This window comes from Nelumbo lutea, chromosome 2 (genome assembly GCF_056320005.1).
Source record: "Nelumbo lutea isolate HS-2025 chromosome 2, American lotus-T2T, whole genome shotgun sequence".
Lineage (NCBI taxonomy): Eukaryota > Viridiplantae > Streptophyta > Magnoliopsida > Proteales > Nelumbonaceae > Nelumbo > Nelumbo lutea.
In genome coordinates, this window is record NC_142685.1 from 42,256,773 (window position 1) to 42,390,853 (window position 134,081).

The 134,081-nt window shown below is 39.4% G+C and overlaps 5 protein-coding genes, 1 long non-coding RNA gene and 1 pseudogene across 10 annotated transcripts in view; 5 read left to right on the top strand and 2 right to left on the bottom strand.

Moving 5' to 3' along the window:
* The window catches only part of LOC148870152 (ABC transporter B family member 20-like), an 18,673-nt gene extending 11,022 nt beyond the window's left edge, over positions 1–7,651 (top strand). The window contains exons 8-11 of the mRNA XM_088967890.1: positions 1–68; positions 254–1,047; positions 1,168–1,409; positions 5,927–7,651. The exon at positions 1–68 is cut by the window's left edge and continues 273 nt beyond it. Of these exons, the coding sequence (XP_088824016.1) occupies positions 1–68; positions 254–1,047; positions 1,168–1,409; positions 5,927–7,156 (2,334 nt within the window). The 3' untranslated portion in view covers positions 7,157–7,651. The remainder of the gene's footprint in view (positions 69–253; positions 1,048–1,167; positions 1,410–5,926) is intronic.
* Positions 7,652–13,106: 5,455 nt separating this feature from the next.
* LOC148870153 (SAND family protein) lies at positions 13,107–80,653 on the top strand. 4 transcript variants are annotated; one of them, XM_088972387.1, is made up of 15 exons: positions 13,113–14,203; positions 14,303–14,392; positions 18,088–18,167; positions 18,280–18,351; positions 18,453–18,492; positions 35,292–35,402; positions 35,848–35,969; positions 37,210–37,342; positions 49,426–49,517; positions 52,505–52,586; positions 52,953–53,017; positions 76,919–77,221; positions 77,346–77,437; positions 77,913–77,977; positions 80,393–80,653. In XM_088972387.1, exons 1-15 carry the CDS (start codon positions 13,358–13,360, stop codon positions 80,486–80,488), a joined length of 2,289 nt encoding a protein of 762 aa, XP_088828513.1. In that variant the 5' UTR covers positions 13,113–13,357; the 3' UTR covers positions 80,489–80,653. The 4 variants fall into 4 exon arrangements, with proteins under 4 accessions (XP_088828516.1, XP_088828513.1, XP_088828514.1 ...); XM_088972388.1 differs by having other exon boundaries at positions 35,292–35,393; XM_088972390.1 differs by lacking the exon at positions 14,303–14,392 and having other exon boundaries at positions 13,107–14,203; positions 35,292–35,393.
* A 3,718-nt stretch (positions 80,654–84,371) lies between these two features.
* Positions 84,372–86,362, bottom strand: LOC148870154 (Pentatricopeptide repeat (PPR) superfamily protein). The gene has a single exon (XM_088967540.1). The coding sequence runs from the start codon at positions 86,110–86,112 to the stop codon at positions 84,472–84,474; it is 1,641 nt and encodes a 546-aa protein (XP_088823666.1). The 5' UTR covers positions 86,113–86,362; the 3' UTR covers positions 84,372–84,471.
* Positions 86,363–86,763: 401 nt separating this feature from the next.
* On the top strand, positions 86,764–89,909 carry LOC148870155 (receptor-like protein kinase THESEUS 1 pseudogene; annotated as a pseudogene). The gene has a single exon (XR_016106545.1). The product of XR_016106545.1 is annotated as a receptor-like protein kinase THESEUS 1 pseudogene (transcript).
* A 376-nt stretch (positions 89,910–90,285) lies between these two features.
* Positions 90,286–92,729, bottom strand: LOC148870156 (uncharacterized). Its single transcript, XM_088972083.1, has 2 exons — positions 92,537–92,729; positions 90,286–91,333 (listed from the first exon to the last, which is right to left on the bottom strand). The coding sequence occupies exons 1-2, from the start codon at positions 92,570–92,572 to the stop codon at positions 90,401–90,403; spliced, it is 969 nt and encodes a 322-aa protein (XP_088828209.1). The 5' UTR covers positions 92,573–92,729; the 3' UTR covers positions 90,286–90,400.
* Positions 92,730–113,735: 21,006 nt separating this feature from the next.
* On the top strand, positions 113,736–115,896 carry LOC148870157 (uncharacterized). Its single transcript, XR_016108031.1, has 3 exons — positions 113,736–114,594; positions 114,685–114,767; positions 114,889–115,896. It is a non-coding gene; the product is annotated as an uncharacterized LOC148870157 (long non-coding RNA).
* A 6,110-nt stretch (positions 115,897–122,006) lies between these two features.
* Positions 122,007–123,279, top strand: LOC148870158 (uncharacterized). Its single transcript, XM_088972966.1, has 3 exons — positions 122,007–122,217; positions 122,389–122,494; positions 122,601–123,279. Exons 1-3 carry the CDS (start codon positions 122,182–122,184, stop codon positions 122,732–122,734), a joined length of 276 nt encoding a protein of 91 aa, XP_088829092.1. The 5' UTR covers positions 122,007–122,181; the 3' UTR covers positions 122,735–123,279.
* The last annotated feature ends 10,802 nt before the right edge of the window (positions 123,280–134,081 follow it).

Consider the following 134,081-nt stretch of genomic DNA (forward strand, 5'->3'; position numbering starts at 1 on the left):
TTAATAAATCTGGATGGGTTATATGCAGAGCTTCTTAGATGTGAAGAAGCAGCAAAGCTTCCTAAGAGGTAATAAAACTTGTGCTTTTGCTCAACATGGTGAGACATTTTATGTGGTTTTGTGGCATATTAGCTTTAGAGCTCAATGAAACATTCAAATAGAGGCTTTATATCTTACTTCCAAATAGTTTTCGTGAGAAAGGACATCTTTTATTGATGGTTTCTGTGTTTTTTTTTTTTTTGGTTTTTGGCAGGACACCAATAAGGAACTACAAGGAAACCACAACTTTACAAATTGAAAAGGACTTGACAGCAAATCACAGCTTCCAAGAATCATCTTCTCCCAAGATGGTCAAATCACATTCTCTTCAGAGAGTACATGGACTCCATGCATTCCGGCCCTCAGATGGCACTATTAATTCACAAGGATCACCAAAGGTTCAGAGCCCACCATCAGAGCAAATGGGGGAAAATGGGGTGCCCTTGGAGACAGAAGATAAGGCACCATCCATAAAAAGGCAGGATAGTTTTGAAATGAGATTACCAGAGCTGCCCAAAATTGATGTTCATAGTGCACATCGACAGACATCAAATGCTTCAGACCCTGAATCACCCATTTCACCATTATTGACATCTGATCCAAAGAATGAGCGTTCTCACTCAAAGACTTTCAGTCGTCCCCTTAGTCAATTTGATAATGTTTATTTGAAGCACAAGGAATCAAAGGACATGCAACATCAGAAACCTCCATCCTTCTGGAGGCTTGCAGAGCTCAGTTTTGCAGAATGGCTTTATGCTGTTCTGGGGAGCACCGGTGCTGCTATCTTTGGTTCTTTTAATCCACTTCTTGCATATGTTATTGCACTAATAGTGGAAGCATATTATAGAGTGGATGAAGGTCATCACCTACATCATGAAGTGGACAAATGGTGCTTGATCATTGCATGCATGGGTGTTGTAACAGTGGTTGCGAATTTTTTGCAGCATTTCTATTTTGGTATAATGGGGGAGAAAATGACTGAAAGGGTTAGGAGAATGATGTTCTCAGGTAAATAATATGTTCAAAATTCTTTAAGCATGTTCATCAGGCTTGAAGTGTTAATCTTCTTGTGCTTCTTTCATGATGTGGAAATTCATTGTGGGCTAACCCAAGCTTATTGCTCTGCAGCAATGCTGCGCAATGAAGTGGGGTGGTTTGATGATGAGGAGAACAATGCTGACACATTATCCATGAGATTGGCAAATGATGCTACGTTTGTACGTGCTGCTTTCAGCAATCGACTTTCTATTTTTATACAGGATACTACAGCTGTTGTTGTGGCTGTTCTTATTGGTATGCTGCTACAATGGCGATTAGCACTTGTGGCTTTGGCAACTCTACCAATACTAACTGTCTCTGCTATTGCGCAGGTTAGTGCTTACCCTGGATAGCATATTTTCATACCCATAGATAGCAAGGGTGCATATTATACATGTATTGTATACATCATCATCATCATCCATGCCTTATCCCAACTATATGCGGTTGGTTACATGAATCCTGTTTCGCCAATCCATTCTATTTAAAGCCATATCCATTGTTAAATTATTAGTGCTTAAATCATTTCTTACTACTATCCATGTCCTTTTTGGTTTAGCCCAAGCTCTTGTAGCCTCATCAATGTGTAACAAATCACTTCTTCTAACTGGCGTAGTTGGTGTGGTCTTCCATATACATGCCCAAACCATCTTAGTATACTCTCTCATTTTATCACCACTGAAGTTGTTCCTAGGTTCCTACAAATATTTTTTTTTGATAAATAATTTCATTTCTAATCCTATCTTTTCTAATTTTCCACTCATCCATCTTAGCATTAGCATTTCTGCCACATTCATTTTTTGGACATGTTTCTTGACTGCCCAACACTGCTCCATGCAACATAGGTGGCCTACAACTGTTTTATAGAATTTTCCTTTTAATCTAAGTGGTATTTGCCTATTACATAAAAGTCCAGCTGCAACGCTCCATTTTTTCCCATCCTACTCTAATTCTTTGGGTGACATCCTCCTTAATCTCTCCCTTGTTATGAACTATTGAACGAAGCTGCTGGGAATGGCCACATTGAGTTATCTCTTGGTTTCCTATCCTAAGTGTATCTTGATTTACACTCCTATTATTACTAAACTTACATGTCATATACTCCATTTTAGTCCTACTTATTTTGAAACCTCTTGTTTCTAAGCCATTTGTCCATAAGGTTAATTTTTCATTTAATCCTCATTAGTTTCATCAATTAAAACAATGTCATCCACAAACAACATGCACCGTGGAACTTCCTCTTGATTGCGTTTAGTCAATTCATCTACAATCAGTGCAAATGGATAAGGGCTAAGTGCTGAACCTTGGCGAAGACCCATAGTGTTTAACCTTGTTGAAGATCCATAATGCTAAGCCTTACTAATGAAAGTGTTGATGAGATGAAGAGATCTAAGAGGAAGGGTTTGGTTTGTAAGCTGGACTTAGAAAAGGCCTATGATTTGGTTGACTAGAGCTTTTTGTTGAAGGTTATGAAAAAATTTGGTTTTGGTAATAGATGGTGTAAATGGATCTTAGGATGTGTTAGGACTTGTCATTTCTCGATTTTGGTGAATGGTATTGTGGTGGATCATTTTTTAGCCATTAGGGGAATAAGGCAAGGGGATCTTCTCTCCCCATTCTTGTTTACTTTGATAGCTGATATGTTTGGGAGATTGATCTCTAGAGCTGATGCCAAAATTTTGATAAAGGGATTAGAGTTGATAGAGGGGAGATTCCTATCACCCACCTACAGTTTGTGGATGATACAATTCTTTTTTGTGATGGGGCTGACCCTAGGTGGGCGCATAACTTGAATCTGATTGTTCTCATATTTGAAAAAATGTCAAATTTGATTTATCAAAAAAAAAAAAAGAAAAAATGTCGAATTTGATGGTTAATTGGGACAAAAGTTGTTTGTGGGTGTTAACGTGGGGGAGAGAGAAGTTGAAGGGAGAGGAGAATTCTTGGAGTTCAAGGTTGCTCAATGGCCGTTGAACTATTTGGGTTACCTTTGAGGGGTAATCCTAGGAGTAGTAATTTTTGGAATCCGGTAATTGAGCTAGCAGATTGGCTTCTTGAAAGAAAAATTATCTGTCTTTTGGGGGAAGGATTGTTCTAATCAGGTCTGCCAACTTGCCAGTGTATTTTCTGTTAGCTTTTAGAATTCTATAAGGGGTTAGCAAAAAACTAGAAAAACTTATGAGGAATTTGTTGTAGGAGCCAAGGAAGGAAAAGAGGGACCATAGAGTAAGTTGGGTCATGGTTAGAAGAAGTAAGAAGTAATACAACATTGCTTGGTAAATGGCTTTGGAGATTGGCAATTGACGAGGGTAAGTTGTGGGTAAAGGTTATCACCAGTATTCATGGGCTTGCGACTAATGGTTGGGATACTAGGGTTGCTACTGGGACTTCAAGAGCTTCTCCTTGGAAGTCTATCCATGCTATTCTTTCTTCTTGCAATTGGGGCTTCAGCATCTCTTCTCCCTTCTTCTCCCTTCAAACTCCTCAAAGGCCCTTCTAGCAAATTCCTCACCCCCCCCCTAGAAAAACAAGACCAGACTTCTATCAATTGTGACCTCTCTTTCCACTGTTTTCTGAAGAGATACACATCCTGAAACGCCATCCTTATCGTCGTTACTTTGTCGCAACAAATTCACACTAGGATCAGGCCCATCATCATTCACTTTGTTGTCTTGTTGCTCCATCCCCAAATGGGAACCGACGGTTGAATCTACATTGTTGACCCCCTCTGATCAATTCCAGTTGTCACATTACCTCTTGCACCTTTTCTCTTATAAACCCATTTATAGTTTTTGTAGGGCCTGCGCTAGCCAGACACTTTAGCCTAGAAAAAATTTTTGTCACATGCACATTATAGTTTCTTGATCTACGCATTTTCATACAAATATCCCATTAGACGTCTCCTTAAATTTACTTCTTCAACCCAAGTCAACACCCAACCTTCCAACCTTCACCTCCTTAAAACAAAAATACTCATCAACATGACTCTCATCCATACCACCAACATTTCCTTTGACCACTATAGCCCTCTGTCCTCCAATCTCGTTCTCGTCCTCAAATTTAGCACCAGCATTGGAACATCCTTTCCCATCTTCTTCCTCCCCCTCTTCCAACCTCACAGATCCCGTAGAGACAGCCTCCTCAGAGATCAACAAAGCTGGAATTTTGGGATCATACCCGATTTCTTGAAATGCTGCATCTACAACCCAAGGCTCAGAAGAGACGCAAATCTCCGTAGGATCGCAAATAGCCTGAGAATAGTAACTAACATCGCCATCCATAGATGGAGCCTGTTGGTCAACAAGTTTGGTCCCTGATCCTCCAACAATCCTCTTCTTACCACTCTTATCATACTCGTCAATCACCCAGACCCACCTCTCCTCCTTTCTGTTTATAACCTCAGATGATACACACCATCCAAACATCCCACACCTTTTAAATTTTGGTCATTTAGAACCTAAAAACGTTCTCTTGTCCACTTTACCTTTCCTAAACTGATTAGTCTTCCTGTTGTCAACAAAACCATTGATCAAAGTCTGAACCACACTCAAATCTCCATTGGGCTAGAAGAAGACTTAAGTCTGGGGATCTTCATCTTCGCTGCTCCTAAATCAGCTAAATTGAGCTCTAGAAGAACACCCCCCAGAGCTTGAACAATTCTTTCAATGGAAATTTTCTTCCACAAAGTGAAAGGTAAGCTGATCAACTTTATCTCAAAAGCTCCAGCTTCTCCCTCCTCATTGCAAGAGAGCGACTGAGTTTCTAATAAAACCACCAGTTCAGTCTCCACCGCTAGAAGTTTACCGTCTTCAACCCTGTATCCAGAATAGCTCATCTGTCATCAAAAGCAAACACTGAAACTCCAGAGAATACTTGGAGTTTCCCCATTATAGCCTCTGCAATTGCCTTCTAGGAAAGCCCAATATGCCATCCTCCACCCATACCCTTCCACTTAGGCGATTAAATGCAAGCTCACAGAGAAAAGGATCTCTACTACAACTGTGAAGAAATGCATGAACCAGCAGAGAATGATAAGAGATTTGGCCCGACTCTGCTGATAAAAAAAAGGATTTGGCCTGACTCAGGAGCCTAGGAATGGGTCCAAATTGTAGAGACCCCTGATATTTCTCTCCAGGTTTTCACAGGCTTGACAACCCGGCAGACCATGAAGGTATCAGGCTACTTAGGAGGTCACCACGTGTCCATCTTCATTGACAGTAGTAGTTCCCTCAATTTCATTACATGCGTATTAGTGAAATAAATATGTTGATCAGTTTCTCCTTTAATGAATTTTCTTTTTCATTATTGAAATAAAAAACAAGGTTCAAACAATTTAGACAATTAAACATAAAAAACATCATATTTCACAGCACATGCTCCTTAGATATATGTATATGTACATGTATAATGGTTTTCTGGTCAGTGGTCACAATGTTTAGTGACTACTGACTAGTAGTCTAGTGGTAAGAAATGATTTAAGCGCCAATAATTTAACAATGGATATGGTAAAAAAAAGGCTTGGATGATGATGATGATGATGATAAATCTTCCATGTGGCAACTAAGCTTGGAGCTCAAGGTGGGTCTCTATATTATTCTCCCCACCCTTGAATGTGACCCAGCCTAGAATTGGAGTGGATTGGTTTTGGGGTTGGTGCGACAAATGCCAAAGAGGTAATCATGAGACTTGTTTCTCATGATTTCTTTACTGAGCTGCATACTGTTTAGTGGGAAGGTTCTATTTATGGTGTTACACTTTCTTCTATCCTGGTTCAAGTTGATAAAAAGCACCGTGTTTATGCAAACTTGTCCTCTGTTCCAAATTCTGAAGTGACTTTGTGCTTTTGCAGAAATTGTGGCTTGCTGGGTTCTCTAGAGGCATACAGGAGATGCACAGGAAGGCCTCCTTGGTCCTTGAAGATGCAGTTAGAAATATATACACTGTTGTTGCATTCTGTGCAGGTAACAAGGTGATGGAACTCTACAGATTTCAGCTGAGGAAAATATTTAAGCAGAGTTTCCTCCATGGAATGGCCATTGGTTTTGCCTTTGGTTTTTCACAGTTTTTGCTTTTTGCTTGTAATGCTCTCCTTCTATGGTATACTGCAATCTCTGTTAGAAATGGCTATTTGAATCTGCCAACAGCTCTCAAAGAGTACATGGTCTTCTCTTTCGCAACCTTTGCACTGGTGGAGCCATTTGGCCTGGCTCCATATATACTCAAGCGGCGCAACTCTCTGACTTCAGTATTTGAAATCATAGATCGTGTGCCTAAGATTGACCCAGACGATAATTCAGGACTGAGACCCCCTAATGTATATGGAAGCATTGAACTGAAACTTGTTGATTTCTGTTATCCAACTCGTCCGGAGGTGATGGTACTGAGCAATTTTAGTCTCAAAGTGAATGGAGGACAAACCGTGGCCATTGTGGGAGTTTCAGGTTCTGGAAAGAGCACTATAATTTCCCTAATGGAGAGATTCTATGATCCAGTTGCTGGCCAAGTTTTACTGGATGGTCGAGATTTGAAGCTGTTTAATCTGAGATGGTTGAGGAACCACCTAGGTCTTGTTCAGCAGGAACCCATAATCTTCTCAACCACTATACGGGAGAATATCATATATGCAAGGCACAATGCAACTGAGGCTGAGATGAAAGAGGCAGCAAGAATAGCTAATGCTCACCACTTCATCAGCAGTTTGCCCCATGGTTACGACACGCATGTGGGCATGAGAGGTGTGGATCTTACACCAGGACAGAAGCAGAGAATTGCCATTGCCCGGGTAGTGCTGAAGAATGCTCCAATCTTGTTATTAGATGAGGCCAGCTCTTCTATTGAATCCGAGTCAAGCCGAGTAGTGCAGGAAGCTCTAGATACACTGATAATGGGGAACAAGACGACCATTCTTATTGCCCACAGAGCAGCAATGATGAGGCATGTAGATAACATTGTAGTTCTGAATGGTGGGCAAATCGTGGAGCAAGGGACACATGATACACTGGTTGCCAAGAATGGATTATATGTCCGGTTGATGCAGCCGCACTTTGGGAAGGGTTTGCGGCAGCATCGGTTTATGTAGGCAGGGTTTTGTTTATTGATGTACTTTATGGTTGCTTCATCAGTAAAGTTCTCATTCAACCCAATTCTAATACCGGAGATGTCCAGACTTGCCAGGTTCATGGAATGATCTGTTGGTGGACCTCTACAACACTGCAACATGGGTGAAGAGAGAGGGTAGGGTTTTAACAATTCTTATTCGGGTTGGGTTGAAGCATAATTAACATTGCTCTAAGTTAGGATTGAAGACTGGGACTTGGCGATTACGGAGATGGAAGGAGAACGCTTGAGGTGTCGGGGTCGAGTTGTGGTGCATATTCTTTTGGAGGCACTCGCCTTTGGTGCGCAATGGTGCTTCCTTGGTATATTAATTTGTTAATTAATCAAAAGAGGGTTGTAATATCTTGTAATCTAATCCGGGTGTTAATTGAGAACGCTGTAATTCATTATTTTGACCCTCTCATTTGATGGGTGGCCATGGGTTTAATTCATGGAAACAGCTTCTAAGCCTTGTGCACTGGGTTGTCTTTTTTTTTTTCTTGGATCTCCTCTTCCTACGCACTTTTTTCATTAGGGAATAGGGATCTCGTGATGATCTGGACCCTCATAAGAGAGACTGAATACTATACAGGGGTGAAGGTATTCATTAGTTGGATATGCAATCAAGGTGACGGGATTCCCTCCTGCAAACAAAAACCTCAGCACATACCCTACGTCTACGGCTGATATTCTCAATGTGCGGCTAGATGCTATGCCCAGAGTATTTGTTATTACAAAACATGCTATTTTATTTTTCCACTGATCAGTTGATATCAATAGAAGTCAAAATTATCCGTAGCAAATCAAGCGCCATGAGTCCTTGTTATTTCCTCAGTCATGTTGTCCTTGCGTCCTTCAAACGCCATGAGTCCTTGCATGCTACATGTCTAGTTTGATAACACTGGAGAGGCTGAATTGAATGACGTTGCCTCGTCTTTTTGTGAATAAGTTATCAAGGAAATCGTGAGTTCCTCAATGGATGAAGTTGGAGTTTAGTTGTTATTAAGGAGATTATTACTTATCTACTGGAGACAAGCTTGTTAGACTTTCAGTTACTCCGGCCGTTATCAACTGGACTCGTACTCTTGGGTATCAATTCTTAGAAAGTTACAGTCCTTGGACAGCTGGACAGCTGGACAGCCTCCTTCATGGTTCTTAGCTAAGCTTCTAAGCTTTTATTTCTGCTCATACCTCTTGCATCCATCAAGGTTTACGTGTTGCTATATATATCCGCTGATACAGGCTTTTAAGTTTCAAATATTCCTGAGAGCTGCGCATTGTGCACCGTGGACGGATGGAATTAGCATTGGTAGATGTATCCCTATTGACATGTACCGGCCAATACTCACACATTCTCAATATACTCAAATGTGCAGATTTTAATCCAATAGATCAATTACCGGGACGGCTGGACTTAACTCTGAAAGAAGTATAAATTATATCTTTAAGCTTAAACCAAAAATCCCAAGATCAAGGTTGAGTCATGTAATCTACAACGATGTACTTTGGAACTATTCTCACTCACTTTAGGCTCAATTTAGAAGGAGTATAAATATAAATATGTAGAATGCAAAGTCTCGTATTTTGTATGTATTTGTACATACATAGAAAATATGTCCGATTTAAATTTTCTTAAAACTATCATTTTTAATATTTATTAGTCCATTTTATCTGTTTGTCTTCCCTGACGACAACAAGAATTACTCGTTTTCTCCGACAACAACGGTAATCTAAACCCTTCTTTGTTATGAATTAAATAACTGAAAAAAGGGATTACAATGACAGTGGCCTAAATCCCTCTTCTCCGGCAACAACGTCGTCTTCTCCAACAACATTTTTCCATGTCGCTTCTCTGGAGGGAAACATTAGTTCTTTGGTAGAGAGGCTAGGGCATAAAGTTAATAGTGGTGCCCAGTCGCAGTAAAATTGGATTTAAACATGACTGTTTTGTCTATTTCAAAATGATGCTTTTTCTTGTTTATTTAAAATTCAAAGGGTATTTTTGTCTTTTCATATGCTATCTAGAGTGTTTTAAAGCTTAGGTAACTAAAGTGAGACAAGCCTCAAAGTTAGAGGTGTAAATTGGGTCGGGCCGCCTATAGTCTGGCATGACCCAATACGATTTTGGACTGGCCTAGCACAAAGGCCCACGGGTTGTGCCAGGCTCGACACGAAGGTCTGTGTCGTATTGGGCTGGGGGTTTGAAGCCCATGGGCCGGCATGGCATGGCACGATAGCACGTTTCGTGCTACTCGCGGCACGGCACGAAGCACGACACAACCCGCCTGGGAATATAGCCGTTGCCCCCCAAAGGGGCCCAACGACTAGTTTCAACTTTTTTGGGGGGGTTTACAAAAATACCCCATAACAGCTATACTAGCTTAGGGGGGCATTTTGGGTAAAGCAATAAGTAACTTTACAATGACCAAAATACCCCTCCCAACAACTAAGTACCAGCTAGTTTTTTGGGTATTTTGGGCAATTGAATTATGTTCAATTCCTATAAATAGCCCTATCCTCCACCATTCTCATCACACCAATTCAACAATTCTCTTAATCTATTCTCTCTCTCTCTCTCTCTCTCTCTCTCTCTCTCATACTCATACATTCTCAATTATCTGCAACCTAAGAAATTCTCATTAGTTGAAGTTTCAACTTTCAACAAGAAGAAGGTTTGCTCAACCAGCTCAAGTATCTCAATTCGAGAGGCTTGGACGTTAAAAGGCTTCAACCGTTGAAATCAAGTTGAGATTTTGAACCGGCAATCCGAGTAAGTCAAATTAGATTAATTTTTATCTTTTTAGAATTAAAAAAAAGGTTGCCTCTTCTAGAAACAGATTCCCTAACATGTTCACCATGGATGACATTCAATCGCATCATGATAGTGTTAGTATTTATGCTATTAATGTCGATGGAAGTGGAACTTTCACCCCCGGTAGTAGTGATATTAGGGAAAAAGGAGGGCTTCTAAGGTGAGTAGCCCGGTTTGGAAAGTTTTCAAAGTAGAGGATATTGATGAGAAGGGGAAAATGGTCGTTTGCCAAAAATGTAAGAAAAACTTTAGTTATTATAGTAAGAGTGGTACGGGTAACTTGAGCAGACATCTGCTCACACATGAGTGAGAGGAAGATGAAGGGAGAGAAAGAACCCAAACGTAGATTGGAATGGAGACTAGTTTTGGTAATTTTAGATATTCACAAGAAAAAATGAGACAAAAACTTGCTAAGTATATTGTACATGCAGAACAACCATTTATATTAGCTGAAGATCCAAAGATAGAAAAATGGTTGCGTAGTTCTGTAAACCCATAGTATAAAAAGGTTTATAGGAATACTATAAGAATTGATGCTTTAAAAAAAAATTATACATATAAACAAAATTTAATTTATTTGTTAGCAAATCTTAATTCTAAAGTTGCAATTACTTCGGATGTTTGGACATCCAAATTTAATATTAGTTATATTTGTGTTACCGGCCATTTCATTGATGAAAGTTGGCTTTTGAATAAAAGAATTTTAAGTTTCACTAGACTTGAATGGCCACATAGTGGCTCAGATATTACTGCAAGTATTTTAAATATTTTGCATGCTTATGGAATAGATTGTTTTCTATTCGTTTTGATAATGCTAGCAATAATGATTCTATAATAAATATTTTAAAATTTCAATTAAAACCATGCTTAAATGGTAAATTATTTCATATTAGATGTGCATGCCATATCTTAAATTTATGTATTCAAGATGCCTTGAATATTATTTCAAATCATATTTCAAAAATTAGAAATTGTATTTTATATATGTATATATATATATACATAAGAATTGATGTGCATGTCACATCAATCCTTGATTTATCTATTGAAGTAAGGGTGTAAATTGGAGAGGTTTGGTTTGGTTAAGGGCTAATCCAAACTCAACACTAAATGACATGGACCGGTGTGTTTGGATGGGATTAGGTAAGTTGTTCAATTTTAAAACTTTTCATGCTTTTAATCTTTTATTTTAATTTTATGATGAGATTGGATATCACTAAATTGTGAAACTGAAATAAAATTGTATTCCTATTTGGTGGTAGGTCAATAATTCAACTTTTTGGGTCAAATGTGTCATGTCATAATTAAATAATAAAAATAAAGAATAAATGACAATGACCCATGTACTATAGGGTTAATGACTATCCCTTATATTTTCATTTGCGACAAAAACCCCCTTAACTTTTACAGACCCCTTCCATTAGCATTTCATTAATTAACTTTGGAAAAGATTCTCATTAGGATGTTTTAAGCTTTTTAAATCCTAAAACTACTCTTTTATTATTTTCTCAAACAATTTTATCCTTTCATTTATCCTTTATTAACCCAACAATTCCTAAAAGTATTGGTTTTCATAGGGTTAAAAATGCTAGTGTGGTATACATGTACATAGATTCTTCTTTGGCAATGGCGATAAAAATACCTTCTTATCTAGCAATTAATGCCAAAAAAAATTGCGAATGATTTTTTTTAGTATCATCAAAGATTCTTCTGTATCCGGCGATGGTGTGCTGGATAACTTTTGTTGGAGAGATAGTGTCAACAACTTTTGACGAAGATCAATGTAGGATTCTCATTAAATGGTTCTCCTACAATATGTTTTTGTAGGCCAGGTCGTTAGGGTTTAGGAGAGAATTAGAAAATAGGTGAGGATTAGACAAAGGAGGGAATGGCTTTGCCCATTTTTGTCATTTTGAAACGTTCATTTTCATGCCCCTTGAATTACAAAGGGGGAATTTTGATAATTGAGTGTCTTCCTTCCATTGACTTAACAATCAAGGGGGTCTTTGTCATAAATGAAAGTATAGGGGGTATTTGTCATTAAACCCATTGTACATGGGTCATTGTAATTTATCCATAGAATAATAAAAAGATAAAAACATGAAAAATTTATGAAAATACAAAACAATTGTAGAAAACATTTAGGCACATCTTTAATATCATATATTCATCATATTAAACAAAAATAAGTATGATATATAGGTATAATTTTATAGATATAGACATATAAAAAAGTTTATAAAGTAATGAGAAACCTATTTTCATCATCATCATCATCATCTAAAATTGCTACATGCAAAGCACATGCACATTTACTAGTATCTGGTATGTATTATCATTTATTTCACTGTTTATGCCTCGTAATTATTTTTGGTCTGTAATGTAATAATATCTCATAATTACTTAAATGCTTTAAAATCATCATTAGACAGTATTTTATGACTTTTCACTTAGAACTATTCACAAAACCTTTTTTTTTTTCTTTTTTTTTGTTTGGGTGAAATGTTGTCTATCTTTATTGCAAGTCCTGTTATGAATGTGGGGAGACTTTTAAGAATTGCATGGCTTTTTATTTACTGGAATTACTTGCACAGATATTTCAAGTCTCAATGTTTGTACCTGAATATATGAATTGGCGTTAATAATGGTCATCAAATGACCTAGTAGTTGAGATGATTATTTGGTGTCCCTCCAAATAATTTTTACATCACGGTTTAATATAAAACGTCATTAATATATTTTTACATCGATGACATTTTATACCCGTTTCAAATGCAGCCTCAAGGAAAAATGCAACACCGTAGTTCCAATTACCTCTTTTTATCAGACGAGTGCAGAGGTAATAACGGTGATCATTTCTAGGCTTAGGCCCAAATTCTGTGTTTCGGCCCAAAATTTTGTACGTTTGGACTTGGCTTACAATATATTTACTTTGCAGTTTAAATATAAGTATTTATAATTGACATATAATATTTTGTATTATATAAATTATAACTTATATTTAAGGTAATAGTCCCAAAGCCTGGACCTGCCTGGCCCGGGCCCATATCAGGCCCATATGAGGCCCGGGGTTCGGTATCATCCCCGTGGTAATAATCGAGGAAAATGACGAGTTGGTTATATTCCAAATCTACATTCAAGCACGACTCTCTCAATCGTCTGTGTCTTTGCAAGACATAGCATCAGCTCTCCGTCTACCAGTCAAGGTTGTACTACCTCAGTTCCTTGCAGAGCCTAGACAGGTAGAAGAGGCACCTGCACCACCTATAAGTCTCCCTCTCTCTCACCTTCACCACACAAATCCGTTTCTCATTTTTTCTTTCACCAAAAAATCAAGACGAATTGTAAAAAATTGCATTGACCACAGTTGCAATGGCGTCTGATTCGGACTCTTTAACCTCAACCGATGATTTCGCCTACCAAAACCCTAAAGCTAGCCCTCCTGAAACATCCCAGGATCGATTGAAATTTCTGACATTGAATGAATCTGAGAATGTCGTCGATGGTGAATTAGCTTTGAATCAACCAGTTGTTGGCGAGGGCGTAAATGGGCAATTAGTGGTTGAGCATGATAGCGGAGAAGGTGAACTTAAGACTGAAGAATCAGTTGCGGGCGAGGGTGTAAATGGACAATTAGTGGCTGATCATGATAGAGGAGAAGGTGAACCTGAGATTGAAGAACCAGTTGTGGGCGAGGGCGTAAATGGACAATTAGTGGCTGAGCATGATAGAGGAGAAGGTGAACCAGAGATCGAAGAACAAGTTGTGAGCGAGGGCGTAAATGGACAATTAGTGGCGGAGCATGATAGAGGAGAAGGTGAACATGAGATCGAAGAACCACTTGTGGGCGAGGACGTAAATGGACAGTTAGTGGCTGAGCATGCTAGAGGAGAAGGTGAACCTGAGATCGAAGAACAGTCTTCTTCAAGCGGTCCAGCGGCGATGGCTGCAGTGCCCGAAGTTGGTGAAGTGGTTCGAGAGATTTCTTCCTCTGTTGTTATCCACAGAGTCAATTCCGAGCTTGAAGTCGATGCCCCATCGAGTCCTAGCAGCAGTGGATACGCTGGAGAAAGGGGCAGCAGCAGTGCCAGCAGTGCATCTGGGATTGAGGAGGTTAATGGGGACGATATTGACGAAGCAGTAATTCCGGCAGATCATTCTGTGGATGCGGTTTCGGATTCACCTTCATGGGTTCCTGGAAAACGGCATATCAATGAGGTAAGAGGTTTTGGTGCGTTGTCTTAACTCATCTTATTACACAAACGTACCTACCTGGTTTGCGGATCGGTGAAGCGTATGCGGTTTGTAATTCTGCAGACACTTGTTTACCCATGCAAGGACAAATGCCCTAATTCTGAACATAATTCACTCAATTGGTTCACAATCTGCAGGTGTTTAGGGAATAAGGTAGCTATGTTCATTAATATGTTGCAGAAATTTAAGTTGATTTTTCTGTACTTAAATCATTTTCCGATTAGTTGTCTATACTTAATCATGGGAATATGGGATGTGAAGTGCATGGAATTATGGTAGACAGACAACATTAGAAAATTTTTGGTGGCTTCTCTCAAGCATTCCTTGGACAATAAATTATTGATTCATCCAGTTTCCAAGATTCGTTGATTTCCTGTGGAAATGTCATAGGGGCTGAAGGTCTCCATTCTACAAATCTAAGTCATTCTTTATGATATTTCAACTACTGAGATGTGCAGTATGTGGAAGTATGACCAACTCTTTGAAACCTACAACCTAATCAAACAAGCACTCATGATCCGAAGAAGACGACCACTCTTTGAAACCAATGCCTTCAATAATGCCTACACCTTCAAGCTCCTTACATTCACTTTCTTCCTCTGATTCCTCCTCTAAATCTCTTGAATCCTTTTCTTTTTCGTTCTAGTTTCCAACTCCATAAAAGCTCTTCTTGCAAACTCCTCCCCACCAGAAAAAAAGACCCAATGACTTACTGACTTGAACTGCCACCTCGGCAACCTTCTCCAACTCAATCCTCTTCTCATTAGCCAAATTAACTTGATCTACAACAGCATCTGTCTCAGCCTCTTGCTCCTCCAGAACTTCTAAACTAGATTCAACTGCATCTCCTTTATTTTTTTTTTTAATTTTTTTGATTAGTAAAAGAAATTATATTAATGTATTTCAGAGATTACATTTAGATTTGTTTTAAATCCACCCCAAAAGTACAAGATTTCACAGAATTGCTCAGAATAATTGATGTCTTAATGCCCCTTGTTTAGGTAGAGTGTCTGCCATTCCATTTGCTGTTCTTGTCACCCATTTGAAGGAGACATTTAGTTTCCTTATAAGTACTCAATCTCCCTATATTTTTGCCGGAAAGCCCAAGGGATTGGGCATTTGCTCTTGTCCAAGAAATAACCACCTGGGAGTCCCCTTCCACTTCTAGATTATGGAAGCCAAATTGTTTTGCAAGTTTTAAGCCCTGCAATAAGCTAACCATTTCTTCTGTCAGTGCATCCCTGTGTTCCAATGGTCTTGAGTACAAGACCACCACCAATTCTTCTGAGTTCCTGAAAACACCCCCTATCCCAGCCATAGCCAAACTACATCTCCCTTATTGACTTGACTTTGCCCCAATTTCTTCTTACTCATAAAAAAATTCCCCTTATTTGAACTGCTTTATTCTTTTCTTCTGCTTTGTTGGTTTTGAACATCAAGGATATGAAATTCTTTCAAACTTCACAGCTTACAAGAGTTTCTACTTTGTAAATAGCAATGCTTCTTCTTCTCCTAGTATAAAAATAGAGGCTTAGCCCCTCTATTTTCTGAAGTTTCTTTTCTTTTTTCTACCCATCGTTGAGTTGACCGGTTGAACCATTTGAACCATCACCTGACCTTGATTCCAGGTCCAGTTCTCCTAAAACCAGCCAGTCAAAAGAACCTAAGAATCTTTGAAGACAAGGAAAGAAGTAAGGAAGCTGTGATTGAGGTGATTACCTCAAGAGTAGCGCATTGTGTGAGAACCTTAAAGCTTTTTGCTGACTTTAAGGTAGAAGACTTCTTCAGATCGTGGGGAATAATTGCAGGTTCTTCGTTCAGAAGACAGATAGTACGTGAGGCCTGGTGTCCTCCATGCGTTGGGTGGAAGAAATTAAACTTTGATGGTAGCTGTATGGGCAATCCTGGACCATTGGGTATTGGTGGGGTAATTAGGGAAGAAAAATGGAAACACTATAGCTTTGGCAGCAATGGAGTAGAGAAAGCTAAAGAAATGGGGATTAAAAAGCTGATTATTAAAGGTGATTCAAAAGTAGTTGTGGTCTGGCTGAAAAAGGGGGAAGGAATCATATGGAAGTTAAGGAATGAATTCAGGAGATTCAAGCAGATTTCTAAAGACATGATGATCCAAATAAGGTGGATAAGGAGATCTGCAAACAGTTTGGCTGATGGTCTAGCAAAGCAAGGAACTCAGAGACAATCTATGTTCTGGGCAGTTCTGTAAATAGTGAATAGTTTCTGTTTGGGCTTTGTTTTTGCCCACAACTCCTTGTTGTATCTCTGTTTTTTAATCTAAAGAATCAATTTTTGTGTTGCTGATAAAAAAAAAAAACAGCCGGTCAAAACATTGACCTGGTCACTGGGTCACGGGTTGCACACACCATGTATGTACAAACTTTCAAAGGTCATAACTTTGTGCTCGGTTTTCTGATTGAGGTGATTTTTTTTTTTATTTTGGGCAACTTTTTGGGATCTGTGCATCCCAAGGCGCCAAGCCCCAGTATTTTTTGCCAAAAAAATCATTTTTTTTGACCTCATACTGCAATTTATAGCATTTTTTTACAAATAAAAATTAAAAACTGAATTAAAAATATAAATTAAACATAAAATAATACTTATATATACATATATTATATGTAAAAATAATTATAATTATTTTATGCTTGGATGGTTGAACCGGTGACCTGTGACCCAGAGGCAAAAACAGTTCAAACATCAGGTCAGTTTTTAAAACATTGGTGAAGGATGGTTGCTGCATGCTATAGAACCTAAGGAATTTCCCTAGGATTCATGGTTTTTAGTCAAAAAAGTCCCATTGCCTAGGTGACAAGGCGCCTCCCCCCCAGCCTGGATTGCCCAGCCTTGCCTTGATGCCTTGAAAACTGTGACAGTGGCAATGTTTTAAGGAGAGAATTAGAAACATGTGCATTTGTGGCAAGCTAAGTGATGAAAGCGTAGAGTGGGAGCAAAAACGTGAATGCCATAGTTGAAAAAATTTAGGATTTGAGACCATGTAGAGAGTGCTTCACACACATGTATATGGTAACTTATAAATATTTTAGTATCTTTGTAAAAGAGAGAAATATGGAGATTCCACTGGAAGAGAGGGTGCACACTGATGTTGATTGACTTTAAGTAGAAAGTTAGTGTTGCAGATATAAGCCTATTCACACTTCCAGAAAAATTCTAATATAAAACATTCTCTGATATTTGCTGATTACATTTTCGGGGCCATTTTTCTTTGATTGTGAATTGAAGGTGGGAGCAGCACCATCTTTTTGGATTTGGGGCCCAAGGGTAGCCCCGAATGGTCAGGATAAGGCTTTCTTGGGTTGACCCATGGAGAACATAAACCATCATGATGCCCTCAACACACATGAGAAGTTCCCTACCTTTTAAGGATAGCATTGTATGCTTCACATTGGAAATTTGTATTCTGTCCTTAATGAGTTGCCTATTCCCATGTCATCCTTGTAGTTTAGAACCAAAATTTGCAGACCTAAGAGGACAAGCAAGGCTTATCTACAGAAAGCAATTTTTTGAGCGCCCAAATTGCTTTTGTTTTGCTCTTTGGGAGTATTTCCCATCCAGTTGGTGGGCTAGATTGGTATCATTCATGGCCTGTCGCTATTAATAGAAAAAATGTATGATCTGTAGGGTAGTATGCAAGGACGATAAATGTCTTTTCCACTCATAATCTGTTGTGGACTTTGTAAGGGGCAAAATATTGGGGTTTTTCTGATGTCATTTGTCTTTCCTAAACAATTGTTACTTGTTCTTTTGTATGATTCAACATAAAGCATCAAGCACTGTCCCCTAATATTGTGTAATTTATAAATGAAGTACAGGACGATGCATCAATTTCTTGGCGAAAAAGGAAGAAACATTTTTTTGTATTGAGCAACTCCGGAAAACCGATATACTCCAGGTTGTTTTAACTGCTAATTATTGGAAACCTACATTTTGTATTAAGTATGATAGAGGATCTTTAGTTTTGTATTGCTTTAAACTAAGGTGTGTACATTCTAATCTTCTTCAAGGTATGGAGATGAATATAAGCTAGCGGGATTTTCAGCAACCTTGCAAGCTATCATTTCCTTTGTGGAGAATGGGTACATGACTATGAGAAACTTATATTGGTATTCCAAAGAAATTTTTCTTGAAGACATTCTAAGGAATATTTTATAATGTTTTGTCATAAATCCTTTTTCAGGGGAGATCAAGTGAAATTTGTAAGGGCTGGAAAACACCAGGTTATTCTTCTTGAATGCTCTTTGATTCTTCTTTTTCAGATGGCCAATTTTTTCAGTTTGTCTTCGTCTTTTTTTTTTTTCATTTTTTGATAAATAGTGTTATTGTATTAAAAAAGAGGGAGAGTTTCCTTCAAAGCATGTGTACATCAAGCAGAACTCAGAAGCATATAAAAAGGAGAACTACAACCCAAAACCCATATTAAACTTGGAAGTTAGTATGAAAGAAAATCTGTATCTGCTTGCTTTCTTCTTGTTACCTTCTTTTGCCCAACCATTTAAGAATTTGTTATCAACCATTTTTGCAACAAATTTTGAGGTGATGGAAGTTTTTTTTTGTTGCTACACTATTCTAGCATATGCAAATTACCATTAATGGCAAACAACAAATCATTGCATCTTTAACGGCATTTAAACTTTATTTCTTTTACTGATATAATGGGCCTGCATAATTAGCAATTAGTTCATTATAGTATTATCTTTTGGTGGGGCACTTTGTATAGTAATGCCTTGCACAATAGAACTGGAACTTATAGTGGCTTCTTTTAGGATAAGGATGAAAAGATATGAACAAAAAATGAACTCAAGATGCTTGTAAACCTTGTAGTGTGCACAAAAGGTTTATTTATTTTTTATCAGCAACACAGAAATGATTTCATTAATAAAAAGAAAGCATGGTTACAACAAGAGGTTGTGAAAAAAAGAAAGAACACAGCTTTAGTAAAGCTGATCCAACCCAAGAATTGCAAATTTACAATTGAGCCCAATGTAGATGAGTTCTTTGTACCCATTGCTTATGTAGACCATCTTCCAAGCTGTTGGCAGTTCTCATCCATTTAACTTGGATTGTCATGTCCTTAGATGGTCATTCAAATTGCCTGAATTCATTCCTCAAATGCCATGTCACCTCCTCCTCTTTCTTCAGCCATTTCACAACAGTTTTTGAGTCACCCTCAATGATCAGCCTATCAACGCCCAACTCTTTTGCCTTCTAAACCCCATATACTGCAGCCAATAGTTCTGATCTTGCCACATCACCTTGTTCAGTAGGTCCCGAGTATAAGGTTATGATGTTTCCTTCTTCGTCCCTAATGACCCCCCTATGCCTAAGGGGCCCGGATTATCCAAACAACTCCCATCAAAATTCAGTTTCTTCCAGCCACCTATTGGAGGTGACCACTTCTCAACAGATTTATGTCTTCTAGATGATGAGGCAGCAATAACACCCCAGGCCCTAAAAAAGTCTTCAACCTTAAAACTTGAAGATGGTTTCAGACTTTTTGCCCAGTGTGCCACTCTTAGAGTTATGATTTCTACCAAGGCTTCCTTGCTTTTTTTTTTGTTTTTTTTGGATAATTAACAGAATTTTATTAATGATAAAATGAAAGCATAAAGTACAATAGAAAGGAGGAAAGGGTAAAATCTCTTAACCCTCCCTGTGAATGATATTCATGTTATTCCTTGTTTCTTTCTCTTTCTTCTAATATTCTTGAGTTTCTTTTCCCCCAAACTGTCCAAAGCACCACTGCTCTGGTACACTTCCCCAAGATCCTGTTCCTCCTTTCAGTGCAGTTAAAGCCAGTAGAGCTAAACAATCCTTCCAACCTGTTAGGAGAAGATCATCTGCATCCAAAGAGGGAAGCAAACCAATTCCAAATAAAGCTAATGAAAGGACAAGAGACTAGGAGATGAAATGCAGTCTTACCATTTAACTTACACAGGACACACCAGCTGAGGGACAAACACCAAGTTGGTCTTTTTCTTTGAAGCAAGTCAAATGTATTAATACAGCCATAAAACACTTCCCAACAAAAAGCACTGATTTTTTTTTTTTTTTGGGGGGGGGTGGCTACCTAGGAATTAAAGAAAGATTTACAAGAAAACAGTCCATTAGGATTAAGGCACCAAACCCTAGAATCCAAGCCACCTCCCAGAAACGTTCAATTCAGCAAGCCTAACAACTTGGGCACACAAGGAATTTTAGATTCTCTACGGTTACTATTAAAGCCAAAGTTCCAATTCAGCCTGAAGGATGAGGGTGCTGGCCTAAGAAGTCAAAAATAGGTCTACCCTTAAACCTGGAAAGATAAAAAAGAGAACGAAATCTCTCACCCAGAGGGATATCCCCAATCCACACATCCTCCCAAAATCTAATTTTCTGACCCGAAACCAAATCATACCTGATATGATTTAGAAAGGCAGGAAGAATCTTGTGGGTGGCCTTCCAAGGAGCAGCCAAAGTATCTCTACGGAGACAACCAACACCCCATCCAATGCTTGACATGCCATGTATACTTGCAACAACTCTTTTTTTTTTTGATAAGTTGATTACTTGCAACAACTTTGTGCCATAATTTCTCGTTCTCACTATGGAACCTCCACCGCCATTTGCTAAGCAAAGCCAAATTCTTCAACTTGACTTTACCAATTCCCAATCCCCCTTCTACCTTTAATTTCACTACCTTTTCCTATCAAATCAGATGAGCCTTCTTTTTTTTTTTCCGCTGGCTCCGAGAGAAAATTCCTCATGATTTTTTCAATTTTCCTCACTATCTCTTGGGGCATCCTAAACACTGACATGTAGTACACTGGAAGGTTTGCAAGGGATGCACAAAAGATTTATTTATTTATTTTGAAAAAAATAACATTTCTATGTACTTTGGGTCATTATGAAGGAGGATTCAGTTGAAGTATTAGACTTATTTCATGACAACTAATTTTAACCTAAGAAGGTACTTGCCATGGAGTTGAAAGATTATAGATCCATTGATTTGTGGGAAGTGTCTACAAAATCATAAATAAAGTACTGACTATCTTGAGTGACACAAAAAGTGTGAGAAATGGTTCTCACCTTCACAGGGTGCCTTTGTCTATAGAAGACGGATTTTGGATGGGCTTTGGTATGAATAGATTATTATTAGCCTGGGATAATCGGGTGAGGTCTGTTATAGAAAATGTTTATGGAAAGAATGTGATCATGCTAATATGAATTTTCTGACTGTCTAAAGGCTTTGAGTTGGGAATAATGTTCCTAACGTCTACTACAGTTTATTCATGCCTTAGTGCCCAGAAAAACCTAGGAGTGACAGTTATTCATATATGATCCAAGATTCAAGTGATTCTGGAATGGGGTTGCTTTTGAAGCATGTTTCCAATTTTCTTGAATTGCATCACGTCCTCTTTGATTCTGTACTGAAGTAATAAACATGATTCACATGTTGACTTGTCATTTGTAAGAGAATATTCTGGGGAGGTACAGGGTACTAATTAGACAGGTGCACACTCTAGGTCATAGTCTGGAACGTGGATAGCTCATTCAGGTGGATACCTACATCTGCAAATTCTTTGGCCTAGCTAAAACAGAAATAATAAGGATTGTCTTGTATGGGGAATGCCTGGACTTGGGATAAGTTTGTAATATTCCTTGTTCTCGTGGGCAGCTTTGCCCCTTTCTCCATTGTTGACACAATTAGAGGATGGCAAATATTATGAATTCATTCATGGCAAGAAACATCATTTATATTGATTGGTCTCCAAAATGATAGTGGATTCATCTTGACTCTTTTTCAGGATCAGTTGGTGATTCCACTAGGGCAGAGATTCTAGCCTTACTGCATGGTGGGCAATTATCTTAACTATAGGAATTTAGTAGTAAGATTCTCTAAGGTAGCAGTGGGATGGTTAAAAAATGATAGCCTAGGGTCTTCGCAATATAGACATTTATGAGTATTATAATCCAATCTGCCATCGAATTCTGTTAGAATAGTGACTGTAGAAATAAGAGAAAGATGAGAAGAGGAAGAAGAAGAAGAGAAGAAAATAAAGGAGAGAAGTCTGGTTCGAACAAGAGAGAAAAATCAGTCTCTCTCTAGTCAGCCAGATCTATTTATATGTTTCTATTAAATCAGAAAAGGACACCTTTGCCCCTACTTAAGTGAGGGACACAAGTACTAATAGAACATTACACATCAGCCACTTAAACATAAATATAAAGACTAAAATACCCTTACACAGTCAACATTAACTCTCCCCCTCAAGCTGGTGAGTATATATCATATAGTCCTAGCTTGTTACATATGTAGTCCACTCTTCCCCGACTCAACCCTTTGATAAACAAATCTGCCCATTGGTTTCCTGTGTTAATATGCAGTATCTGTCACTCCACTCAGCACCTTCTCTCTTACAAAGTGATAGTCAACCTCTATATGCTTGGTTCTCTCATGAAACACCGGATTAGAAGAGATATAGACTGCAACTTGATTGTCACAGTAGAGCTTCATTAGAGTGTCAACAGTGTATCCCATCTCCTGTAGAAGATTTCTCAGCCACACTAATTCACAAGTAGTATGTGCCATAGCTCTATATTCTGCCTTTGCATTGCTTCTTGCCACAACGATTTGTTTCTTACTTTTCCATGTCACCAAATTACCCCCAAGGAAAGTACAATAGCCTGTACTGGGTCTCCTATCAGATATAGAGCCAGTCCAATCAACATTAGTATATTCCTCTATTTCAAGCTTTCCTCCACTTCTATATATCAAGCCACGACCAGGAGCCCCCTTTAAATACCTTACAATCCTTAGAACTGCATCCCAATGTGGAACCTGAGGTTTCTGCATGAACTGACTTACCACACTAGCCGCAAATAAAATGTCTAGCCGAGTAATGGTTAGGTAGTTTAGTTTACCTACCAACTGCCAGTACCTTCCAGGATCTTCAAACTCTTCACCCATATCACTACTCAGCTTAGTATTTGCTTCCATAGGTGTTTCAGCTGGTTTGGCACCTAACAATCCTATTTCTTCCAACAAATCAAGAACATATTTCCTTTGACACAAATTAATACCATGCTTAGACCTTGCTACTTCTATCCCCAAGAAATACTTTAGTTTACCAAGGTCCTTTGTTTGAAAGTGTTTCTACAGAAAGATGTTCAACCCATCAATTCCCACTTTGTCATTCCCAATAATAACAATATCATCTACATATACCACCAATAGGATCTTTCCAGCTTGAGAGTCATGACTGAAGACTGAGTGGTCATCCTGGCACAGTTTCATACCAAACTTCTTTACCACCTCACTGAACCTACCAAACCACGCAAGAGGAGACTGTTTAAGTCATAAATGGCCTTCTTTAGTCGGCACACCTTACCATCCTCCCCCTGAGCAACAAACCCCGGTGGTTGCTCCATATAGACCTCCTCAAGTAGATCACCATGTAAGAAAGCATTATTGATATCAATATGAAAAAGAGGCCAATCATACATGGCGGCTAGGGAAATCACAATACGAACTGAACCAATCTTAGCAACCAGGGAGAAGGTCACCATGTAGTCAATACCATATGTTTGGGAGTATCCTTTGGCAACCTGTCTAGCTTTCAACCACTCTACACTACCATCAGGTAAGTACTTAACAGTGTATATCCACTTAAAATCGACAACTTACTTATTAGGAGGAAGTGTGGTGAGGTCCCATGTATGATTATGAGTTAGAGCTGAGAGTTCTTCCATTGAATGGCGCCACCCTGGAGAGGCAAGAGCTTCCTGGACATTTGTAGGGACAATAACAGAGGATAACAAGGAGATAAACTGGCGATGGGAAGCAGAAAGGTGAGTGAGAGAAACATAATTAGAAATAGGATGAATGATGCAACTACGTTTACCTTTCCGCAAGGCATTGGGAAGATCAAGTTCAGAAACTGGGGTTGGGGCTGGTGTGGTAACAATTGCCGGATCTGTCGACGATGATGGAGCTGGAGGAGGAGCCGGTACATGTTGGCGATGTGTATACGCTTGACGAATAGGTGGCCGCTCAACAGGCGGTGGCATCGGAGGCAAAAATTTTGTCAAAGTTGGAACAAGGGGAATGGGATCCTCAACTGGAAGTGGAAGAGGAGGAGGTGGTGAGAAGGAAGGAACATCATCTGACCCCGAGAAAAACGGAATGGACTCAAAGAAAGTAACATCAGCACACACAAAGGAATGTCAACTAGGATTATAACACTTAAACCCTTTCTGGGTCCGGGAATAGCCAAGAAAAATACACTTAAAATAGATCGTGCATCTAACTTGTCCCTTCCTGGTCCCAGATTATGAACAAAACATACGCACCCAAAATCCCGAGGAGAAAGGGGAAATGGAGACAAGGTAGGAAACAAAGTGGTGAAAGGAGAATGACCATCAAGGATGGACGTGGGCAGGCATCCGGTTAATTAGGAAGCAAGAGGTAAGCACAACATCACTCCAAAAAGGTTTGGGTACATTCATATGGTGCATGAGGGATCGAACAACATCACCCCATTTTGTTGTGGGATGTAGGTACATGAAGTCTGATGGATAATGCCATGTTGTTCCAAATATTCTTGAAATGGTGTATAAAAATATTCATGGCCATTATCAGAATGAAGAGTTCTAATGTATACACCAAATTGGTTGCAAATTTCAGCATAAAATTTTTGGAAAATGGTAAACAATTCACTCATTTCTTTCATTAGATAAAGCCACATCATCCTTGAATAATCATCAACAAAAATAACAAAGTATCTATAACCATTATATGACGTTACTTTATTAGGACCTCAAACATCTGAATGAATTAAAGAAAAAGGACTTGACATACATTTATCAACCCTAGGACTAAAGGGACCACGATGATGTTTTCCCAACTGACATGACTCACAATCCAAAACAGAAAGATGTTTCAATGAAGGAACAAGAGACTTCAAAACTTTCAGTGACGGATGACCAAATTGACCATGCCATTGGAGAGGAGAAAGGGATGTCTAGAGAGCTGTTGACGTACTTCCACCACCATCAAGGTAATACAATCCACCAACTTCATGCCCTCCACCAATCTTCATCCCCGTCTTGAGATCCTAAAAAACACACGAAAAAGGGTAAAAAGTGATAGAGCAATTAAGAGACTTGGTCAACTTACTGACAGACATACGATTAAAAGGAAATTTGGGGACATACGAAACTGGGGATAAAGATAAAGGGTCTATGTTAACATTACCAACACCACAAATGGAGGATGTGAAATCATTAGCATGGGTAACAGATTGTGATGTTGGGCAGGGAGAGGGAAGAAAACACACATGGAGTTCCAGTCATGTGATCGGAGGCTCCAGAGTCAATAATCCAGGGATTGGGTGTGGATGCCAAACAAGCCACACCTGAGTGTCCAAGAGTGGCTGTATTCTGTTGAGATGTGGCCTGAACAAGCCTCTCATACTCATCACGGGGAGCACTCATCATCTCCTTCCCAAGAACATCTGTGGATGTAGGGGGCATCCGAATAGTTGAATGGCTCTCCTGTCTGAAGCTGCTATCACTGGTCATGGCATGATTGGCCCAAGTTGAAGGTGGACCATGCAAATCATAGCAATAATTGATGGTATGTCCATCCATACCACAATATGTACATCTTCTCGGACCTGAACTACATCATCTACCACAGACTCCCCCTGAATCTCGACCTCCAGTACGACCACCACCACCACTACGACCATATACTGGTCCATTGCTACCACTACAACCAGATTGAGCTCCCCAAGCTCCACCTCTAACACCACGACCCCTTGATATTGCAAAGGCTGATCTATCGGAAACACTAGAATTCTCGGTAGATCCAATAGAAATCCTCCTAAGTCGAGCAAACACCTCTTCTAAGGAAGGGAGAGTTGATCCTCATAGTATCTATGCCCACACTGGTTCATTCAAACTTAAGCCCCACCAAAAATCTGGTCACATCTAGTTGTTCTCTTTACTGTTGCTGAATTTTAACATCAGAGGTTAGGGGGTGATACACATTCAGCTCATTACGAAGGTTTCTCATGCTAGCATAGTATTCCTCAAGATTCTGATTACCCTGTTGCAGATTAAAGTATTCCAGATACAGTTGATATACTCTAGTTGTGTTGTCTTGACCCGAATACAGCTTCTTAGCATGGTCCCACACTTCATTGGCAGTATCAAGAAACATGAAATTCATATTAATCTTGGGTTCCATACTGTTCCATAACCATGTAATAATCTGTGCATCTTCTTGTTCCCAATCACCATACTCATGAGAGTCAGTAGAGGGTTTTTCCTCCCTTGTGTGTTTCACTTTTTTCTTTGCTTTAAGAAAGACTTTTACAGATTTCGCCCAAGGTACATAATTTTCTCCATTCAACTTGATAGAGGTCATCTGAACGTTCAGGTAGTCAGTTGGAACCATCACACTAGTTTTACTGTCACTGTTGTCTCCCATTGCTGAATTCTGCACACTGCACACTAAACCACACTGTTCTCATCACCTATTATTGCTGAATTCTGCACTCTCTACACCACAACCCTACTACACGACTACCTGAAAACTCACCACACTGCTCGAAGATCACTCCCCCCTTCAAACCACACTGAAATCTGCATAAACCCTAACACACAACAACCTGAATTTCCACCATACGTTCTGGAACATATTCACCATTTGGTTCACAATAAAAACTGCATAAAAAACCACTTACCTAATCACCAGAAAATCAAACTATACTCGACACCCACTGCATCACTCGAATCAGCCCTCTTCTCTTCATCGATTAGGGGATGGCTTCCTACAAACCACAGAAACAACCCATGAACTGCACGATTGGAGGCATAGAAACCTCCAAGGAAAGAGGGTGATCACTCCTTTTCAGCCCCTTCCCTTATCTCCAACTGATGGTGAAGAAAAAAGAAGAAAACCCTAGGCTGGATGCGTGAAGATCAGAATTCTGGGAAAATTCAATTTGCTCAACCTAGCTCTAATACCATATTATAATCCAATCTGCCTTCGAGTTCTGTTAGAATAGTGACTGTAGAAATACGAGAAAGATGAGAAGAGGAAGAAGAAGAAAAGAAGAAAATAAAGGACAGAAGTCTGGTTCGAACAAGAGAGAAAAATCAGTCTCTCTCTAGTCGGCCAGATCTATTTATATGTTTCTATTAAATCAGAAAGGGACACCTTTGCCCCTACTTAAGTGAGGGACACGAGTACTAATAGAACATTACACATCAGCAACTTAAACATAAACATAAAGACTAAAATACCCCTACACAGTCGACATTAACAACGAGAAAAGTAATATGGTTGCCAATCAGATGGGAACAAGATTTAATTGGATTCATAGATCTGCTAATTGTTTAGCTGGTGCTTTAGCTTTATCAAGGAGTTCAAAGAAGCCAATTGTATTGCTTGAAACTCATAGAAAGTGTAAGATAAAGGACTTATGTGTATTAGTTAGATGAAGCCAGCCTAAGGTTCTCACTAGGGGTGCTTGGCATTATTTATAGTTTTGATGAATAATTGATAAAAGTTTATTTATTAGTAAAATATACAGCATGAGTTTACAAAGATGTATAATCTCTATACACAACAATGTTAGCTAGTGTTAAACAATGAAAGAGGTGGTCGTTAGCTTGACTGGAGGAACGCTTGCTTGACTTGAGCTGTTAAACAGATGCTTGGTTGGTTGTTTTGTTAATTCTGAACCAGATGTGGAAGAAGTGTGGGCTTGGGAAGTGGCTGAGTGGATTCCAAGTAGTTCCTTTCAGGTGAGGAGACTTAGTGCAGGGTTCTTTCTTTTCATCTTCAGCAATGAGAAGGAAGCTCTTGACATTCTTGCCCGCGAGCAAGACCAATTAAGGTTTCCAGATTTGAGGTTGGGGAGATGGAGCCCTCTAGTCGGAGTGTTGAGAAACGTGAGGTCATTGAATTTTGTTTGGATAAATGTCTTTGGCATCTCCCTACATGCCTGGTGCTTCCAAACATTCAGAGATGTTGGAGATGCATGTGGAAAATTTAGGTTTGTAGATTCAATAACTATTGAGTGGAAGAACTTAGTTTGTGTGTGGATTTTAATTGAGGTGAAGGAAATTCATCTTGTTCCAGTTTCTCTGCTGCTTCATTTTGGCGGTGAACTCTTTAAGAGTGGTGGTAGAAGGAAGTTACCATGGTGGCTGGTTGGGGAGTTTTTGTTTGGGAAGGAGGGGAGAGGTTCTCAGCACTCAATTGGTTCAAAAAGCAAGCCGAATGGGCTGGTAGCAAAGGAAAGGTAGGAGGTCGAAGATGAGGGCAGTTTGGGAATAAAAAATTAAGTGGTGATGGTTGGGTTGACCCAAGGTTCAAAATATTGATACGCCTGATACGCCGGTAGAGGCCTATTGGGTAGTATCAATAGCTTTTTTTTTAGTTTTTTTTTTTTTTTTTTTTCAAATCTGGTTCAGGGGGCCTGATTTAAGGTCTGTCCACCCAGTGATTATAAAGGCGCGCCTAGGCACACAGGTGAGGTGCATTTCATGGTAGGCGCCTCGCCTAGGTCCTAGAATCAGGGTTGACCTTAGTCTTTTCAACTTTTGAGACTTTGGGAAGGTTAAGAGGGGAGAGATGGGGAAGATTTTGAAAAAGAGAGAAAGTTATGGGGTCCATTCGAGAAAAAAGATTGGGGCGGGTTACACCAAGGTTCAAAGTATCAACACGTATCGGGCCGTATTGGCCGATACGTATCGTATCGAGAGCTTCCTGATACGCCCCTACAGAGGATGTATCGGGGTTTTGATCGGTTCAGGGGGTGGGCGGACCTTAAACCAGCCTCTCTGAACCAGATTTAAAAAAAAAACTAAAAAAAATAAAAAAAAGCTATCGATACTGCCCAATACATGTAACGATATTTTGAACCTTGGGTTACATGCGTGACTCTGTATTTATGAATAATTCAGAAAGGAGAGGGAATGAGGGACACATTGCAGACCAAGAGGTAAAAGGAATTGGTTCTGACGAGGGAGTTGAAAAGTCTCTTCCGTTATGCGTAGAATGGGTTTCTTGTGAAAAGAATGGAAATGCTGCTGGGGCCCACCATCCAGAGTCTCTGTCGAAAAACAGAAAAAAGAGCTGCATCCTGCTCAGGTTTGAGATAAACAGAAAACACATAGTGAAATTTAAATGGTCAAAAAAAGTTAAGTGGGAAGGGTTTGATTAGATTAGTAATGGACAAGCTCCGAAAGAGGAGAGAGGTAGGAGAGGAACGAGATTTCATCAGTGAAGATAAGAGAAAGAAGAAGGATATTATGAGTGTAGTGAAGGTCTCTGCTTCTCGTGATGCGGAGCAAAATTCTAACAATAGTCTGGAAGATCATGTTAGCTGCGTTTGGAACAGGTGCGATCCTGTGGAGGTGTTGGATTGTTGGATGCTGTGAATCAAAAGGTGCTTGGTGGTAAGGTGCCTTCATTTTTCTAACCCCATGGTGAAGGAAGTTCTGAGTGGCGTAAATGAGTGTGTTATTGAAGCTGAGATTGGTCTGAAGAAAAAAGAAGTGGTTTTAAGAGATACCACTGTTGCTGATTTAGGAGATTGTCTTGATATTGGCGTTGAAGGAAGTGGAACTGTAGGCGAGAATCATTGTGCCTTGCCCCAATCCGAGAGTGCAGTGACTTCGAGGAGGTAGTGATTGGTAACTTAGGGGTGGATTTGGGTAGGAGGGGGGGGGGGCTAAGAACACTTCAGATGTTGCTCAGACCAAAATTTCCTGCAGAGCACCGGGAGTAAGATACTCTCACATTGTTCATGTTACAAAAATTTTCTCTCAGCTGAAAGGTGGTTTGATTGGGACTGGACCTACCAAGAAATACAAGGTCTACAAGAGAAGGGGCAGAAGTCTTTCAAAGATGACAATCGGAGATGCCGCTGGTAAGGATCTCTGGGTTGGTTCTAACCAGGACTGGCAATTGGGGACTCAACAGTGGGGGGAACCAATAGGGAACAATTCTGCTTCCACTGTAAGAGATTGTGATAAAATCTTTGGGAGGAAGGTGGTGAATTCAGGAAGTATCTCCATTGAGGAAGTGGCTAAAAAGGATGTAGAGGTTGGCAAAAGCTTGGGTCTGTTTTTCTGGGGTCGAGAGGAATTTGCTAGGAAAGCCTTTGAAGAGTTTGAGAGGAAGAAGAGAGAAGAAACCCAGAAGGAGAAGAAAAACAGAGGTGGGAGATGGAATGAAGATGGCAACAGTCAGGAGGAGGTTTTTGAAGGGGAAGACTAGGGCCTTGGTTCCGACAGGGTTGCTGATGACCGTGTTGAAGTCTTCTTTTTATTTTTAAGTCTTGTAATTGGTGGAGTTTCTGAATCAGTAGTCATGTTTTCTCTCGGGTGATATCTTATCACCTTATGTAATCTTCTTTTTATTTTAATGCAATTTTTATTTTACTTTGCAAAAAAAAATCTTTATTGGAGCTAGCCCAATACTGCTCCCACAGAATTCCAGAATGACCCTAGAGAACTCAATACTCAGATTAGGTCATCACCTAAGAGGTATTCACCCCACATCATCATCCATCTCCCCACTCCCTCATGGGCCAGAGAATGAACAAGTGATTTTGCTAGCTTTGACTTTCCTTTGTTTCAAAACACATTGTAATGCTTTTTCAGTTTGAGTGGAAAAGGAACACCTGTCTCTGATCGTAGGGGGACATTGATGCAAATTCAGCCTTCAGTTTTCCTTTCAGAGAAGGAGCAACAGGAAAACAATTTCAGTGTTGCGGGTCCCGAGTCTGATAAGAAATGTCTGCAGCAAAATAATGATGAAAAGAATGGGGATTTAGGTGAAATGAATATCCAAAAAATAGTGGAAAGAGAGGTTACTATTGGTAAAATCTTGGGTTTGTGCTTTTGGGGAGGGAAGGAGTTTGTCAAAAGGGCTGCTGAGGATTTTGAAAGAAAAAACAAGAGAAGTTGAAGAAAGACTGTCGGAAAGGAGCTAAGTCATGGGATGAGGAACTTTCAGACCAGGAAGATTCATTCATAGATGAAGACTGAAATCTTGGTTTGGCAGCGAGGAGGGGTTTTGATTCGGGTTTGTTGTTGGGTTTAGGGCCTCTGTATTCTTGGGTGTCTTTCCTTGGGGGGTTTTGCTTTGATCTTCGATTGGAATGGGTGGGGTAACCTCATGTTTGTAAAGTGTGAGGTTAGCTGTTAGTGGGTCTGTTTAAGGGTCTTGAGGTTGTTATCCTTCTTCTGGTGATGTCTTATCACCTTTCTGATGTATTTCTTTTCTTTTCTTTTCAATAATTTTTTTTTCTTGATCCTTCAAAAAACAAAACAAATAAAATTTTATTAAACTAATTAAGAAAAAGGTTACAACAAGTTGTTACATCTGAACTCCCTTTACATCAAAAGAACCCCATCATCCCATTACAATTGAGCCCAATACAAGTGATTTATATGTACTCCTTGCTTAGCTAATCCATTAGCCGGTCGTCTTACCCATCTAACTTGAATATTCAGAGCTCTTGACAACATCTTGAACCACCTGATATCATTCTTGTGTTGCCAAATCACCCCCTCTCCTTTCTTCAGCCACCTGATTAATATTTTTGAATCCCCTTCCACAATCAACCTTGTGATTCCCATTTCCCATTTCCTTGACCGTTAACTCGGTCCTAACTGAATCACCTTGTCCAATTGGCCCTGAAAGCAATCCACATATGTTCCCCCCTCATCCCAAATCACTCCTCCAATTGTAGAGGGTCCCAGATTTCCCAAACAACTTCCATCAAAGTTTAATTTCATCCATCCTTCATCTGGGGGTGACCAAACCTCATGGATTTTTTGCTTCCTAGAGGATGAGTCAGCAATTGAACCCCAACTTCTGAAGAAGTATTCTACAGTAAAATCAGAAAAAATCTTCAAGGCCTTTACCTAGTGTGCTACCCTTAGGATAACAATCTCAACAATTGTCTCCTTATTTCTCTTTCTCCCAAAAGATCGTTGAGTTCCTCTCCTCCCAAATATCCAAATTACTGTTTCCCTTGTGCATCTCCACAATATTCTGCCTCTTCTTAGTGCTCCTCAAGAAATATGGGCTAAAGAGTGTATCCAAACTAATTGGAGGGATCCACCTACAACCAAAAAGAGAGATAAACCATTACCAAATATTAGCAAACAAAGGGGCAGGAGGCTAAGAGGTGGTAAGCATTCTCACCATTCGACTTACACAAGAAGCATCCATTGGGTCTTTTCTTTTGCAACAAGTTGCACATATTGATGCAACCACGGTAAACTTCCCAACAAAAAAGCATTGAGTTTTGGGGGGATAGGGACACTCCAAACTTCTTTCATAGGAAATGAAGAAGAGGCCACCAGTCCACAAGAGAGGAAAAGAAGGATCTACATGTAAACAAGCCAAAAATATTGAGAGACCAAACCTGACTATCACTCATAGATTCATCAAAGACTAAGTTATCCGAAATATTTACCAAGCAAGAGACTGAAGACATCTCAGACTCTCTAAGATTCCTCACCAACCCCAAGTTCTAGCTTAACCCAATAGAGGAGAGAGATCCAATGAAGTCAGACACAAGTTTTTCTTTAAAGCTTGAAGAAGAGGCCACAGTCCACAAGAGAGGAAAAGAAGGATCTACAAGTAAACAATCCAAAAATATTGAGAGACCAAACCTGACTATCACTCATAGATTCATCAAAGACTAAGTTATCCGAATTATTTACCAAGCAAGAGACTGAAGACATCTCAGACTCTCTAAGATTCCTCACCAACCCCAAGTTCTAGCTTAACCCAATAGAGGAGAGAGATCCAATGAAGTCAGACACAAGTTTTTCTTTAAAGCTTGAAAGAGCCAACAAAGATGGATACACAACATTCAGAGGAAGCTCCCCGACCCAAACATCTTCCCAAAATCTAATTTTGTTACTAGAAGCCAAATCATACCTGACATGCTCAAGAAAATGGGGGAGAATACAATGCACTGCTTTCCACGGTGCAGCAAGATTAGCTCTGTGCAGAATACTAGCATCCCAACCATTCCTTGACAGCCCATGAATACTTGAGACAACTTTATGCCACAACCTTTCATTCTCCAAGGGGAAACACCACAATCACTTACCTAATAGAGCCAAAATTTTCAAGCTGATATTTCCTAAACCCAAACTGCCCTCCTCCTTCCTTTTGACCACCTTCTCCCATCTCACCAAATGCTCCTTTTTCCTATCTCCTGGTTCCCAAAGAAAATCCCTCATCAGTTTCTCCACTCTTTTCACAACTGCTTGAGGCATCCTGAAGACAAACATAAAATAAACAGGGAGGTTAGCCAGTGTGGATCTTATCAAAGTGAAAATAAAATTCTTATAATACAGTTCATTAACTAATCATATAAACTTGACCCTAATCAATGTTCTATTGTGGTCTTTGAAACCTGTGAAGTTTTATGGGACTTTAAGAGAAAATCCTAACTTATTAAAGATAAAATGAAGCTTTGATTTTTTTTTTCTTTATAAAATATTTTTATCTCCAATTTTCCTACATCATGAATCTCTTAAATTATTTTCTTGCTATGGAAAAGGGATGTATATATTTCATTTCTGGCATGACATCCACCTATAGTCATAACTCACAACTCATAGGTTTATCCTAGGCATTGGATTCCCAGCAGAATCTCTTGTTAAATATGCATGTATTATACACCGCGAGTGATAATTTATAAGTAGAGATTTGTGTTCAGTGTTGTATGAATTGTTGAGCTTTTGCAAAGGTGACTTCCTAATAACTTGTGAAGAATGAGTATATGAGTAACTGAAAAACTTTATTAATCGTGGTTGGAAGAATGAGTATATGTACAATGGAACTGCCTAGCAGTCCACAATTTCAAGTCAGCAAAGCTATATAGTACATTTTCTTGCAGCTGCCCCTAGAAGTGGTTCATCCCACTCTTGGTCAAGACATCAGCTATTCTGTTGGCTGATCTAGGTACCCAGGCTGCACTTATGATGAATCCCCTTGCTAGGTCCCACTCTTGGCCAAGGCATCAGCTATTCTGTTGGCTGATCTAGGTACCCAGGCTGCACTTATGATCAATCCCCTTGCTAGGCTTCTCAATTCCTGTGCAACATATCTAAACTACCATTCTGCTTCCACATGGCAATCTTGGAGTCACCTTTCACCAAATTTGTGTGGTTAACTGCTTTTCCAAGCCTTATTCCATGCAGCAAGTCTAAAACTTAAGCTCTGATGGTGTTCCCATGCCCTATTGCTCCATAGAAGTGAGTACATGGCTATAATAACCCCAATAATCTTTCAGATATTCCTATGTCATCACATTTATGTAATGTGCTTGGCAAATAAATATGACTATATGATTTTATTTGCATGCTTATAGACCTTTATGTATATATAGTCATTCCTATGAGTATATCACAGAATGATGTACACTTCCTGTAGCTGCTCATGTGTTCAAATAACTAGCCTATATACATCCTTGAAATTTTCTAAGTATGTTTCCGAGGATGATGGACACTTGATGTTGCTGCTGATTTGGAAAAAGCTCCTAAGACAACCGTGTTCTGTAAGCATTCTGGTAGCAGATGAGTAATGAAAAGCATAATCTTGAATATTGGTTATTTTGTATATGTGGACAAGGCCATGGATGTTAATGTTAAACAAATGACATGGTTATGAGTTGAGCAGTTTTTTTGGCCAAAAATCCTGATATGTCATGTTTAGGAACATCTCCTTGGGTTTGTCATCACCTAACTTGATTTGGTCCTAGTAGTTCAACTTATTGCTTCTCTTGTCACCTCCAGAGATGAGAATTTGCTTGACATGGCAAGGGAAAGAATTGGGATTAATTTGTTTAAAATAAAAAAGCTACTACTGAAGGGAAGAGTTGAGTGTGGAATAATTTGTTTTCATGTTTTGTAGAACATGCGATGCCTACATCATTGGCAATCTTTTTCATGGTAACTTGACAGTCGACTGTTTTATTATTCTCAGGTGGTTTTTCTTGTGAAGGGACCAATTTATCTTGTTTGCATAAGTTGTACTGAAGAATCATACGAGGCATTAAGGGGGCAGCTAGAGCTTATTTATGGTCAGGTAGCACAGGTTCTTCTCATGTTTTCTTTTGTTTGTAGTTATCATTTCTATATATGCCCACCTGTAATAACTTCTTTTTTAGAGTCTGCCTATCCAAGTGATAAAAATACTTTTTGATGTTTTGGAATGGATACTCCCCAACTAAGTGCCATGTTTCAAAGAGATCAATGTTACAGTCATTTCTGTTGGTAGTTTTACACAAACAAACTGAGGTTGTGGTTATTTTATCAAAGAAAAGGAAAAGGATATTGTTTTTGGATTAAATGACAAAGCATACCAAAAGATAATGACTTCTGTACTAAAATATTAAATCCTTATTGAAAGTGTTATTTTTTAAATTTATGAGTATTATTTAATTTATGATCATTGTGAAATGTCTTTGAAATTTAAAACCATATGGGGAACAGTTTATCATTTTTACTTGCTGATTTTGGTTATAATGTTATGGGTGCAGATGATACTTATTTTAACAAAGTCAGTAAACAGATGCTTTGAGAAGAACCCAAAGTATGATATGACACCTTTGCTTGGAGGGACAGATGTTGTCTTCTCGTCCCTGATTCATGCCTTCAGTTGGTTTGTTCTTTTCTCCTTCACTGAATATTTATTATTGAGCTAAGTTACCTAGATGCATCTAGGCACAATGTTGGATTTTTGTTTCCAGTACTGATTAAACAAAGAAATTGGGTTTACCCCTTGGAGCCAACCCAAAGGAGTCAAGCTTCTGGAACCCCATTGTGGAAAGGTTTACTAAGAAACTTGCTTATTGGAAAAAAGGGGTACTTATCACTAGGGGGAAGGATTTCACTGATTAAGTCGACCTTAGCAAACCTTCCAGTTTACTTCATGTCAGTCTTCAAGCTCCCAGAAGGTGTTGGTCAAAGGCTAGAAAAATTGATGAGAGATTTTTTATGGGAGTCGGGGGAAGAAAAAAGAGACCATAGGGTCAAATGGAAAGTAGTTAAAAGAAAAGCCTTAGGGGGCTTAGGGCTAGGGAATGCACTGAGAAGGAATTTAACTTTGTTGGTTAAGTGGCTGTGGAGGATGCCTCTAGAGAGGGACAAATTGTGGTGAAAAGTGATTATCAGCATTTGACGGGCTCTTGGACAATGGGTGGGATGCTGGAGTGTCGGCTAGGGAAACTCGAGCATCTCCTTGGGCAGCTATCAATGCAGTGTTACCTTCTTTCCTCCCTTATTTCACATATGGCCTTTGATCTGGAGATCGTATAAAATTTTGGGAACATGTTTGGGTTGGAAATTCCCCTCGCTATTTGCTTTGTTTTCTAAGCATAATCTTCCTATCTCCAACTTCTTGGCTCTTTTGAACTCTAATAATGGCTTCAGTTGGGATTTGGGTTTTAGAAGGGGCCTAAGGGATTCTGACATGCCTAATATGCTTAATTTACTTCACACCCTGGATGAAGTATTCCTGGACCCTCTTAAGGAATAATCAGTTTCCTTGAAGAATTGGAATTAATTAGGCTATCCCTATTCCCTTAGGCTGTGTTTGGTTTGAAGGAAAAGGTAGGGAAACATATACAAAGTTTGCTTTACACAAGTGACAAAGTCATCTATTAGTTTATCTATAAAAAAAAGTTGTCTGTTAGTTAAAATCATTATACTTTCTGTAGCCATCATTATGTCTGTTCTTTACTTCCAATTCTAGAGCCATAAACTTTGTTGATTCAGTATTTATTTGGAAGATATTGTGCATCCAGATCCCAGTTGAGTTGACAGTGAAAGTTTGTAAGCTTGATGCTCAACAATTGAATAGTACTGACTATACTTTTGCTCCATTTCACTTTGTTTTCCAGGAACCCTGCTACATTGCTTCATGCATACACTTGCCTCCCTCTTGCTTACCCAACAAGGCAAGCTGCAGGTGCCATATTGCAAGATGTTGCTGATTCAGGTGTCTTGTTTGCAATATTGATGTGCAGGCACAAGGTTTGTCATTATATTTCACTGTAAAATATCAATCCAATCTATGACAGATAGTTTTGCATCAATTTTTTTTTTTTTTTTTTTTAAGGTCCAAGAAGTGTGATTATTCATGTTTCTACTGTAGTTACAGTAGTACGAACCAGTAAGGAGAAGAAGAAAGAGAAGGAGAAGAAGAAGAAGAAGAGAAGAAGAAGAAGATGAAAGAACTATCGAACCTGATAGCTAAACCCTATCAGTCGACCTCTTAATAGTGACTAGGCTTCTAATTAAATGTACAAGGACTAAACTGCCCCTACTTAAGTATGAGACAGAGAATCTCTAATAAGACTGCCACATAAGCTCATAACTTAATCAAGGTGAGTTGACTAATCTACCCTTATTCGGCTAACTCTAACACTCCCCCTCAAGCTGGAGAATATATGTCATATAATCCCAACTTGTTACATATATAGTTCACTCTCTCTGAGCTTAAGGCATTTGTAAACAAATCTGCCCACTGATCACCTGAGCTTACATGTCCTGTGCTTATCTCTCTAGTAAGAACCTTCTCCCTCAAAAAGTGGCAATCAACCTCTATGTGCTTTGTTCTCTCATGAAAAACAGGGTTGGATGAGATATGGAGCGCAACTTGATTGTCACAGTACAACTTCATAGGTTTATCCATGTGGAACCCGATTTCTTGTAGGAGATTCTTCAGCCACACTAATTCACATGTAGTGTGTGCCATGGCTCTGTACTCGGCTTTAGCACTGTTTCTAGCCACAACCGTCTGCCTTTTACTCTTCCACGTCACAAGATTTTCTCCAAGAAATGTGCAGTAACCTGTAGTAGATCTTCTATCAGACACAGAGCCCGCCCAATCTGCATCCATGTACCCAACTATTTCAAGTTTTCCTCCTGGTTTATACAATAGCCCATGGCTCGGAGCTCCCTTCAAATATCTTATAATTCTAAGAACTGCATCCCAGTGAGATATACGAGGGTTCTGCATAAATTGGCTCACCACACTGACTGCAAAGGAGATGTCTGGTCTCAGGATAGTCAAATAGTTCAGCTTCCCCACTAGTCATCTATACCTTCCAGGATCTCAAATATTTCCCCTGTATCACTGCTCAACTTAATATTTGGTTCCATAGGAGTCTCAACCGGTTTTGCACCTAACAGTCCTGTTTCATCCAATAGATCGAGAACATATTTTCTTTGGCACAGGTTTACACCTTGTCTTGATCTAGCAACTTCTGTACCCAAGAAATACTTCAATGTCCCAAGGTCTTTTGTTTGAAAATGATTTTGCAGAAAGACCTTGAGTTTGTCGATCCCTAATTTGTCACTGCCAGTTATGACAATATCATCCACATAGACCACTAATAAAATCTTTCCAGCTTCTGAGTCATAGCTGAACACTGAGTGATCAACCTGGCATTGTTTCATTCCAAAATTCTTCACCACTTCACTAAACTTCCCGAACCAGGCACGAGGCGATTGTTTCAACCCATAAATTGCCTTTTTCAGTCTGCACACCTTACCAGCCTCCCCCTGAGCAACAAACCCAGGTGGTTGCTCCATATATACCTCCTCTATAAGGTCACCATGAAGGAAGACATTTTTTATGTCAAGTTGAAATAAGGGCCAATCATACATAACTGCTAGGGAAGTTAACACACGGACATAGCTAATCTTAGCCACTGGAGAGAAGGTCTCCATATAGTCCACTCCATACAACTGTGTTGGTTCGGCTGTCTTAGTTTGTATGTTTACCTTTTGTTGGGTCTTAAGTCATTAGTTAGCGGGCCTTGTTACTGGGCCTAATCTTACTTAATGTTTATTTCGACTAGGTGTCCCATCACTAATCAATTGCAGTCTTGTCCATTCATGTAACATTATGTAATGCCTTTATATATAATAGATTAGGGCTGGCCGAAGAGATTACTGCCGCCCATTTCATTTCTGCTCCTCTTCTTCTTCCTCTTCTACTCTCATTCGACAACCCTATTTCAGCAAACATGGTATCAGAGCACTGATCTTACGACTGGTTACAACAGCCGCATCTACTTCTACTCGCAGGTAACTCTCCCATTCTTCTTGTTGGTTGCTGCAAAGAAACCCTAGGGTTGGTCGTAGAATACAGCTAGACCTACATCTAGGGTTTCCCTTGGTTGTAGGGCCCAAGGGGAGTTAGACCCAGAGGCTGATGCCCTAATAGACACAGTACAACAGACTGTAGCCATTCGGCTAAGATAGATCTGTGTAGAACAGATCTAGGCGGAAGGACTGATTTCAACAGTCCTAGAACTGTTCGTGGGTGAAGTTATAACCTGCGACAGCAGTGTTTAGCACACAGTAGAAGCCAACACAGCAAGTTGCAGTGTAGTACTCGGTGACAACAGTAATTTGGGCACAGTGTGCAATGTTTCAGCTCTGTGTCTGGTTCTCAGGGCTGAGTTTACAGTGCAGCAAGTTCCGTAAGTGTGAAACAGTTCTCTATACATTGGAGTTATAGTCTTGACACTTACAAGTGAAGATGTCTTCGATATCCGGGGAAGTGTCTTCTAGAGATGTTAGGGCTTATGGGAGGTCTCCTAATCTGGAGAATCCAAATCTGCATAGCCTACAGATCACAAGTGTGTTGTTGGATGAGTACAACTTTAGGGAATGGTCTGTCTCAGCCATGCTTTTCATCACATCCCGTGAACTCACTGGTTACTTAGACGGGTAGAAGAAGGAACTAGAAGTGGGAAGTGCTGAATATGGAACTTGGCACAAAGAGAATGCTACAGTTATGTCCTGGCTACTTGCCTCAATGACTCCAAGAGTAGCCAGGACTGCTCAACATTTTTCCACGGCTGCCAAGATTTGGGAAAAAGGTTTCTAAAACCTATGGGCAGAAGAAGAATAATGCCAGAGTTTACAGATTGAATCAAGATATTGCTGCCTTGAGGCAAGGAGATATGAGTGTTGCAACATATTTTGCTACACTAGAAGGACTATGGGAAGAGTTAGATCACCACCTTATCATTGACTGGGAGAGTGCTGGAGACAAAGAAAAGCATGACAAACAAATTGAAGAGGGTAGAGCATTTAAGTTTCTTGCTGGCCTAGATCCTATATATGAGAGCATAAGATCCCAAATTCTGGGAAGGGATGAAATGCCAAACTTACATCATGTCTACTACCTTGTAAGGAATGAAGAGGTGAGAAGAAAAGAGATGCAGGTTGATACTCAAACAAAACTAGCTGAACAGCCTGTGGATCATTCGGCCCTAATCTCTACAAATCAAAGGGGAAATAGGTACTCTGACAAGAGACATCTGAAGAGCACCCACTGTGGAGGGGAAAGGCATGTGAAAGAGACCTGTTGGGTTCTCTATCTGCATCTGAAGCCAGCTGCATTGAGGAAAGATAAGAAGCATCAGAAGGGTCAATCTGCAAGTGTGAATTTGGCTATGGGTCAAAGTGATGATGGTTCAAAACACACATCTACAGTTACTTCCTCTTCCATGGGACAAACTTCTAATTCCCCTCGAACCGAGTCCTTGGGTTTTACTACTGATGAGGTAGAGGTACTTAGCCGGGCCCTAGCCCATCTAAGGACCAATTCTCTTCCATCCTCCTCCCTTGCCAGATCAGGTATTGTCTCTGCCTTTAGTGCTACTAGTTCTATTGATCCTGCCTCTTGGATTATTGGTTCTGGTGCAACTGACCACATGACACACATGTCTTCTCTATTTTCTTCCTATCATTTAATGTCTGGCCAAGATAAAATGAGGGCTGCTGATGGTTCTCTCTCTACCATCTCTGGGAAGGGAGTGGTTGACCTAAGCAAGGACCTCTCACTAAAATCTGTCTTGCATGTTCCCAATCTTTCTTCAAATCTCTTATCTGTTTCCAAGCTTACCAAAAATTTGAATTGTAGCATAACCTTTTTTCCTACTCACTGTGTCTTTCAGGACAGTTTGACGAAGAGAACGATTGGGAGCGGTCATGAGTGTGGAGGTCTCTACTACCTTAATGCAGACATCAGTTCGGCCTTGCAAACATCTGTTACGTGTAGTCAGTCCAATGTGGAGTCAATAGCTAGGTTACATCTATGGCATGCTAGGCTAGGTCATTTACCTTTTTCACCATTAGAAGTGTTGTTTCCAGAACTATTCAAAAGTGTTTCAAGTCAAGATTAGTTTGTGAAGTCTGTCAACTATCAAAGCAATGTAGAACTGTTTATTCAACTTCAAGTAATGAAATTCGAGCTTCTTTTGACTTAGTCCACTCTGATGTTTGGGGTCCTTCTCCCATTATTTCTGTTGATGGCTTTCGATATTTTATCAACTTTATTGATCGCTATTCTCGATGCACATGGATATACTTATTAAAGGCACGAGAGGAAGTGCCGCGGGTAACCATGACATTTTGCAAAATGATTGAAACACAATTTGGTACGAAGGTCAAACAATTCAGGTCAGATAATGCTGCAGAATATTTTGAAAGGTCCTTGAATCTGTTTATGGAGGATGCTAGAATGATTCATCAGTCATCTTGTGCTAGTACCCCCCAACAGAATGGGGTTGCTGAGCGCAAGAACAGGCACCTATTGGAGACTGCTCGAGCCTTACTATTTCAGCACAAAGTTCCTTAAAGCTATTGGTCTCAAGCAATCCTTACTGCATCATATCTGATAAATCAAATGCCATCCAAGGTATTGGGGATGAAAACTCCTTTCTCTGTTCTTTGCCCCCATCTTCCTGACTTTTCTCTTCCACCGAGAGTCTTTGGTTGTGTATGCTTTATACATGTCAGGGATCCGAAGAAGACCAAATTGGATCCTAGGGCTACAAAGAGAATCTTTTTGGGGTACACCCCTACTCAAAAGGGATACAAGTGTTATGATCCAGTCAACAAGAAAAAATATGTCACAAAGGATGTGGTATTTTTTGAGTCTCAATCCTATTTTCAATCTTCACAGAATCCTCTTCAGGGGGAGACTAGTGGGATGGAAGAGGATTCTTCTATTTCCCCATTCTTTGTACCTCTCTCGACCTCAGGTCTTTCATCTTCTCCTCCTGATCCACCTAGTTGTGGTATCCCGGGTGAATCTAGTGAGGCACCCATTGTACCAGCTACTACTAGTGATGTTGCAAATATTACTGAAGACTCCGGCAAGCTGCAAAGAGATATCAGAATCACCTACAACAGAAGGAAGAAGGGTCCTCTAACTCATGACAGTGACCAATTGGACTCGGATCAACCTGTCTCAGAAACTCAAGGTAATCCTATCAGTTCCTCTGACTTAGATCTTCCTATTGCCCTTCGTAAGTCTACTCGTTCTTGTACTATCAAATACCCCATTGCTGATTTTGTGTCTTACTCACAGTTGTCTCCTCGTTATTGTTCTTTTGTGTCTGCTCTATCTTCTGTGCATGTTCCTACCAGGTATACTGAGGTAGTATCTGACCCAAAATGGAAAGAGGCTATGGATGAAGAAATGAAAGCCTTAATGAAAGCAAGGACTTGGGAATTAGTGGATCTACCAGAAGGGAAAGGAACTGTTGGATGCAAGTAGGTGTTCACTGTGAAGCACAGGGAGGATGGGTCCATTGAGAGGTACAAGGCTAGACTGGTAGCAAAAGGGTTTACTCAAAAAGAAGGGATTGACTACAAAGAAACTTTTGCTCCGGTGGCAAAACTCAACACAATCCGAGTTCTATTATCTTTAGCTGCAAATTTTTCATGGGAGCTACATCAGTTGGACGTGAAGAATGCTTTCTTGAATGGCGACTTGCATGAAGAGGTGTTCATGGATCCTCCACCAGGTTATGTCTTTGGCAAGAAGGTATGTAGACTGAGAAAGGCCCTTTACGGCCTTAAGCAGTCCCCTCGAGCTTGGTTTGAGAAGCTATGTGGAGTCATGAAGAAAGGGGGTTACACTCAAAGTGGAGCAGATCACACCCTATTCATAAGGAAGAGAAATGGCAAACTTACGACACTTATTGTCTATGTGGATGATATGGTAATTACAAGGAATGATCAGGAAGAGATTAAAAGACTAAAGGAGTTTTTGGTTGCTGAATTTGAGATCAAAGATCTGGGCCAACTGAGATACTTTCTTGGGATTGAAGTTGCAAGATCCAAAGAGGGCATCTATATATGTCAGTGGAAATACATCCTTGATCTTCTTCAAGAGATAGACATGATGGGGTGTAGGCCAGCCGATACATCCTTGTACATGTTGTCAGTCAGTTCATGCACACTCCTAAGATCCCTCACATGAAAGCTATGGAAAGGATCCTCAGATATTTGAAGTCTTGCCTAGGGAAAGGGATTCTGTTCAGAAAAAACAGTAAAATTGAAGTTGAAGGATATACTGATGCAAATTGGGTTGGCTCTGTTGGGGACAGGAAGTCTACCTCTGGGTACTGTACCTTTGTTGGAGGAAATTTAGTTACACGGAGGAGTAAAAAACAGAATGTGGTTGCAAGATCTAGTGCAGAGGCTGAGTACCGAGCTATGGCTCATGGTGTTGCTGAAGGCTGAAGATCCTGCTTGGCGAACTTGGAATAAAGATTGAGTGCCCTCTCAGGTTGTACTGTGACAACAAGGCAGCCATCAACATTGCAAATAACCCAGTGCAACATGATAGAACAAAACATATTGAGATAGACCGTCACTTTGTTAGAGAAAGAATTGTCTCAGGAGAACTCTGCATTCCTTATACTCCCTCCGAGATGCAGATTGCAGATGTTCTGACTAAAGGGCTAGCTACAGTGAAATTCGTGGACTTACTTGGCAAGCTAAACATGATTGACATCCATGCTTAGCTTGAGGGGGAGTGTTGGTTCGGCTGTCTTAGTTTGTATGTTTACCTTTTGTTGGGTCTTAAGTCATTAGTTAGTGGGCCTTGTTACTGGGCCTAATCTTACTTAATGTTTATTTTGACTAGGTGTCCCATCACTAATCAGGGGCAGTCTTGTCCATTCATGTAACATTATGTAATGCCTTTATATATAATAGATTAGGGCTGGCCGAAGAGATTACTGCCGCCCATTTCATTTCTGTTCCTCTTCTTCTTCCTCTTCTACTCTCATTCGACAACCCTATTTCAGCAAACACTGTGAATACCCTTTAGCAACAAGACTGGCTTTCAGACGCTCCACACTACCATCTGGCAAGTATTTAACAGTATACAATCATTTACAACCCACAACATGCTTACCAAGAGGAAGAGTAGTGAACTCCCACGTGTGAGTATGCTGAAGAGCAGAGAGTTCCTCCTCCATTGCCTGCCTCCACCCAGGTGAACTAAGAGCCTCTTGGACGTTGTTAGGTATGGAAATAGATGACAATAATGAAACAAATTGGCGGTGTGAGGCGGAAAGGCGAGATACTAAAACAAAATTGGAAATGGAATGGAGAGTAGAACTACGTTTACCTTTCTGTAAGGCAATGGGTAGGTCAAGTCCTGAGGATTCAGCAATAGGAGCAACGACAGGATCCGCGGACAAGGTAGAAGCTGGAGGAGGGGCCGGTGTTGTTCGACGTGTATACACTTGCCGAATTGGTGGTTGTTCAGTAGGGATCTACACTGGATGAGGTGACGAGTCAACTCCAACAGGAACACTCGGAATGGGATCACTGACCGGGAGAGGAAGAAGTAAAGTTGGAGACGAAGATGCTTCAGTTCCTAAGAAGAAGGGAACAAACTAAAAAAAAGTGACATCAGGACAGACATAGCACTTCCGAGTAATGGGATTGTAACACTTGTACCCTTTTTGAGTCCGAGAGTAGCCAAGAAAGACACATTTAATGGAGCGTGCATCCAACTTGTCTATTCCAGGACTTAGATTGTGAACAAAGCACACAACCAAAGATACGGGGTGTTAATGGAAAGGGAGACAAGGTGGGGAACAAGATAGAGAAGGGAGACCGACTATGAAGAATAAAGGAGGGCATCCGATTAATGAGGAAACACGCAGTAAGTACAACATCACTCCAAAACCGTTTAGGAACACTCATATGATGAAGAATAGACCGAGCTGTTTCAAGGAGATGACGGTTCTTCCGTTCAGCCACCCCATTTTGTTGAGGAGTGGATGCACAAGAAGTTTGATGAATGATGCCATGCTGTTCTAAATACTGTTGAAAGGAGGTTAGAAAATATTCACGACCATTATCTGAACGAAGAATTTTGATTGTAACACCAAATTGTGTACGTATTTCAGCATGGAATTTTTGAAAAATGGAAAATAATTCACTCATTTCTTTCAATAAATAAATCCATGTCATTCTTGAACAATCATCAATAAAAGTGACAAAATACTTGTAACCATTATAAGACTATTTTTTGATCGGGCCCCAAACATCTGAATGAACCAAAGCAAAAGGACTCAACTTACGACTTTCAACTCTAGGACTGAAGGAAACACGACGATGTTTCCCAAACTGACACGACTCACACTGTAACATTGACAAATGACTCAAAGACGGAACTAGTATCTTGAGTGCCTTGAGAGAAGGATGTCCCGGTCGACAATGCCACTGTAGAGGAGTGAGTGAAGTCTGAAGTGCAACTGACGATCCACCACCGTCAAGGTAATACAATCCACCAGCTTCATGCCCCCCACCAATCTTCTTCCCCGTCCTGAGATCCTGAAAAACACAAGAGGAAGGGAAAAAAATAACAGAGAAGTTAAGAGTCTTGGTTAATTTACTAACAGACATAAGATTGAATGGAAAATTAGGGACATATAGAACAGATGATAAAGAAAGAGAAGCCATGTCAACATTGCCAACACCACAGATGGGAGAGGAGGAACCATTGGCAAGGGTAACAGTTTGAGATGTGGAAGTTTCAAAGAGAGAAGAGAACACACCTGGAGTCCCGGTCATGTGATCAGAGGCTCCAGAGTCAATAATCCAAGGAGAGGTTTTAGATGACAGACAAGTTATACCTGAGTGGGCAAGAGTAGCGGTAGTGTGTTGTGAAGTGGACTGAAGGAACCACTCATACTCATCACACGGTACACTCACCATCTCCCTTCCGGAAACAGATGTAGATGTGGAAGGAGTTAGGTCTGCCTGTTGATTATCACTGACATCAACCCCACCAGCAACAGCATGATTGGCCCATTTAGAGGGAGGGCGGCCATGAAGATCATGACAGAAATTTATGGAATGTCCTTCCCTGCCACAGTGGGTACACTTCCTTGTAGAGCTGCCTTTTTCTTTGCCACGGCCTCCCCTTGAGTCACGACCACCACCACGGCCAAATATGGAACCACCACGACCTCCTCGGGAGGCATGTCCTCCCCCTTTCGTACCATGCCCACCTCCTCTGGCTGTCACAAAAGCTGATTTATCAGATTGTGTGGGATTCTCTGTCTGTCCCAAAGAAATCTTGCGAAGCCGAGCAAACACTTCCTCAGGTGTAGGAAGGGTAGAGCCCCCCAATATTTGGGCCCTAACTGGTTCATACTCTGATTCCAACCCCACTAAGAACCTTGTGACATCTAGTTGTTCCCTCTGTTGTTGCTGAACCTTAACATCTGGAGTGAGAGGATGATAGACATTGAGTTCATTTCTGAGGTTCTTCATACTGGCATAGTACTCTTCTAGGGTTTTATTTCCTTGTTGCAGACCAAAGTACTCCTGATAGAGCTGATATACCCTTGTAGTATTATCTTGCCCAGAATACAGCTTCTTGGCATGTTCCCATATGTCCTTAGCTGTATCTAAGAACATGAAGTTGGCACTTATTTTGGGTTCCATACTATTCCATAGCCATGTCATGATTTGAGCATCCTCCTGTTCCCAATCATCAAACCCTAGAGAGTCAGCCGGTGGTTTATCTTCTTTCACATGCTTCACTTTTCTCTTTGCCTTGAGAAAAACTTCCACCAACTTGGCCCATGGAACATAGTTCTCACCATTCAGTTTAATTGAGGCCATCTGTACACCTAGATAGTCAGAGGAAACCACCACACTAGGTTTTTGATCACTACAACCATCTCCCATTGCTGCCATGATACTCTTTCAATGCTGCCTCTAATCTGAATTCCCAATCACCAACTAAGTGTTGCTGTCAAGAGTTTGATGTTCCAGAACCTACAGCAGTCCCTAAACACAATGATAGATACACACGCCTTTGTTCTTATCTACACCGACATTAATTCAGCACTTACTAACCACATGCAAGCTCTCTTACAACTACTCAACAGTGTTTGTGCATCACAAGCACCACCACACAGCCATAGCTGTCACACACAATACAGACCTGCTTTAACGCTTTTAAGAGGGCACCACAAGACCAACAAAAAACTCAACTAGTACCATTGCATTACACCTTGCACCATTCGGCCACCTACAGTAGCAGCCCTTACATCATTTGGTCACTGTAAACACAGCCTGTTCTTGGAATTTTTCCAAGAACCAGGGCAACAGCCAACCTAGTTCTCTAGGTTCTGATCAGTCCTCTCAAGTTCTTGAAGATTTTCAACCCAGGAATACCAACAGCACACAGAGGAGAGATAACCAACCTTCGTTTGAGAGCTTCAGCCAACCATTCACTGCTGAAGTTGTTTTCTTAGGAAAGGAGGTTCTGTGCACCAGAAAAAAGAAGAGCTGTGATGTTTCAGGGCTGGGACGAACCACTTTTCTCCATTGACAGCCCAAAGAAGAAAAGGAGAGAACTGAAGCACGAACTGAAGTTGTCACGCTCTGATACCATGTTTCTACTGTAGCTACAGTAGTCCGAACCAGTAAGGAGAAGAAGAAAGAGAAGGAGAAGAAGAAGAAGAGAAGAAGATGAAGATGAAAGAACTGTCGAACCTGATAGCTAAACCCTATCAGTCGACCTCTTAATAGTGATTAGGCTTCTAATTAAATGTACAAGGACTAAACTGCCCCTACTTAAGTATGGGACAGAGAACCTCTAATAAGACTGCCACATAAGCTCATAACTTAACCAATGTGAGTTGACTAATCTACCCTTATTCGGCTAACTCTAACAATTCAAATACAATTATTCAAATTCAAATGTGATCCCATTGAATGTGATTCGGATTTGATCCATTTATAGTTGGATCGAATATGGATCCACTCCTATCCGATCCTATATAATCTGATTTGGTTCAGTTTAAATATACATGCTAACATGTACTTAAAATTTATATTGGATCTATTAGTGAAGTGGATTTGAATGTTGTATTTTTACTTAACTTTCATAGGTTCAAGTTTCGTATAAGTAATTTTCAATTAATTTTGTTCATAAAATATGATATCAAAGTCATTTTCAGTTCATTTTATTAGTACTATATGATATTTTGATCATTTTAGTTCAATTTATTTATATTATCCAATATCTGATTGCAATCTTTCTCTTGCTTTAAAAAAAATCCAACTGCCAGCCAATTTCAATTCGGAATCCAACACAAATCTGATAGATAAGATCCAATTTGAATTCGAATATATATGTGGCATATTTGGATCTGCCTATATCAGATCTGGTTCAATCCGTTTGCAGCCCTATTGCATTTCAGCATGTAAAATATATATTTAATATAGACTCTGAAATCATTTGAGTTCCCCAGTTGACCTGTCACCTGTGTCAAACTCTTGGCATTCTTAATTTAGCACATGGTTAGTACAGGCCAAGTGAATTAGTCATCACCTTAAGAATGTTATATGCAATAGTTGTTATGGTATCTGTAAAAATAATTTCTATATGTAAGCCTATCAAAGCTAAGATCCTCCACCTTTTCCAGAATATTATCTTATTTGCATCTCTTGCATTTAATTATCTTATAGTGAAGAATGACTCCGAAGTTGTTGCTGGTACCCATCCACTCTTACCTTAAGGGGAACAAACCTGTACTGCTTTAAAAAACTACTAGACATTCTTTTCCTTTGATAATAATGTTTTTTTTTTTTTTATGTAAAATTTCTAGCTTGTTGATAATATCTTGAATGTGTTGATTTTTTTTTTTTGAAGAATTCTATGATCAATTTTGTCCCAGCACTTTTCTCAGTGATAATGGTTTTCTAATTTTTAGGTACGTTTGCTATTTAGAGCATGATGCGATTAAATTCTATGATTGCAGGTTGTCAGTCTTGTTGGTGCACAAAAGGCATCCCTTCATCCTGATGATATGCTGCTGCTTTCCAATTTTGTCCTGTCTTCTGAATCCTTTAGGTACATATATTTACATTTACTTTGAGAACTCTTTGGTCATCTTGCATTGCTTATGCTAGTGTCATAGGTTTAAGAAGAGTGACACTATAATAAGTAATCCACCTTGTCATTTTCACATCTAAGTGGTGACCTTTTGAACCAGGTGGGTTTCATATTTACATACCTTAAGAAGAGTAATATCATTCCTCATCCAATGGATGAAGATCTTATCAACTACTGAAAACATATTATGATAGGGCCCCATGTTGTTTGTTGTTATCGGCCCGCTAATAGGATCTCGTCACGGGTCGGTCCATGGGAAAAACCTCATGTTTTCCCTTGTTCCTCCCTGCTCTTGATGGACCTATCTTGGCGCCTTAATGGTGATTTGTCCAAGAGATCACCTAACTCTCCTTGCTCTCTTTCTTGACTGAAATTTTCGATGATCTTATTCAATATTCTCAGCTCCATAAATAGGACATTACAAGAGATAAGAGTCCTACTTTTAGGAAGACTCCTTGCTAATTAGGAAGACTCCCTACTAATCTATCCTACTGAACTGATAAGATAAGATAAAGATAAGACTCCCTTAATCTATCCTACTGAACTGATAAGATAAGATAAGACTCCCTACAAATCCATACTACTGATCTGATAAGATAAGAACACTGAATAGATAAGACTCCTACTAATCCCTACTACTGAAAGCAGATAAGGCAAGAATACTGAATAGATAAGATAGGATGAGAACACCAAATTGCTGCTGCTGAGAGCACTAAATTACTGCTGCTGCTGCCAGCGTCCACATCATTTGTGCAACTTATGAACCAAGTGCGACAGGAATCTACTGATAAGATGTTAAATTGCAACAATAAAGTGGCTCAATGGCCGAAGAAGATAGGTAACATCATGTGGAAGAGTGCTAGGGCGGCAATAATCTGTAGTGTGGGAAGAAAGAAATGCAAGAATTTTTAGAGAAAAGGAAACAACAAAAGAGGCCTTGATTGAATCAATACTGATTAGAGTGGCTCAATGGCTGAAATCCTTTGGAAACTTCTCACATATATCCATTGATGATATCATTAGAAACCGGAAGATAGTGGCAGACTCAAATGTCAATAAGCAGCCTGTTATTCCTATCTGGACCCCTCCTGAAAGAGGATTTATAAAGCTTAACTTTGACGGCAGTAGCATGGAAAACCCAGGAAGGTCAGGAATTGGAGGTGTATTCAGGGATGAGGAGGGTAAATTGTGTGCATTATTCTCAGGCCCAGCAGGTGAAGGAGACTCACTAAGAGCGGAAGTAATGGCAGTTATGGAAGGGGTGCAAAGGGCTAGAACCATGAATGCTAGAAAGCTAATCATTGAAGGGGATTCTAAACTGATAGTGGCTTGGCTACTGGATGAGGAAAGTAGGATGTGGAAATACAATAATGAGAAGAAAAAATTCAGACGGATCACAAAGGACATGGAACTGAGAATACAGTGGGTGAAAAGAACAGCTAGTTCAATGGCTGATGCGCTAGCCAAGCAAGGGGTTGGGAGAATTCAAACATTTTGGGCACAAATGTAATTGTAATTATAACTAAAGTTAAAGGGGAGAGATAAGAGAGCTTGTCTCACTCTCACTTTCTCTTGTACACTTTCCTTTAAATTCAATGAAGTAATCAGTTATTCATCAAAAAAACGAAAAAACAATAAAGTTCTATACAAGGATGAGTCTCATTAAAGGGGGGAATTATTAAGTAACGAAACACACCAATGTGATCATATTTACCTTTCAATTGTTGTGCACTTCGTCCTAGAGTCTCTTTTGGTACAGATGTACATTTGCCCATATAATCCTGTAATCCTGTTCTTATATCGTAGACAGAATTTCCATTCTATAGCTAAATGATAAGCATCTAGGATGATGATTTTGATAATGCAAATTTGGTCCTTCAGATTTTATCATACCGGAACTTTTTCTTTGCTTTTTTAATAAGGTGTTGACAAGACGGAATCTCCAATAGGTGCTAAGGAATTGCAATGAGAAACTACTTCAACAGGGAAATATAATCTGACTCATTGGTTAAAGTGTTTCTACTTGGACAGAAGCGTATGTAACTAACTGTATGCTTTGAAATCTTTGAGAATAAGAGACCTATGTAGCAACATCTGATAGACAGCGCATAATTAGAGGTAGTACATCGGGTAAAATCCTTGGATAGCTTCCAAATTTTCTCAGTCACTGATATATTAAGAGCTTGGACCAAAGTAGCAGCCATTGAGAGCAAAAGACAGAGTAAGAGTGGATTGGAAACTCCCAGAAGGCAACAAAGTCAAATTAAATTTTGATGGGAGCTCCAGCTCCCTTGGTAACCCGGATTTGGCAGGAATAGGACTAATCAGAAATTCTGAAAGGACGATTTTGGCATTGTTTTCAGGTCTGATTGGTATGGGAAATTCTTTGAATGCTGAACTTTCTCTGCTACAAGGTCTCTGGTTAGCAAAGCAGCTGGGATTCAGGCAGATAGAGGTGGAAGGGGACTCAAAAGTAGTCATTTCATGGGCAAGTTACGACAGGCATACTCCTTGGACTCTAAAACATGGGTTAGAAGGAGTGCAAATGGGTTAACTGATTCCCTTGCCAAACAAGGGGCTATGAGGCAGCAAATATTTTGGGCTTCTATGTAACTTGGGGTTGAAATTTGTGAATGACACTCCTGTCACCAAGTTGTACCAACTTGTTTTAATTAAATATAGTGAAATATATTTTCTGCTGATAAAAAAGAGATCTTTGAAGCAACATGGTTGAATTTATCTTTCAGTTTTGACCATGGTAGAGACCTAGTAGTTGTTGATACTATGTTTTATAGCATTTTATGTGGAAAACTGGTGCATCATTAAATAATGAGATTAGTGATGTATTCTTTATCCTTCTGTAGGGAAGTGACTTTTATTCAGTGAGAGCTTGTACTTTTTTATTATCCTATTATCTTATGATGTATTCTATTTGCTTTTCGCAGAACGTCTGAGTCATTCTCTCCAATCTGTTTACCAAGATATAATCCCATGGCATTTCTTTATGCATATGTCCATTATTTTGATGTAAGTGAGATTTTTCTTTTGGTTACTTAATGGGGTTTTGTTTTGGGCACTTGAAGGATCTTCTGCACTGATCTTTTTCTTTTATCAATAACAATATCAATAAAATTCATTTATCTGAAGGATTAGAAAAAAGTACAAGGAGAAAAAAAAACAGCCTTGCTTGGGTCTCTTCAATTTCTGGTTTATCTCCTTTTTTTTGCCTTGGCAAGACTGTTTCAACTGTGAAGTTCATGGTCTTCATTTACTTAATTCAAATGAAATTTACGCTTTTTATCTTGTAATTAGGTATACACAATATATAAATAATCATTTATCTGGTCATTGATCTCAGATGCCATATTAAGATTTTTCCTGTTTACATGGCAGGTAGATACATACTTGATGTTGCTTACAACTAGTTCTGATGCTTTCTATCATCTAAAAGACTGCAGGTAAACTATGTAGTGTTATAGGCAAAATTCTGCTGGACAGTTGATACTTGATTGGGCGTATGTCAAATATAAATTCAGATATCCACTCTCCTGCACTTCAATGCAGGATTCATGTTACTGTGCAATATATTCTGTGTTGGTACCCTTTGGAAATTTGAACCAATGTTCTATTTTGGCATCCCTTGGATGGATTACAAACCAATGTTCATACATGGGGAAAACTCCGTATGATTCTGAGGTTTTTGAATGACTAACTGTTCAAATTCATTGAGGTTATTAGGATTTGAGATACTAAAATAGAACCCAGCAAATATTCCACCACTTTAGTCCAGAAGAAGTTTTTCATGGCATGGCATATTCATGGTTGGAAAGAAATCCAAGTTGTCAAAACACCAAATAAGGCTGTGAGACCAGGGAGCATCTTGTTTCCTTGCAATTAGGTGCCCCACTCAGGTGTTGCCTGGATTTCGTTTTTTAATATAATGATCTGGGTAAGTTTAGATTGCTTCCCCGTTTCCCTAGTTTGTGTAGCAACTACAAAGCATTAAAAATGTTCCAACATGAAAGTATAGAACCTTAAAGGAATAATCAAAACATCGTTACATAAAAAGGCCATTACCAATTGTTGGTCCCAGCTACTAGGGTCTTGGGAGGGGTGGACTGGCTATGGTCCTAACCTTTGGCCTTTTTTTTTGCATAAAGTAGCTGTTCATAGACTCTAGCCTGCATTCTCATGCTTGACAGACCAAGATTTTACCATTGCTCCAAGTAATAGCCCCTAATCAAAACATCATTACATAGCCTATAAAAAATAGGGTGTGGAGCCTTATCATGTAAATGCAGAAAGGAGATGCAGAGAGAATGCTTGTTTGTACATGTTAAATCAAAGAATGGGTGGGGGGGGGGCAAATGAAGGGAATTAGGCTTTGTTATGTTGAATGTGGTAGATAGGGGTGCATGTTGGGTGGGGGTTTTAGCTCAAACCTAGTCCCAACCCTAAGAATTGGGCCGGAAGCCTGAGCCCAAGGTCAAGGTTGAACTATCCAACCCGAGCCCAGCCCACACTAAAATTCGATGCACTCAAGTTGGGCTTGGGCCTTGGCCATGCTCGGGTTGGTCAATCATCCCACACTAAAAATTGATATACATGTATGTGTATATGTATGCATGTATGCATATATGTATGGTTTAATAAAAAAATATGCATATATGCATATATATAATCAGACTGGGCCTAAGCCAATCATGAGGACTGAAAATCCAAGCCCAACCCATGTAAAATTATGGGCTGGATCGGTGCAGGCTCGGGTTAGGCCCGGCGTTGCACCCCTAGGTAGAGATATAGAGGAGAAGTGAAAAGGGAAAAATTAGGGGTGAGCATTTCTATACCAACCCAGAAATTTCTAGTGGGACCTAGGCCCAGCCCACATATTGCAAATATATAATACTGGCAAGCAAATCCATGCAAATGCATGGGGTTGAATAGAAATTTGGATAGTTTGGGTTGGGTTGGCAAATTTAGGTTTTGACATAAATTTGTTTCCAAGCCAAAGTCAATGTTCAAGGTTCGAGTTTTGGATTTGGTGACAAATGGTGTAGATGGATTTTGGGATGTATTAAGACTTGTCATTATTAAATACTGGTCAATGGGATAGTGGTAGATCATTTTCCATCCCTCAAAGGAATTAGGCAAGGAGACCCACTTTCTCCCTTTCTCTTCACATTTTTTGATGAATGATAATAAATTTATTAATTCAGAAGCAGATTTAGAGTGAGTTCATACAACATACGAAGGAGAGGCGCGAGCTGCAGCCCCTCCTTGAATCTTACAGGTAAACTAGGAAAGAAAAGCAAGAATCACAACTGAGCCCAAAACAATTCTTCCCTATTTACCCCTTGCTTAGCTAACACATCTGACAAAGAGTTTGCTGATCTCCCCACCCACTGTACAGTGACCAACATATTCCTTGTCAACCAACCAAATTTCTTCATTTCATTCTTGTAACGCCACATAGCCTCTTCAGGATTTTTCAACCAACCCACCACCACTTTGGAATCCCCCTCGATTGTTAGATGTTGTACCCTCAGCTGGTTTGCAAATTGCACCCCTTGTACAACAGCTAAAAGTTCTGCCCTGATGGAGTCCCCAATTCCCAAGGGACCTGAGTAGAGCAACAAAATCTCTCCCTTCTCATTTCTCAAAGCACCCCCCATTCTGGACAATCCTGGATTACCCATGCTACTTCCATCAAAATTAAACTTCAGTGAGCATTCGGATGGAGGAGACCAGCTTGTAATTGATTTGTCCTTTAGGGATGAACACCTCGCTACTGCTGACCAATTTCTCCGAAGGTCATTAAAGGAGAATTGATGAAAGGTTTCCGAGGTCTTCAACCGAGGTATTGCCCTATTTAACACATAGTCTTTCAATTCCTGACTGCTCCTTTTCTTTTCTTGAAAAATTCTAACATTCCTTTCTTCCCAAAGAGTCCAAATCAAGGCAGCACGAGCACATCTCCACATAATTCTCCCTATTTTTGTATGCGAATAAAAGGTAGAATGGTTGAAGAGCATGTGGACTTCTGCTGGTAGACTCCAACTACTCCCAAACAACGAAAGTAGCCAAGCCCAAAGGTCTGCAGAGAAGGGACAAGATATTAATAGGTGGTAACAATCCTCATCGTGAGCTCTACAGAGGATACACCAATTAGGAGAAATACAGAGGAAAGGTATTCTCTTTTGTAGGTTATCTAGAGTGTTTACTTTCCCATGGAATACTTCCCAACAAAATGCCATAATTTTTTGGGGAACTGGCCTGCATCAAATTTCTTTTGACGGAAAGGGTTGGTGAGAAGAAAGTTGAGAGATGGACTTGAAGAAAGAAGCACAAGTGAAGGTTCCATTGGGTCTAGGAGTCCATACCCTCTTATCTGGCTTGGAGGGATCCAAACAAACCTGATTAAGACAACCAAGCAAGACAGAAAGAGATTCAATTTCATCATCCCTAAGTCCTCTACGAAACCCAAAATCCCAAGTAGGATCTAAGGGTGTTCCCAAAGGTAAGACAATTTTTGAGACCACATCTTTTTTGTACAAAGAAACAGAAAATAGCGAAGGGAACATATCCTTTAAAGGTGTCTCCTACCCAAATATCCTCCCGGAAATGAACAGTGTTGCTAGAACAAACTTCATACCTGATAAAATTGAGGAATTGAGGAAGGGTGTTGTGAATGACCTTCTGTTAGCGTAAGGGGTATTTCTATCTTTATACTTATATTAAGGTTGCTGATCTATAATATTATTTTAGAACTAGTGCTCCTTACTTAAATAAGGGCACATATGTCTTTTCCATTTATTTTAATAAGAAAAGCACATGTCTGGCCGAATGGGAGTAAGGTTTTTTGACTTCCAATTCGAACCAGACTTTCTCCTTTCTTCTCTCTCTCTCTCTCTCTCTTTCTTCCACCTTTCTACCTCTCTCTACGTGACTGATCTCAGACAAATAGAACTCCAAGGCAGGCCGAATCATAACATGGTATCAGAGCAACTCGAATCTGCCTAGATTTCTATTCTCTGCGCACCCAATCTAGGGTTTCTCTTGATTTTCCTGCATTCAACTGGAGATAAGGGAAAGGGCTGAAAAGGAGTGATCGCCCTCTCCCCTTGGAGGTTTCTATGCCTCCAGTCGTGTCTTGTGTGGTCGATTGTTGTGGTTCCTAAGAAGCCCTCCCCTAATCGATGAAGAGAAGAGGGCCGATCTGTGTGGTGCAGTGGCTGTCTTGTGTGGACTGATTTTCTGCTCGTGTGGTTGTTCCTTCAGTGATAAGGTAAGAGATTTCTATGCATGATTTCTGTTATGGATAAAATAGGAAGTATGCTTTAGATCATATACTGGGGTTTCAGACAATAGTGTGCTAGGGTTCATGCTGTTTTTGTGTATTTCGAAGGAAGAGTTGTGATCATATAGTGGTGACACTTCAGGTAGCCGTAGGAGTAGGGTTTGTGGTGTAAAGAGTACAATTTTCAGCAACAAGTGCTGAAATCAGTGTGATGAGTATGATCTAGTCGTGTGCAGTGTGCAGAATTCAATGATAATAGAATTCAGCAAGTGTGCAGAATCGGTGATAACAGAATGGGAGATAACAGTGATTGTAAATCTAATGTGATGGTGCCTACAGACTACCTGAATGTTCAAATGACCTCCATTAAACTAAATGGAGAGAATTATGTGCCTTGGGCTAAATCCGTCGAAGTCTTTCTGAAGGCAAAGAAGAAAGTAAAACACATAAGAGAGGAGAAACCCTCCACTGACTCTCACGAGTCTGAAGACTGGGAGCAAGAGGATGCTCAGATCATCACATGGTTATGGAATAGTATGGAACCTAGGATTAGTGTAAATTTCATGTTTCTTGACACTGCCAAAGATGTGTGGGACCATGCGAAGAAATTGTATTCGGGTCAGGACAATACAACCAGAGTGTATCAGCTGTATCGGGAGCACTTTAATCTGCAATAGGGTAATCAGAGTCTTGAGGAGTACTATGCCAGTATGAGAAACATACGTAATGAGCTGAATGTCTATCACCCTCTCACTTCTGATGTCAAAATTCAGCAACAACAGAGAGAACATCTTGATGTGACTCGATTTTTGGTGGGATTGGAATCTGAATAAGAACCAGTACGGGCTCAGATACTATGCCAGGAGTACTTTAATCTGCAACAGGGTAATCAGAGTCTTGAGGAGTACTATGCCAGTATGAGAAACATACGTAATGAGCTGAATGTCTATCACCCTCTCACTTCTGATGTCAAAATTCAGCAACAACAGAGAGAACAGCTTGATGTGACTCGCTTTTTGGTGGGACTGAAATCTGAATATGAATCAGTACGGGCTCAGATACTAGGAGGATTGACTCTCCCTTCTTTAGAAGAGGTATTTGCTCGACTCCGGAGGACTTCTATCGGATCTACTGAGAACTCTAATATCTCAGATAGATCTGCCTTTGTTGTGTCGAGAGGCCGTGGTGCTAGAGGTGGAGCTCGGGGAGCTCAGTCTGGCCATGGTGGTAGTAGTGGTCCGGTGTATGGCCGAAGTGGCAATGGTGGGCCTACTTATAATCGTGGTGGTGGTTGTATTGGGGGCAGAGATTCAGGGGGAGCCTGTGGTAGAGGACGTGGCTCAGGCTCGAGGAGGTGCACTCATTGTGGTATGAATGGACATACCATTAAATATTGTTATGATATACATGGTCCATCCTCAACCTGGGCCCATCATGCTGTGACTAGTGACACCAGTTCCGACTTTAGGCAGGAGAATCGTTCATCTGATCAGATACTTCCTATATCCATAGATGGTCCTGTGAAGGAGATGGTGAGTGTTCCCCGTGATGAATATGAGAGGTTTATCCAATGTACATCACAATAGAACACGACTACTTTCGCTCACTCAGGTATGGCTTGTTTGGCATCCACACCCAATCCCTGGATCATTGACTCTGGAGCCTTCAATCACATGACTGGAACTCCAGGTGTGTTTTCTTCCCTATCTCATTGCTCAACATCACAATCTGTCACCCTTGCTAATGGTTCCACATCCTCAATTTGTGGTGTTGGTAATGTTGACCTAGACCCTGTATCCCTATCCTCAGTTTTGTATGTTCCTAAATTGCCTTTTAATCTTATGTTTGTTAGTAAGCTGACCAAATCACTTAATTGCTCCATTACTTTTTATCCTTCTATGTGTGTTTTTCAGGATCTCAAGACGGGGATGAAGATTGGTGGAGGGCATGAAGCTGGTGAACTGTATTACCTTGACGGTGGTGGAAAAACTTCAACAGCTCTTCAGTCATCCCTTTCTCCTCTCCAGTGGCACTGTCGATTTGGTCATCCGTCGCGGAAAGTTTTGAAGTCTTTGGTTCCGTCTTTGAGTCAACTTTTTGTTTTGGATTGTGAGTCGTGTCAGTTTGGGAAACACCATCATGTTCCCTTTAGTTCTAGGGTTGATAACCGTGTGTCGAGTCCTTTTTCTTTGATTCACTCCGATGTTTGGGGTCCTTGTAAAGTGATGTTATATAATGGGTATAGATATTTTGTCATTTTTGTAGATGATTTTTCAAGGATGACGTGGCTCTATCTAATGAAAGAAAGAAGTGAATTGTTTACCATTTTTTAGAAAATTTATGCTGAGATTCGTAATCAATTTGGTATTCACATTAAAATTTTCCGTTCTAATAATGGCCGTGAATATTTATCCTCATCATTTCAAGAATACCTGGACCAACACGACATTATACATCAGACCTCATGTACCTACACTCCACAACAAAATGGGGTGACTGAGAGAAAGAATCACCATCTCTTGGAAACAGCACGATCCCTCATGCATCACATGAATGTTCCCAAACCCTTCTGGAGTGATGCGGTGCTTACCTCTTGCTTTCTGATTAATCGGATGCCCACGTCCATCCTTGATGGTCATTCTCCGTTTACGATCTTGTTTCCCGCCTTGTCTCCGTTTCCTCTTACTCCTAGGGTATTTGGGTGTCTGCTTCATCCATAATCTGGGTCTCGAGAACGACAAGTTCGATGCCTGTTCTCTCAAGTGCATCTTCCTTGGCTATTCTCGGACCCAGAAAGGGTATAAGTGTTACCATCCTAGTTCTCGAGGGTCCTTTGTGTTTTCTGATGTCACCTTCTTTGAGTCTACTCCATTTTTTTTGGGGTCCGGTGATACTTTTTCCTCCTCGTCACCTCCTCCTCTTCCACATCCCGTTGCCGACCCTCTTCCATTCCCGTTGCTGACCCTCTTCCCCTTGTTCCAACCGTGACCAAATCCTTGCTTCCAGTGCCACCACCTGTTGAACGCCCACCTATCCGTCAAGTGTATACACATTGCCCACGCGCACCAGCTACTACTCCTCCGGCTACATCACCGTCGATAGATCCGGCTCCAGACCCGAACCCAGCATCTGATCTTGATCTTCCCATTGCCTTGCGGAAAGGTAAACACACTTGCACCCTTCATCCTATTTCTAATTATTGTTTCACTTCCACCTTTCCGCCTCCCATCGCCAGTTTGTCACCTTGTTATCATCAGTTGTTGTCCCTAAGGATGTCCAGGAGGCCCTTGCCTCTCTAGGGTGGTGTCGTGCGATGGAAGAAGAACTTTCAGCCCTTCATCATAATCATACTTCGGACCTCACTGTTCTTCCTCCTGGGAAGCAAGCTGTTGGTTGTAAATGGCTTTACACAGTTAAGTATCTGCCTGATGGTAGTGTTGAGCGCCTGAAAGCGCGATTGGTTGCAAAAGGGTACTCCCAAACCTATAGTATTGACTACACAGATACCTTCTCACTAGTTGCTAAGATAGGGTCAGTTCGTGTTGTGATCTCTCTTGCAGCTATGTATGATTGGCCGCTATATCAGCTTGATATCAAGAATGCCTTTTTGCATAGTGACTTACTCGAGGAGGTCTATATGGAGCAACCTCCAGGGTTTGTTGCTCAGGGGGAGGATGGTAAGGTGTGCAGACTAAGGAAGGCTATATATGGGCTTAAACAGTCTCCTCGAGCATGGTTTGGTAGGTTCATTGAGGTGGTAAAGAAGTTTGGTATGAAACAGTGCCAAGTTGATCATTCTATATTCAATCATGACTCTCTGGGAGGAAAAATACTGTTGGTGGTGTATGTAGATGATATTGTTATTACCGGGAATGATAACATGGGTATTGACAGGCTGAAGACTTATCTACAGGATCATTTTTAGACAAAGGATCTTGGTAAATTGAAATATTTTTTGGGAATAGAGGTAGTGGGATCTAAGTATGGTATTAATCTGTGCCAGAGGAAATATGTGCTTGATTTGTTGGAAGAAACTGGCTTGTTGGGTGCTAAACTAACTGAAACACCTATGGACACAAATACTAGGCTAAGCAGTGATATGGGTGAAGTGTTTGAAGACCCTGACAGATACCGACGACTTGTAGGTAAACTAAACTACCCAACCATTACTAGGCCAGACATATCATTTGCGGTTAGTGTGGTAAGTTAGTTCATGTAGAAACCTCTGATTCCTCATTGGAATGCAGTTCTGAGAATTGTGAGGTATTTAAAAGGGGCTCCGGGTCGTGGTTTGATATATGAAAGTGGCGGAAAACTTGAAGTAGAAGGGTATTCCAATGCTGACTGGGCCGGTTCCATGTCTGATAGGTGGTCTACCACAGGCTGTTGCACTTTCCTGGGGGGTAACCTGGTGAAATGTAAGAAGTAGATAGTCGTGGCAAGAAGCAGTGCAGAAGCAGAATATGGGGCTATGGCGCATACTGCTTGTGAATTAGTGTGGCTAAGGAACCTTCTACAGGAAGTAGGGTACAACATCAATACTCCAATGAAACTTTATTGTGACAATCATGCTGCAGTTCATATTTCTTCTAATCTGGTGTTTCATGAAAGAACCAAGCACATTGAGGTTGACTGTCACTTTGTGAGGGAGAAGGTGCTGAATGGAGAGCTAGACATTGCATACATTAATACAGGAAACCAGTGGGCAGACTTATTTACAAAAGGGTTGAGTCAGGGAAGAGTGGACTGCATATGTAACAAGCTGAGATTGTATGATATATACTCACCAGCTTGAGGGGGAGTGTTAGCGTAAGGGGTATTTCTATCTTTATACTTATATTAAGGTTGTTGATCTGTAATATTATGTTAGAACTAGTGCTCCTTACTTAAATAAGGGCACATATGTCTTTTCCATTTATTTTAATAATAAAAGCAAATGTTTGGCCGAATGGGAGTTAGATTTTTTGACTTCCAGTTCGAACCAGACTTTCTCCTTCTCTCTTTCTCTCTCTTTCTTCCACCTTTCTACCTCTCTCTACGTGACTGATCTCAGACATAGAACTCCAAGGCAGGCCGAATCATAACACCTTTCAAGGTGCTGCTAGGTTAGCTTGCCTTGATACACCAGCATCCCATCCATTCTCTGACCTCTCATGAATGCTTCCCACCACCTCATGCCACAATCTCTCTCTTTCCAATGGCCATCGCCACAACCATTTCCCTAACAGAGCTTGATTTTTTCTAGTTACCCTCCCAAGTCCCAAACCCCCCTCTTCTTTACTTCTACACACAATTTCCCAATTAACCAAGTGATCCTTTTTTTCTTGTCCCGGCTCCCATAAGAAATCTCTCATCAACTTCTCCAGTTTCCTAGCTTCCCTAACTGATATCCTAAAAACAGACAAAAAATAGGTAGGTAAGTTAGCCAAGGTAGCTCTTATTAGGGTAATTCTCCCTCCTAAAGAGACATAATTCCTCTTCCATGAGGCTAATCTCTTCTCAAACTTTTCTATCACTGGGGTCCAAAATCTACTCTCCCTAGGATTTGCCCCTAAAGGAAGCCCTAAGTATGACATAGGCCAAGCAGAGGTGGAACACTCAAGACACTCCGCAATAGCCTCGACCTCCCCTACCTCCAAATTTATACCCGCTATGCATCTCTTTTCCAAATTTATTCTCAAATTAGAAATACTTTCAAATCCTTTGATTAGCTCCTTTAGGTTTGTTACCTTTTCGCTAAAACCTCATTCACAAAAGATCATTAGGTCATCTGCAAATTGAAGGTGGGTGACGGGTACTTGATGTCTCCTTATTCTCCAACCCCTAATGGCATCTTCACTGTCAGCCTTAGTAATGATCCTATTAATCACATCAGCTACTAAGGTAAAAAGGAAGGGTGAGAGTGGATCCCCTTGCCTGACATCCCTGCAAGCTGGAAAAAAGTCCCTCACCATACCATTTACCAGAATAGAGTAGTGACAAGTACTAATACACCCAAAAATCCAACTACACCACTTGTCCCCAAATCCGCGGTTTCGCATAACCTCTAATAGAAACTCCCAATCCACCAAATCATAGGCCTTTTCAAGATCCAATTTACAAATGAAACCTCTCTTCCTAGACCTTTCCATTTCCTCCACACACTCATTCGCAATTAAGATCTGATTTGTTATTTGTCGCCCTTGAATGAAAGCCCCCTGGGTTTCACTAATGATAGAAGGGAGGACTGTTTTGATCCTCAACAAGAGTACTTTAGCCAGAATTTTATAGATGCTTGTCACCAGACTAATAGGCCTATAATCTTTTGGGTGGTTGTTATCATTCTTCTTAGGTATCAAGGCCAAAATTGTGGTATTAATTCCAGGGCTTATAATGTGATTGTCTGCAAAATCCTTAAAGACTTCAACTAAATCCTCTTTCAACACCTCCCAACAGTCTTGATAAAAACCCATTATAAAGCCATCTAGACCTGGAGCCTTGGATCTATCCATTAGAAAGACATCTTTCTTAATCTCTTCTTCCTCGAAATCCCTTTCCAACCACCTTGCCACTCCATCATCAATTCTTGGCCATTCCACCCCTTCCACGACTGCTCTCTCACTCAAAGGTTTTTTATAAATCGATTTGAAGTGATCCACAAATTTTCTGGCTATGTCATCCTGGTTGGTAATCACCTCCTCTCCTATCTCTAGCTTGGTCACAAGATTCTTTCTTTGTCTCCCATTTGCCAAATCATGGAAAAATCTAGTGTTCCCAACGCCTTCCTTAATCCACTTGTGTCTAGATTTTTGTCTCCAACTGATTTCTTCCCTCAGTAACACCTCTTCCAAATCCATTTTCAATTGTCTCCTTAACACTTTGTCCTCCTCGGTCAACCCATTTTGAGATTTTCGTTACATCCAAGTTTTCTATTCGAGAGATTAGGCACAATTTTTGCTCATCAATTCTACCAAAATGATCTCTATTCCACTCTTTTATTTTGGCTCTCAACCTTTTTAATTTCTTATGAAACTTGACCCCTTTCCATCTTACCCCCCTCTCCTCCTCACCCCACCATTCCTTCACTTTCTTCACAAAATTTGGATGGGTAAGCCACATATTTTCAAATCTAAAAGGTTTGGGTCCTGTAGGAAAAAACTCAGTACCTATCTAGATAGGACAGTGATCGGAGGTGACCTTGGGTAATGCTCTAGCAACCAAGTTTTCCAAACTATTCTCCCAGGCAAGGTTAAATAAGAACCTGTCCAACTTCGAACACAAAGGAGTTTCCTAAAGGTTGGACCAAGTGTAACTGGCTTGCAACAGAGGTATTTCCTTCAATTCACATTCTTCAATAAAACCATTAAATTTCCTCATGCTTGTTGTAATTACCTGTTGGGGATTACTGGTTTCATCAGAGAATCTAATGACATTAAAATCCCTGCCCAGGCACCAAGGGCCATCCCATAGCCCCTTGATTGCATATAGTTCCTCCCACATCTCATTCCTCTCTCTATAGGAATTAGGGCCATAAACATTGGTTAAAACCCATACACGCCCATCCTCTACATTCTTACACTTAATGGAAACTGAGAATCTGCCTATCAATTCTTTCACTACTTCCACCACATCCTCCCTCCACAGTGTTAAGATCCTCCTCGAGGCTCCCCAAGAAGGAGACGATCTCCAACCTAAACCTCTAGAACTCCAAAAACTCCTCACCCATCTCCCATCTAATTCCATCATTTTGGATTCTTGTAGTAGCATAATATCGGGTTTTTCCCTAACTCTTACATTCCAGCTAATAATTTTCATCGAGACAAAATAGAAAAAACACCCATGAAAAGGCCATAATCTCATCATTTTATGCCCTTCCTCCTATCCCCTCTACCATTAAATTCTAAATCTCCCTCAATGTCTGAGATTAGCCTTTCCATTTCAGATCTTTTTTTCTTCTTTGTTCCTTTCGCCCCCCACCCCCCCCCTTCCTAATACAACAATGATCCTCTTTCTTTCCTCCACCCTTTCCAGCCAATGTCTGAGGAAGAATTTTACCCTGCTCACACTTATTTTGGCTACAACATCTCTCTAAGAATCCTTCCTTTTTTTTAAGTTCCTTCCATCACCCTCTCTCCTCCTTCCACTATCACCCTCTCTCTTGCATCAGAACCTCGTAGATGGGAAGCAGGCATATCTGTTATAGGCATAGCACACAAGTCAGTACCTAAAAAAGAATTGACACCCATACCTGGTAGGACGGGGGTAGGACTAGAATCACTGGAATTTAGTTGCTGACAGGCGACAAATGGTTTTAAGGCCTTTCTCCTTTTTGGACAAAGTTGTGAAGTAGACATAGTGAAAGAATCACTTCCTGACGACCTACCCACTTGGAAATCCTTTCTCTGTGTTTCCGACACTGGAATACCCACATCCATCCTCACAGCCGATTCTTGTCCCTCTACACCAACATCCTGTAATTCATTAGACTCAAGGTCAGCTCCCTCAACGAAGGGAAGAGGAGTTTTCACAGCTTTAGGACCATTTTCTTCGCCATTTCTAGTCTTCCCGCCACCTGCCTCTTCAATCTCTTCCTCTAAAAACAACAACTCTGTACGCCAACTTTCTATTTCAAGTAAATCATTGTTGCTTTTCGGAGACAGACTTCCCAAACTTATAGTTTCATCTCTATCAGAATCGTCACTGCTGTTTTGTTCACTCATCCAATCTTCAAACCCTATTCTGTTCAAATCACTAGGCTTCAAGTATCTCGGGTTGCGCCTATCTGGTGAGAGACGGTTCGCCAGGTTGGATGGGACCCATTGTAGAGAGCCTCGAGACTGAGAGTCTTGAGATTTTGCGCCTGAACTGTTCGATCGAAAGGAGGGATTTGGGATAGAAGAAGATAGACGCTTAATCTCGTCTATCAACTCATCCCTCTTCCCACGTGACCTCTTAACAAGTCAGGCCCCCCTGTTTTAATGGTCGAACCAGCAATCCTCCCTGTCTGAGGTTGCTGGTTCAGCCCTCTCCCTTTAGACACTGGTATATTTTTTTCTATTTCCCCTGACACCACCTGTGCAAAAGATCTGCCATTTGTCATAGCCTTTTCTTGCTTTCTACAGGTTTGACCTTCCATATGCCCCAAAGCTTTTTGGCTTCCCAGAATTTGTTGGCCCTTTTTAGTGAAACATTCCTTCCCATTTGAATTAACCAATCTCACAAGTCCACGTAATGCTTCTTCTTCCTCCTCCCCTCCTACCATATGAGCCTCCTTCCACAGCCCTGCTTCAATGGAGGATGCTAGCCACAGAGGCAAAACTCCCCTCTGTTCGTACCTCTACCTTTCGTGGAATGTCTTCTGGCTTCACATCACTTAGCAGGATTGCTACTGAATAAAGATCACCCCAGAAAGCTCCTTTCAAGATTCCTCCACACAATACTGCTATAGACTCTTCTACTTCTTGTTTCCACAGATGAAATGGCAAGCCTATTACATGCACCACCACACCATCTTCGACAAATAAATCCTTGGAGTTGGATGTTGGATTCCATTTAAGGACTGAATGATCCGAAATCAGCCTGAATATTGATAGTTGATATTTCCAATTCATCTTCGACAAATAAATCCTTGGAGTTGGATGTTGCTGAGATATGCCTTCTCCTCCCTTATGGAGGCTTTTTTATCATTTGCTACTCTTTGAGCAACTAGTCAACTTCCCCCCATCCTTGGCTCTGTTTTCCTGCTGGTAGACACACCAGTTGCCTTCGTCCCTTACCAAAAAATTCAGCCAAAGCTATGAAGAAGCCTTTTCTATTCCTCTTACATTCAACAACATATCTTCTCCCTTCTAATGTACTAAAATCCTGCCAGTTTATCTGCTTACCTTTTGAACAGGCTCCAGCTATGAACTCTCTTAGCCACTCGATCACTTCTAATCCTTCCAGCAACATTGTTCCCTTTTTCGCTTCCCTTACCTTCATGCTTACCTTCCCCTTGATTCTCATCTCTTCGAACAGGGATTTTTTTGCTTCTATCTTCAAGGATCTCCTCCACTGATCTGCCTGCACGAACTCCATTCCCTTTCTCTTCACTTTGATTGCTAATTTTTTGAGACTCATAGAAAGGGCATATTCTAGAAGCCTAATAAGGGGATGGAGGATGGGGAGAGAACAAGTACTGATTACTCACCTACAATTGGTTGATGATGCTATTCTATTCTGTGAAAAGGGTGAGATTATTTGAGTTAGGAATATAAGAATGGTGGTGCAAACCTTTGAAAAATGTCCAATCTAAAAGTTAATTGGATAAAAGTTGCTTGTTGGGAGTGAATATGGAGGAAAGGGAGATAACAATAAGTGCAAATATCTTGGGTTGTACAGTTTCCCAGTGGCCTATGACCTATTTGGGTTTACCATTAGGAGATAATCCTAGAAGAAGTAATTTTTGGGACCTTGTTGTAGAACGATTCACTAAGAGGTTGGCCTCGTGGAAGAGCAATTATTTGTCCCTAAGAAGAAGAGTCACGTTAATCAAATCTACTTTGGCCAATCTACTTGTTTACTACTTGTCAGTGTTTAGGACTGGTTGGGATAAGTAGAAGCATGGCAAGTTAGGAGAAGAAGGATCACATGGTAAGTTGGGAGGTGGTGTGTAAAAGTAAGAAATATGGAGGATTGGGTCTTGGGAACTTCCAAGAGAGAAACATGACACTGTGGGGTAAGTGGTTGTGGAGATTTCCATTGGATAGAGACAAGTTGTGGGCTAAGGTGATAGTTAGTATTTATGGACTTACAGTTGATGGTTGGGACTCTGTAGCTTAGAGTAGGGCTACAAGAGCTTTTCCTTGGGAAGTCCATTTGTGATACCTTACCTCTCCTCTTACCACATGTCAGGTATAGTCCCAGATTTGGAAATCTTGTCAAATTCTAGGATCATGTTTGGGTGGGCAACCTATCGTTAAAGACACAATTCCCCTCCCTTTATGCCGTTTCCAACCATAGGGAGGAACCTATATCCAACTAGTTATAATGTTGTGTGTAATTGGGATTTGGGTTTCTGAAGAGGGCTTCATGATTTTGAAATCAATAGTGTCATAAACCTACTACAAAGCTTGGAAGGGGTTTGTTTGGATGTTGGTAAAAGGGACAAGAGAATTTGGACCCAGTCACCCTCAAGCATCTTCACATGTGGTTCCTTTTTCTTATCCCTTATTCATCTGAGCGAAAGTCAGGGATCTTCCTTCTCATTTAGAGAGATTTGGAGTAAATGTATCCTGCTTAGGGTGGGTAGTTTGTGCTGGGAAATGCATCTGGAAAGAATTAATACTTGTGGGTTACTGTAAAGAAAAAGACCTAATTGGTTTCTTTCCCCCCATTGGTGCTCCCTTTGCAAAGTTAATGGTGAGAATTTCTATCACTTATTAATCTCCTATCCTTTTTCCTATTCAATTTGGGAATGGCTCTCTTCCTTGTTTGGATGTAGGTGGAAGCCTTCTCCCAATGTGCAAAGCTTATTTTCTCCTACCTTCGTAAGTTGGTCAAAGGGGGGGAGAATATTCTGGAGGTGCACAAGGGCAGTGGTTTGTTGGACAATTTGGGAAGAGAAGAACCAGAGAATATTTCTTGAAAAGGAAAGAAGCAAAGAAGCTATCATTGAAGCTATTACCATCAAGGTGGTCCACTGGGTGAAGTCAATGGATCTTTTCAAGGATGTATATCTCTGGTGGTGAGGTGATGAGAAATTGTAGAGAGGTAGCTATTTCTTCCCCTTTTATGGGGGTGGTCACTCCTGTTTGGTCCCCACCCCCTAGAGGTTTTATTAAGCTCAACTTCAACAGTAGTAATGAAGGCAATCCGGGCCCGTCTGGCATAGGAGTGTTTAGGAATGAGGAGGGAAATGCCATTGCATTCTACTCAGGCCCAATTGGAATCAAGACTCCTTAAGGACTGAAATTATGGCTGTTCTCAAAGGGATTCAAAAGGCTGAGGAGCTGAATGTAAGGAAGCTGTTGATTGAAGGTGAATCAAAGCTTGTAATAAGTTTGGCTCCCAAAAGAAGAGGAGGCTAAATGGTGGTACTATATATATGAGAAGAGGAAAGCCATTAAACTGTTCCAAGGGATAGAGGTGAATTGCAATTGGGTCAGAAGAGACTCAAATGCCTTTGCTGATACACTAGCTAAACAAGGGGTGGGAAGGAATAGTTTATTTTGGGCTGTGTTGTAACTATATTTTATGTTGGGGAGGGCTAAGAGTGTTTTCCCCTTCCCTTTTTTTCATTTTTCATTGTACTAAACTTCTTATTTAATGAAATTATTTCTGTTATTGATAAAAAAAAAATATTCAAGGTTCATGACGTTTGTCTAGGGTTGGCCCTTAACCCCACCCAACCCACCTAATTTATGTCCATATCTTATCAGAGAGGGTCGAAAGAGTTTCAAAAACATTTAATTCGAAACAAGGGGTTTAATGGGAGGAAGGGAAACATTACAAACATTGACTATTGAAGAGAGAGGGGGAGAGAATTAAGAATAGTTTTATTAGAGAAGAGTAATGATATTTTTAATAGAGAAAATTAAGACATAAAAAGAATTTTATGAGGAGACATAAGGGGATATGTTTTGATAGGTAACAATAAGTATCATTAAAAATGCAAAACAGACAAGTACAAGGCTCCTAAACCAAGCCAAGCCTCATTAAGAAATTAGGTTAGCCCAAAATAACTATGCCCTGTACACCCCTTAGCTAAAACATCTGTCATTGAATTTGCTGACATGCTGATCCATTTAAAATTAGCCTCAAACTCACCTGCTAGCCTTCTTACTTCCCTTATTTGTTGTCTGTAGAGCCAAGGCCCGTCCCTGTTGTTGGCCAATCAACCTATCACCAATGCTGAATCACTTCGCACTTCTAAAAATCTCAAGCTCAAATGCTTTGCTAACTTTAATCCTTGCAGAGGGGCAAAGAGTTCTGCTAGTAAAGAATCTGAAACCCTGATTGGACCAGAAAAAAGTGGCACAACTGCACTCCTACCATCTCTGAGAACTCCTCCTATACCCTAAGGACTTGGGTTTCCAAAGGAGCTGCCATCAAAATTCAGCTTAAAATTGTTATTTCTAGGTGGAATCCACTACGGTTGCTTTCTGAAGAGAGGAAGCTGCTATTATTCCCTAGCCTCTAAAAATTTCCAGTGTAATCATTAAAGATTACATGTGAGGCCTGTGTGAGAGACCCATGGGCTCCATGAACTCCTGTTTCTATTATATATAGATATATTTGTCTTATTTTATATTATATAAAGCATAATATTTATTAAATACTGTTGACAGTTGTTTATGTATTCAGGTTTAGTACCATAAGGGTACTGTTGTAAGTTCTCCTCTGTTTATATTGTTTGACTGTACTAGTATAAATAATAAAATCATTCTTTTGCCCCCTATGTTCTGGAGGGCTTTCAGTCACTCGACTCACCCCTCTTCTCTCTTCTCCTCTCCTCTCTTCACTTGCTCTTGCTCAACATGGTATCAGAGCAAGTCGTCCAGGCCTGAAGGGTGGTGTCAAGCTAACTACTATTGCATCCAGTGCTGTCTCCAATCGAACTCCTGATCTGGTGAAGTCAGTTCGACCCAGAAGTTACAGTCTTTTCGTCTTCCAGCTCAGAAATTGCTCCTCCTGTCTGCTCGACTGTAGAGAGACTATTGTTTGCAGTTCGTAGAGGGTGTTCTGTCTTCAGAAAGGCTAGCATTTGAAACTAAAAGAAGTATTGCTCATCTTTTGTTTGGCTACCTATTGTTTGAGGATTCGTAGAAGGAGCTTTGGTTTATAGTCAAGGAGTTCTGGTTTACCATAAGGGAGACTATCATCTGAAACTAAAAGAGGTACTATCATCCTTGTCTGTTCGGATGCCTATTGTTTGTTGAACTGTTTGATGACTGTTCGGCTACCCTACTGTTGTCCGTTCGACTGATGAACTATTCGGTTGCCCTACTGTTAAGCGACTGTATTCCTTAACGCAGTAACTGTATTCAAAACATTTTTTGTTGGTATTGTGGACTGTTGATGGTCTGTTTTAGCCGACTAATTGTCTGCTCAACATTAATCTTATTAATTGACTGTTCAACTACCCTATTGATCTCCTTGACTGGTTAGCTATCAGCCCTACTAAGTAGGTCATTCAAACCTGTTCTTGTACTACAACAGTAGTGTGCAGACTTGTTTCAGTGAAACCGTAGGTCAGAAGGACCTGTTTCAGTATTGCAACAGAAGTGTTCAGTTTGTTGTTTGTTCTCAGTGAAACTGTAGGTCAGAAGGACCTGTTCTTGTACTGCAACAGCAGTGTTCAGTTTGTTATTTGTTCTTAGTGAAACTATAGGTTAAAAGGACATGTTCTTGTACTGCAACAGCAGTGCTCTTTCTTTTGTTCTTAGTGAAACCGGTGGTCAGAAGGACCTATCTCTGAAATAGTCTTGTACGGCTGTACCTTTTTGGTTGTTGTTTCAACTTTTTATTCAGATATCATGGGCAATGAAGATTCAGCCACATCTGGAGTTTCCTCAATGCTGAATGGAATGGGTGGGGGTGACCTATCCTTTCCCATGGCTATTGTCCCTCTTGATAGTTTAAATTACCTAGAGTGGTCAAGATGGATCAAATTAATCATCACTGCAAGGTGGAAGATAGGCTTTATTAATGGGAGGATAAAAGAACCATCCTCCGGGAGTGCTGAATATGATAGATGGAATCAGGAGAACAATATTGTTATGTCTTGGCTCTTGGTTTCCATGCAACCTCAAATCAGGAAGAATTTCATGTGGGCTGAAACAACGAATGAAATCTGGGAACAAGCAAAGTCTACATATTCAGAATTGCGACACTATGCCAAATTTTATCAACTGCAAGCAACATCTTCTACTTGTAGACAAGGGGAGGTGTTTATCGGTCTATTACTCTGACTTAACATCTGTCTGGAAGGAGTTGGATCACTACCAGAGTGTGGATTGGAAGTGTGATGAGGATGCTAAGAAGTACAAACAACTTGTCTCCCTGCAAAGGGTGTTTGCATTCTTACATGGTCTGAATCCTATGTATGAATCTATCAGGGTTCAGATTCTCAGCTCTAAGGATCTCCCTTCTGTTCAGGAAGTCTATACTCTTGTACAATCTAAAGAAAGCAGGAGAAATTTGATGAACAGCCCTGGTGGGGATGTTGTTGTGTTAGTTGCAAAAGGGGGTGTATCTACTGTTGTGGGATCTTCTTCCCAGAAAGATCTCTAGAAAAAAACAGAAGATAAGGAAAAATTGTGGTGCACTCATTGCCAGAAACCCCGACACACCAAAGATACCTGTTGGGATCTTCATGGGAAACCAAAATGGGCTCAAGATCTGACTAAGAAGCAAGGTTCAGAGGTGAATAAGAAGTACGGACAACAAAGTACAAAGAAACATCACATGGCCAACATGGCTACTCGGGAGAATCAGCCCCCCATTTCTACTGTGACTCAGACACATCTCACTGGACCTGACCCGAGGGAGGACATAATGAATTCCTTCCGTGACCATTTAGAGCTCTATGGTAGAGCAATTCATCAGATGGATACTCTTCCCTCAACCTCATTTGCATTTATGTCAGGTAACTCTGCCACTGCTTTCCATGTTGCTTCTCACACCCCTGACTCTCCATGGATCATTGATTCTGGAACATCAAAACACATGACTGGTACGTCCTCTTACTTTCAAACCCATCACCCTCTTTCTGGAAGAGACAAGTTGAGACTAGCCGATGGATCACACTCTTCCATAGCTGGTCAAAGAACTCTCTCTCTTCCTCTTGGCCTTACCCTTTCTGATGTTCTTCATGTTCCAAATTTTCCCATTAATTTGTTCTCTATTAGTAGTGTTTACTAATTCCTTGAATTGCTCAGTGACTTTTTTCCCTTCTCATTGTGTGATTCAGGATCTGGCCTCGGGGAGGACAATTGGTAGGGGTCGTATGGCTAATGGACTTTACATGTTGGAGAATAAGGCTGGTCTTCATGTTACAGATTCTATGAGTTAGTCCTGTAAGAAAAAAGTCTATTTATGGCATTGTCGTCTTGGTCATTTGTCTTTTGAGTCTTTGAAAGTCGTATTCCCAGAACTGTTTGTCAATGTCTGTTTCTAATTTTTCTTGTCAAACGTGTCAGTTGAGTAAGCATTGTAAAACTCATTTTCTTCAAAGAAATAGTAAATCTGAATCTCCGTTTCACATTGTTCATTCTGATGTGTGGGGCCCTGTTACTTTACCATCTGAGAGTGGCTACAAGTATTTCATTACCCTCATTGATGATTATTCTAGATATACTTGGGTATACCCGATGCGAACTAGGGAAGAAGTACCAAAAATCATTCAAGATTTCCAGCGGATGGTCTTCACTCAATTTCAAACTGAAATCCAAATTTTCCAATCAGACAATGCAAAAGAATTTTTTCATAGTGACCTCACGGAATTTTTTGTTTCGCATGGTTCCCTTCACCGTAGCTCTTGTCCCCGCACACCACAACAAAATGGTGTGGTCGAACGGAAGAACCGACATCTCCTTGAAGTGGCTCGAGGTTTACTACTTCATATGAACGCTCCCAAACGGTTTTGGCTTGAAGCTGTTCTTTGTTCCACTTACCTTATAAACCGTATGCCCTCTCGTCGGTTAGAGTACAAAGCTCCACATCAACTTCTTTTTCCTAAGGCTCCCCTTCTTTCTATTCCTCCTCGTGTCTTTGGTTGCCGGTGTTTTGTCCAAAATCTGTCTCCCACCCGTGGGAAATTGGATTCTCGTGCTATCCCTTGCATATTTCTTGGTTACTCCTTCACTCAAAAGGGATACCGTTGTTTTGATCCTGTTTCTCGTAAATTCTGTCTCCATGGATGTTTCTTTATTTGAAGATGAGCCTTTCTAACTTGTTTCTCCTCAGGGGGAGTGTAGGCATGAGGAGAAATTGGTTAAGCTTCCCTCTCTCCCTGAGGAGAAACTGAGGAGAAACTGGTTCAGCATGAGGAGAAACTGGTTCAGCTTCCCTCTCTCCTTGACCCTCCACCTTTTCGTGTTTTTTCTCGTCGTCGCAAAGGCCAACCAAATTCAAGAGCTGTAGAGAATCCGGAAGTTGTACCTCCAGTGCCACCAGACTCCTCGGGGGAGGATCATACTCACTCAGGTATTTTGGCTCCCAATGGTGTCCTTGAATCTATTGAAAATGATTCCTCTATTGCTAATGATCTTGATCGTCCTATTGCTCACAGGAGGGGTGTTAGATTTTGCACCACTAAACATCCCATTTCCAACTTTGTCTCCTATGAGAACATTTCATCCTCATTCCGTGCCTTACCTCTATTAACAGTGTCCCTATCCCTAAGAATGTGGCAGAAGCTCTTTCAGTTCCTAAATGGACAAATGCCATGAGGGAAGAAATTAATGCCCTTTACAAAAATGGCACATGGGAACTTGTTGATCTTCCTAAGGGAAAGGTTCCAATTGGATGCAAATGGGTGTTCACAATCAAGCATAAGGCTGATGGAACAGTGGAAAGGTATAAAGCTCGCTTAGTGGCAAAGGGATTTACTCAAGTGTCTGGAGTTGATTATGCAAAAACTTTTGCCCCCGTTGCTAAGATGAATTCCATTAGAGTCATTTTCTCTCTTGCGGCTAATCTAGATTGGGTTTTACACCAGCTAGACATCAAAAATGCATTCTTGAATGGTGACCTTGAAGAGGAAGTGTACATGATTCAACCTCCTGGTTTTCTAACCCAAGGCAATGAACAGAAAGTGTGCAAGTTGAAGAAGTCCTTATACGGGTTGAAACAATCACCAAGAGCTTGGTTTAGCAGATTCCATGTGGCAGTTCAGCAGAAAGGATACAAGCAATGTCAATCAGATCACATACTGTTTGTGAAAAAAGGAGAAGGTAAAATTGCTGCTCTAATTGTATATGTGGATGACATAATTGTTACTGGTGATTGGGAGGATGAAATTCAGAAATTGAAACTTTTTCTTGCCACTCAGTTTGAAGTGAAGGATCTAGGACCTGCCAGATACTTCCTTGGAATTGAAGTTGCCCGATCAAAGAAGGGTATATTCATTTCTCAAAGGAAATATGTCCTAGATTTACTTTAGGACACTGGAAAGATGGGGGTGAAGCCAGTTGACTCTCCCATTGACCCCAACCATAAATTAGGTGACAACTATGGTGAATCGCTCAAGGATGTGAAACAGTTTCAGAGGCTTGTAGGGAGATTGTTATACCTTTCTATAACTCGCCCAGACATTGCATATGTTGTTGGTGTCCTCAGTCAGTTCATGCATGCTCCTAGGTCTTCTCATCTTGAAGCAGCAGAGAGAATTCTCCGATATCTAAAGAAGTATTCGGGTACTGGTTTGTTATTTCAAAAGCACAGACATTTGAAAGTTGAAATTTATATAGATGCAGATTGGGCTGGATCCCAAAGTGACAGAAAGTCTACCAGTGGCTACTGCACCTTTATAGGAGGGAACCTTGTTACATGGAAGAGTAAAAAGAAAAATGTGGTAGCTAGATCCAGTGCTGAAGTTGAATATCGTGCTATGGCCCACGGGGTTGCTGAAGGCATGTGGATAAAGAATTTGTTGGGGGAGTTGGGTTTCCCAGTGACCAAACCTATAACTCTATTTTGTGAATAAGCATTGCTGCCAATCCGGTGCTTCATGATAGAACAAAGCACATCGAAGTTGACAAGCATTTTATCAGAGAGTAAGTTATCACAGGCGAAGTGTGTATCCCCTATGTCACTTCTGAGAACCAGCTTGCAGACATCTTTACAAAGGGTTTAAACCTTTCCAGACATCATGATCTTTGTGACAAGTTGAGCATGATTGATATCTATGCTCCAACTTGAGGGGGAGTGTTGACAGTTGTTTATGTATTAAGGTTTAGTACCATAAGGGTACTGTTGTAATTTCTCCTTTGTTTATATTGTTCGACTGTACTAGTATAAATAATAAAATCATTCTTTCGCCCCCTATGTTCTAGAGGGCTTTCAGTCACCCGACTCACCTCTCTTCTCTCTTCTCGTCTCCTCTCTTCACTTGCTCTTGCTCAACAAATACATATATCATATATCATATAAACGAATAGTTGTGGACTGGCTAAAGAAGGGGGAAGGAGTGTCTTGGCATCTAAGGAATGATCTCAGACGGTTCAATTGGCTTTCTAAGGACATGTCCATTCAAGTTAATTGGGTAAGAAGATCTGCTAACAGCATGGCGGATGGACTAGCTAAGCAAGGGGTTTAGAGGCAATCTATGTTTTGGGCTCAATTGTAAGTCTGGGGGATTTTGACTCTGTCGAACCTATTTGTTTATTCCACTTCTTGTTGTTCTGTTTTCTCATAATTTTAATAAATTTCTTTCTGAGTTACTGATCAAACAACATATAATACAATATTATGTATACGTAATTTAATATATTTAAAGTCATAGTCCTGGATAGGAACCAGGCCTATGATTGCCCTTATGAATAATGAAGAGGTGGAGTCCCTGTTTTGGTCTTAATTAGAAAGTTGGAGTGAATAAAATGAGTCAGAAAAAGAAAGCAAATAAACTAAGCTGATGCTTTGTTTTGCTTAAGGAAATTGAGATAGAAGTAGAAGAGGCCTCTTTTGAAGAATAAATGGTGAAGGCTATTAGTTGAAGGCTTGAAGCTCTATTGCAGTACACATTACCTTTGCATTGCTGTTGTAGTTTGTCCTAAACCCATTTAATTTCTCTCTAAATTGAAAATTGGTCTTTTGTGATGCCATTTTACCTTTTTACACATGATATGGTTTATCTGTACTAGACTTAAAATTGGTATGCATGCATAAGGTAATCCTGAAGAATTTCATTATCATATGACGATAAAAGAATGCTATACCACCTAGGTGTCGCCTAAATGCCTGCTGAGGCATTACCTTGTTGGCAAATATGAAACAATCAAGAGTTCAATATTCAGGCATAACACAAGTTTCAAACATACAAAGTTGTTTCTTTTTGCATCTCTTATTTGATGTATTAAAAAACTATTACTTAATTCTGTAGGATTCGTATAGAAATGGTCCTTTTGAAGTCAAATGTGCTTAGTGAAGTTCAGAGGTCTATGCTTGATGGTGGTCTCCGTGTTGAGGATCTGCCTGTTGATCCCTCTCCACGCCCTGGATCCTTGTCTCCTCATTTGGGGCAGGACAGACTTACAACTGAATCCCCCGAGAGATTCAAAGAGGCATGCCTAGGCATTGGTGGTCCTGCTGGTCTTTGGCATTTCATTTATAGAAGTATTTACCTGGATCAATATGTATCTTCAGAGTTCTCATCACCATTGAACAATTCCAGTCAACAGAAGAGGTAAAACTGCTTGGATCTTCATAGTAACTCTTCTTGACATTTTCTTCTTCTGATAAATGGGCTAAGCATTGTAGACTTTTTGGTTCTATGGTATTTGTAGGATGACAGAATTCTTTTGTTGCAGGTTATATAGAGCTTACCAAAAGCTCTATGTCTCCATGCATGATAAAGGAACTGGGCCCCATAAAACTCAGTTCAGAAGAGATGAAAATTATGGTATAATGTCCTTTCTTTGATATGTAAAAGATTTCTTTATATGATATGTTTCCTAGACATGATTTAACACCAAACTTTTTGACTTATTTATGTTAAAATTGATTTTTGTAATGAGGGATAAGGGTATCATGAAATATAGCATTACCTGGTTCTCTTGAACAATGGACATTGCCATTCCTAAATTTAGGATTGTTTTTTGAATCTCATGGATAGGAAAAAGTAGGGTCCTTAAACTGCTGTTCAGTATTGTGATGAGTGAATTGTTCTTTTAGCAAAAGGTACGAGGAGAATCACTAAGGAAGTTGATGAAATAGAAGTCATATGTTTTCTTCTTCTTAGATACATATAATTGATGTGATATGGTTTAGTTCTATTGGTTAATGTTTATTTCTTAGTTTCATTTGCTTATTTTGATATCTCGTCATTTCTTCAAGCTCAACTTAAATGTAGTGCTGATGATGTTGTTTTGGGTCAGTTCTGCTATGCTGGGTCACTCAGGACTTTGAACTTTATGCTGCTTTTGATCCACTTGCAGACAAGGTTTGACTCTCTCTCTCTCTCTCTCTCTCTCTCTCTCTCTCTCTCTTTCAAATTATTGTTCTTTTACATTATATCAGGTGGAGCATGTTTGGATGTGGACCAAATTGTATGAAATGACAGAACAAGATAGTTGTGTCTATGTTTCTGAGAAGTTATGTTATTTGGGTCAATAGCATATATGTAAATGTCATCTACACAGCATATGTGTTAGTCTGGGTGCCTGATTGACACCTGATACCAGCCCACCATGTGCTGGGATTGGGCTGTATTTTCAGCCAGTAGACCATGGATAGGACTAACAGGCCATAATTACTATTAGGGATTGCTAAATTTTATTTTGAATTTAAACATAATGTTGATGTAAAATTGAAACCATAATTTTGATTGAATAGTATTGCCCATAAATGGTGTTTTCATATTTTGCAACTTTAAAAAACTAAAAATGTTAATGTATTATCTTTTATGGGATGGGAGTTTGAGTTAATGCTTGAGTTGGGTCCTGGCTTTGTAAAAAATTCTAAGGCACCTGGGTTGCATTCTTTAGGCCTGTGGGATGGACCTAGGCTTAGCACAGCCTGGCCTAGTTGCACCCCTATATTTAAGGATCTTATTGAAAGAAAAGTTACTCCAATCAATAATTCCTATTCCATCTTAAATAAGCATTTTCTTTTCTTCAATGGATTCTATTCCAATTGAATGTCCTCAATATCTGTTGGATCAAGAATATATGAGCCATAATTGTGGTCCTATTTATGGGCATCCTAACACCTAAAGACCCAGATTTATGACAAACATGCCACAAGGTTCCATTAGGGTCCTTGGGAATTTTCTTACCTATCATGTATACTGTGCACAGAAATATCAGCATTTGCTGATAATGGTAAGGGTAGAACATAGGCTAATGAGTATGCAGGAATTCAAGGGTATTTTCATGGATTCCATATTTATGAGGCTGTGCTACAATGGCTAATTTTACTTACAACAAACTAGGGGCAAATTGAAACTCAATTTGATGGATGTATCCTTGAGAGATAAGGACCCTTGGAAATTGGAGGGGAAATGTTACTCAGCCACAGTGGGGCATCTGGTGAATGAAACTCTCTGAGGGCTGAAACATTAGCACTCCTATAAGGGCTCAAACTGGGCTATTTGGGATTGGGCCTAATAAGGAGGCAAATAAAACAAAAGAAGTGTCTTAAGAGATGTGATTCCCGAACAACCTATTGGAGATGCTGAGTAAGCGAGAGTCTTGATGAGGTGTTAAACTTGGAGCCTGCTGTTGTCTTGTTGGTTGTTGGGGTTTGATGTTTCTATTTCCTTTGGTTTGGTGAGTTTGTTCTTGGTGTGTGTGTGTGGTGTTGCCTTGTCAGTCTTGTGTCAATTGTTGGGGTTTGGTGTTTCTATTTCTTCCCTTTGGTTTGCACCTAGACTAGAGGTGGTAGTAGTCCAAATTCTATGGTCAGGTTGAGAGGTATCAAGAAACACCTTCCAAAGAGTTATACAAATTTAGGACACCAAGGTTTCAAACTACCCATGCCTCTCAAATTGAAATCCCAAGTTCACCCTAGATTTCAGATGGAGACATGGTAGAAACAAATTTGCCTTTGTAGGAAGAAAGTAAATACTTGGAAATGTATCCTCCAAAGGCCATTCCTCTCACCAATCTTCCCAACATCGTGTCCTATCCCCAAAAGGAACGTCATGTTTTGTGTCACAATAAGACAAGGCAGCTGAATGCCTTTCCTTGGGAAAGGCTAAAGATTCTCTAACAGCTGAAACAGCATCTCAACCGTTTGCCAACATTCCATGGATGGTTTGATCAAAGCGTGCCATGGTTTGTTTGAATCCAACAAGAATCTCCACAACCATTTTCCCAATAATGAGTTCTTACCAATTTTCCCATTCCTAGTTCACTTCCCTCTTCTTCTTCTTCTTTTTTCTGTCTTTATTTGCATCGTAAAGAAGAATTTGAAAATAGGATGTATATGTTGGAATAATAATGACCCAAACAGGATTTATGTAGCTAGCCCCTTATAGCTAGTCCCTTATAGCCCCTTAAATGATGATGATGATGATGATGTTGGATGTACAGAAAAGGTACAACTCCCCTAGTTCCTTTTAATAAAAATATATATAGGCATGTAGCTATTGTTTTGGAATAAAACTGATCCAAACATGACCTTACCTGATCATCATTGTATTCATCTCTCCTATAGATAATCTGATGTAAAGGGTCTTTGTGGATTTATCTCTCGTTAAATTAATGGGACAACCTAGACACTCCTCCAGTTATGCTCTTTTTCCATCTTTAACACGCATAGAAGGAACTGCCCAAAAAGCAGAAAATTGCACTTGTTCATTCTTCTGATTTTTATTGGAGATTGTCTGACATGTTTGAATGGAATTGAAATGCAGGCTTTGGCTATAAAGACTTGCAATCGAGTTTGTCAATGGGTGAGAGATGTGGAGAATGAGATTTTCTTGCTGGGTGCAAGCCCTTTTTCATGGTGATTTTTTATCAATAATAGTATGTACATACTGTGTATGCTAGTGCCGTCTTTCTAATAAAAGCTCCGAGTATATAATTGTCTTGCATTAAACTTTCAAATTACATATTTATTTCTTCAGTTCCTGCATCTTGATTGGTGAAATGAAAAAAAAAATGGTTACACAGAATTTATTCTTCTGTTAAAGTCAGCTGATTGAGCTTTTATCCACTTTTTGATATGGTATAACATTTTTGAAGTGTTAAAACATTTTGCAATATCTATTTTGTGGAACAAGCAACGCCTGATTTGCTGCTAGTGCTGGAGATACACGGCTGGAGACTGGAATGGAGGCACCTATCCCGCAAGCAGTTTATTTTTTTAATTATTTATTCTTCAGTTTCCTGATTTCCGGGAAATCTATTACTTTCGGATGTAGAAATGTCACACAATTCATAATTCTTATAATTTTTTAGTTTTCTGGATTTCGACGTTGACATTTCGAGGGATCCATCAGTTTTAGCAAGTAAACCCATGAAAATGCATAGGGCGAAGTTGAATAGAAATTTAGTTGGATTTGTGTTGGCAAATTTGGGTTTTGATCAGTTTGAGTCCAAGCTAGGTTCTATTAGGGTTGGGTTGGCTCTTAACCCTTGTTTTATTAAGAGTCAAAAGGTGTCAATGGAGATTTAAGGGGAAAGAAGGGTTTTAATGGGAGAGGGGAAATGTTGCAAATTTACAATCATTAACTATTGGGGGAGGGAGTTAAGAATGATTTATTAGAGAATAACGGTCGGTCTTACCAGGGTTGTTAAGAGTCAAAAGGGGTCAATGGAGATTTAAGAGGAAAGAAGGATTTAATGGGAGAGGGAAATGTTACAAACTTACAATCATTAACTATTGGGGGAGGGAGTTAAGAATGATTTATTAGAGAATAACGGTAGGTCTTATCAGGGAAAAAAAAAAAAGGTAAATTGCTGAAATCTTCCCTGAAGTTTGGTAATTGCAATCACCTTTCCTGAATTTTCTGACACAGTTGTAAGTTGATCCCCTCTTAGTATCCTCTAACAAGAGGCACAAAAAAGCCTAAAATACCTATACAGTTACTTTTGAATAAATGTTTATTTATTAAATTTTTTCTTCATATATCCCAAACCTCTCCCCATATCAATCACTCAAATGTAAAACTACAACTTCAAACTTCTTTTTTTTGTTGTTAATAAAGTTTGTATTTTCCTGTAGAAATCAGTCTCGGTAGTAATTGTATGGGTATTTTGGACATTTACCTACCTCTTATTTGAGGATTTTAGCAAAGGGGGTCTACTTGTAACATAGGGGTTTACTTGCAACTATGTCAGAAGGTTCAGGGGATGTTTCAGTAGTTTAATTAAAAAATTAAGACTTGAGAGATTTTTATTGTAGCCTATAATATAATTTAATTAAAAATAGATAACCACGTGTGAAAGATGAGAGGAGTAGGAGAGCGTAAGCTCTGTGGTTAGAGGACACCTCATCTCCCTTCCCTTGCATTTTAGAAATAGGTTTAAGATATCCCTTATCATATTTGCACAGACTTGTTTTTACATGGATTAATATTAATAAAATGCTGTTAAACTATTTTTGAAAAATTTCATAAATTAGGAAATACCATCCCATTGCAAATTTGAATTATTTGGAGACCAAAATGCCTTTCATCGTGCCTAGTCAAATGGAATAAACAACTGTATACCAATTTGAAGTATCACCTCAAATAAGAGAGAGTTGAAGGGAAAGTTCTTAAAGAATTTCCGAAATTTTGTTAAGAACTTTTCCTCAGCTTTCTGTTTCTTATTTTCTATCAAACCAAATGCAGCATTAGATAAATCTTACGTGGGTTCTAACTTCTGATTCAAATGGTTTGAGTTCTGGAGATGGTGTGGCCAAAATTCAAAGTATGGATACACCAAATGCACATGAACCCACCGTTTGGATAGATTTTTATTATTGTATTTTTAAAAAGCACAACCGTTCATGCTTCCGGTGATGGTTTCCGGTGGTTTGGCGGTCTAAGATTAGCAACAGTGGTCCAACTCCAACAGCAACGAGCAGAGGTATGACCAAGAGTTTTATTGGAGGATGTCTCACATGATCACCAGTTCACACAAAAAATGGAAGCACTATTTTGTCAAAAGCACAAAACATGAAAAGCCAATTTCGTGTTTTTGGAGGTTTTCATACTTTTAAAAAGAATGAAAGCAGAAGTATAAAGTATACAATGCAAATGTTATATTATACTTTTTACTTTTGTACTTTCAAATGTACGGAAGTACTTTACAAAAGTCAATCCAAACAGGAACATTTACTGGGTGTTCCAACAGCCTATAACTTAAATATATATATATATATATATATATGAGTTGGTCTTAGACCCATGGTTTTTAAAAACGATCCAGAGACCGAATCGGTTAGGAGTCTGGTTACCAAGTCGAATGGTCTGACCATTCGAACCGAACGAATGGCCCATTTTGACAAAAAAATAAAAAAACAAAAAACGGTCAAAACCATTCGAACGGTTAACCGCCCAAGTCAGTGGTTTGCTGACCAAAATCAACGGTTTTGGGGAAAATCAAAACCGATCACCTGACCGATTCCCGGTTTTTCTGGTCCAACGTCCAGTCCGGTTTTGAAAACCATGCTTAGACCTGCCGACATGTTTCAACAGCCTATAACTTTTTTCTAGTTTTTGTTTTTTCTTTTTTTTTTTTTCAGAAGTGGTCAGGGTGGATGGTCTTAGACCTGTCTACCCCCTTAAAAGTATTAGGGTGGATGGTCTTGAGCAGTAGGGGTGGCCATGTGGGAACTTGAGACAGGTCAAGATTAGGGATGCAATTTGGACCTAACAAATTTTAAAGTATCAAATTGGAAAATTAAAAGAATATTAGAAAGACAATTTTAAAAGCTGTATTGTGATATACTATAGAAATTTTATGCCTATGGTGGAAAAATTAAGATATGTATGGATATGTTTAGAAAAGCTCAAATAATCACAAAATATGTAACGATAACAGTTAACACCAAATATAAGTTTTAGATGATCACAAAGTAGCTATATACACATACTTTAATAGTTTATATGAAGTATGAATTATCAAGATGCACTCGGTAAACATTGAAAAATGAAGAACTAAAATATACATGTATATATCTCAGTTCTTAAAAAAAAAAAAGAGTATGTTAATATTTATAAATAATAATCTTAGTAATCAATTTTTTATTTATTGACTAATATCCATTAAGAAGAGATGTCTAAAACTTAAGATCAAGATAATCTGTAACTATGACAAGTTACTAAAGTATGTTTCGATGGTAGATTTATTGTATTTCAAACTTGAAGGTGATCAATAGCTAGGATGGTCTCTCTGAGCATGGAGGTAAAGAATCAAACCCTCATGATTGTAGTCTCCCTCTGGTAAGGTCATGGACCTTACGTGCACCCTTCTCTGTCCCAACTCGACATCCCCCCTATCATGTCATGTGTAATATTACACATGTAATACCACAAAAAAGCCTTGAATTCCTTGTACCTTTTATACCAAAAAGATATTATGGGTTAGGGAAATTTAATGGCGTGTGAGAAAGTCAATAGAAAACTTTGAATTTAATTTGTTACCTAAATAATTCCATCAGAGTATTGGCCGATGCTGTAGATTTGGGTGAAATAAAATTGAGTTTTGGTCATATATTCTCAAATACACATTGGCTTGTATTGGCGGATACATATTAATGCTTTAATCCATGGGGCCAGGTTAAGTCAGGTTGAGCTCAATCCCAATCCAATCCTAAGTTGTTTAACTTAACCTCAATCTTAATCTTAAGGTTAAGAGTTTGAAAATTATAGACGAAGGTGAAGTGAACGAACGGAAGGAAGATGATGGAATGAAATCTCATGAGCTGTCTAATGGGGATATTAACAAATATAAGCTTGCAAGCCTTGCTATGGTTGTCATTCCCCATGGACGAAACCAAAGATTAATATCCTGCAACAGAGCAAGCACTTGTGATATCCTTTAAATGTTGAATACAAGATGTCACTACCGTATAGATCTCATCGCTTTGGATATGTCTCTTGTCTCCATTAACAAAAATATGAATCTTGTTCTTGATCTCAATCCAACTACTACCAGGGACTCTCTTCATTCGTTTCTCTCTCATTTCCCTTCTGATCATGGACACACTCTCCCACCTACCAGCGGCAGAATGCGCATTTGACAGCATGACATACGACGAGACGTCTTTAGGATCCAGGGCCAGTATCTTACGAGCTGCGAGTTCAGCCAATTCTGTATTAGAGTGGGTCTGGCAACCGCCAAGCAATGCTTTCCAAAACCCAACTCCCGGGTCGAAGGGAAGTTCCTCAAGGAACCTCTCTGCCGGGCGGAAACGCCCAGAGCGGGAGAGTAGATCAACCACACAGGCATAGTGTTCTGGTCTCAGAAGGCTAGGATCTTCCATCCTTACCAAGTTGAAATACGAATAACCTTCGTCAACAAGGCCTGCGTGGTTGCATGCCAACAAAAGACACAGGAGGGTGACACTGTTGGGTTTAAACCCCGAAGCTTTCATCCTTCGGAAACAGTCTATTGCTTCTTTCCCTCTCCCATTTTGTGCATAACCACAGATCAGAGAATTCCAAGAAATAATACTTCTTCGAGCAAGTCTGTCGAAAGCTAAAAGACTATCCTCCATGCTCCCACATTTGGCGTAGAAGTTGATAAGAGAATTACCCACAAACACATCGTGCTTACCCAGAGACTTGATAGCACAGGCGTGGAAGCTCTTGCCCATCCCAAGAGCAGCGATATTGGCAGCTGCACTTAAGACACAAGGAAAAGTCGATTCATTAGGCCTCAGGCCTTCTCTAATCATCTCAACGAAAAGGTTTACGGCCTCTTCGTTGTGGCCCATCTGGCTATACCCGCCAATCACCGCATTCCATGACACCACATTTCTGTCCGGCATCTCCCGGAAATATCGGAGAGCATCCTCGAAGTTCTCATGCTTGAGGTATGCAGAGATCAAAGTTGTATAAGAAACCACATTGGGGTTGTCGATATCTTGGAAGGCTCTTTGAGCTTCTTCGATTGTAGTCAATTTGGCATAGCTGTCAAGGAGCGAACTACCCACAAAGACATCTGAATGCAGACCCACCTTTGTCGCACAAGCATGAAGCTGCTTGGCTGTAGCGATATTCCCTGTGGCAGTAGAGGAATGAATGACTGTGCCGAAAGTGAATCCATTGGGCCTGATGTTGAGGACAAGCATGCGAGAGAAAATATCAATTGCCTCCTTATGGCGATTGTGCCGAGCAAAGCAACCAATTATAGAAGTGGCTGAAATTAGGTCCCATTGATACGTTTCGTCGAACAGCTGCCGAGCATACGAAAATGCCTTGGATTCACAATATGTGGCAACGAGGCCCGACTCCACAAGGTTTGAAGTTCCTAGTTTGAGGAGACGAGCGTGAACTTGCTGGGCCTCAGCGGCAATATGGATTAAAGCTGAACTGTGGACACGCTGTCTATGTAATTTTCGAATGAAGGGCAGGATATTACTGGGCCTCGCCAAGCACATTCTGCTACTGCTTGGCGAGGGTGTGCGCAAAACGCACATTGAGCAGCTTAGCGTCAGAGACCACCACCACCCACCCACCTTTCCTCGCTTGCTAAAAGGAGCGGGGCAACATGCCACCACACCACCAGCACTGACTCCTGAGCCACAGCCTTTCTTTTCTTCGTTCTAATCTAAACCATACCACGTGGTCTATAATGAACTGGAGCGTAACGTTGTCCCCAATCTGAAGGACTATCATTATTATTGCTATTAATTTAATATAAGTATATAACCAAGTATTTTATTATTTATTTATTTAATGAGGAGCATAAAGACAACGGGGTACCCTTGTAATGACTAATGACGAAAGTAACGGTGATAAAAAAAAAAAAAAAAAAAAGGAGGTCAGTTTTGTCTTTTCAACGAAGCGACCTGCTAGGTGGTAAGGGCATGTCTGATCGGACGGTTTGGATGTCAGTGGATGTTAAAGCTCTAAAAGAACACGTAGTAAACGTACAAGCCATTGTGGGATTTGTGGTGACGTGGCCATCTGGCAGTGGGCCTGGCCGTTGTTTCTTTGGAGGGAGTGGTCGTTTTTCGTTGAGTGTTGTGACCACGCCCAGAAGGTTGCCGCCAATTTCTTTCTTTCTTTCTTTATTTATTTATTTATTTTTTTAAAGAAAAATGTGTGAAGGCATGGAGAGTAAAAATTAAATGCCAATTCTCTCTCGGTCTTAACTCTTTAAAGACTAAAAAGTAGGAATCAGCTCAGCAGAATGACCAGATCTTGGAAACTGAGAACTGGAAACATCAACACCACCACCACTACCACCATCGTTCATATCTCCAAACAGGGGAATTCTCTTTTTCGCTTTTTCAGTGTGTGGGGACTCTGTTAAAAGTCGTTTACTCTCATTCTCAGTCTCAGACACAGATAGAGTTCATCTTCTTTTCCCAACTTCAATATATCATCTCTTCTTCTCTCCCTCTCTCTCTCTGATTTCCCTTCACCTCTTTCGCCTCCTCTGAAGAGAATTTTAACTCCAGGTATGATTACTTCCCCTCTTTCACTACTTCCGTTGTTTTCATTTCAATCTTGGTGAATGACGAGATGGCTAGTTGTATTGGGTTATTTTCCTTCTGTGTTTTGAGTGTCCTTTGGGCTCGATCCGTCATAGCTTCCTTTGTCCCTGTAGACTGTTTTTTTATCGACTGTGGGGGAAATGAAACACGAAAGCTCGATGATGGTCGAACTTTTCAACCTGATTCCGGGAATTCGACCGTGGTTCTATCCCCAACTTCCCACATTGTGGCTTCAAAGAATGTAACGGGCCCATTGGGTTTATACGCTACTTGTCGGGTTTTTACAGAAACTTCCACCTATACCTTTACTGTTAAGAAAATTGGTCGCCACTGGTTACGGTTACACTTTTACCCGGTTGAGAACCCCGATTATAATTTGAAATCTGCAGTCTTCTCTGTCGTTGCAAATGGAATCACACTGCTTCACGAGTTCTCTTTCGCCGCGATATCAGGCAAACGGTCATCACTTTTTAAGGAATTCATCATTGAAGTAGGTGGTTTGAACTCGAACAAATTGGTGTTAACATTATCTCCGACCAACCGCTCAATCGCATTCCTTAATGGGATCGAGGTCATATCCCTTCCTGACAACCAGTTCCCCGAAACTGCTATCCCTATTCCAGTGGGTCCTGCGGTTGAGATCCAAACAAATGCAGCGTTTGAGACAGCTTTCAGGATAAACATGGGAGGCCCGCTCTTGACTCCTAGGAATGACACTTTATGGAGGATTTGGGAACCCGACCGGCCTTTCCTCCTCAATCTTGCTTCTGCCCGTAAGGTTTCTACAAACCCCAGTTCAGTCAAATATCCTGCTGGAGTATCGGTTGAAATTGCGCCCAATTGGGTCTATGCTACTGCAGAGGAAATGGCAGATGCAAATGTTGGTGATCAGAGATTTAACATTTCATGGGCGTTCAGAGTCGATTGTGGCTTCACATATTTCATTAGGATGCATTTTTGTGACATTGTCAGTGAAGCTTTGAATACTCTGGCCTTCAATGTCTACATTAACAATCAATCCGCTTTGAATTCTTTCGATATCTCAAGCAAGACAATGCAGCTATCATCCGCTTACTTTGTAGATTTTGTTGTGAATGTTTCAACAGGCTCAGACCAGATTTTGATTCAAATTGGTCCTTCCAATATGAGGAATCTCCCGCCCAATGCAGTCCTCAATGGTTTGGAGATCATGAAAATTAGCAACCACAATAACAGCCTCGATGGGTCTTCCTATGCAGATTTTACTGGTTTCAAGGGCCCCATGAAGATGAACTTTATTGTGCTTACCGTTTTGTCATGTCTTGCAGGAATTACACTCTTACTGATCACCATAGCAGTTGTTTTGTGCCTATATCTCCGTCACCCAAAGAAGCCAAAGCAGCACCCACTAGCCTGGTTGCCACTTCCCACCCATGTGGGGAACTCAGAAACCAAGGTTTCAATTGGTAGTTTTGCCTCAACATCGCCTTCCCTTGGTCTAGGACGTGTACTAGCTTTTTCAGAAATACGTGAGGCAACGAAAAACTTCGATGAGAGCTTGGTTCTGGGTGTAGGAGGATTTGGCAAGGTTTATAAAGGTGTGTTGGAGAATGGAGTTGTGGTTGCTGTGAAACGTGGCAACCCAAGATCCCAGCAAGGATTAGTAGAGTTCAGGACAGAAATAGAGATGCTCTCCAAGCTTCGCCATCGACACCTAGTTTCACTTATAGGCTATTGTGAGGAGCTCAACGAGATGATCCTTGTATACGAGTTCATGGCTAGCGGTTCCCTCCGGAAACATCTTTATGGTTCAGATCTTCCCCCTCTTACATGGAAACAGAGGCTTGAGATTTGCATTGGAGCTGCCAAAGGTCTACACTACCTTCACACTGGAGCTTCCGAGAGTATCATCCATCGTGATGTCAAGACAGCGAACATTCTTCTCGATGAGAACCTAACTGCGAAGGTGGCAGATTTTGGGTTGTCGAAATTAGGTCCCACTCTAGACCAGACTCATGTAAGTACAGCTGTGAAGGGGAGCTTTGGGTATCTTGATCCAGAATATTTCCGCAGGCAGCAACTAACAGAGAAATCTGATGTATATTCCTTTGGAGTGGTGTTAATGGAGGTATTGTGTGCCAGGCCAGCAATTAATCCAGCCCTGCCTAGGGAACAGGTTAACATAGCAGAGTGGGCCATGAACTGGCAAAAGAAAGGCCACCTTGAGCAGATAATTGATCCCCATCTTATGGGATCTGTTAACCTTGACTCTCTACGTAAGTTTGGTGAAACAGCACAGAAGTGCTTGGCAGACCATGGTGTTGAGAGGCCAACAATGGGAGATGTTCTATGGAATTTGGAGTATGCTCTTCAGCTTCAGGAGGCTTCTGCACAGACTGTTGCAGATGAGAGCAGCACAAATTATATTCCGGATATACCAGAATGGACTCCCCCAATTGAATCTAGTGATTGTGAAAATGCAGACATTGTCAGTAACCAAGGGTCTGATGCAGCCACTACAAGTGCAGTGTTTTCACTGCTGATGAACCCAAAGGGTAGATAGTTTTCAGGGGTTAGTTTCCCGATCTCGACGTTAACAATTTTATGAGTGGACTATATGTATGTATGAAACAGCAGCCATGACAAGTAAAATATGATTGCAAGTTTGCAACTGATGAAACCATATTCGTAGGGGGAAATTCTCAATCCCCCTGTATTGCTTGACAATACTATTGTTTATTTTCTTTTTCTGTAACGCATATGCAATAAGGCTAAGTCTATCTATTTCATTGACAGTATAGTTGCTGTGTCCATTTATATCGTTTACTTGCAGATATTTTTAATATATGTAATCTATTTCTTTAAATTTTAAGCTGCTATTGATACAGGGCACTTGTTCTCATAAGTTTTGTGTGCGTGTGTGCGTGTGTGTCATCAATCACTATCTATTCTCATGCATTGCACGGGGTTATTGCTGGCAGCATCAAAGTTAAATAAGACCTAAGAGTATTTTTAGAAAAAAAAAAAAAACCATTTATTTTTCCTCTTTGATCAAACAGGAATTTTTCTTACCTTTTTCCATTGTTTAACCACACACCAGACAAGTATCCTTCCCCTGCCTTGTTTTCTTTTGAACAAAACGCACCCTACAGATCTAGAAAGAAGAATAAGTAGTGCCGAAGTCATCAAAATCATCTCATTTAAATCCAGAAAACAAAAGAGTGTTCCATTTACACCATGGAGAGTTTAAATCTGTATACAAAAAGGGAAAAAACATTTATCAGTTTCATTGGAGTCTTTGGCGCTTGTTAGACAAGATTTTGTTGTGCAAGGAATCCCAACCAATGCCAGTGCATAGCTGCGCCTTGTTAAGACATGAACCAGAACCACTTGGAACACTCAATGTAGAGGTAGTGCAGATCTGAGCTGACACATCTATGTATGAAGAACTGAAAGAAGTTTGAACATTATAATTTGGATTGGCATCTGGAGCCCGATTAATTGTTTCAGGATCACACCCTTTAATGGAAACGGGTGGGATATTTAACGGCTGAAGAGGGGGAGGATTTCGCCACTGAGGTAGAGGACCTGCCACGATAAGTGTTTGAAGCAGTGGTCCTGCTTCTGTTACAGCCTGCAAGAGTCTCCCCTTCTGGGGAAGCTGCTTTCCCTTAACCAGATTATCAATTACCAGAGAAGCCCGATCCACCTCTGTTGAACCTTTAGACACGATACCACTATTTCCAGCAGATAAAATATCCATGAGAATTAACTTATTACATTCTTGGACAAAGGGATGATGTTGCACGCCTGTGTTACTTGAATCAGCAATATTCATGTTTGTGAGCTCAGATGATGAAATTGCATCAATGAAGGAATCAACAGGGGAGGAACCATGGGAGTGGTGATTGAATGTTTCAGAGAGACTATCAGACTCGGTAACGCTTGAATTTGCCATCTTTGGTTGCAAACGAGGACTCTCAGGCTGAACACATGGGAAAACAGTGCAGATTTCAGTTGGACCTAATGGCAAGGCATTGTTAAGTAATCTCTGCAACTGATCTTTTGCTTCATCTCTTTCCTGGCAAGCTACCTTCAGGAGATCGAGCAACTGCTTTACATACTCCTCGCTTTTTCTCATCACCTCCTGTGCATTCATCCTGGTTGATTCTAGTTCAATGGTTGTGTAGTGAAGCTTATGCTTGAGGTCATCCATACTCTGTTGGGGTGCAACGTTTTAGTAATAACATTCAAGTGTCAAATTAATTGGCAGAAAATTCATAGAAAAGGGAGGCAGTTGTTATTTGTTAATCAAACAGTGAGTGCAAACAGAGCATGCATTTACTTCCAAATGCACCAAATCAAAGAAGAAACAAAATATGGAAAGAAATTTTCGTTCACAAACCACAAAGGAACATGATGATATATCAATAGTCAGGACCATTTTTTTCTCTTCCTAGAAATACAGCTAGCAACAAAGTTCTTATAATGGGTAACTGATAGAGTCATGTTCCTACAATGAAGTTTATTATTTAAAAGGAAAACCAAAGTTGCAGAAAGTACAAGTCTTAGCAGAATTTAATAAAAAATGGAAATAAGCCTAAATGGGACCATAAACATCCAAAAAAGCATTTTCGTCAAACAATAGTTTCTATATATTCTCCAAGAAACCACGAAGACACCGAATTATCATAATTTCTCATCAATATCAACAAATTCAATCTCCAAAATTCAACTGGAACATGCGTTCTGAAGCAAGAAGTTAAACAAAATGCAATTAGTGGGCCCATATGAACGAGCTTTCTATTTTCCATTGAACGTTGAAGAAAACCTTAAGGAAGAAAAAAAATATCCTATGATCATCGACAAGCTACAACTAATTATTAGATCAGGATACTAAACCCAGCTAGGCGGAACGACAAAGCTGAGTAACAAGGAGAGACACACACTCAGCGTTTTTTGGTTCTGTTCTGCATGTATCTCAAAAGAGAACAGACGCACTAGAAGCAAGAAAACAAGGACCTTGGAGTGGAAAAAAAATTGTTACATCCAAACATTTAAATTTGCAACTTAAACTGCGAAGAACTCAAAGATTTCCATGACTACCAATGGTTAGACTTAAAGAAGGAGATGCAGTTTCGAAAAAGTCTAAAATAAAATCTTTCATTTGGAAATTAAATGGTTTGAATGCTTCTTAAATCACCATAAATTCAAGTGAATTCAATTTGAAAATTCTACATAGGACCTTTCAACTTAACATGTCAAAACTGAAAGAGGAAATAAGCAGCAGGAGAAACAAAATGAAATGAAGCAAGAACAAGGATAAGAGGGGAGCTAATAAGCAAAATGTTTCTTTGATAGATCCGTAGTGATAAACCCAGCAAAAGGCAAGACCCAAAACGATAAATGGCATGAATCATACCTCTTGATAATTCCAAACAGAGGCAATTCCTTCCATCTCTCGCTCGCTCGCTCACTGGTTGACAGCTCTCCTTTCTGTGTATAAGTAGTAATTATGGTGGAAGAAGATTTCTGAGTATATTTATTTATAGAACAAAATAGGCCTTTTTATAATGTGGGGGAGAGCTGTCGACTTGACGAATTTCCAGAAACCCAATCCACATCAGAGAAAATTAGTAATGTAAAACCTTCCAACCATACAAAATAAGAAAAATGAAGTCATTTTTATTGTCAGTAAAAAATCCTCCGCCCTTTCAGGGCGTGTGTCATTTTGAGAGAAGAAATTCTCTCTCTCTCTCTCTCTCTCTCACTGTGTGTCTCATCTGCAATCCAGTTAAGATTTTCCTTATACAGGACAAAACCGTTGGTTTCCATTTTATGTTCATACTTTCCGGCATCGTCTTGCCTTTTATGTCTTATGTGTGCATGGAAGAGGTAGACGCGTTTTGCTTAAAAAATGTGTTTCCAAAACTGCCCTTTTTCAAAAAGTTTCCACTTAACACATTTACCTCTTTAGCTGTCAATGGATCGGCTAATCGGCTCTGGTTTGGGACAGGTCGAACCAATTCTGAACCGACTATTAATCAGTTCCACCCAGATCCAGAGTTGAGTACACAAGAGGGTTGTTCGTCTCCGAATTTGTATTGGCTCCCAACTGAATGCGCCTCACAGCACTTTACAACCATATATTGTGAACATATCCCGTACTTGATGTTCTCAATGCACACTGAGATGTGTGTGTGGGGAGCCGATCTGAACTGTTCATCATCAGTTGATTAATCAGTTTCATATGACAGACCCAAAATCGTCCAATTTATTAATTAGGACAATCAGGCCTGACCCAATTATACTTGCGAATTATATTTAATTGTGATAATAACAATTTAAAACTTAGATAATGTATTCTTAATAAAAATGGTCATGTTGATAAGACAAGTGTTTTAACCAAATTATCTTACATATAATCCATTAAATTTACCTTTTAAGACCTCAATTAATTATAACAAAATTTTTAAAAAATAATTTCTAGAGGCCTTTATATATTATTAACAATGGTGTCATTTGAAGGTCTTTTTTACATAGTAGGTGTTTATATAAAGATCTTGGCAGCCCATAAATCATTTGGTTAAAGGTGCATCTTTTTACATAAAGATGAGACGAAAAAAGTAGAAAAGCTCAATTTGAAATTTCTCGAAAAATGCCTAAAATGGGTTTTTCATATCTTTTTAGGACAGAGTCTTTTGGTGGCTAAATCTTCTCCCAATCAAATAGGAAAAGACGAAAATATAAGCTATTAAGCTTTTAAGCAACCGGCAATCCACACAGAAAGATGTGCTAAACAGGGCCAATATAATTAGTTCGAATCTACATTGATGTGATTTATCATCTTTTATGTGCTCATTATTTGGTGTTTAATTAGCATGCATATGGATGTGTAAGTGGACGATAATTCATTCAACCTTTTTCTAGCCTGTTTGTTTTCTGAATGCTGAACCATTGAAGAGGGAAATGCTGAGAGCAAAGCTGGAATTAATTAGATTCTATTGTTGAAATATAATCTGGGCTGGTCCAGTTGTTGACTTAGTAGCACCTATCAAACGAGCAAGGGCACTTTGGCCAATAAGAAAGCCTAGCTAATGTTGTTCTTCTGTCCCTTTCCATTTTCATTGACCAACATGTACGAGTTAGAAAAATCTAGAATGGATTCAAAATTCAAGAGGGACTAGCGTTGCCCATGTGACTAAAGTGGAGTATAGTACGACCCATTTGCGGCCACTTTGGTGAAAGAAAACATGAAGCGAGATCAGTTCGTCACAAATGGGCGTCTCACAGGCACATCCACCATGAATTAAGAACATTTCTCATAAATAATAATTAATAAATATAGGAGATGTTCTCCATACATGGTAGGATGCGTATGTCTCAGAAATATGTATATATATCCATATCTAGACTTCTACGGTATATTTACTAATATATATTTTTCATTAGTTTATATTCACATTCAATCGATTACATCTTTTATTGTACAATGCAATAAATGCAGTATAGATGTTGTCTCATATTTATTTATATTTATATCTATATCAATACTATATAATGCCAATATTTGCCTTGATTTTCACACAAGTTAATTCAGAGTTTCACATCCTATAAGATTAAAACTTGCATTTCAGTTGATATTAATTATATATCATTTTAGGATATAATGTTAGTTTTACTTGACTTTCATCTATCTTCTCCAACATTAATTTCCCTACATTCATAACTGAACACCAACAACACATCCCAATTGTCATATAAAAAGAGGACCCATGAAGGAGGTTTTATTATTTTGCCTTGCCACTTGGGCAAAGTTGCATTTGTCTCAACCCTTTGATGGAAGAGTTGGCAGCATCAAATCAAACCACATATATGAACCCTCTACTCTGTATAGCTTATATATAAAAGCTAGCTAATATACCTAGATGACAAACAAATGGGTGAATTGATGATGGACCTAACTAAGTAATTATATTTATATGTCTAATCCCGAGAATAGGATTAGGATTAGGATTCCTTAAATTACAGAAATTAACGTAGGAGAAGTATTCCTTTCATATCATAATAATTAAATACGTCGAAATTGAGCTTGATTCTAATATTAATTGTTTTCCAGTGAACTGCCCAAGAAAACTAATTAACCAGAGACACACCACCCTTATTCCTGTAGGCTTGACCCATAATTATCTTCAATGTTACTTTCTCCATTCCTATTATTTGTAGCTAGGTTTGTAGGTGTCCTTTAAAAGGAATAATGCCGGATGAAGCCCGTGTCATTGCTCGACAAGAAAAACTGAAGAAAAAGAAATCATTCAAGTCTATGGATGCAGAAATTAAATTAAAACTAATCTGATGATGACCAAGGAAACCCAACCGAATATTTCTTTAATTGTTTATTCCCCGACAAGTGGCTTCCCCGCTCAACTGCCTCATATCATAACGTTCGTATTTCCATTTTTTTTTCCCTTAATTAACAACTAATTTATTATTTAATGATTATTAAGAAAGATTGCAAAGTTGTATGTCCCATGCATGGACGAGAAACAGACATGCAAGGTTGGTGGATATTTTTCTGCTTTTACATATTGAAACTCTAATATTAATTATTGGGTCTATATATATTCTCTCACTGCCTCTAATATTATTGCATTTGACTGTTCATTAGGACCTTAGCTGTTAGCTGACTCCTTAACACTATCATCTCTCTGTCTGATTTGACCCATTAATCATCATCAAGATTAAAAAAAAAAAAAAAGAGCAAGAAATACCGTCCACCCACAACCACAAGACAAAAATTCTACATTTTGAAATGGAGTAACCCAACCCCATTGTGTTCGCCTTTTCAAAACAGGGGAATGGTCCAGAAAAGGCGAAACTCTTCTCGATCGCTTCACTCCAAAATCCAATAGAAAGATCAAAGATCGATGTTGCTCAAAAAAAAGTTAAAATAAATTGAGTAGATACATAATACCTAATCATAAGAATAAGCATATTATTTGGATGATAAACAAATTACAGACAAAAGTAAATAAGACCATGATTAATTGATTGCTAAAAACAAATGCAGAGAAGAGAAAAAAAAATCGTAATATCTTATCATAATGAATTGTGAGTCGTCATTGGGCGGTGGGGTGGCACGAGTGCATACATCCCTCAGGGTCCCACCCAGGGAATCTAGACCAGGTCTAACAATTAAGAAAATTTATGTTATGGGATGTTTTATTTATTCATGGAGTATGAGGCGTCCCTATTGCATGAGATAAGACTTACGAGACGGAGAAGAAGCGGAGTGAGAGAGTTGAGACTTCGGTTTTAGGAAGTTTGTCGTGGTGTAGATGGGAAGGATCATCAACAGCAGCCCGGGCGGTTGTCTTATAGCGCGCATTGCACAATGCACATGGGAGTTTAGGTAGCGGTCATTCTATTACTCAGACGTCTCCACACTCCGAGTCCCAATAGTCAATCACGTTCTATGCGTGATCTTCACTATAAGACACTGTGTAGCGCGCGAACCCCGCAACATTCTGAGGCACATTACAATATTCACATTCTCTCATTTCTACCCTCACTGCTCACCTGCACTCATCAGTCCTCCGCCCAAGTCCCTCCTGTACTTGTGTTAGGGGATTTATGGGTTCAAGTGTTCAATCCACATTTCTCAATTAACAACGTTTTATAAAACGATTTGGAAATGGAACCCTTCTTGTCATTGGTTTTTGAGTTGATGGTCCCATCGTCTGATTCGAATAGATGGTTCGTTCTAACAATAAAATTAAAAAAAAATCAAAAATCATTGAATGGATCGATAGTTTAATTGCCTGGATCAACGATTTATTAACTTTTTCAATCATTTTTTACTAGATTCTGAGTTTTGAGCAAAACAGAACTGGTTGCATGAACGATTCCCGGACCAAACGGTCCAATTGTCTGAATCAACAACGATTCAAAGGCATTGGTTATGACATTGCCATAGCCCAAAATCCCCAAACAAGTAAAACCAAAGCTGGTGAATCAATTTTTTGGCTAAGTACCCCGTCATTTGGTCTGCTTCCAAGTGGCCGATGACTCAAGCCGAAGTGGACCAGGTACCGAGCTGAATTGATGAATTTCGTTGCTCTTTAGAGACCTGCAAGGAACTAAATGTCAGGGGATTCGGGGTGGCTAACCCGGTGAGATCGCTTCGATGCTTAAATTAGTACTCTCATAGTAGACTGCGAGCTAAAAATCACAAAGTATGAGAGCTAGAATTTGCTTATTTGCTTTCTTGCCTCTCCCTTTGCTTCTAGGTCGGTGCCTTTATATAGGCATTGCTTGGCTTGGGCTTCACGTACCATATCCGAGATTTCTGCGAGGTCGTCTAAGTGGGTCAAGATTTCTGGAGGTAACCGCCATGCACGTTGACCACCCTCCAGATCGTTCGGCACGTGGGCCAACTTCCAAGGATCGTGGGAGTGTTTGGATATGCATGCCGAATTTGTCAGCGAACACGTCTTGCAAGTCGCCAAGTCGGTGCATGTGCCAGGTCGTCGAGTCGCGCTTGGACCAAGCCGCCAGGTGGGACATCATCAATTTGGCTAAGGCAAGTTGTTGCCAAAGTGATTCTAGGTATCACCTATTTGTTTTGAGGTGCCATGTATCACAATATCATTGAAATGCCAAACGGTCCAACTGTCCGAATCAACAACGATTAAAAAGTATTGGTTATGACATTGCCATAGCCCAAAATCCCCAAACAAGTAAAACCAAAGCCTTTGATTTGCTGTCATGGCCCCACCTTGAATTAAATGGATCTATTTGTTGATGAGGCCACTGCAATAAATCAAAGGTCATGATTTTCTGTTTTAGCCATGCGCTGCAACAAGTTAGCTCTTATGGGTTTGGGTGTAATTTCATGAAACGAGTTAAAAGAATATATATCATTACGCGGAAATCAGATTTGGCACTTACCATCTCACAGGCCTTTGAATAATAACATATAAGTATGAAAAATATTTTTAATGCAGGGACGAAGAGAGATGTAAGAATGGTGCGAGTGCAAATCCAAGATTATGGTCTTTGTTGGCTTAACCTTAAACTCTCATTTTTTTTTCTATCGATCAAAAGAAGATGTCTATTTTTTTGGGGGGTGTGTGTAGAAGAGAGGAAAATAGAAGAGGTCGGTCTTTAAAAGGCAGAGTCAATGTGGTTGGAAAACAAAATGTAGACTTAAACTTTGATAGGCAAGGAAAAACTTAGAGTTTACAGGCTCAGTCCCTTTCCTCCTACGAAGGAGGCATGAAGGACTGGACCTACAGAATAAAGGAATTATAGGCTGTGCGGACTTACTTATGACTAATGGGCCTCATGCGTCCCCATCCCTGACCAGTGACCCCTGACCCTGAGTCCCTCTCCTCCCCGCTAATAATAGGTCTTATGTTCACCACCACATTATTGGGGGGCTTACACTCAAAACAAATGTGGTAGATTCTAGATCTCAAATATGAGTTTATATGCATGGCTTAGCTTTTGTTGTCCATATTGTAACAACTCAGATGTCAGAAGGAGCCGTTTTCTCTCCCTCCACGAAGCTACAGCCAACTTTTTTTTTTCTTTGGACTTGCATCATAAATACTCACAAATATGGCCGACATTGCTCCCTGGGCCGAAAACAGTGACAGACTATGTACCAGAATTCAGAAAGCAGTAGCTGAAATGGTTTAATAGCTCATACTATTTATTAATTATTGTTCTTAGCTGTATATGTTGGAGGTTTTTTTAACTTATCCAATAATCTTTAAATATGGCAGTTTTGCAAGGGCAGTCAATTGGATTGGGAACAATGTAGGTTGGCAAGTGTGTACAACTTGTATAGATGAATGATGCTTAGATTTATAATTATAATGACCTGATGTGTAAATGTAATTATAGAGTTTTCTTAACACTAAATTAAGTGAGTCTTCTAGCTATCTCTTGGGAACCATCTCTTTACTCAACATATATAGAGCTCCAAGTAATAATTGGGAATGTGAGTTTTCTGCTAAGAATTCTGGATCTATCTACATACATTTTGGTTATGCTTCATGCGTGTTTCTTCACTTTGTAAATCTCCTTATTAAGGTGTTCCGTTGGTCAGACATTTTCCTTGAACACCTTTATAGTGGAGGTGATAAATCGTTATTTGGATTGTTGTGGAAGTAGAGAATATTTTAATTCTTTTTTTTTTTTCCGTGGCTGCCAATCTAAGTTTTACCATGTTTGGAATGTAAGAAATTTGTTGATTTTTCAAATTAGGTCAAAGATTCCGGTTGGATGGGTCCACTCATCCTCATTGGCGTATTTACATGATGCTCGACTCGTGCAGGAACCTATCTAATCAGTTTTTTGTACATTTTCTAGTGATGGAAAAGGGGTTTGGTGCAAAGCTGCTCAACTTGCTAGCGAAAGAGGATTTAGTAAAATTTTGGTGGAATATTATTCAGCCCTGAAACATAAATCCACCTTTGGGGCAGTTTAGTATGCCCCATTTGAGAAGAGTGCAAATACGAATATTTTGGTTCAATTTAGAAAGAGTACGAAATACAAATATATACAGTATAAATACATACAAAATACAAGGTTTTATACTATATATTTGTATTTATTTTCCTTCCAAACTGAGCCTTTAGTACAAATACAAATGGTGATTATGCATGAACTGTGTACATTTGTATTTGCACTCTTTGCAAACAAAGCTCCATATGTTAAAAGGAATTACTATTAATTAATTAGGGTATTCATATGCCAGTCCAAAAGGCTTTTCTCTTTTGACTCAGTTTGGAAGGAGTACAAATGCAAATATATAGTGTGCAAAATCTTGTATTTTGTATTAGTACCCTTTCCAAATTAAGCCTTTGGGATGAAGAGTTGTGGATTAATTTGATGTGAATAATAATGAGTGATTTAATTTGATATGGCCACACCACATTTTATCTTTCTTCATGTAACATGTAACATGAAGAAAAGCACATTATTTGGGGCAGAACTGCAAAAGAATGATAGGTAAAAAAAAAAAGTCATTTTTTATCTACCAAGACTCCAAAGATATCCACATCCAAAGTTATTGGATTTTGGGCTATTAAAAACAAGGACAGCCCTACCGATCAAAGTGGTTTTATATATTCAATCCAAGCCTGGCACCATTGAGCAGGTAAAGAAGAGATTACATCTCCACCCCACAACACATCCCCACCATATATTGAAAATATCTCCTGATGATTAATTCATCAAGACTAGTACTATCATCAGGAGATGTTCCCAATAGATGGTGGAAATATACTGTAGAGAATTGTGAGGCGGAGATGTGAACTCCGTAAAGTAAATTTGGCCGTTTTTGACCTTCAAGATGTAAAATTAAATTCCTGTATCTCTTATAAGTAGTAAATACATCAAATACACCATATCTCGAATTATGAGTTAAGTGCAACCCAATTCCTTGTTGGTGGCCTAATTATCTCATTTCTTTACCAAATGGATGAAATGGATTTGACGCATTATTAGACATTACATTCACTTGGTTTGTCTATCTTATCTCATCATTTATCTGCACTTTGCAATTATATATGTTAATAAACTTGGGTTTGTTTCACCTATTGTCTCTTTTCTATTTTAAGAGATAATTCGAAGTGGGGAATAAGTTTGTCTTCATTGGTTTATCGTAACAACTGAAGGGATTAGACGATCACATACATAAACACTTTTATATAAAAAGAGGTGTGTTACAGTTTCAAATCGAACGCCAAATGAAAGGATACAAAAGAATTGAAAATCGGACGAGTTGAGGTGACTGGACGAGCCAAACTGTTTTTTAGGGAAGAGAGAGTCCCAAAGTGTGTTACCAAGGAGAATTCTCCGATGGTTAAGTGTGGGCAAAAAGTCGTCGGACCGAGCAGAGGAGGCTTGTTGTTGGTCAACAATGAAAGCAAAGGGAGCAAAGTGAAGGCAAAAAGAGGGGACGGTGCACGTGCCTTTCTCCAAACGCGTCTTATCTATTTATAAGAGGAACGTTATGTCTGTCTTATTGGGAGATGACCATCGCCGTATCGCGCTTGGCCCAAGCTTATCAGTGAACTTGTCTCGACGCATTGCTAGAGTTGTTTGGGCAAACCCACTGGTCCACTCAATCGATCAGGCTGATCCAGGTCACCGATGAATATTCATTGAGTTCTCTGTTTAGAGACACGTGTCAGCTTGAAATTGGGCCCCACAAATAGGCCTCATCACTACTTTATTCAACCAAGATCATTATCATATGATCGTAGCATGACAATCACCCAAACGACTTCAATGACATATTTAGATACATAAATCGAAATCCACTTTTGTGAATATTAATATATATAGATGAATAAAATGAGACAAAACACTAATTTAACGATGATATGTATGACAACATTTTGATAAATGACTATCACAAAATATCTACGAAATAAAACACATGCTAAAATATCACCATCTTCAAATTGCTTAGTATTCTTTGTCTACTGTGCTCACTCCCAATCCTATCTTGCTATTAATTTGTTCAGAAAAAAAAAAAAAAAAGTCCTTGTAGAAGCATCTCATTAAATGGACCTACATTATTTTTGTTGGGGAGGGAGATGCAAAAACAAGCTCCTCTTACCCTCGCTGGTAGAAATAATAAAGGTATTCCATTCATGCTGGTATATGAACTCGAGGAATTTGAGAACTTGCACTCAAATGGGCCCAAGCCATCTTTTTATCTCCAACATCATAGGAGATTGATTGTCAAAAGCCAAATCATTTTTAGTTGGGCATTTCATTTTTGGGTTTACTGTGTAGATGTAAGCTGGAATGTAAGAGCACATTGACTTGTATGCATCTGTTTGAAACTTGGAAACAAAATTGAGACCCCAGTATGAATAAGAAACTAAGTGGGTTAGGCAAGGAATCAAGACTTCGCATAAAGTGTGGATCCCATTGTAGGCCATGCATGCATACCAAAACACTGGAATGTTCATTCTTGATAAGCCAGCTGCCCAGCCCACTTTGTTTCTAGCCGGCCCATTCCATTAGAAATCCCCCAATCAAAGCTTTTGTACACTTATTAAGTGAGAAGAGTCCAGAGTCATGCCAAAAAGATGTAAGCAAGTTAACTTATATAAATAAACCTAGAGATAATACTTATAATTTATCCACGTGAGACTAGAAAAAAAAAAAAGAAAAAAACTAAGAATTATAAAGAGAAATTGGAATTTTCATAATTTTTTTTTTTTTTTTTGAAAAGGTAAGAGGCATTATCATTTCAACTGATCACAATCCGATATAGGTGTGAGGAAATCAGGAGGAGAAGACCAGGTAATAGTCCTCGAGCTATTTACAGTCAGGAAAGAGAAATAAAAGTAGAAGTCCGACTGTGTAGTCAATCAATAAAATAATAAAAACATGAAACTTCATTAATCTCCAGTGAGATATAGTCTTAATAGGGTCTAAACCTCTATAACTCGCCACCTGTTCAATGTTCTGAGCACTAATTGGTACCGACCATCCAATAGGTTAATATCATTTGGGCTAAGAATTAGGACGAATAGAAGTTTCTAAGTTGTTGATGTTTTTACACTTAATTAAATAGAGGATCCTTATTTGTCTTGAAGTTAAAAAAAAAAAATACAACTTTGCAAATAATACTAGGGCAGTTTGGGAAAAGCTGGGGCCTACAAATTTATTACTGATGTCGAATATTATTATTGGTTTTACAGCCTGTTGAACAGCCATCATGTTCACGTAATCTTAACTTGTTTGAGAGGGCTAAGTTGAAAATTCATCACCTAAATTGGTTCAGCTGCTTTGAATTGCTCCAAATAATTCGGGTAGTTAAAGAAGCTGAGTTAGCGCCCTCAAATATAGTGGTAAAAAAATATCATCATTGAATGGGATGCAAAAGTGATAATTGATTGGACGAGGCTACCTTGGAGTATTGAGAGTATCATCTAAGGATGCTTAATATTCAGTTAATTGAATCATGGGCCTATTTTTTAAATTGAATCACTACTTCCAGTTTTTCAAAAACCATAAATCGAAATCAAATTAAAGGCAATTGATTAACCAGTTGATCTCTATATTTTTTAACTAGTTGGATTTGTCAATTTTTTGGTTTGTTGATGTTTATAATATATATTATAAATAAATATACTAGATATATATATATAATATATTATATAAACACACACATATATACAAATCGGTCGGATTAACTATTAATTTTTTATTTTAATTAACCGAAACCAGATCGGCATGCACCTGAGAAGTTTTGATTCAATTTTACCAGTTCGGTTTGATTTTTCGATTTTTAATGATGATCCACATCATAGTTTCATTTGAAGCTTTGGGTAGAGCTCTCTCATTGCTTGTTTCAGAACTCCATTTTCCATTGTCCCAAGAGGACAGACAGTTAGCCTTTCAATTGAACCGATCTGGGCTCTTAAGATTTTTCACCAAACATAAATTATAAATTGTAGGTTGTCTGTGCGCTTCTCCCAAACGCAAGCGGGCACTCAACCAGATGCCTCAACTCAAATCTCACATGGATAAATTTGACCCGGCCGGGCTCCTTTACGGATATCTATCATCTACAATATATGAAATGCTAGTTAGGCTTTAGGAAGACTTAATGTGTCAATGGAGATTTGACTAATCTAGCTATAATTAAGCAAGTAGTAGGAAGTAGAGTTGTTGGTGTAAAGCATTACCAACTTTGGCCATCAATAGTTTGAATAGACGTGATAGTCCCAAGGATTGGTCGAATACCATTTGTCATCGAGGTAGGTCGAATAAACCTCGAAGAAAATTAAAACTTTTGCATGTTTGATTGATTGAGGTGTGAAAATTAAAACATCATTAAATTATTGCATAGCAAGAAGTCACAGAATGGCAGCGAATTTGAACAAGAGTTCTTCGTATGACTAAGTCTGCTGAATATAGGAACGATTTTCTCTGGACTCCACTAGATAGACCACAGAATGACTAAGTCTGATGCTGAATAAAGCATCAGACCTAATAATAGTAGTGATGGGAGAGCTGTCTCGTCTTCCAATATAATTGTAGGAAAGAAATTCTTTGGTCACCAAAAGGTCAAGCACATCTTTTCCAAACAAATCATTTGCTCATATAGTAATTACTAAGGGTGCAAGTCGGTAGTTTTCACTGTTCTGAGTTTAGATTTAGGTTGGGCTTATTAAAATTTTGACAAAAGTCGATCCTTACTTACGTATTCATTCTTTTGTTGATGTGATGCCTAATGATACATAAGTGTTAATAAATAGATTTATCGTTATTTTTTTAATTTTCTAAATAAATCAAGTACAAAACGTTAAAACGTTTAGTCAATACACATTGCGGTTTCAAATACATACTTTGTATTTTGTAAAACTTAATTTGGATTAAAAAAAAAAAAAGATTCACTTGGGAATGGAGGCATCTATCTTTGCAAAAAGCATGGCTTGAGCTCTTTACAATGGGGAGATAGGATTTGTGTAGTCACACCACAAATATTTGGAATTGTGGTTGGCTTGAGTTTGAAGTTGGTTTATTTTGAAGAAGAAAAATGAGCTTGATTTTCACTAGATTTGTCAAGTATTTCAGAGTAAAATCTCCTACAAAAATGCCATCTACACTTCGTAGAGAGTAAAAACCCTAGAAAACCATCATTGTCTCACAACTCTACATGTTGTAGTCATAGAGGCTACTAGAATGGTGATGGATGTTTTGCCTCATAAGTTCGTCAAGGCACACGCTAATCATCTCAAACGATTGAGGAAGATAGAGCTTCCTTGCTCACTAGACTAATATTGGGAAACACCATCCACCTTGTGTAATGTGGGATGGTTTGTAAATTTGTAAAACACCATCTAGTTTCCACTATACCGAATGGTCTATACACTTGTGAGAATCATATAGACCCTTGTGGTTTATTAGATTCTAAGTGCATTTGATAGTGTAACTACAACCAAATCACTTGGGGGGATAGATGTTTGTAGCTATAAATGATGTTCCAAAATTGCAAGCAAACATCCAGTATTTTCAATTTCGGATGGGTTTTAAACCTATATTTTGGTTGGGCTTATTAAAATTTTGACAAAAGTCGATCCTTATATATATAGGCACTTATTCATTGTTTTGTTGATGTGGTGCCTAATGATACCTAAGTGTTAATAAGTAGATTCATCGTTATTTTTTTATTTTCTAAATAAATCAAGTACAAAACGTTAAAACGTTTAGTCAATACACATTGTGGTTTCAAATACATACTTTGTATTTTGTAAAACTTAATTTGGATTGAAAAAAAAAGATTCACTCGGGAATGGGGGCATCTATCTTTGTAGAAAGCATGGCTTGAGCTCTTTACAATGGGGAGAGAGGATTTGTGTAGTCAAACCACAAATATTTGGAATTGTGGTTGGCTTGAGTTTGAAGTTGGTTTATTTCGGAGAAGAAAAATGAGCTTGATTTTCACTAGATTTGTCAAGTATTTAAGAGTAAAATCTCCTACAAAAATGCCATCTACACTTCTTAAGAGTAAAAACCCTAGAGATCCATCATTGTAGTCATAGAGGCTACTAGAATGGTGATAGATGTTTTGCCTCATAAGTTCGTCAAGGCGCACGCTAATCATCTTAAACGATTGAGGAAGATAGAGTTTCCTCACTCACTAGACTAATATTGGGAAACACCATCCACCTTGTGTAATGTGAGATGGTTTGTAAATTTGTAAAACACCATCCAGTTTCCACTATACCGGATGGTCTATACACTTGTGAGAATCATATAGACCATTGTGGTTTATTAGATTCTAGGTGCATTTGATAGTGTAACTACAACCAGATCATTTGGGGGATAGATGTTTGTAGCTATAAATGATGTTTCAAAATTGCAAGCAAACATCCAGTATTTTCAATTTCGGATGGGTTTTAAGCCTAGTACATTATCCAATCTTCCCCATACCAGATGGTTTGTGTACTAGTTAGAATGATATACAACCAAATGGTTTGTTTGGTTTTAAAGGAATTTAAGTGTGTTAGATCACCTATGTATCTAATTATTGTAACTATAATTAATGATTCAAAATTGTAAGCAACCATCCAGAATATGTAATGCCGGATGATTTCCAAGTCTATAAAACACCATCCGGTCTCCACTATACCGGATGGTCTGTATAGTTGTGAGAATCATATAAAACCTTGTGGTATGTTGGGTTTTAGATGAATTTGAGAGTGTAAATAATATTTTGACACCTTAGTGATAAATATTTGCAACCCAATTGATTATTCAAAACTATAAGGAACTAGCCGATCTTTGTAATACCAAATGGTTGCCAAGCCTGTAAAACACTATTCAATTTGTTTGTTGAACACCATCCAGTCTATTATATATCAGATAGTCTAGACACTTACGAGAATCATATACAATTTTGTCCATCTCATAATTTACTTCCATGGTGGAGGTTTCATCCTATTTAGTACTACAATCCTATTGTTTCATCACTCATGTGCTAATGTGGCTTTTGGTTCGGTGGCTTAGGGAAAGTGTAGCTGTGGAATTGGTTGTTGGCTTGGTGAATGGTAGTAGTAGAGTTGATTGTTGCCACTGGTGCCAAAGAGAAAAAGAAGAAGTAGAAGAAGGGTATTGTCAATGGTAAGTAGCGGAAGTTGTCGGCTTGTAGCAATGGAGAGAGAGATGTTTACCTATATGAAATAAGAGAGGAGAGAAGCTTCAAACAGGAGTTTCAAGTTTCAACCATAAGAATAAGAAGACAAAGAGTAAAAAGGGGGAGAGATCAAGAGACTGAAAGAATAAAAGAATAAAAGAAAAGAGAGATGATCATGGTCTTATTAGCGGGTTTAAATGAAGGGCAATTTGGTTCTAAAAAATAATAAACTTCTCCCGCTCACTGCTTTTGCCATTATTTTCAAAAATAACTACATCTAATTGACCAAACTTGGTCATTTAATATGCAAAAAGTCAAAACTTAAAACTTAAAATATTTATTTTATCATTTTATTATAAAATTAGATATATTATATTATATATAATATTTATATATCATAATGTTTATATAACATTCATATTTATATAAATATTTATACATTAATATATATAATAATAATAATTTTGGTTTATAGCTGATAGTTTGATTCGGTTTCTAAAATCCAATAAATCAAACCAGTTGTAAATCACATATTAGCAAAATATCAAATCAAACCAAATCCGTTTGCGTTTTGATTTGGCAGTTTTAACTATGAACACCCTTATGAGGAATGCGAATCCCATTCCGTTTTTTTTTTTTTTTGAGGGGGGTAAATTTCTTAAACTACCCTTATGGTTTAGCTAAGTGACTAAGTTTACCCTTACTGTTTGAAATTTGACTAACGCTACCCTTAGTGTTTCTAACAATTGACTAACTTTAAGGGTAACAATTGACTGTCAAAAACAGTAGGTGTAGCGTTAGTCAATTTTCAAACAGTAAGAGTACACTTGGTCAATTAGCTAACCATAAGGGTAGTTTAAGAAATTTATATATATTTTTAGAGAATGACGGTTCAGCCTAGGGTTAGAATCTTTAGGCCCAAAGTACAGTTGGGGTGGGTGCCAACTCTGATGCCAATTCACGGGCGGGCATTGGTGTATAGAGTGGGGGTTGTTGACATTTTGAATGTTTATAGCTTTGCAATGGAATTCAGAAATCTTCATTGAGTTTGTCCGTACTTTTTCATTTTTTGGGGAAAATTCCCGATTAGTACCCTGTACTTTGGGCCTAGTGCCACTTTGGTACCCAAACTTTAAAATGCGACAATTCAGTACTCAAACTTTTAGAACGTGACAATCCAGTACCTGTCGTTTACTATTAACCAGCCATTAAGTGGCATTTGAAAAAGACACAAATGCCCTTCGAGTGTCATCTAATTTTCTTTATCAACCATCCAAACGTTGACAAAAAATTAACAGTTCCAAGTCTTTGCCTCTTCCATTCAAGAAAATTATATGACAAAAAATTAACACCCCAACTTTCTTGAATGGAAAAGGCAATGATTTGGGACTGTTAATTTTTTGTCAACATTTGGATGGTTGATAGAAAATTAGATGACACTCAAAGGACATTTGTGTCTTTTTCAAATGCCACTTAACGACTTATTAACATCTAGTTAACAGTAAGTACTGGATTGTCACATTTCAAAAGTTTTGGTACTGAATTATCGCATTTTAAAGTTCAGGGACCAAAATGGCACTAAGCCCAAATTACAGGGAATTTTCCCTTTTTTTACCAAAAAAAACTGTTTGAACTTTGAACTATAGTCATAATCTTGGAAATCTTCACCATTTCACAAGCAGTCCTCCGGCAAGGTAAGACTGACCGTCAGTTGGTCATCCTCTTCTTCTTTTTCTTTTTCCCCTCTTCCTCTTCTTTCTCCTCTTTCTTTCGCTCCTTATTCTTTCTCTCCCTCTTCCTCCTCTCTGTCACCACTACCGCTGCTAATACCGCCAGTAGTCGGTATTAACAAAGCTTTGTTCTTCCTCCCCTCTCCTTCTTCTTGCTTCCCCTCTTCTTCTTCTTTATTTTTTATTTTACTTGCTGCACTAATGCCTTGTTTTGCAGATCCGCCGTTAACAACCTAACAACCTGGTACAACTCAAAGGTATGTTACTCTTGTTTATTTTGTTTCCATTTCATAGCTACTTAACCAGATTTTTTTTTTTTTTGTGGGGGGAATCATTTGTCTTCAAACTTGTTATACCATTTGTCTTGTTTACAACTAAAAATTGTAACATAATTTCTGGGTTTATTTGGTAACTAATGTTGATCCAATCCATATGGTTGCACAAAAATGGTCATGGAAAACATCTTTCCAAAAATTGGAAAGCCTTAGAAATTGGTCATCTTGGCTCATATCATGTGGCACCAATATATTTCTCAACCGTTCAAGTTTGTTTCCAAGTTAAACCAAGAAGTCATTCATTTCTTCTGCATTTTTTACACAACCAAACACAGCCTACATGTTTTCCTCTACCTCCCCACAAAAAAACACAATTGTCTGCCATCTTGAGTCTTGCCTCCCCCTTTTTTGTCCTTTACTGCCTTTTGATTTTATCCTTGGTTAGGACATTGTCCAATACCACATTACCACTAGCTATGAGAGCACCCTTAAAAGAATGGAAGTCCACCCAAGCTTCACTTCCCCACAAGTCATTGTTTTCCCTCTTATCATCTTTTCAAAGAAAGAGGCAAAGGAATATTAAGAATAAAAAAATAAAAAAGAAAGAGGCACAGAGCTCATTGAATGTTCCTTTCACAACATCCTTTCATATTTTTTGAGCTTCACTTTAAATTGAATGGTCTACTTCCCTAAGGGCTGCTTTTTCACTCCAAACCTCTTCAACTGCTATTGAAGGGGATTCAAGGAATATAATTAGGTGAGTGAATAAAGTTGAGAAAGGTATATCTTATAATCCCTCCATATCCTTTTATGTATCAAATTCCATGTTCTTCTTGGATCTTCTTGTGGTCCTTCCTTTGAAAGTCTAAAGATGGGGGAATAATTATTCTTTCCAAAAGGAACTTCCTTGTGGCTCTCAAGATTATCTTAGTACACATAACATGCATACTATCATAACAGCATATCATTTTGAGGAGGCCCCTGGGAACTAGAGCGGAATTGGAAGGTGTGACTTGGTAGAGGCTTCTAGAAGAGAGTAAAAGTTGGTTGGAAAGGAACTTTGAGGAGGAAATTAGAAATTTTGTTTTCTCAATGAACATATCTAAAGCACTAGGGTCGGATGGGCTTACTATGACCTTCTTTCAAGATTGATGGAACATAGTCAAAGAAGACTTGCTTGAGGTTTTCAAAGAATTTGAGGATAATTTAGTGATAAGTCACAGAGTCGATGCTACTTTTTTACTCTTGATTCCTAAGAAGAAAGAGATCACGCACCCAAAGGATTTTAGACCTATTAATTTGGTGACTAGTGTGTATAAGATTGTGGCTAATGTCTTATATCTGAGGATCAAAAAGGTGATTCCATGCCTTATCAGCCAAGCCCAATGTGCTTTTTGTTCAGGGGAGACATATAGTTAATCAAATTCTAATAGCAAATGAATGTGAGGAGGAGATTGGGTAATCAAGGTTTTGTCTGTAATCTAGATCTTAAAAAGGCTTATAATCTAGTGGATTGGGGTTTTTTGTTACTTGTGCTAAGGAAGTGTGGGTTCGGGGATAGATGGTGCAAATGGATAAATGGTTGTCTAATCTCTTGCCATTATTCCATCTTAGTGAATGAGATAGTTAATGATTTTTTCCCAGCTAATAGGGGCCTAAGACAAGGCGATCCCTTGTCACATTTCTTATTCACTCTAATTGTTGATGCTTTTAGTAGACTCCTATCAGAAGTGGATAGCGTTGGGCTATTAAGAGGATGGAGAATAGACAAAGTTCCAACTACCCATCTTCAATTTGTAGATGATATAATATAATCTTTTGTGAGGGTTCTGATTTGACGGAGGTGAGAAATATAAAGGATTTAACAATTCACTTTGAGAGGGCCTGAAATCTAAAAATAAATTTTGAGAAGAGCTATGTAGTTGGGATAAATCTGAATAGAGGGGAGATGGAGTCTATAGCAGCTTGTTTAGAATGCACTTGGTCACAATGGCCTTTACCCTACTTAGGACTTCCCCTAGGTGCTAATCCAAAGGAAAATAAATTTTAGAACCCTATGATGGAAAATTTTGAAAAAAGATTGGCATCTTGGAAGAGAAACTATATATCCTTGGAGTGTAGAGTAATTCTGATTAAGGCAACTCTAGCCAACTTGCCAATCTACTTCCTATCAGTCTTTAGAATTCCAAAAAGAGAGGCAAGGAGGTTGGAAAATTTGATGAGGGATTTCTTACAAGAGCCTGGAGAAGAGAAAAAAGATCACTAAATTAGGTAGGAGGTAATAAGTCGAAGCAAAAAATGAGGTCTAGGATTAGAGAATGTAGTAAGTAAGAATGAAGATCTTTTAGGTAAGTGGCTTTGGAGGTGGCCCTTGGAGAGAGAGAGAGAGAGAGAGAGAGAGAGGTTATGGCATGAAGTGGTGAAGAGTATCCATGGCTATTCTGAATCAGGTTGGGATGTTGGGGTCTCTTGAAGGGCTTTTCTCCAAATACTCTAGAATGAAATTTTTGGCATTCTCCCCAAATTCCTCAAGTTTGTAAGGTATGATGCTTGCTCTAGAAAGTTGGAAACTCAATTCTTTTTTGGGAAGATATTTGGGTGGGCACTCAACCCCTAAAAGACCATTTCCCTTCCCTCTATTCTATCTCCCTCTTTAAAAAAAAAAACACATCTCAAGCCCCCCCCCTTCGGTTCTCCCTTTGGCTTTAAACTGGGATTTTGGGTTTCAAAGAGGTTTAAGGGATGATGAATTTGCTTGTGTTTTAGAGCTCTTGTGCTTCTTTCTTTAAATCTCTTTGTACCACCCCCTCCTCTCAGGTCTTCCCTGTTAAAGAACCAATACCTCCTAAAATAATTGTGTTCTATTGGGAAGCCTTTTATGGTAAGATCAATACTATGGAAAACCTACAAAAGAAGAAACATTATATGTATTTGTCCCCAAATTGGTGCTTTATGTGTAAAGTGAAGGGTGAGGACTATAACCATTTGTTGAGTTTTAACTCAACAAAAACCTCCTTTAATGATCATCTCAGTAATTTTACATACAAAATTGTTGAAATATATATTTTTGTTGAGTTAAAATGAGATTATTTCAGTAATTTTGTATGTAAAATAATTTATAAAAGAGTAGAATGGGTATTTAGAAAAAAAAATGGTGCATCAATCTAACATTTTTCATCTAGGACGGTGACGGAAGAGAGATTTTTGTTGAGTTTCTGAAAAATTCAGGGGAGGTAATTGTTAAAATGAAACTATAGGAAAAATTTTTATGATTGTCAAAAAATTCAGGGGAAGTTTTTGTATTTTACCATAAACTTTAATTAATTTCTTGAGAGTTGAGAGGAACCAGCAAATTAAAAAATAGACGGCACGGGCAGGACATGTCAACCCCCTCTAATTTTGATCTCGCCATGCATCAAGACGCATGTCTTGAAAGCAACTCCATCGTATATGGTTGGATGCAAATTGCAAACAGAGATGAGAGATGAAAGAGAGGAGGAGAAATTTTAGACCCCCGTCTTACCTCTTGTGATGATCTTTGGCCGCTCAAGTTTTGCTATTCGGAGGAGGGACGACGTGGTCGTCAATCCATTTCACACTCTACTAATCACACTACTGATTTATTACTTAGTTCCAAAATTTTAAACAGAGTTAAATCGTACAAAACCTTGAGAAGGAGAACTTCTTTTCAAGCTTGGAAATCACATATGTTTTTTTTTCTTCGCCAAAAGGCAACCCTTCATTTACAAGAAAACAGACACAGAACAAAGAACTTAAGACTCAAACCTATAAAAGCAATCAAAACAAATCAATTCCCACTAGACACCACCAAAAACATAAAAAAAAAAAAAAAAAACAATTTGGAACAGCTGAGCACCAAGAGTGTTATCAAGCAAGACCTCTGCAAGTGGTGTCAACGAAAATTCGCTAACAAATGAAAGTCATAATCCTTCAACAGAGACCCCAGAGCTTGGAAATCACATCTGTTCGATCGGAGTATGTTGAGGATAGAAAATGATGGAGATTTGAACTAGAGGCATTCAGAAATTGCCACATGACGTGAAGGTGAGTTAATGTGGGAAACGCCTAGTTATTTCTCACGGTCACAGTCATCCTAGACTCGTAGAGAATTAACGAAGTTAATATTAGTATAGCAGTCGCGAGTCGAGTTACTAACTAATCTAAAGAGGCACATCACATCCCTAATTAATCGAGGAGAGCAAAAGGTACTCTTCTTCTTCTTTTGTAAAAGTCAGAGTTAGCCTTGAATTGAACGTTTCTCAAGACGAAGGTAGAGTTTTCAACGTTCCATGGCTCTTCCGTCTGGGTGACTGCCTGGGTCGATATGAACTTCCACTAATTTCATGGGCCCATGGGCCGCTTTTTTCTTGGGCGGATGAGTTTGAGAATGTAGGTATGGTGGTAGCTCTCGGGCCCATGTTTGGTGGTAGCCGATGTTCTGGTTGAGAAGAGTGGAAGTTCAGGGTCTGAGGGTGTCTAGTCCTGGTTTCAACAATTTGGGACAGTTTGAAAACAGCTACAGCCCCCAGACAAGCCAAATTACACTCTACCTTGGCAAGGAATCTAAGAAATCTATTTCTTGTTAAGAGGAATGCAAAAAGGGCAGGCTTGAAAATGTTATAAGAAGCACGTAGAGTGTGGTTCTTAGTGGAGTGGGTGAGGAGTTGTCCCATCTACACAATCTATTTACAGTTTAGAATAACTTTGGACTGTGGTATAGTGTGGATTGATCCCCATTACAATCTACATTCACCAATTTCTCATCCACACTATACAATACTCTCTTACCTGACGAGATCCTCCACGGCATCATCTGATTGCTCCCCATAAATTCGGCTGCAAGAACTAGCATTCTTTCTGCTAGGTGTCATCCCATATCAGTCTGGATCTGGACGCAAATTTCGGTCCCAATACTGATAATAATGAAGCCAAAGAAGAGGTAATAAGAGTGCTGTCATTAAATTTCTAGTCTTGTATTATACTGGGGTTATGGAAGCTCTAGGTCTATGTACGGGTGATGCCTCGGGTTGATCATGATCATTCTTCTTCATTCCTCATCTGAAGAAGCCAAGGAACAGCAGATCCTCTCGGCTACCATGGGACCAAATAAAGAACTACATCTCGACTTCTCCTCCAATGTTCATAGCTCCCATCCTAATAAATCCACTGATCATAGCCTTGCAGAGATGGACTTCAGTCAGTGCCAAGTCCCGTTCGAACAGCCTTTTGCATTGGGAATATCTCCGTACCTATGCACCTTATTTCATGGGGGAAGATATTCCCAATGCAAGGCCCTAAAGGCTGTTTGAACGGGCCTTGCACTGACTGAAGCCGATCGAGTTCACTTCAGCCTTGCATCTCTCAGGAGTCGGGACGCTTCACCACCTCAGATCAATTAGCCCCCTTATAACCAGGAGATTGGTCTCTAATTTGTTCTCCAATCGTCATCTTCTAGCTAGAAACCCTGGAGATTGTAAACTGCGGTGGATTGCAAAGTCTAAACATTAACGCCGATAACAGAGTTAAGCACTTGACAGTGATGGACTGTCCCGACATGATCATGTTTACACTCTGCGCACCCCATCTCCAATCGTTTCGGTACCGAGGGGTCCTCCTCCCACAGTTCCACCTGAAGGACGTTCCGAATTTGGTTGATGTGATGCTCGATTTAAGAGATGGTCCCAGTAGCTTGGATTTTGATTGCGAGGAGACTCTAGCTCTTCTTGCAGACATTACCAACGTCTAGACACTTACCGTGAGCGGCTGGCTTCTTGAGGTATATATATCTTAATTTGTCTTCCAAATTAGCTGATTGATCTTACCATTACTAACCGCACTGCTGGTCTGCTGCTACCATTTCCCAAAGTGTCTCTGCGTGGACCGACTCCATAATCAACAGAACCAAGCCGGAGTCTCTAGCCTGTTTCCTGGGAGAGGATGTTCATAGATGTAAGTTTTTTATATATCCTATACCCAACATCATAATTAACGAGATTAATCAATCACCACCAAGTGGGAGTTAATTACTTCTCATGCAATACAAGTACATTATGGTCAACAAAATTTGCAGGTCGATGGAGGACGCAATCACATCCCCTGTCCAATCTTTAACCATTGATGGATTGCCCAAGCGTAAAAGATGCTGCACTGCAATTGGATCACCTCAATACAACTGTTAAAATTGCGGGCATTACAGACACAGAGCGAGAGGATGAACTGCTATCGGTGGACCTTCTACAAAAGCAGGCAGTTTTTCTTCCGTCGACGATGGTGGTAACGTCGCCGGAGAATCAACCGTGGTGGGTTATTTCATATGAACATGCAATAGCCAATAGTGTTGAAAATATAGAAGAGCAGAGAAAAAGATAGACAATGTGTTACATAAAAATGTAAATTGTCCACACCATTAATACGTTTTGGTCCGATCCCCCTCAAAATCCTCAACAACCGTGGATACATGGCACAAGAGAGGCGTCGAGTGACATCACATTTGATATGACCACGGTCGTACGCAGCGCTGAAAACCAGAGCGATCTGTTTTTTATTCGATGGCTGATCCGCTGAAATGTCTATATATGTTTCATTAAGGGTCACAATTGCGAGCTATGACCACGGTTGTAGTACTGCTGAAAAAGAATTTGTCGTGTTGTGGAAATCAGTGGACCTTAATTGCTATGGCACATCATACATAAGGTCACAGCAAGGATAGATAATGGTGACTGGTGAGGAAGGTTGTGGCTCTGTTGTTGTTCACAATTCTGTACATATATGCAGTATTCAGCAATGGAATCCAGCCGGACACAGATCATGGTGGAACTGTTATTGGTTGGGATGGGGGAGGAGATCCCAACTCTCAGGCCTCAGCAATGAGTTTGTCCCAAGTCGCTGCTTCAAAGTTGAATACTGGTATATTCAACCAAAGTTGGATTCTTTTTTTCTTTAAGCTGTGCTTTTTTTTTTGGTGTAAAACCTCATTCATGTACAGGTTCATTGATGGAGTTTCAGATTAAACCATTTGAAATCTCGATAATCAATGTAAAACCTCACCATAACGCTGATGATTCTGAATCCATGGTGACATTTTACACCAATCTTGATTTATTCTATAAGCAAACGCCAACAAAACCAAACCAATGATAAAATTTTACAAATAAACAAGCGCAACCTTATCAAACAAATAAAGTTAATTTTGAATTTAGCAAAGAAAGGGATGGAAGTAAAATTAATAAGAAATCTAACTCCTCGCCAATTTCCATGCTGGTCGATCTATATGAAGTATGAAGACATGAAGTTTATGTAACGCATGAAATAAAAACAAGGCAAATTGTCTAAAACTCATCATGAATTTTAACATTTTTCTTAAACTCACCCCAACGTTTTAAAATGTCTAAATCAGTAAGTTTTTATTTTCCAAAACTCACCTTCCTTAGTGCACGTTAATGTTTCTTAACAGAGGTGTCCACGTCAGCATAAATAACAATTTTTATGATTAAATCACTCTTGAATGGTGAGTTAGAGGAAAAGGGTCTTTTTCATTTTTCATTTTCTTTTTTTTTTACATTTTTAGTGTTTTGTTATAATTTCTGTTTTTTTTACATTTTTCTATTTCCTACCATCTATAAAATTTCCTGTATTTTTTTTGTTATTTATTTGCAATTTCTGTTTTTTTCTATAATTTTTTGTGTTTTTTCTACAATTTTTATTTACTGGTTTTGTTTTTCAATTTCTATAGTTTCTATAATTTGAAAATAATTTTTTATTGTGTGCAATTTCTATAATTTTTTTATATTTTTTGTAATATCTATGTTTTTATATATATTTTATGTTTGAAAATATTTTTTGAACTTTTTCCATTTTTTCATGTCTAAATATTAAAATATATGTATATATTTTATATTTTTTTATGAAATTTAAAATGATAATATATTAACAACCGTTAGTCTCTTTAATATCAAATTAATAACATAATGAGTTTTAAGCATTTTAAAAAATTGTGATGAATTTAAGAAAAATGCTGAAAATTCATGATGAATTTTTGAGAATTTCCCTATGACATGACTGTATGAAATAACGTTTTACCTAGAGAATCATGGCATTGGATGTATATCTGTTGACCCACCACGATGTCACTTGGATTCAAAGTTTTAGCGCATGATACAACGTCGTAGAAAAAAGTGGTTTGGACCCGTTTAATGACTTCGAACTTCCAAGTGTAGAATGACGAATGCTAATATGTTCTATTTGACATAAAATAAGGTTTTCATTTAGAAAGCATACAATGATACTATCTAGCAACTCCTTAAAGATTAGTTAAAACCCTAATTCACTAAAGCTGAGAATTATATTCGAGATATATATTTCTGGGATACTACAGTCGATCAGGTCTAACAAGCTACTTTTAGCTCATTTAAAAAAAATGGATCTTAAAATTAGGGTATCTATGTATATAATATTTTTCTTGTAGCCCTCATATTTCTTTTCTTTTTTCCAAGGTTTTGAAAATTGAATTAGACAGGAAATCGTTATGGGTCTGGTTTTTAGGTTGAATGATCCGGTCATCGGGTCCAAACGGATGATCTGCTTTGCCAAAAAATTAAAATATGGCCAAAAACCGTTGTTCGAGTCAATAGTTTGACTGTCTGGGTCAATGATTTGCTGACTAAATCAACAATTTTTTGCCAAAAAACAGTTTTAGGGTGAAATAATTTTTTATTTTTCTGGTCTAATTCACTTTTGAAAACACTGCTTTTTCTAATATGGGTTTAGGCTATTTAAGACGTCAATCCAAATCGATCTCGAGTGTAGGCCAAATTCAAATTTTCTGTCCCAAGCCCAATTTGTAATTCCCAAAACTCAGGCCCAATTTATACAAAAAGTTGGATTAGGTTAGGTTAGGTTAGGCTCAGGTTGAACCCGTTCAAGTTCTAATTCTACACAAAAGTGATTACCAGTTTACCACCACCCTCAAAAAGATTAATGATAATTGTCTCCTCTCTCAAACAAAAATAACCGAGAAGTACGAATTTATCTAATGCAAATTTCTGATTTACACTGCAGAGATATAAACATTCTGAAGGACCACAATCCACACTCTATGCATCAATACCTCCTGTGAATAAACATCAATTCTAAGCTGGCACCTACCCCAACAGTATTTTCAGCCTATAAATTCTGACCCTGGGCTGATCGGTTATTCTCCCCAAAAATAATAATTTCTTTCTTTTTTTAGAAACCCAAAAACATTCGTTCATCTAACTTACATTTACAAAATGACAATGGGTGTTGAAAAGAAAATAGTTTAGAATAGTGACCACGTACTTACCCATGGGGTGGTCGTTATCTAGTACAGAATGAAAGATAAGCCACATGCGCTGGATTTGAGTCATTTGACCACTAAAGAACAATTCAATCCATGTGAATGTGGCAGTTATGAAGAGACATATGTGCAATATCAAAAATCTGTATTGGCCGTGTCTGTATTTTTTCATTTTTTATAAGTAAATTCCACCCCCAAAAAATTAATAAAAGAAAAAAAAAAAACTACTTAAAAATATGCCTTCCACACATTTTCTATTTTCTATGAATAAAAACATAAATACGGGAGATGTTCCGGATGCATGACTGCAGTGTTGTGAGGACTGTGTATAAACAAAATCCGATCTCAGGTGTGAATCATTAATATTTGTGATGATAAATGAATAGTTGAGTGTCGGGCTCGTGGTACCGAGATCCGTAAATGCGATAGAGTCAAGTAGCTACATTCATTCAGATATGAAGAATAGTTGCCATCAATCACCCAAATGGAAAGCAACCTTAGCTGGTTGACATGGCTGCAGTCCTTGCAGAGAGAAGTAGGCTAGGCTCTCCTTAGGCCGAAGGTAGCCTTGTATTCCAAAGAAAAGAAAGCAACCGCAGGCAGAACATATGGGAATCCAAAATCCAAAGTAGCACCTGGCAAAATTTGAAAATGAAGTAAACGGGCCCGCTGGGGCCTTGGGGCCTCACACTCTCTATCCACCCAAATTACAAATTTACAAGGCAACAAGAAAGTAAGGCCGTGTTTGGTTTCATAATAGGAAACAAATAAAAATGTTGATGGAAAACTGCGTTTTATGAGGGTGCAAATGGAAAATGGAAGCAAATTTGTTCACATTTTGGTTTTATTTGTGTTCGGTAAGAATGCATTTTCGTACTTAAATGTAAGTACATGTAAACAATTATCACAGAACCTATGGTAAAGACTAGACCTGTTCATGGGTCGGGTAGCCCAATGACCCGGCCCGACCCGCACCCCAGTCGGGCTTGGTCATGTAATTAGGCCCGCGGGCCTGACCTCGGGCCTAACATAGTAAGCCCGATTGTGTTTCGGGTCGGGCTCTGGATTTGTCAAAAAAGCCCGGCCCGAGCTCGGCCCAGCTCGACTCAGCATTATATATTTTATAAAATATATAATATGTATTTTATATATTATATAAAATATATAAATAATATAATATTTATTAAAATATATATTTATAATTTAATATATATTTTTTTTTATTCTTTTCTTTATAATTTTTCTCTCTCTCTCTTTATTCAACCGCTTCAACAGTAGTAATAGTAACAGTATAGGCTAAATTTCGGGCTCGGGCCTAGGCCCGGACTTTGGCCTTTTTATGAGGGCCGGGCTCAGGCCTTAAAAAAATCTATTAATACAGAGTGAAAGCCCGGCCTGGCCCGGCCCATGAACAGGTCTAGTAAAGACCATAATAATGCAAAACAATGTTTTTGACCCAAATGGTTAGACCATTTGGCCTAGGCACCGTCTAGGCAACCAGTTCCGTTTTACTCCAAATCTAATCCTTGGTCAAAAATTATTCAATCGGTCAACAACACATTGACCAGAGTGATCTAATTGTTGACCTATTTGACCCGTTCAACAATTTTTTGCCATTTTTTATTTTATTTTTATTTTTTAATTTTTTAATTTTTTTTTGTTTTGTTTGAACATGTCATCTATTAGAACTGAACGGTCAAACCGGTGGCCAAAATAGTTCTGTTTTTGAATTGTTTTTTAAAACATTGATGCAAAGATAAACATCACAATTGGTGCAAATCACATAACTGGGAATCGAAATAGAAAAACTACATGACTCCCAAAACTCTAGAAAACATGTGATGACACTTGTGAAATCATGTTGATCCTTTCATTAGCAATGATTGTATTCAAAACACAAGATTGCTAAAAGAGACAATGTGATAACAACAAAAAACATTATATTGCGATTAATGAATCATGTGATATCACAAAAGATATCCAATACTACATTTGTAATAGAATTCATCCGCCATCACATCCATTTCATAGCTTAATCCGACATCGCATGAAGCCATGAAGTACAACAATGCCTAATATAACACTGATATTGGTTCACTGTGATGCCATGTGTAAATACTTGGATGTTTTCCATAAGAGGTATTATCCCACATGGCCATAGGTGAGCTTCCATGAAGGATTGTAGCTACAAACATACTCATATGCGAACTCTAAAGACATGAATTCCTAACCCAAAGTGATTCTCATGGACACGTGACGAAACCCGAAGCTACTTATCTGTTTTATGTTTAACGAATTTTAACCGCCTCTTCGAGACAATAAAGTTTCCCTTTGTCATCTTCCCTGTTACCTCTTATAGCTACACCTCTCTCTCTCTCTCTCTCTCTCTCTCTCTCTCTCTCTCTCTGAACCATAGTAATTCAATCTCATGCTTCTTGTTTAGGTGGTATCCGAGCTAGCCGAGGATGCCACGTGGTGGATTTGTGGTTGTCCTCTTCAAACCACATCAACATTGTCATCCGAAAATGCATGACGGAAGAGCACAATCAAAAGGAGTGTTTCACATGAACAAGGAAGCTAACTTTGCTGAGGAAAGGGGAACCCTTCAAAGACTTTGGTGGATAACTTCAACCCGACAACCTTGGAAGCCCAATCCAACTAGGACACAGATGGTTGACTATAAATAGGTATTCTCCACTCCTTGGCTCAGAACCAGCATCACTCTGGTTTGCTCCTCTCGACCAATCCCATTACCTTACTAACTTGAGTGTCGGAGTGCCTACCCAAGAAACAACTCCTTGGGCTTTGAATCTTCTTGTGGTTGTAGATCTTGGTGTACAGCTTCATCCTTCCACCTCGATAGAATCACTTGACAGTGCCCTCAATTTGAAACACTATGGATCGGACAACATCACTTCTAGCTATAGCCCTTGCCATTATATACTCACCCAATCCTTCGATCATCATGTAAGCCTCAACTCTAGCCTTACCTCTTCTCTCATAGGAGATAAAATAAATTTGCTTGTAAATCATCTTCTACATTCAAAATGGAAGCAATTTCTTTCTCAAAATTGAACGATATAAAAAGTTTGTTTCTAGCCTTGAGATTTATGTTTGTATCCATCAAAATCAATGCAAACTGAACAAGATTTGCATCATTTTTTTTTTTTTGAAAACAAATTTACAATCACGTGAGTGTATTCACTCTCATTGAAAGCTTTCTCTCGACGTTTTATACCACACAGCCACCAAACAGACCTTTAAGATAATATTCGGGATATAGGCACTATTAGGCAGGGAAGTGTTTGTACTGATGTTGGATGGGGAGTCGGGGACCAGTCGCGGCGCGATGACGGACGGCCATATGCTACGTTTTCAGCGTGTTGACTGTCATATGGAAATTCGGGATCTGGTCCCAACGCAGGGACGAACAGTTATTGCAGCCGTGCATTGGGAACATCTCACCACCACGACCAATGCACGGCTGCAACGGCCGTTGAGATTTACTGGGACCAGCGCCTGACTCGCCAAGTCGCCATATGGCAATATGCTTTACCTTTTCGGCGATCTACTCATCCGAACACCGGGCCAGACCGGAGTGGTACTGGATGCTTCTTTCTGTCTTCTGTGGTTAAACTTTTAAAAGAGTGAGTCCCATGCGTCACGTGAAGGTGATGCTTATGTGTCCACCTATTGAAGTTCTTTCCTAATCCCTCGTCGACCAATTATCATCAATCTCCCACGTGGGACTCCTGGTCCCACGATTTCCTCAAGCAATATTTTATTTATTTTTTTATTCCAACTTTTGTTTCTTAACCCTTACTCTATGTCTCTGTCTCGAGAATATATATATATGAATAGATATAGCAATCATCGTAACACATCTCCCTGCCCCAACTGTGAATCTGTGATCTCTTCTCTCTTCTCCCTTCTCCCAATTTTCTATCCCTCCCCAGTCCGGCAGTCCCCATCTACGGCCGGTGCTTATTTCTTCTTCTATAGTCGCTGTTAAGAGAGCGAGAGCAGAAGCTACCTCCAACTGCAACCATGGCGGACTCTTCTCCTGCTTCATATATCCATATGGTGAATAAAATTTCTCTAGCTGTTTCCATCTTTCCTTGTTTGTTTTGATGTTCAGGAAAAAAAGTTAGATATGACCGAACAAATTGAATGGTATATATACTTTCATTTATGCTTCTAATTGATGGCGTTGTTATGTATTATGTGTTGGGTGACGGCGGGATGCTGTGGTAGGTGCAGCACATGATAGAAAAGTGTCTGCTATTCTACATGACCAAAGAAGAGTGCGTGGAAGCCCTCTCCAAACATGCAAATATCAAGCCTGTAATAACTTCCACAGGTGCGATTACAATCATTCCTCTGTATCAAACAACATACATAACATATATATACGCACCAATTTGATAAAATGATATATAAATGGAATAATATGGGGTGGGGTGCAGTATGGAAAGAATTGGAGAAAGAGAACAAGGAATTCTTCGAAGCATACACGAGGAGCAGGGAAGATCGGATGGCCCAAGTGGAGACAAGGCAAATGATCCAAAGGATGCTCACCGATTCCGACGGCCACAACTAGGTGCTAACTAACTAGTGAGATGCAAATATGCAATAATATCAATTAAAGTAAAAGATGATCACGACGATCTTCGTCTAATGGTGGGGGAGGACCGGAGGAGGAGAGTACTCAGTACTCTGACTGTAGGTGCCGTTCCCGTGCTGCTGATGACCGTCTGACCGACTGAAGGAGCTTTTTACATTTTTGCTCATCAGCTGCTGCCCGTTCCATATCTGATTATGTAGTTACATGTATGGTAAGTAGCATATGATGATTAAGGCAGAAGAGAGGAGACAGGGCAGATGAGAGAGGGAATTGATCATGGTTGGATTATGTGTTGTCCCCACGCTCATTACCGTGGGCTTCATCATCAAGAATAATTCATGAAGATGATGATATATTAATTAAAATTAGCAAAAGGAGGGGGAAGGGCAAAATGGTCGTATTAATGGGAATCTTAATTGCATTTGCATCTTTGGCCACGGGCCGGAAGTCGCCATCTTGTTTCTTATCAAGTGTTTGTAAACTCAAAATGGTAATTTAATTGAAGTGGGTGTTCATCGAAATTCGATCGGTCCCATCTGCCGGAAGTCGGCACGTGCCCCCTCGGTAGGCCTGTCATCGGATCGATTCAACATGCCGTTGGTTGCATTCGACTCCGATCCGAAATTCGATCAGATTATGTATAAGAATGAAGAATCTGAGTTCGAATCTCATCGATTTTTTTCGGATTTTAATCCGATTTCGATTGAAGTTGAATGGTGTAATATCATTAAAACAAAATCTATAATCAATAATTTTTATTCAAAAGTTTTGAAATAATTCTATAATCTATAAAATTTAAATTTTTATTTCAAAATTTTTGAAATAATCTATAATTATTCAAAACAAATAAAAACCTATGATCAACAAAAAAAAATGGTACATGAGAGTTCTATGGTCAAGAAGAAAACTTAGGTGAGAAAAGAACGGCAATGACGAGAGGAGAGAACGGCAGCAACTTGGCAAATGGCAAGGCAAATTAGGCAACGGCAAGAGAGAAGTGAGAAGAAAATATCGACTATTGAAGTGTTGAATGAGGGTGTAGGATTTTAGGGCTGGCCGATTGGGAGTTTGATGAACAGATTTCCTCATTTACCCCTAACAAATTTTATCTATTCCATTAATGTATAAAAGCATATAATATAAAATATATTTATATTTATAAATACATCAGAATCAGAATTTTATCAGATGGGATGGGGTGAATCTGAGTTTGATCCGATTTTTAATTAGATTCTACTTTTACCATCCGAATCCAATCCAATATGACATTTACCTCATTCAAATCCGAGATTATCAAATCGAATATCAGATTGGGCTGCAGGTTTACAGGTATCGTTGATAGGCCTACACCTAGGCCTTGGGTGATGGCAATGTTTTAAAAACCGACGTAGAGGCTGAACTGTTTTTGCCTCTAGGTTGCGGGTATATATATATTTGTGTGTGTGTATAAATATATATTTAACAATAAATAATGTATAAATATTTTTTAGATATATTATATGTATTATTTTATATTTACTTTATATTTTTTAATTTTTTTAGTTATAAAAAATATTAAAAATTATAATTTTAGGCCAAAAAGTTGATTTTTTCGTGAAAATAGCAGGGCAAGACACCTACAACTCCTTGGTACGCATAGATCTCGAAAAGTTATCCAAAGTTAAAAAAAAAAATCACCCCAGTCGAATATTGGAGTGCAAAGTTATAGCCTCTAAAAGTTTTATATGCAATGAGTGTAGAACCCGTGACTTGATCACGAGGGCAAACAAATTAATAATAAAACCGGCCAAATCGAACGGTTCTTAACCAAGTCAATAGTTTTTGACCGCATGACCAATCTTAACTTAACCAAACCCAAAATCTTAGCCGAATGATGGTTCGAACAATTCGACCAACTGCGTCAGCAGTGAGCTGGATTTCATGAAACGTTTCACACGTGGAGGTGGAATTCCCTGGCTTATGGGTGTGTCCTTACCTCCTCTCACTCTCAGGTCTCTACTCTCTAGCTAATCTCTTGATCTGTGCATATAAATATAAACTGCGTTTCCTTTTCATTTTCTCTCCCGCTTGTATGCAGTGATAAAGTTGTGCAGTTGCACTTTGGCCTAGCGGGCTGCCGGCAGCCGGCGTTGTTTGCACGGTGCACTTTCGCCGTACGTAGCCTCTAGTCTCTGTTTTGATCAAGGGATGGTGGAATAATATATATATATATATATATATATATATATATACTTCACTTAAAATTACCAACATCTAGACTGCCGTTAAGTCTGGACTCGGAAATTCATTTGGATTTCATCAACCCACCTCTCGTTCATCATTCCTCTTCCTCTTATCTTACCCTGTTCTATCTTTCTCTCTGTCGCTCCTCATTTTCCATGCCTCTCGTCACTATTGCAAATTTGCAACCAGAATGGAAAAATGGAGCCATTATCAGTGACATTAGCTCATGTGCCTGTCTTCCCAATCCCCCTATAGGGCCACATAAACTATGTGCTCAATTTCATGTCACATTCTTTAGCACTGAATACATCCATCACCGTCTCCTCCGCTTTACCAACCTCAGCTCCCGCTTCGCCCGTTGGCCTGGATTCCACTTTGCAACCATCCCATGTCTTTCTTTTGATCACCCCCCCGCTCAAGTCCACACGATGGAATTGTTGATGATGATAGAGTGGCCATAGGCCCTCGTTTAATCATCAACATGTTGAAATATCCAATGGCCATGTGATAAACCACATGTTGATAGTTGATGGTTATCTCCATACAATACTCTCACACACAATCATTCATTTTAAATAATTATCTATTTATTTTTTTTATAAAAATAAATTTATTCGATTGTTTATTTGAAAATATTTTCATGCATGGAGATACCAATGTTGTTGGACTATTCATTATCCAGTTCTTATTGAGTCAATAGATATCCATTTGACCCAGTGTAGACTGGATGACCAAGTGGTTAGATCCTTGGTCAACATAAGACACTTGTCTCAAATCTGATACATTATGAATTCTAATGCTAAGGAATATTTATCTCAATTGGTTATTCCTCTAACTGTTTGTTCCTAATGTCAAGAAATTTAACATTGGAGAAGCAACTATAATGTCAAGGAACTTCAACAACACAATGACATAAGTTCTTTATTGAGAAGGGAAAAATTTCCTCTCAAAATCAGTTCTCTCTTACACCTTGTTCAAGAGGTTGGTGTTTCAGATCCTTCAGTGCACAGCTGCTATTATTCTCTTTGCATGCAGGTTTGACACGTAGAGATCTCAGTCGTTAGCTTATGCATATACTTGGAGCATCAGTTGACTCCTTAAAAATCATGCCCATGCCTCTTTTATATATGGAACATCGAATTCAAAGTCGGATTTCAAATACGGTTGACACCCCTACATGCGCTACCGTGCAATTTTTTGGTAGATTTCTTCTCAAATGCAACCATTATCGGAGAAACTACCAATGGTTAACATTGGAACAAGCGGCGTTCTCAGAAGTTGCAGCGGAGGAACTATTGGCGAGTGATCTCCGGCAGTTGCAGCTGGGAAGAAGAAACGAATTTGAGGGAGAGGGTTGAGCGGTTGAGAGCAGCCTCCGACGGTAGGTAACAGTGGTCTCTGACGGTCAAATGCAGGGGGTGAAACCGGAGGTGACAGGGGAATGAAAGAAGACCGAGAGAGAGAAATGGTAGACATGGAATGAATTTGTTTCAAGAGCTTGGGCGGGCAAGATATGAGCAAACGAAATTTAATTTTTTTGGAAGTCCAGACTGAGTTAAAATGTGGGCTCCGTTAACTCCTGGCTTGTAGCAAACGAGGGACGTATTGACATCCTTTGGCATGAGACAGACGGAAAATTTTCTGTCCCGATGTGAGCTCTCTTTTTCAGTACACTCTATAATGGGGGCAGCGTCACATCACTTTCAGCGTTTCAGCTCTCAGGCACATGATCAGTTTTCGTCTTGGCTTTCCCTCGACAAAAACTATGGCATCTCGTGCAGTGCTATCCTAAAAATAGGATTTGGGTGACTCTACTCAAGTACTCTCCTCTAGTCTGTAGGTGTACACCCTGCGTGGCCCGTGCACGAGAATGCTGGGAATTGCGTTGTTATGCGCGTGTTAACGACTTAACGTGTGTACTGCATTTGAAAATATGTTAGTTACACATTACACGATACAAATCCATCCAAGCGTCCCAATCCACTCAGTAGCCGGAAACTTCACTACTCACTTGTAAGCTTTTTAGGAAAATTTTCGATTAATACCGTATAATTCGGTTTTAAAATTTTAAAATACAATAATTCAGTATCCAAAATTTTAAAATGTATTAATTCAATAATTGTTGGTAATTAATCCGTAATTCTTCTTATCAATCATTCAGACATTAATAAAAATGAACAGTTCCAATTTTTTATCTCTTCTGTTCATTTTTTATCAAAGTTTGAATAATTGATAAAAAAAATTAAATAACAATCAAAAGTCATTTATGTCTTTTTTAAATACAACTTAACGGCTAGTTGATGGGATGGTTAACAGCAAATACTTAGATTAATACGTTTTGAAACTTCATATACTGAATTATTGCATTTTAAAATATGAAAACCAAAATAGCACTAAATCCAAAATTTTCCCTTCTTTTTACTGCATTGCATATAGGTTGATTAACTCATTTGGCTCGTCGTTGCTTTATATTTGGTTGGCTTCTATTATTGTATTTTGAAAAAAAATTGTTTACAAAAAACAAAATCAATCATATCATCGAATATCCTGTAAATGAGCCTAAAAGTCAAGCCCAAACACAGAAAACAACCCACGCTGGCGTTGAAATAATCTATCCTGACCCCTGAAAGCTGGATGTCTCCCATGAGACTATATTGGGCCTATTATTGAAAATGTTATTCTTTCTTCTGTAACGTTATCCTAAAGGATATGTACACACAAAGCAAATCTGATTTACCTGGTGTATGCCCCTAGAGGGACCAAATGAAAATGAAAATCTATGTGAATATGGTGGGGGAGAATGTGTAATAAAAAGGAAAACAAATCCTTAAAAACTAGTTTTTGTTTTATGGGCTATTTGGAAAAATAGGAACTCCAAAATTTTTAATGATATTATTATCCCCCATTCCATTAATCTTAGAAAGAACACTTAACATGTTCTTGGAAACTATTGAGGGAGATCAAAACATTACCTCTGCCCCAACTCACAAAATTTGGAAAATATATTGTATGGTCAGCTCCAAAGTACGACTACACTAAAATAAATTTTGATGCATCATCTTATAGTGAAGGGAAGTGTTCTATGACCAATATTGTATGTGGACCATCTTGGGCATGTTAAAGCTTATAAACTTGACACCTGTTCCATTAATTAAGCTGAAGCTTGGGCCGCATGAGAAACCCATATCCATGCTACAAAATTTAGGGAATCTCCTATTATCGTTGAAGGGAATTCATCTCTTGTCTCAACATAAAAAGTGTTGTACCCTCAGAGCTGAAAGGTATTATCTCTGGCTATTTACAGAGGAGAAATCTGATCATAGAAGGTTTCAAGTATCAACGTGTTTATAGAGAGTCAAATCATCTCTAGCTATCTCATCTCTTCTCTTTACCCTTTCTCTCATTTATTTTGCTGACTTTTGGGGACGTACTACCCCATTGCGTGTGAAACACCATGTCCATGATGGGTCCAAGCCTGCCTATTTACTATTTACACCCTTGTTCGTTGTCGTTGTTTTGATTGATCCTTCCACTGTAAAACGTAGAATAATGAATTTTTTATTCCCAGACTATGAGTATCTCTGATGGAGGAGTAACGTGCCGTAGAATCCTGCCTTGATTCTAAAACGGTATGCTCCCTTGTATTAAAAAGTAAAAACAAACGCTATTATTTTATTATATATGCCACCTGCGCAGTTGGTGCACATTGTTTACAGTCAGGATCTGCATAAAACAACTCCAAGGCACCTCACTAACCTTGTGCCATCTGTCACCGATAATAGAAGTATATACTCATGCGATAATTATTTAATTCATTTTTTATTTTTCATTAACTCTATACTTATAAGAATTATTTGATTCATTTTTTATTTTTCATTAATTCTTATTAGACGATATATAAAACCATGATGTGTCTGATGTTGCCCGTTATGTAGGGATTTTTTTTGGCTCATTCGTCCTCCCACAAATTGCTATTGGTGAGCCTCAAAAGGAGGGCCACTTAAAGTCTCCCGTAAGTTTTGCCGAGTGTTAGCATTACCAGATTTTTCTTTAGAAGAATTCAAATTAAAACAAAATACAACCTTTTCCCGTGATTCTTCATCTATTCTAAGAAGGAACAACCATCGATTTGACTTTCTTTCTCTTGTTCTATTCATCTGTCAAGTTTGATTTATTCATCCATTGGTTCTTCGTCTACTTTGCTAATGCCATGTTTGTTTGTTTCTTTTTTTTTTTACCACAACATCTCATTTAATCTTTGTGTAGTTAAATTGGTACAAGTGAAATATTTATAATTACAGTTCCATTAATTAATTTAGTTAGTCAATTAATTAATTAATAAATAAAAAATAAACATTTAAAGAAAAAGAACACACAATCATATGTGAATTTTACTTTTTTTCTAGTGTTTTTAAACCGCTATTAATCCAGACGATCGGACCATTCGTCCTAAAAACCATCCAAACAAGCAATTTCATTTTACCCTAAACCCAGTCCTTGGCCAAAAATTGTTGAATTGATCAGCGACCTATTGGCCCAAGCAGCTGAAACTTCGACCATTTCAATGGATTTTGACCATTATTTACTTTTTTTTTTTTAAGTTGGAATAGGCTGTCCATTCGAACTGGACAATTGAATCTTCAACCTAGAAAGCGGTGTCCAAAATGGTTATGGTTTCATGTTGGTTTTTAAAACCTTGCTTTTTTCTCTTGTTTACTTTTGTTTGATACATAGGTTTTATTTATTTTATCTTATATGTGTGTGACTATCTTATCAATTTTTGTTATATTTTTTTTCCTTTCTATCTTTTTACAACCTACACCATATAGTCTATAGCTTCCATAGCCATACATCTCCTCCCACAATATCTAAACAACTTTTATAAGAGAAAGGTTTTTAAAATCAGACTGAACAGGAACGGTCTGACCGTCTGATCCAAATGGACAGCCTACTGTAACAAAAAAAAATTAAAAAACACAAAAATGGCCAAAAACCATTCTCGGGTCGAATGGTTCGATGGTTTGACCACCCAAATCAGCAATTCACTGACCAAATCAACGGTTTTTTGGCCAAAAAGCGATTTTGAAGTTAAACAGAACTAGTCAAGTGACCGTTTCTCAGTTTTTCTGATCCGACCATCAGTTTTGAAAACATTGCATAAGAGGATGGTCAAAGAGATGATAAGAAAATTTCATCAAATGCTTAATATAAATCAATGAAAATTAAATATGGCCAAGAAAAATGTTAACGAAATAGGGCAAAGTATGAACTGAAATGCCAGAGATAAAAAATATGGAGAAGAAAACTAAAAACAGATTAAAAGGAAATGCATATGATAAAAATCACCTGGGCATTTCTCTATTTATAGGTGATCAGGGCGGATTTTGCCCCCAATGACATTATGACACATGGCACCTCATGAGTCATGACAACTAAGTGCAGCCCGACACTTCCCAGGCAGCTAGCCACCAAGCAGCCTGATACTTCACAGGTAGCTTGCCACCAAGCAACCCGGCACTTCACAGGAAGCTCACCACTAGGCAACTTGCCACCAGGCATCCTGGCACTTTACGGGCAGCTCGCCTCCTAGTCAGACCGACCATCGCATGGTAATTTCAAGGATCTCACCATCGTACCCCGCATCTTACGGGATCATGCCTTGTAACATCTAGTATTATCTCACCCACTCCCCGGTTCAGGCAAAAATGAGCAACCTTATCAGTTGGTGGCGTTATCCCCAACTAACACGGAAATGGAACCTATCACAGCGAGGATCTAGGAACTACTCCACCAAACCCGCGAGGACTCCAGTATATAAAGGCCTCACCCCTAGGGGCGAAGGTATGCATAATCTCTGCTCTCTAGCTCTCTCACAATCTAATATCATCTTCAAGCTCGCAACTAAGTGCTAACTTAACCATCAGAGTGACCTCACCGGGTAAGCCACCCCGGGTTCTCTGATTCATCTCTTGCAGGTTCATCTAGCCCGTCGTTGCTGGTAGCCATATCATCTCCTACAAGAAGCAGCCAGATTGCACTACATCATTTGGCGTCGTATGTGGCTTCCTCCAGCAATACCGGACAAAACAACGAAGTGAATGTCTCCGGGGGCAACCTCAGATCCCATCTATCTGCATAGGTCAGTTCACCATACCACTCTCTGCGGGTGGGATCTCAACACTGACTGTGCCTCAAGCAACTGTGCCCATGAACGCCCCACTTCCCCCTGTAGTGGGTGTGACTTTCGCTGAACCCTCTGTGGTTCCCCCTGGAGTTGGACAGAGCCAACTGGATGACCTGATACACTGTGTGCGGGCTATTCAAGCCCAAATGCAGTAGGTCCAACAGTTTCAACATTACCAGCAATAGGTTTTGCACCACATCTACCAGCAACAGTTCCCACCGTTGCAGCAGAATCAGCAACCAGCACTGCCTTAGTGTCCGATTACACCAAACAAGCCTCGCCATCAGAACGATCGTCCTCCTTGCCGGGGAGAGACTTCCTAGGTATCGTCCCACAGCAGGAGGGAAAGGCAAGTTGCTCCTCCCGCCTCCCAGCGAGTGAACAGGTCGAGAGATACTCGACCCACCGGAGCCAGTCCACCCTGGTCCTCACAACCTGAAGGTTCACTTATAGGGAACCGGTTCGAGGTCCTGGCCGCGGACTCCAGACAAGGTCTTTCTGTCCGCCGTAGCCAGATCATCTCCTACAGGGAGCAGTCGGATTGTGCTACATCATTTTGCACCATCTGTGGGAATCGCTACAAAAAGCTAAGTTTTCATCTTCTGAAAGGCTAAGTCATCTTCTTACAAAAAGCTAAGTTCTCATCTTCTAAAAGGCTAAGTCCTCTTCTTTCAGAAAGCTAAGTTCTCACCTTTTAGAAACTAAAGCCCTCACTTTCTAGTTTCCATTTTTTATGAACTCAAAGACTAAGCAGGAAGTTAATGGCCAACAAACTAAGCAGCTCTGCCGACTTTATTTCAACTCGGATAAAGCCTCATCAGTCCTTTTCGCGAGGTACCCTCTACAAGATGAGCTCTTCGTGGATTCTGCAGGAGTTGGCAGCCAACGGACCGCACGGACGCCCCTGCCGGTCGAGCCTTCCAAGGCTCCCGTGTGAGCTAGTGACCTAAAGTCAGTAGTGCTGCCCCCATAGGTCGAGCTCCCAGTAGCTTCTTGTAGGGGTGAGTGACCGACATCACTAACGGGCTGATGCAGTGCAGCCGTAGCTCTAAAGTGTTGAACTGATAAAAGACCTTGACACCGCTTAAGACTCAGTCGCCTCTTCGGCATGGGCAAAATCAAGGGTAAGGAGAGTGGACTACGAGTCGCTCCCAGAGCCTAAGGGCTAAAGTGCCGAACTGATAAAAGACCTTGGCACCGCTTAAGACCCAGTCGCCTCTTCGGCATGGGCAAAATCAAGGGTAAGGAGAGTGGACTACGAGTCACTCCCAGAGCCTAAGGGCTAAAGTGTCGAACTGATAAAAAACCTCGGCACCGCTTAAGACCCAGTCGCCTCTTTGGCATGGGCAAAATCAAGGGTAAGGAGAGTGGACTACGAGTCGCTCCTAGAGCCTAAGGGCTAAAGTGCTGAACTAATAAGAGACCTCGACACCACATAAGACCCAGTCGCCTCTTCGGCATGGGCAAAATCAAAGAGAGTGGACTACGAGTCGCTCTCAGAGCCTAATGGCTAAAATACCACATAAGACACAATCGCCTCTTCGGCATGGACCAAATCAATGAGAGTGGACTATAAGTCGCTTATAGAGCCTAAGGGTAAAGTACCGAACTGGTAGAGACCTCGGCACCACATAAGACCCAGTCGCCTCTTCGGCATGGGCAAAATCTAGGAGTGGACCGCGAGTCGCTCCCAAAGCCTAAGGAATTGAATCAGCGCTTACGAGCTCATCGAATTTCAAGCCAAAAGGAAAAATCTACTCTCTTTGCCGAATTACTTTCAGCTCGGGAGTGGGGGGCAAATGATGAGGGCGGATTTGTCCCTCCAATGACATTATGACACATGGCACCTCATGACAACTAGGTACAGCCCGACACTTCCCAGGCAGCTCACCACCAAGCAGCTCGACACTTCACGGGTAGCTCGTCACTAGGCAGCTCGCAACCAAGCAGCCCGACACTTCACAGGAAACTCGCCACCAAGCGGCCTGGCACTTCGCGGAACTTACCATGGTAATTTCAAGGAACTTACCATCATACCCCGCATCTTACGGGATCATGCCTTGAAACGGCTAGTATTATCTCACCCACTCCCTGATTTAGGCGGAAATGGGCAACCTTATCGGTTGGTGGCGTTATCCTCAACTAACACGGAAACGGATCCTATCATTGCGTGGATTCAGGAACTACTCTATCAAACCCGCGATGACTCCAGTATATAAAGGCCTCACCCCCCAAGGGCGAAGGTATGTGTAATCTCTACTCTCTAATTCTCTCACAACCTAATATCATTCTCAGCTCACAACTAAGTGTTAACTTAAGCATCGGAGCGACCTCGCCGGGTTCTCTGATTCATTTCTCGCAGTTCATCGAACCCATCATTACTGATATCCATATCATCTTCTACTGAGAACAACTGGATTGCGTTAGTATTGATATCAATAGGTATGTCAAGAGTTGCGGGTTTTGCTCGGAAATAGGAGATTGCGGGTTTTGCTTGGAGATTGGGAAGTCACGAGGTGAAGTTATTACGGTGGGCAAAACTGACGGGTAAAGCCACCATTAACTTTAAGTGGCCCTTCTTCCTTTTGAGGCTCTTAATCCAAATTGGCATAATAATTAACTTGAACCAGTAAGAATTTGTGGGAAGAAGAATTCGTCATGGGCCAAGAAAAATCCGCTATTTACCCATCGAGAGTCCCATTGTTTTTCAAAAACTTTAATAATGTATTAGGGACAAGTTGGGCAGAAAACCATATAAATGTTCTCTTGTGTGTTTTTAGCTGATTTTAACTCATCAAAAACGGGATGCGTCTCAATCTCCCTTTTCTGGTTTGATATGACTCGATAGCTAGCTAGGGAATAATTAGGTTGGCCTCACAAACGTTGCCAAAAAAAAAATCCTGTTGGTACGTATAT

Bases quoted from the DNA above. Each gene is read 5' to 3' on its own strand.
- LOC148870153 (XM_088972387.1), top strand. From the start codon at position 13,358: ATGGCGTCTGATTCGGACTCTTTAACCTCAACCGATGATTTCGCCTAC. The intron at 14,393-18,087 runs GTAGCTATGTTC...AATGAAGTACAG, and splicing joins GCAGGTGTTTAGGGAATAAG to GACGATGCATCAATTTCTTG. The intron at 77,978-80,392 runs GTTTGACTCTCT...ATTGAAATGCAG, and splicing joins TTGATCCACTTGCAGACAAG to GCTTTGGCTATAAAGACTTG.
- LOC148870154 (XM_088967540.1), bottom strand. From the start codon at position 86,112: ATGTGCGTTTTGCGCACACCCTCGCCAAGCAGTAGCAGAATGTGCTTG.
- LOC148870156 (XM_088972083.1), bottom strand. From the start codon at position 92,572: ATGGAAGGAATTGCCTCTGTTTGGAATTATCAAGAG. The intron at 91,334-92,536 runs GTATGATTCATG...GCACCCCAACAG, and splicing joins CTGTTTGGAATTATCAAGAG to AGTATGGATGACCTCAAGCA.
- LOC148870158 (XM_088972966.1), top strand. From the start codon at position 122,182: ATGGCGGACTCTTCTCCTGCTTCATATATCCATATG. The intron at 122,218-122,388 runs GTGAATAAAATT...ATGCTGTGGTAG, and splicing joins CTGCTTCATATATCCATATG to GTGCAGCACATGATAGAAAA. The intron at 122,495-122,600 runs GTGCGATTACAA...GGTGGGGTGCAG, and splicing joins GCCTGTAATAACTTCCACAG to TATGGAAAGAATTGGAGAAA.